Source organism: Anomalospiza imberbis, chromosome 1, assembly GCF_031753505.1.
Source record: "Anomalospiza imberbis isolate Cuckoo-Finch-1a 21T00152 chromosome 1, ASM3175350v1, whole genome shotgun sequence".
Taxonomy (NCBI): domain Eukaryota; kingdom Metazoa; phylum Chordata; class Aves; order Passeriformes; family Viduidae; genus Anomalospiza; species Anomalospiza imberbis.
Genome location: NC_089681.1, coordinates 64,454,014 through 64,591,013, shown reverse-complemented (window position 1 = coordinate 64,591,013; position 137,000 = coordinate 64,454,014). Strand labels below are relative to the sequence as shown.

Here is a 137,000-nt window from a genome sequence, read left to right as displayed (position 1 = left end):
TGGCAAGAGGATTCACGTTTCCAAGACAGCAGTTCTGAGGGTGATGGTGAGCCTGAGACGTGAGAAATTGAAAAGGACCAAGAAATGCAAGTTCCCTTTCTATTTGTTGTCTACTTGGCTGTAGTAGTTGGATGCTGTGGGAATGTTAAGAGCAGCACTCGGGAAATGGGAAGCTGACATTGCACACCTCTGAGCAATGAAAGTCATCTTGGAAAACCATTTGGGCTGCCCAGAGTCAAAATTGCCAGCAGCCCATTTGATGTGAAGTTGAATATGAGAAGAGAGACGTTGAGCACAAGAAATTAACTTGGTCCTTTTGGCTTGACCAACTCCAAACTGAGTTTGGCCAAAAGCCAAAGACACAGCCAGTTTTTTTTCAAGAAGTGGTTTGGGGTTTTTTTTATAGAAGGCTCTCTTTGGTTACTAGGGAATAAAGCTTTTCAATGGACACCATTTCTCTGAAGCGCTACAGTTTTAACTTGTGTTCATGGAATTTGATAGTACAATTTAGGATGCTAAAATCCCTTTGTACTTGTCTAGGTTTCTTTCTTTACCACGCACAGAAAGGGCTAGAGTTTTCTTCTTCTCCAAAGATGATGAACGCCTGAGAGGTACGACGGAAGTTCTTCACCCCCTTCTGTATTTTTTTTTAACTGTTCCTGGAATTCCGTGAGGAGGAAAAAATGCTGCCTGCTTATGAATGTTTTCTAGTCAAAATTTGGCATCCTTACTTGCGGCCAAAGTTGTGGTAGAATCCCGTGAGAAAGTCCTGGTAAAATAAAGGCCAAGCAGATTTCTGGCTTTCTTTTCTTTCAGATAATTGCCTAATAGGAATCTGGACTTTTAGAGCTTACCAAAACATTAGCCACTTGACAGTTTACCTAGATAGTTTGGATCCTTTCAGGTATTTATATCATCTTTCACTTTTTCCTGCCTTTCTGGTGTTACCATTAGGAATGTTGAGTGTTCTTGTCAGCCACATATGACCCTGTGCTTCTTGGTCCTGATGAATCTGGGGTTTTCTCTCCCGAATCCAGTGAATTTTGAATTTAGAAACAAAGAAAACAACAACCAAAGGAAACCTACAGAGTCCCCCAAAGTTGCAAAGGCCAGCAAAACAATTGCTTGTTACATGTTTTGTAGAACAGAGTCGTAAGACAGGCTGAAATGATGTGCCTTTCTCGAGACTGATTCGATAACGCTGCTGAAATGTATTGCTGTGTTCATTCAGTTAGTGCCCAGCAATCTTCCAGCCCGTCTGATTTACAGGGTGTGTTACGATGGAGAGCTCAGTCCTTCGCAGGCCTCAGTTCTGGGGGAAGAGGTGCGATCTTGGTGCTGAGCTTCTAATGAAACAGCTGCTATTTCACTGCAATTTCGATTGCAGCATGCTGAGGAAAACTGCTGCTGCCTTTCATGGTTCTTCGTACACCAGGCTGCAGTAGGGAACATTTCTGTTGGAGCCAACGTCTGGTGGGGGGCAAGAGAACAGGGAGGATGTGAAGAATTGACTTCTGGAGAACACGATTACTGTGTTGTCCATGACTGTTAGAAGCAGCAGCACAATCAGAAGTGTTTAAGCCTATTAATTGGTTCTTTCTTTTGTGCAGAGGGCCCAAAGTTATTTTGCAGATCTGCAGAGCTCAGTGAAGAAAAAGAGGTCTGGGAAGACAGACGTAGATTATCGCTTGAGGTGAGTATGTAAGATCCGTTCCCCAGGAACACTAGGTGAAAGCTGAGCATGGGGAGGGAATGCAGGTATGAAGGGGCATGCAGAATTAATTCAGGTCCTCGAGAAGAGCCTGCAACTTTGTAACTCCCCGGGAACAAAAGTGTTTTAGTGTGCCGGTGTGTATAACATCCTGTGGTGCTCTCCAGTCGGGTAAACCACGGCATTTTTGTCTGTTACAGGAACAGCTACTTAACTATATGTAAAGAATGTATTTAAGAGAAAGAGTGAATTTAGAGACTTCTCCTACTAGTGGATTCAGAACCTTCTCCCAAGAATTTGTTAGATTTTCATTATTTTCCGGAACGCCGAAGAAAGCATAAGGATACCAGATAGAAAGTCCAAGGAAACCAATAAACCTTTTACTGATTAGAAGCGCACCACTTCTGTTCCTTGAAGAAGTCGCCAAACAACGTCACTTTCAAAATCCCTTCAACGATCTAACAGGAAAAAATATTGGCAAACCCTGTTAGGCAGTGTTTCCCAGCTGGAGCTGATGGTCTTGGGTGCTGGGGAGCCACGGGAAGGCTCCAGTCCTGACTGTCCGGCCAGGCTGGGGCCATTGAGCTCTGGCTGATCCCTGGCGGCTGTAAGGGCAAGCAGGAATGTCAAAGGCCCCCCAGACCCAGGCCAGGCCGGACCAGAGCAGTGCCGCCAGCCCTCCAGGAGCGGACAGGCTCTGCCAAGCCCGACCTGGGCTCTGCCCCCAGCCCAGGGACACGCGGCTGCTTTGCCCGAGAGCCGTGCCCAGAGCAGCAGAGCTGTCACACCCCAGCTGGTTCGGGTTGGTGTGAGGCCCTGGCAGTGCCCGTGGGTGCCCTGGGCAGCACAGGAGCTGTTGCCAGGGCCTGGGGAAGCACAAGGGTCAGCCTCTGCACGGTGACACAGCATGCAGGCTGCAGGGGACAGAGAGAATGGCAGCGGGCACGAGCACCTCTGCGGGGCGCTTTGGCTGCAGCAGCATCGGCTCCAAGGGCTGCTCTCTCCCTGCCTGCCTGCCTCCCTGCCTGGCTGATGGGCAGGGCTGGAGGCCTTGGAGAGCAGGGGCCATTGCGGGCACGGGTGTCCCAAGAGCTGCCCCCTGGCCCAGCTGGGCCCCACTTGGGGAGGAAGGAGGCTCCCAGCCACGGCATGGCTGAGCGGCTCCTGCCTCCCCCTGCCTCTGCTCTGGGCCCTGCGCCGCCTGCCGCAAGCGTTCCTGGGCCAGGCTGTGGGAGGTTGGCATTGCCCTCACCTGGCTCCCTGGCTCCAGGGCCCTCCTGCTTGCTGTAAGACATGGCAGCTCTCAGCGCTGAGTCCCTGTCCAGAAAGGCCACAGTCTCCTCCAGGTGCTGGTCCTCTCTCTCTGTGGGAGAAAGAGGAGTGTGGGGAGTTTGCCGAACAGGCCCAGAGCCACGAGGGCACTGCTCCCTGCTCAGCCCTGCGTGAGCCCTGCTCCTGTCCGCCTTCTGCTCCCGTCGTCGCCTGGAGGAAGACCGCAGTCTGCTCTGGTTGTTCCTCTGCTGATTCTGGGAAGGGAGAGGCAGGTGAGCCTGCAGCACAGGCCCAGATCCCGAGGTGTGGGGTGCCTCTGGTCCCTGGGCAGCAGCGACCCTGCCCTGCCTTCTCCTCCCGTTGTCAGGTCGCACTGACACACGGCCTGAGCCCAGCCTTGCCTTTTGGGGCCAAGGGAAGTCTCTGCTCCTGCCTCTGGCACAGGGCGCTCTGCTAGCGGGTCAGGGAAGGTGATAGCCCCAGAGAGAGGCGTGAGCAGTGGAGGAAAGCCAGCATCTCTCCAGTCTTCCAAAAGGGCACTAAGAAGGAGCCAGGAAACTGCAGGCCCATCAGCCTCAGCTCCGTCCCCAGAAAGGTGGCAGAATATCTCCTCTTGGATGTCATCTCTAAGCGTGTGGAATAACAGGAAGGGAAAACTGGATGGGCTTAGCAGCTGTTTTGCAGGGCAAACAACTGAGTTTGCAGAAGAAGAAATTAATAACATACGGGTTTATCCATGGCAAGGAAGCAAGCAAGGCCGTTAGCATGGAAACTGAAGAACACATCAGGGCTCCTTGTAGTTAGAGGATACGTGCCTTAGTCAGCAGTGTACGTGCCTTAAGAATTTGTGGTAAACTCTTGCCAATGAATTATTGACGTTAAATGCTTTGTACCAATAAAATACAATAAGCTATTGCTTTGTCCATTGAATAGAAGGAGCTGTTTTGATGTAACTAGGGCCTTAGGATCACACTTTTTTAGGGGTATAAAACTTGAGAACAACTTGTAATAAAGAAGAAGCCATTGTTGTCACTGCACAGGTGTATGTGTATGTCTTGTGTCCATCTCTACAGCGACAGAAAACCATGCTTGGCCAATCCCATAGCCACCTCTGCTGCACTGACTGGCTGGGTTTGTGAGGGGAGAGCAGTGGCTGTTGTCAGCCGGGACTTCAGCAAGGCTTTGTCCCGGCCTCCCGTATCACGCTCATGGGGCAGCTCAGGGACAGTGGCGTAGAGAAGCGGGCAGTGGAGCTCCAAACTCAGATAGCTGCGAGCTCAGGGGGCTGTGCTGGGGCCAGTCTTGTTTGCCTTATTCCCCAGTGACCTGGCAGAAGGGGCGGAGCGCTCCCTCAGCACGTTTGCTGATGGGACAGAAGCGAGAGCAGGGGCTGGTGAACCACACGGCTGTGCTGCTGCTTTTCAGTGAGACCTGGACAGGCTTGAGAGTTGAGCAGAGAGGGACCTAGTGAAGTTGCACTGGGGAAAGCCTCTAGAAGATCTTGAAGCTTTCTAATTACCAGGCAACAGAAGGTTTTTTAGTATAGAGAAGTGTATCATGTCATCTTATGACGTCCAGTCAGGGAAACCACTGCATCTCTTTATGTTACAGGAGCAGTTTCTTGTACGTATGTAAAGAAAGTCTTTGAGAAAAACACTGAATTCAGAAACTCCCTCTATATTACGTTGGATTTTCTTGATTTTCTGGAATGCCAGGCAAAGCGTAAGGATTCCAAAAGGAAAGCGAAAGCAAATGAAGAAATCTACTTCTAGAGGTCAGAAGCATTTCCTGTTTGTTCCTTGAAGAAGTTGCCAATGTTACTTTTGAAATCCTTTCAAAGAGCTAATAGGAAAAAGCATTGACCCAAAGTGTTAGCCTGTGTTTCTGAAGAGGAATATGCTTTTTCTGTCAATTCAATATTGGTCGCAGGGTTTTTTTTTTTTTTTTTTTTGTTTTTGTTATTTTATTTTTGTGTGTGCTTTGAATGTGATTCTTTGCAGGACTTTGAATAATTTGATCATATACCCAATGTTGGGAACAGGCTTAGAAAGAAACTTGAAAGTAACCAAAAGGAGTCAATTTAATTAAAAAAAGTAAGCCTGTTTATTACCAAAGGAACAACGGGAAGCAAAAGCCTCCGGCTAGTCCTGAGACTGTTTCAACAACTTAGTACTTGTAACCTAGGGGTGTGTGTTTCCAGGGAAACCTGCTCCACTCTGAGGAAAGACCCGGGAGTTCGGCACCCCAGGCCTTTTAAAGTCTCTCTCTCGCCTCCTGCTTGGGGCGCTCAGGATCCGTGCTGTGATAGGTCTATTTCTCCCTTGCCCATTGCCTTATCAGTTGCTGCAGTCTTGGCCAATCATTGTGGAATTCTCTCCTCCCATTGCTTGGTCTCTCCACCAATCTTGATTTAAGTTGTGGTTGTGTTCTATGATGCAATACTCCTGAAAGTTTCTCTGCCCCTCCACAAAGATTGGCACCCCATCTCCTCCCCGGTTCTACTCCCCCTCTATACATCAGCAACAGTACTGGGTTTTAATACAAGTAATCACAATTTGTTACTTGAATTAACAACATTTAACGTGTATTAACAAGATTTAATTTTGTAACAATATTTAACCATTGTGCACTAGGTTAATCTTTTTTTTTTTTTTTTTTTTTTTTTTTTTTTTTTTTTGTTCATAACAAGGGGAAATTAATTTTCCATGTGCTGGTTTTAACTAGGGTAAAGTTAAATGTCTTCATACTAGTTATTTCCGGTGTATGTTTTGAACTTGTGCTAGAGTCTTGATAACACAGAGATGTTTTTGTTACTGCTGGGCAATGTTTACAGAGAGTCAGAGTATTTTCTGCTCCCTTCAACACTCCTCCAGTGAGGAGGCTGGAGGTGCACAGGAATCTGGAAGATGACATAGCTGGGAAAGCTGACCCCAACTGACCCAAAAGGGGTATTCCATACCATATGGTGTCATGCTCAGCATAAAAAGCTGAGGGGAGACTGGGAGGTGGGGGGAGAAGGTGCTCAGGGAGAGGCTGGGCATCAGTTGGTTGGTGGTGTAATTGTGTAAAATTGCATAATTTTTCTTTTTTGGGTTTTATTTTACTAATTTTGTTTTTTAAATTTTTTTTTAATTTAAAAAAAATTGATTTTCTGCAACCAGTTCTAACCTCCTCTTCTCTAATATCTCATAAGTGGGGGGGAAACTGGCATTTTTCATTCCCAGTTGCTCCCTGGTCACATTAGGCTTGTGATTAACAGGACCAAAGCACACAGATGAACCACACCAATGAAACGCCTACCTGGCTTTAGGCTGCTTGACACTGACTAACCTCAGGCTAGAGACTGCTACAGGCAAATAAAGCCTGGTAAAAATGTTCAAAGTCAACTTTTCAAAGTCCAAAATAAGAGAAAGATAGTTCACAAGTCTTTGCAGGTGTGCAAGAAATAGAAGGAGGACAAATCATCATAAAAGCAACCTTCAGAGTTCTCTCTTAATACGGATTGTGGAGCAGGAGATGAAAAAAGAGAACCTCAGGGGACAGAAACTGAGAGGCAACTATACCCAAATACATACATAGACTCAAAACAGCTTACAAGATGTTTTATGGGTACCATACGGCAAGGACTAAAAGGACAGAGTATCTATCACTAAACAGAAAGCTGGAGGCACCAGGGGAGAAGCTATCCCACTCTTTTAACCAAACTCAGGCAGGCATGAGCCAAAATGCCCCAGTGTTAAAAGTGCCTTTTGAATCTATTTTGTAGGGACAAAATAGATGAAGGAGGGGGTGGTTCTAAAAAGAATAATTAAAAAAAACCAAATCAAACCAGGATTTTTAGGGACCCATTAAAAGGAGCAGTGAGAAATAGAATAGCTTAAAGAAATAGCTGAAGCAAACTGATTAGCTCTAGATATCCTTAAAAAAAGAGACATCACAATTCTCCCTTTATACTAAGAGAAAATTCTTAAATGGAATATGTTGAGTTGGAAGGGACCCATCTGGATGATCAAATCCAACATGTACTGGTGCTGAGGCTGCAGCTTAGCAGCATCCATAGTCCCTGCTCCAGAGGGACAGAAGCACAGCAGAGCACACTTCTTGAGCTCTGCTGGTGAGAAAAGCCTGCCTGTGCTGCTGCTGTTTTGTAAATCCATTTGTCCTGTGGCTCCTGGGGAAAAAGTCCAAAGGGTGGAAGGTCGCCTCCGGGAGAACAGCAGGAAATGATGAGCAGGAAGTAGCAGGGCATGGAAGTGAAGAGCTGTGCAGGAACGGAGCACAGTCTCTGTCACAGCTCGGAGGCACTGCGCCATGGGCTATCTACAGCCACAGAGTCCAGCCAGCTGCTATTTGTCACTTATGTCCTTAAGAGAATCAGGACTGCAGTGCTAAATCCTGGGCAAGAGCAGCTTCCAGAAGTACAGGATGTTTTTCTCAATTAATTCTAAACCAGCCCCGACCCCAAATCACAGCAATCTTATAATTTCCAAAGACTTTACAAGCCTAATGAAGATGAGAATGTGAGATGGTCACCTAGTTGCTTACAACAGTAGATCCCATTAGAAGTGAGGAAGTTTTGAAGTTACTCTTGGACACTTGAACAGATTGTAAGATATTGATTATCCAGCATGAGCTGGTTCACTACAGAACCACATTTTTAGCTGATGTCATTACCACAACTAGAAAGTTAAAACATATAATTCAGTATCTCCAAAGTTACTACGTACAGTTTTTTTACCACCTTTCTTTCCAGGAACAAAATGTAACTCTTTATCCTGTATGCCAAGTCTTTTATTTGGAAATGGAATGCATAAAACAATGACTTGAACAGGAAAGTCTTGCTCATTTTAAAGACTTAAAATGCTCTAATTTTAAGCTTTATGACTATTGTATAGGACTTTATGACTATTTATGACTATTGTATAGGATATCATGAGGTCAGTGCCAAGAAATGCAAGACGGAAGACCAGGAAACTCACAGTAAAGGTGTAAGAGAAATTTTTCAACAGCTTGTGCAAAAAGGAGCAATGAAACATCAGAAATACCCAGATACGGTATTCTGGACTTTGAGAAGCTACTGTAGAAGAACCAATGACTTGGTTGTTCTGAAATGGCACAAAAAGGGAACGTGCTATATGCATTCTTTATATCAGGAAAACTTTTCACACACAATTTACTTAATGTGAAATATTAGTTTGCTTAACAGTAAAGAGCTCATTCCAAACAAATTCAAAACAGGTACAAGATACAGCAAATGCAGCCCCAGTTTTGCATAGACTTAGGTGTGTTTAATGCTGAAGTCAATAATCTGTAGTTACAATTAACAGCATAAAGAGACTTTAACATGAGATAAATATTCACGTCAAGACTCCTTTCCATTGCCAGCAGTGTGTAAGGAGGACTTCAGTACAGGAAAGACTGTAGTCTGTAGCAAAACACAATAGGCAGACAAACTTCTTTATCTTTTTAGGACCCAAATATTTATACGTTCAGACTTTGCAGTACCAGAACTGGATAAAATCCACTTCACAAAGTAGTTACAGACCACAGGAGCTGACCTGTATGAATATTTTCAGTTCATGACAAATCGAGGTTTAGCAGCCTTGCACAAACAGCATGCAATTTAATAAACTTAAGAATCATTATGGTTTATTTGTAAACTTACTGGCCAAAGCAAAACTAGAATTGGAAACTAGAATTCTGCCTTTTGGATTTTTTAAATTGTATTTCATTTGCTGCTGAATGGAATGCACTCTGTATTTCCCTTAGTGTTACTAAGAAACTTTCTTTTAAAAATCTTTGAAGATTTAAAATTAAAATTTTTTCTAACCATTTTTATAAGTGGTTTCTAGATATAGCTGTGGAGTTTAGATTTTGGTATAATAATTCAACCTGATTATTTTTTACAAATTTGGAAGAAACAGATCAAAATATCTCCCTTAATGAATTTAATTCCCATGGAATACAGATTTTAAATTGAAAGGTATGAATTGTTCTTTACCAGGCTTTTTTTTTTTTTCTCTGTATCAGTGTACTTTGTTGAACCTGTACTTGAGCAAAATAATTCCATTTGAATGATGTGTGTTTCATCTAAAAAACAGGATGGGGCGGGGAGGGAGAGGGGAAAAGACTGAGGAATTATTCCCTTTGAAACATGACAGAATTGGCCTAGTAGGTCACTGTGGTACCAAATGATGAAGAATTTAAGAAGTGTTAAGAGACTTTCCCAGCATGTAACAATGATTTGCATTACATGAATACCTGCTATGCCAAGAAATCAGGTTTGTCAACAAGGCAGAAGGATTTCTATAACCTCGCATACATATTGAAAGAAATCATGTTAGTTTTTTCACACCTTCACTCACTTTAAGAAAACTGAAACCCACTGCCATATTGTAGGCCAAGAATGTGGCAGAATTTGAAGTTTAACAATGCCATGTACCTTATCCTGTATTTCCAACAATATATTTTTTCAGCTAGGAATTCACAATTTCTACAATTTCCATTATCTCCATTATCAAATGAGAATGATTTGTAAGTAGAATATAATGAAATATTATAGCTTTTATTTTTGACAGCCCCCAGTTTGGCAATAATCCTTGATTCTGCTGTAACACAGTATCTTTTTTTTTTCAGTTTTCATAGCCTAGTGGCACAAGCACCACAGTTTCAGTTCGTGAGTTGTCTTAAAAACACAGATTTTGATGTTAACTACAATGTTCAGGATGCTTAGGTTTTCACTGAAGAGAAGCTGAAATGCAGGAAGTTTATATAATGTCATCTGGCAGACTGCAGACCTTGTGAGGACAGAAGAGGATCTTGAAAGAGGAGGGTATCAAAACTAGATTTTGGCAATATAGAAGATGTACTGTCCATGTAGTTCTGTCATAAGCTTTAAAAATACTCTTATTAAATAAGTTTTTCCTTCCTTAAGACCAGGTAATACACAAAGCAAGGAAGAGTCCAGGGGTCAGAATCTTCTTCAGTTCTTAGTTATTCTCTATGAGCTTTTTTTTTTTTTAACTTTTCTTCATAAGATTCTCCGTACTCATTTACTCTGCTCTTATCCACAGGATAAAGCCTGGCAGAAAAAAAAACCAAATCTTTAGTTCCATTACAGCCTCCTATCTGAAGGAATTAAGTAGTTCTGTGATGCTTAATTTTAAAAGTTAATTTCTTTGTCATCGTATTCTCTATTCCCATTTGTGGCAAAACCCAACATCTTTAAAGATTTGGACAGATGTATCAGCTTTTTCACAGTATGACTCAACCAGATGTCTTATAACAGAACCTCTTAAGAGATGCATTAGCTCCCTTAAAGCTTGGCTGGAGTCTTTTCTCAAGCAGTGCAGGACACCTCTCAAACTTGAAACCACTGTCCAGCCCCTATCAGAAGCTGCTGACCACTTAATTTCTACAAAAATAACAATAAACAAAAACGTTTATTCTTGGGAACAAAAATACACTTTCTGTAACTTCACTATGAACAGTATTTCATAAGTAGTGCATATAGCTTTCTTGCCTATCTGATTTTAGTTACTCAAAGACACTGAAACTCAACAGGTACTCAACTTACAAAAGAACCTGATAACTTGTTTTTGCAAACCAGATACATAGAAAGGCAAAGCAGGGCGATCCCCTATCAGACAGCATCCTTCACTACTGCCCTGCAGAGCACCTTGCTTGGAGAACATGCCTCAGACACTGAGCATATGGAGATGTGGCCCTCAGCAAGGGTTAGAAGCCCAGAACTGCTAAGGTGAATACAAGCTTAGGAATTTCTCTCCTTTCCCTAACTTCAGGAATTTATGTCTCACATTTGATTTGTGGGGTTTTTGTTTTGTTTTTTATTTTTGTAGTTTTTGCTTGGTTTTTTTTTTTGGTTTTTTTTTTTTTTTTTTTGGGGGTGGGGTAGGAGGACTTGTGACTTCCAAATCTGGTGAAAAGAAGGATGTTGTAGGGAGGGAAAAGGGGTAACAGACAAAAATTCAGAGTACTGTGAGAAAAGAAATTTTCTGACTACTCTGTATCATGTCCAGGATTACTGTCAGTTATGGGAAAATGTTTTTGTTCCTCTTATTTGTATTGAGATCTCATTTATAGGGTACCCTGCTCACCATTCCCTTCACTAGGCATATACATAACTAGCATTATCCAGACCAAACTATACTATACATTATTATAGCATAAAACTTCTACTCCAGTCTATCCCACTATAGCTCTTTATAGCAACAAGACTGCAACCATCTTTAGCATTGTAAAAACTGTAACAAATATTAAAGGAAGTCATACCATCTTTGGTAGAGATAGACCAGGAACACAACATCATCTCTAAAGCATGCCAGCCTATGAGATGTTGGCATAGTGATGATAAAAGCAAATATATCGTCAATAAAGGTGTTGAATGCCTACAAATAAAAGAAAAGACTACTTCAGCTGGCTGTGAAGAAAGGAAGTCATCAGTCATACAAAGTTAGAAGCTTCCTATATTTTTTCTGTGGGAACACAGACTTCCTCCACATTTATAACAACACTTAAAGGTTATGCTGCAGAACTAATTAATGCAAACTTTAAAATGCCTTCTTTTAATGAAGACCATACTGTCTACTACAGACCAGAAGTTACAAGTAAAAAGGAAGTAGGACTGTGAGAGTATTGTCGTGGGAGGGGAAAACACAGACTCATTTTCAGAGAAAACTTCAAAAGGACCTGGAAACCCCCCCAGACTTTTCTTCATTCATTACTGAAATCACAAGATGTACAAAATGTCACTTCACTTTCGTTTTCTGTAGAAATTTGTGTAAAAACTTGTTAATTTATTGCTTTTAAGAAGATTAACTTAATAGCCTTGGAAAGACTTTAAAGTATTTTCAGTGCTTTCCTGGAAGTAACCATGTCTTGAATAAGGGATGGCTAATTTTCTACACCATTTCCAATCAACTAGGTGTACTGTAGGCTCTGCTTCTGCAGCAATAATAAAAAGTAATTTAACCAAAAGGCAACTCCTCTGGATCTGGCTCTTGCCTACAGTGCACCAGCTCTAGTTCTCATGTTGCAATAAACTGTTTCAACTCACTAAACACATCGGGAAACAAACACAGCAAAGAATATTCACTGTTAGGTTAACACACTGAGTCAGTAGCATGGCTCCTTTCCGTTTAGCAAGCTGTATGCAAATCCATACCCTGAGAAGGGGGCAAGTGATGTAAGCAGAAAACTCACTCTACACAATGAACCAATGTTTATATGATGGAAGAAAATATCAGCAGAAAATGGGGGTGTTGGACAGGAGAGAGTTCTGATTAGTTACAACAGAAGAGCTCTTTCTGTCAGGTCAAAACAAATCCATCAATCTGAAGTGAGAGAGGAATATGGCTGGCACTTCTCAAGCCTGTGCAAAGGTTTGTCATGGAGCAAACATAAAAACCTTGGCAAACTGGAAAAGACAGCCTTTCCAAGTCAACACCCAAGTGAGTGATCCTGCAATGACAATGGGAAGAAAAAGCTAAATGCTCCATCCTTCAGGCACACAGGCAGTCTTCATAAGGCACTGCAAGTGAATGCACCAAGGCAGCCCATTCAATACTGTTCAGACTGGACAATTTTCTTTTGAGATTACCGCACTTGAAGGTACTCTTTATTAACACTGAAACATAAAACCCACAGAAACTGGAAAGTCAGAGTTCAAATTAAGGAAAAAAACCAACAAAGCTCTCTAAAACAATGGTCACAAGTGAGCCCTCAGACTTTTCTTTCCACTTCAAGTGAAGATGAGACAAAGCAACTCTAAATATTCATTTCAAAAAGTAAAATACTCCATCCAAAGCTCTCTAAATTAAACATAATTGAAAACGGAAATAGACTTCTTTCTCCACACACACAAGCCTTTGTTATGAGTAGCCTATGGCATCTAAACAGGAACCATAAATACTTTGTAAGAAAAGGCTATTCAGCAAGGTTGTACTGATTTATAGGTTATTTGCTTCAATAACCTCCCTCTGTTGTTTATTTAACTGTTGATGTCTCTGCTCAGTTATTTTCTTTGGTGAAGTAAGATTGTGAAATTACTTCATTAATATACCTTTTGCTCCCTCCTCTTAAGAAACATGCTGATTTGCCTAGTATATGCCTGAAATACTGTGTTTATTGTTACTTTTATCTCTATTTCCACATCAAACACTGCTTAGTTGCTATTCTGCTAGAAGCTACATTTCAATCTGTTTTCCTAGATGCACCCTGTTTCCTTAAAAACAGTAAGGCAGCAGAAAGTTGGACAATTGCTATAGGCTCATAGAAATGGAAAAGCCTTTGTAGTCTCTTTAGATGTAGATGTTTTAGTCCTTTTGTCCCATATCTTCCGTTCAGAATTGGACACCATTTCTTGAGCAGTTTTTAACACTGTTCCTTTTAAAGTACAGATGTTCTGGAGAATTGTAATATATCGGCACAAAGAAAAAATGAAAGCATTTATGAGTGGAAGCACAAGTAAAAAGGGTACATGGTGATGGCATCAGGGCCTTGATGATCCCACTACATCCGCCCAAGGTTTCTCAGGACACAACGATCAGGAAAACAAAGCACAGTACAAAATCCCTAATGACTAGGATTGGTGGGAAATGATAGTCAAAACACTATCAGCTCTTTAGGCGTACAAGAACAAAACTAGTATAGAGCTGCTAATTGAGGGAGAACATAGGAGACGTGGTAACTCAACAGTGGGTGTCCCTTGTTATCCATATCAGCACGTATGATAACTGACTGGGATACTTGGGTCTATCATCTTGGTGTTTGAATACTATACAAACCACTTGGACACATGAGCGGGTGCTTGTGGATATACAGCTCTCAAAGGGTTAGTGAGCTGATTTTGGTTTTAAATAAACTCACCTTCCCCTCCAAGGTCTGCTATTGAGCTTGGCTGCAGCACTGCACTGCCTTACCAGGGCAGTCTAGGCATTGGGGACACCACAGTGCAGCCCCTGTTCCTCCATGGAACAATCCCCCTCGCATTTGCCCAGAAGCTCACAATTACCACCCTGGCACAGAACAGTGTGTACATGACTTCAGCCTCTGGTAGCTCCTGGAACCTGCCAAAATAAGGTCTTTTAGCATTCCTAACTGTTTCTTGAGAACTATCCCTTGTCAGTGATGCATTGACACCTTCTTAAAATAACACATTTAACTGAGACTGATAAATTTATCTGCAGGCCAACATCTGCACTCATGCAAGACAGCTGACAGTACAAAAAGCAGTATTATCATAAAAACTAGGATGTAAGTGTTCTCATCATATGGAAGTCATTATGAAAAATGAAAATCAGTGTGGTTTTTTATTTTAAGGACAGTTGCAAACAAGTGTAGTTGTTAAAACAAAAAAGTATTGCCATCCTTAAGCTATTTATTATTAGGCTGTTTCTTACAGAAAATAATTTTCAAAATGACTGCACCCAACTTTAAATTAGAGCTTCACTTACTTTGTATGTGAAAGCCTTCCATGGTAAGTGTGCAACAGATTTCATCTAGAAATAAAAAAGATCAAATTGTTATAAAGTCTGGAAGAAGAGACTAGAAAAGTAGACTTCCATCACTTTTCAATCTTACCTTGTAGTTTACAAATAGTTGGGGCAGCATAAACAGGAATCCAAAAGCATACACTCCTGAAGATGAAATATGGAAGACAAACAAATGCACAGATGTTAATCACACGACTGTACTTCCATAATTAGTAACTTTCACTCAATTTTTCTGAGGAGTGAAGATGTATCTAATTCTTTTGTTCACTTTGGGTTGATTCTTCTCCCTTTTTCAATCACTGGGATAATTTAGTAATAAGTTATTGATCTGTATTACACTGATCCAAATGACAGCAGTTAATATTCTACTTTGAAGTCCTGGCCTTCATCTGAAAAAACATGTCTAGAAAAGAGAACAGAAGGAACTCACCATTGACAAAACTGTTAATCAACCAGGAGTACCAGCTACAAACAAAGAGAGTACAGTTATATTTCTCTTCAGCCAAAATTATAGTACATCCTATACACCACTGTACACCACATGACTACTCCAAGAAATAGCTGTGTTACAAATTACTCCACGCAAGAACTAAATACCTCACATCTTTCTTGGATTAGGAGGGGCTCCAGAGAAGGTAGTTTAAGCAAATGATACTTATCAGTCCGTACAAGAAGTTTTGAGAGGTTTATCGCCTGTTTTTATACTTTTACAGACCATTTTAAGACATCTGTGTTGATAATGAGATAACTGACATGAGATATGTGCACTGTGCGTGTAATACTGTGCACTGAACCCTGACTGTATTAAAGCCTGCAAAGGAAACACTGTATTCTAAATATTAAAGGGTCACTTCATATGGCACGTATTAAATTTCAAACAAGTACCATTCAGTGCAAACCACAACAGTAGGTACTTAAAACAAAAAAAAGACAAGGAATCTAGGTTTTTCCCTCCTTACATCTAATAACCTTCCCAGGTGTTCAATGGAGCACAGTCCTGACAAAATAATGGTAGGGCTACAGACAATGATAGAATCCCATACTTGTGCTCGCAATCCTGAGAACAGCTAATAACTGTCATGCTCTGGTTACATCATTTAAAATTAAACTTGCACTGCTGTGTTACTGACACATTAAGAGCAACATTACAGTTGTAGCAGCATTTCAGTAATCCACAAGCATATAAAGAATGAATCAGAAAATGCCTCCAAGATTAAAGGATAATCCGCTGCTAAGATTATTTGTTCTGACACATTTCCTTACTGATTTAACAATGGGAAGAATTCTATTATATTAATTGCTTTCACTTCCTTAAGCTACAGCTCATAAAATATATAAAATATCTAAAATATCGTATTTTGAAATACTAAACTAATTCAATAATTTTATCAGAGAAGCAGAATTTTAAAACGCTGCACATCTGTTAGCTGTTTACTAAGACAAGAACATTTTGAAAAAAATGCTTTTCTAATAGCGCAGAAATTGCCCAAGTTTCTGGTATGAGTGTTACAGCTCACGTATGCAGCAACAGCTTAAAATAACACAAGGAAAAACTACTACTGCTTGTTTTGTCCCATCCCATCTGGGCCTAAGGACTATTAAAAAATGCCTACGTGGCCTCACCATGCTTGTGTTTGCAGGATTTTCCTACAACAAAGTCTCATGGTTGCTCACTTGCTTGCATCTCTCCAACACAAAATGAGCCAGCTATTTTGACTGAAAGGTGACAAGGGTTTCATTTGTTCATGAAATATTGAATGTCCAGCTCTTGCTGAAGTATTACTATGTTGCAGGAAGTTCATGGCTCTAAAGGAATAAAGAGCCCTTTCTAAAAAATGCTTTTGCTTGCTTGCCATTGTAGCTATCATATCTAGGAACAGAGAAGCCTGTTGTTCAAACCAAATAATTTTGTGAAGGTTTTTGCTTCTTTTTGCTATTGGACAAGTCCAACCACTGAATTCCTTTCATCTCTCCTATCACCAACTGGCCCTCTGAACATCAATGGCAGCTTTCTTCCTCCTCTTCTGATTGACATGTATGCAAGCTATTGAATTCTATGCTAAAGTAATTATCAGGTAACTTGTGAAATACAGCAGCCTGTTGCTTGCAGCATGTTAAAAAAACATCTATATTCTTCAGCTTTAGATAGACAGGACACGGAAGTTTCCAGTGCCTGGCCTGGGCATCAAGCTAACAACAAATTTCCACAACCATGTAGAAAAAATGGGGAATGTTTCAATTCCATATAAGGTCATTTATAGAGTTACAGTACCTTTTGTATTTGACATTCAGCAAGGAGTAACCTGCACCTCCAATACACAGTGGATAGAGCAAATATGACAAGTATTTCATAGCCTAATGGACAAGGAAAATAGTTTGTTAGTTCACATTCTATATGAAGAGATTTTTCATGGCATTAAATAGCCATGAAAAGAAGAAGACAGCCACATAATTTTTTCCTGAAAATCTTTTCCTATTTCCAAATGTCTGCTATTTCTACTATGCTTCCACTTCTAATGGCGATGGTGAAAATTCCAAAGTCCAGTTCAGACAAGCAATCACCTCTGAGCATTGGTGCCAAGAGACACCACGAAGATCAGTCTCTAAAAATAGCTCCCTACTTAACACCAATGTTGTCACCTATGCTCAACTCCTTTCAGAAATCAGGAACCATGTGAACTTTCCTTCAGTAAAAATAATAAGTACAAATATCAGCTTTCAAATTTGTGAGTGGCAATGCTTCTAAGAGCAATGCCTCAACCAGATTCAACAACCAAAAGAACTATTTCCTTGTTTCCTTTCATAAATTATCAGAATGAATCTTCACTATCTGATCCTCTACACAATGATGATTCACTTGACAACTCTGAGGATGTGGAAAATACACTTGTAGACAAAAAGAGCAAAACAAGTCAACCAACACGTGGCCTATACAGACTTTGTAGATTGGAAGTCATAGGATTCCCTCTTACCTGGGCATCATATTCCTCGGTTTTCTTTTCAGAGTCATTGTATGCACCAAACTGCAACACACATGAAAACCATAATCACGTCAGAACACAGGGGGAAAGCATTTCCTGTCCAACTCCCTACTTTAGGCAGGTAACAAAGCTTTTAAAAGCTACTATATAGGAGAGTCATATATTTGTCCTGTGCAGCCTACTAAATATAGGGTAGGCAAAAAGATTAACCTTTAACCTCATATTTTATACCAAACTTCCAAGACTACTTTGCTTAGAGAAATGCTGTTGAGACAGCAGAATTCACAACGCAAAAGCCAGGTCAAGTAGCTAGAAATTTGTCAGATACAGGAAGCATTTATGAAAAGCCATAACCATGAAGAGGTCATGGATTATCATGGTTATGGATTATCTCTGCATGTCCACAAATTCTGCCTGCTTCAACACAGTTCCTTGACACAGGAACAAGTAGAGCCACCAGTCACTCTAGACACATAGACTTTAAGCAGCACAAACCCCCAGCACTTCTTGTGAAGAAACACTGAATATTAGACAACTGTTTCTTTTACCGGCAAGACAAACTTTCAGTGTAGACTGCACTTTGCCACTGCATGTTCTGCAATCTCAGCACTTCATTTCACCCAGAAGAATCATCTAAGAGTGTACTGTCCCCAGAACATGTCAAATCTTCTGTTAGTTCCACAACTGAGAAGTTACACCTACAGGTTCATGAAAAAGCCAGTTTCTTATTTGAAAACAAGATGTCACTTAAGAATGCCTTTCCAACACAGTGGCAGCAGCACAGTCCCACCTATAAAGATTTAGCAGGACTGACAGAGAAGTTCTGAAGTTTCTTGCACCATAAATACATACAAATAAATAGCTGCTTCTTAAGAACTCAGAGAAAGAAACAGGTTTGAAAATGCTCATCCTGCTATTGGATTAAGCCATTCATAGAGAGATGAAGACAGGAAAGTTTTATAATTTAAAAAAAATTCTCCATTTCACTAGAACTCAAGCTGCACAGTAACCTGGAAACAGATGGGTGGCTCAAGAGTGTAATCATTAACAGGGCAATGTCTACTATACCTGAAATTTGGGTCTCAAACCTTGCCACCTGATTGTCATTTTCAAGGCCTTCTTCACTTTCCAGAGCTGTGATTAGCAAAACAGAAAAAATGCACGTAAAAGATTATTACACAAAGGAACATCTTACAAAGGATTCAGACAATTAAAATCAAGATTTTAAAATACCTCTTTTAACCACCCATTGCATAATGCAGTAGCAGCCTGATTGCAGCACACACTGCCTGTGTCTGCACAAACCAAATGCTATGTCATCAAACAAATACAATGTTGTGAGCCTGCACTATTAAGTCTCTTTATCAGATGATGTAATTTAAGTGAAGTAATGTAGTCATTCCAGGATATCTGAATGGCAGTGCCTAAGTGGGGTTAGCACCAACATGCACTCCAGGTCATGCATTTAGAAAATTCCAGTAGTCACCTGCCAAGCAAGTTTTTATGTGCCTTTGACGAAGGGGGCTCAGAAGTCCTAACAGTGATTAAGTTGGCACTTGCTTACATGGTCATTACATTTCAGTAGTGGACTACAAGCAAAAATCAGTGAATCTGCTGAATTATTTGGTTACTTGCTGTACAGCTGTAACAGTCTGACCCTAATGTAAACCAGAAGTTGCAGTTCAGCTGAAAATTTACTCATGTACCCACACTGCTATACAGATTTGACAACTTAGGCAATGCAGCTGCCCAGGAGAGCTGCACTCCCTGAAGCTTTTTCTGGACAAGGTTAATTTGTTTAACTTCAGATACACCAATATTCTTTTCTCACCCACCATATATTCCAGACAAAAAAAAGAGGAATAGCGAAAAGGCAATCCTTTACTGTTATCTTCGATACAAGTGAGAAAATTATTTCTTACAGAATCAATGTCACTATTAGTACTGCATGAGAAACATGAGTTAAATCCAAGCTGTGAAAAAGTTCTTCCTAGCAGAAAAATTCCTCTGAGATGTACTGTCCTTATGATTGCTGTCACTTTGAGACAGTTGTGCTTCCTGCAACCCACTGACTAGATGCAGACTTTCAGAATCATGCACACAGGTGGCAGTCTCCTCCTTTTCCTCCCTCCCCAGTCACCTCAGTCCTGGCACTGTCTGTGGGCACACAGCCTGCTCTTTGACAATGCTTCCATGCAGGCTTGTTGACATGGTTATATACTTGCTTGGCCAGGAGTGAGGCCTATTGGGTGATGTGATAGCTGGAACCTCAGCATCACCCTGTGTTTGGTTTCTACAATATCAACTGGACCATCCCAGAAAAAACTGATACTTCCAGTTTAGTTATTTGATAGAGGGACACCATCTCCTCTGTCACTGAAAGCCAAGGACACGCAAGCTACGGTAGTTTCCCAGTAACTAGTTTAACATTATTTTTCTACTATGAACTATGGATGTTGCTGCAAATACTCGTATCTGGTGCTGCATCTTTAAGAACTCACCTCAATCACCGCACCAACACCTGCTGGGATCAGCACCAGTAAACTTGTTTGTTCATCCAAAAGGAAAAGAAATATTACCACAGTACTAAAGCACCGCCAAAGCACTAGACAGAAAAGATGCAAATGGAAGGCTTATTAATATTTAAATGAACAGCTGAGATGACAGAAGACTGATGGTCTATTTGGTGCAATTCTGTCTTACACAATTTAACTATGAATTTCTTCTGTGTACATCTTGATATATCTAGTAGTCCTAGAAACAGCCAGTGATCTCTGGGCAAATAGGGAACAAGAGCATTTTATGCAATCCTTATCACAGGAGATGAAAGAAAATTGGAACATTTAATGAAGACTTCTGTACCGAAGCAATTCAGCAATATGTGAATACAATTAGGAACTACATTCATGATTCTTGTCTCCAGGAAGCCGAAAGGCTGTGAGATAATATAATGTCAGTATTTGAAACTCATTTATTGTATGTGTATGTTAAGTCTTTTGAATTTGACTTTACTAAGCTTTGAAACTGGCAATTGACTCTTATTTCTGAAATTCCATGGACCGTTCTGAATTCTTACTAACTTTTTGGCATTCACATGCCAACAGCAATACAACTGCTTTAATAAAACAAATCCGCTCATAAAAATGATACATGGATTCTACACGTGATAAAAATATGCTGTTCATCATAAACTAGAATGCCTTTTTGCCCCCCGTGGTATTGATATTCCTTACATGTTTTAATCCATCTGTAAATATGATAGAATTAGGGATAGTCTCAGAGGTCAAGTGACTCCAGGTTTACAATTTTGCTTCATAATCAAAATTGGAAAAAAAGCGATTGGAAAAACCTTCATCTGTTTCTAGGAAGGCTTGGCAGGATGTCAGATCACTATGTTTCTCTCATCTTTCCTATACACAAATCAAGTCAATCCTCCCATGCTCCCCCACTCCCACCACCCCAGGAACCTCTATTGCTCCTGTTTACATCAAATCCCAAATCAAGCAAGAGCATTACAATACAGCACTTTCCACCCACAAATATTTTGGAACCTGTAGCTATCTACAATGAATACAAGGGACTTGCAGAACAGCATTACTCATGAAAGTACATTCTCTCCACCCACAGAAGATTTTCTGGTCCTCATTCTTTTCTCAGAGTACTTCTCTGTTCCTTCAGCAAGGAAAACATGGTAACTCACTCAATATTAATCAAATTCCCAATTCCAAGACAGTCAAACCTCAGTAGTGACACAAATGCTTAAACTCAAGTGATACCTGGGCACAGAACTAACAAAGTTAGAACCATCTTTGTAGACTGTTAGCCATCTCTTCTTTGTACACAAACCATTTTGCTATCTCTGTAAACCTACCAAGTGTCAACTTAGAGCAAGACTGAAAGCACACACCATAAAATATACAGCACCTAGGCAACACTTCTCATTCTAGTCCATACCTGCTTTTGTAGACATCCCAATCATGCTCCTCTTTTTCTTCCAAAAACTGATGTCATTTTTAAATGCAAGGAAATCAAAAAGAAGCTGCAAATAGGAAGAAACATACTCAATTGCTTGAAACATACACTAATTAGAGACTGAAAATGTTAACAATGCATTCAACATGGTATTAAAAAAAACATTTTAGAAGATTCAGAAATGAAAATTAAGACTCACAAATAAAAGCTAAAAAGAAAAGTTTTTGTAGAAGCCCAGGCTCTAAAAGCAGTGCAAAACGATAGGATGAATTTCAAACACTACCAAATAAGTGTCCTGTGAAGAAAGTCAGAGACCCAATACAGGGTAACTCATCATAGAGGGTGAACAATGAGGACCCTGAGGAATCACACACCTCGACAGACCAGAGAAAAGCATAGTAAATTAAACTAAAAATGCTCTGTATTGGATTGACTGTCAATTTACATTTGGATAATATCAAAACTTTAGAAAAAAATCCTGCAATACAGAAAGCCAGTTTTCCTCTGTATTTTGTCACTAAGCTGACCTAAACTTCCAAGACATCTTAGAATTCAATTTACTCGTAGGAAGCTTTTTTATTTTCTTCAGTATTTTCATTCAATATAGTTTTGGTATTTCCTTTAAGCCTTCAGCGTCTAAAAATAAAATCAAACACAGATTGCAGAAATTCTTGGGTCAGTGGATTTTAATGAGGAAATTTTCAGTTGTTTTTGTGGGATTTGTTTCTTTATGGGAGGGATTTTTTTTTAATTATTTGGGAAAAGGATACACAAAAGAAAAATGTATCAGAAAAGCTTCTCCCAGTCTACAGATACTTTGCAACCTGATAAACAGAGTGGAAAAATTAAATTAATATGTCATGGAAGTCTAAGGCTTTCCAAACAAGTTAACTGTGTGCAAGTATAAAGAAACATAACATTCCAGACAAGTTCTTATCTCTCTTAGAGTATGGGAACTGTGTTGAGTATAACTGTAGATTACAAAAATGTTCCCAGTGTCTAAAAGAAGTTGTTCATTAAAATCAAGATTCAGATTTAAGCCACTGCTAAGAAAGGGACAACCAATAACAAAAAAAATAACCATGATCGTGCCACAGTTTATAGAACATGTCTAGAAGCAATTTATATCAGCTGATCGAAATTTCTCCAGGGATTAGAAGTCAGAGACTCAAACCCCAGTACAGGTGGCCCAGCTATGCCACTGTAGTGATAAATCTTGTGAAAAGTTAACAAAATTTGAACCAATGTTGACAGGTGCATGAATTCTAGGGGCTTTGGTTCAACTACAATGTAAAAAAAAGTGATAATGAAGGTAATGTTTTGTATTTCAGTGAAGACTGGAAATTTCTGTATCATTATCTCAAATTTCTGTCTTATTTGAGTTTTTTATATTAACTCTGTATTGGAAATATAGCTGACTTTTGTACCAGATAATGCTTCTGCTGCTCTATTGAAATTACTATTTTCAAGAATAATTCTTAATAAATGAAACACCTGAAAATCAGACACACCTCCCCACCTTTTTTTTTTTTTTTCATATTATGTATTTCCTAAAAACTAAAACCACTTACATGGAATGCTGCTACAAAGAATGTCAAAGCCAGAAAGTACAAGTTCGTATCAACAAAAATTCCTTTTACTTCATCTGCATCCTTTTCTGAAAACCCTATGAAAAAGAACAAGTCACTGTGCAAGAAGTACCATTGCTGTTATGCTCAAGTCCAGTATGAACAGAATCTTACGTCACCTGCACAAGTTTTGTTAAGGAATCATAAATCCAAAACATGATGGAAGCTGTACTGGTAAAATCCTAATCCACCTATATTTTGGCAAGTTATTTAGCTTGCCCAAAACCAAAACTCATCAGTTACAAGCCTTTAACTTACGTAATTACAATGTGCTTTGTAAAGTGCCTTTAACATGTTGTGTGATTACAACCTAAGCTGAACACCTGACAGACAAATGGGAAGACACATTAAATCATTTTGGCCTGGGCAGGAAGTCAAAAAAAAAGGTTTTACAAACTGGCCTCTGAACTTTAGCTTGATACACAGAAAGAGTGAGCTTTACATCAAAAGCTGAAAAATAAGGAAAGGACTGCACAGTAAAGAACAACAAAAGTCAGTGAGATACATGGCCATAGATGCAACACTATGATTGAAGTCCACATTTCTCAGAAAATACACAATGCTGTGTTTATGGCAATAGTGCTTGAGTTCACCACCAACTTACTTTGCAGTCACAGCAAGAACGTGGCCATTCTCAAGTGATTTTGGAGTTTTGCTACTAATCTGACTGCTCCAGGAATTACTCCAATAGGAGAATTTCAAACCTTATGTTTCACTATCTACATACTTCGAGGGAACAACCAGCATCTTACACAGGCTTTTTTACCAGGCAGAGGAGGTACTCTTGGGATGAGAGGTCTTGATATCTGTGTCTATCACACGACAACCGAGGCATGGAATATGAAAATTTCAATTCTAAGGAGGCTCACAAAAAATTATGGAGAAGTGATGGTGGACAAATGCCCCACACCAACTCTGAGCAAGCAATTATTTGACTCTTTCACGACAGTTATGTTTAGCAGACATACTTCTAGCTTTAATACAGATTAGCCTGATCTAAGGAGAACCAGCTGGATTTTACTCAGTATGGCCTGCTTGTATTTCACGGCAGATATATGGCTACAGTGAGCAGCTGTGTATAACTTATATCAAAGTCTATGTACCACTAATCCAACTTTTCTGTTCCATGGATGATAGGGGAAACCCATGGTGAAAACGCTCTTCTTGATTATGTCCTCCAATGCTTTTACAGAGCACTATCCAAATAAAATTAATTTTTAAAATGGTTAATTCACCTCTGTATTCTTGCTCCCTACCACATGTCAACATATATTTTTATCTTTAACTTAAGGTGAATCAACACAAGATTTGTAGCATTAAATCTCTTTACCAGCTATCCAGAAAAAAAAGTGTCATCCATGTGCATAAAAGAAAGAAATTAAGGGGTTGGTTGTGGTTTCTTGGCCTAAAGTCATTAAAGGTAAGCATACCAAATTGCTGGAGGGAGTACACAGCATCCTGCATGTGGATCCAAAATCGGAGTTTTCCAAGAGATATTTTGTCATACGACACTGTAAGAGGTAGCTCTGTTGTTGAACGATTTATAACCTGCATTTCAAAAAGATGTTTCATTTTTAATAGCGGAAAAATGGCAATAATTACTTCCATTAATATTTTTTAAAAATAAAGAAAGTGATTGCATCACACTGTAATTTAATCACACAATTTTATGAACTCAGTTTGTTTTTTAAAAGGAGTAAGATCTTAGACTTCCATACCATGCTTGAAGTCTTTGCGTTTTTCCCAGGAAATGTTAAATCAGCAGTCTGTTCTGTTCAAGTTCCTACAGCAACCTCACTGTTCCTGTATACAAATGCCTCTGAGATGGCAGCATAAAGTGGGAAACGTGTGCTTAAGAAAACTCTTTTGACAGTTCTTCTCTGAACGTATATGCTAAGATGACCTAAACTAGAATATTATACAAAAACCCCCAAAAACCCAACCAACAAACAAATTGTATCCCAAAGGTCACAGTCAGAAATTTGCTTCATTGAAGCTGATTTTCAGAGAAATTGAAAGAGTGGGGGAGCAAGATGATGCCACTAGTTAAGACTAATGAAAACACCACAGCTAAAGCTAAGTAAGATAACTTCAGGATCTGGAGTGTCACAAAAACTTTCTTCCTGCACCCCACAAAATACATCTCTGCTAATCCTACTGTATCATCTATGTGTTACTTAAGCTGGAAAAAAAAGTCTTAAATTGCCTCAGCTCCTTCTGCATGACAGCTGTCCATGTCCATCTCTCAAATAGGTTTAAAAAAAACCAAAAATCCCCCCTTGTCCTCTAAGACGTTAGATACCTCAGAACAAGTTCAGGCAGTCTGTTTTACATTTCCAAGGATAGCTCAGGACAACAGATTGGCAGGCACTCATTGCAAGAGTTCAAGATCTGCTGCTCCAGGCTCCTAATTACTCCCAATCATAATTCCCAACCCAGACCTGCTACTCTACACTGCATTTGTTTCTACAATAATTAGTTAGCTGACACCTAACTGAGGTGAATGGGCTTCAGATTCTCATGACACAGAACATGGTTTTAGGCTCCCCACCTACCGCTCAGATGTGAACTGAGGGCTATGTTCATTCTCCCATTCACTCTTTCCTCCAGTGAGTACAAACAAATCTCAATTTCACCATGTTCCCAAGACTCTGTAAGCTTTTCAGACAGGGGCAGAACATGCAGGCACATGAGGGAGAAGAAGGGAAGCTGAGAAAGTTTTATGAATACAGCAAAGAGAAAAGCTTGAGAAACGAGAACAGTGTCAGGGATCTCTGAACTGAACGGAACAAAAATCAAGTGTGGTTACAGCTGACTGTAGAGAACACTGGCAAGAGTCTACAGCTGTTTACCCAAAACTATATAAACATCTTCCAGACTGCTTCTCCTTTTCAAAGGATTCCCGTAATTCAATCAGTCTCACCTCAGTTTCTTAGTCTATCAAAGACAGCGCTAACATTTACGGCAGAAAGGGAAAAGAAATGTTATCTGTGGAGGATGGACAAGAAACAAAACTGTTGCAAATGCCTGGGTAAGCAGCATGTGGCAAATGCACTCCACAGACAAAGAATTACTATGGAGGAATTAGGGGTACTGTAGGGAGGAAACTGGACTGCAATAGAAGACAGAGATGGGAATTCTCCAACACCAAAAGCAAACTAAAATAAAGGTAAGATTAGAAGAATTAATTCTTTCTTAACAAACAGCTTAAAACCCACAAGTGGTGCCTCACAATTCCAATGAGTGTGATGGTTGCTAGGCCTTTGAAAGCTAGGAATGACCAAATCCCTGCAATACAACCTACTCTTGCAGTATGGCAGCAGAGTATCATTACTTCTAGCACTCTACTTAATCAATACTACAAAACAGTGTGCAAACACTGCAAATAAGTTCAGTGGTATGAATTTTAAAATTATCTCTTCATTAAATTCCGTGCAATCCCAAAACCTCAGCATTTAAGCACATGTAAGAACATGAGAAACACATAATCTCTAGACTGCAGTACTCACCACAGAAGACCTACATCTAGATGAAAATGAGAGTCAGCTGACAATCTATACAGCCCAGCACAAGCAGGAAAATGCATCTTCAGCTCCATGACTTTAGGTCAGGCACAGAAAACAGATACTGTCTGTGCCCCTATTTACAGTCAAATATTAACCTGGCTCCACAAAAGCTGTATCACCTTCCCTCCTTATTCTTTCCTGCTCTTCTCTTACCACTCAGTCTCTCACAGAATGTTTACTACAAGACCACTCTTTCTGCAGGGCTTGGGAGCAGTTTGGCCAATCACTACTGAGACATCACATAAGCCAGTGCTGAAGGGGAAGGTCACAGGTTTTAGTGGAATAGTCTTTGCAGCACTTCCCAACATCTTTAATGACCTTCTAAGGCAGTGAGTTACAACATTAACTGTGGCATGCATGACAACTGCAGGAATGTCATTAGTAACATGGGAATGCTGAATTTATTTGCAAACAGGGTACATGACTTGACCAGTTTAAAGTTCACATGAATGAACTGAACTGGATGAGCTGTGATAAAATTTAAAACAAAGGACAACAACCACTAATACAGACATTACAAATACATATCTAAAAAATACTGGAAAAAGCAATCTGCTGTCAAGACTTGTAATAAATGCTCAGGAGTTTATTTTGCTGTACAAATCTAGGGTGGAAGGGACACAAATTTGTAAAGATTCTCCTGAACACTAAGTAACAAAACCCTTTGTCTGAGCTAAAGTAATGAATTGGAGAGACAATTTTGAAGGCTTATGGGAAGTCTGCATCTACACAGGCTTCCAACTAGAAAATGCATACTTCAGACATGCTCATTTAACAGTTTTGAGACATTCCCCAAGACTGCTGTTCTCAGTAACCCCAATTACCAAATTCCAGTCAGTGTAACTGAAAGGAACTGCAAGGCTTAACTAAGAGCTGCTAAAAGCAGCATGATTTAGATACACGGGACTGCCATGTGCAACCTGTAGCAAAGGAACTGAATGCTTTCCTACAAGAGAAGACTTGGGCAAAAACTGAATACAGAAAATTCTATTTTTTAATGCTTTTTTTTACTGCTGGAGTGACTGAATACTAAAGCAGGCTGCCCACAGAGGCTGTGGCCTCTCCATCCTTGGATATAACCAAATCTCAACTGGAAAAGGTCTTGAAAAACTCACTCACTCTGAGAAGAGACATTGGACTAGCAATCTCCAGAAATCTCATCCAACTTCATCTTTCTGTAATTCCATTACTGAAGTTTCAAAGTACTGATTTGAGTGCACAAAATCATTGGATGTATTGTGACACCAAACTTTCAGGTGCTCAAGTTAGTCTAACATGACAGACAGCAGCATCAAGAAATTTAACCACATTTGAATTTTGAGGACATAAGAGAATAGCTACAGACTTATCTCAAGTGTAGCTCCACCATCAGCTGTGGATATTGTCAATATGCCTAGAAGGTGTGAGAATCTACTCTGGGATGGTAACACAACTTCATATTAGGGAGTCAAACTACTGAAGAGACTGGTCCTGCCACTACTGCTGCTGCAGTGATGTCCTCCACATCCACCCAAAAGGCAGAAGCAATGGAATCCAAACATCTTTGGCGAAATAGAAGACAGTGACTGACAGATACTTCTGCCAGAGAGAAGTCTCAAAACCCAGATCCAGCTTCTGCAATTACCACATTAGGTCACATTAAGTTAAATGGTCATTGAGTCCTTTTGTGCATTTATACTTCTTCATTACAACAAACAACCTATGAGAAAATCTTAATTAAAACAACATTTAAGATCACTGTTAAAACTGTTAAATATAATTAAAGGTGTTCTATTACTCACCATCAAATCTTTCACTCTGTTGCTTAGCTGATCAATAAATAATATTGGAAGGTAATGCACTGTCTTCCCCAACTGAACCCTAGGATGTTTAAACATGGATTTTATAACTGCAGTGATCTAAAAAGAAAACTACTTTTATTCAAATTAGCACTCATTCATCACTTTCAAATCTACCCATGTAGAAATTTCCCACCATCTTTTCAGGCACATTTTCTTTTAACACATAGCAAAAAATTAGCCACTAGTCTAGAATCGATCTTTCATCGAAAGACACAGGTATTGAAAAATTTTGTTTGTTTTCATTCTTCTGTAAAAAGACAGAATAAGCAAATAAAAAAACAAATGAAATTTGTTGTAATGATGCTGAAGCTCTTGCACGACCAAGGGAAATGTAAAAGTCTGTGGAAGAGAAACATGCTGAAGTTTACTGCTGTATATTGTATCCTCTGTTTCAAATATCCCCCTCCTACTGAGACCATGATACCCCTCCACCTTCTTCCCCACTCATCTCTCCTAGCAGGACATCAGACTCATGCTCTTGCCCACATGGAACCATGAATGTGATGGCTGATGCACACATGAGAAGGCCAGATACTACTACAGGAACTGGACATGGAGCAGAAATCTTCTCTGCCATCTACAGAAGCTCTCATTTGGATTGCTATACTACTTCACCAACCTGCATGAATCCAATAGAAACTTCCTAGCCTTCAAGCCCTCTATCAAATTGGTTACTGTAAAGTTGTTTAGCAAATTATGATCTACATGCAGTCGCTTTGTCAGCACCTTGGAAAAGTATTTAGCCCAATACCCTAACAGAGACAAATTCCTCAAGTCTTCACTAGAAAGGCAGTTATCTACACTGTGATGCTCTTGGCAAGAATCTATGGAGTAGCATCATGAAGATTTTTAAAGCCTGAAAGTTGAACTTTAGCTGTTGACAAAAGCTGTTGCATGCTAAGAAAGACTGCATACTAAACACACTATGTGCAACAGTAACACACAAAAGGTCACAGAAAATGAAGTTCAGAAATAGCTTGGTTATTTAACTGAAGTGATTAAGATTTCTATGTAATAACTATGATTAAAACTATTGATAGTGAAATTGCAGCATGTTATTTCATATCCAAACTCTTTTCCTGTATAATGCCATAAGAAAACAGCACTGATGCCAATCAACCAGATAAAACTTCCTCATCCACCAACCCAAGTCCAACAACCCCTTCTTGTTATGGGTCTATCTATTCTGGCTGGAAATCTATCCCAGAACCCTGGGGTCTGCTGGTTAACCAACTACTTCAGGATTTAAGAGGGCACTTGTAGAGAAAGGCATCAACATACAGCAGCACAAGCCTATACAGCATTACTTATATGCTTGATACTGGAAGCGATTGAAGCAAGCTGCGAGCAGAAGCTACTGCCTGCACCTAGAGGCCTAAAAATGCATCCCTGTTTGTTAGTATTTTCTTGAGGAAAATGACATAACATAGAAACACACACTGTCAAAGTAAAATAAAGCAAATCATAAAGGGAGAAAAAAAGATATCCTAGGAGATCACCTGTACCTCTTCAGCACTTCCAGTTTGTACAGGTAACTTGCAGATAAAGGAAAACTGAAAAGGGTCAAAGGATGGCAATTGCTCTGAAGGCCAGAAGGACAATTGGAGAACAAATAGGTTTGAGATCTGCTATAGCACTTTATCTGTGTCTTTGTAGTCCTGCTTTGCCTTACTATGTTAACTCCACACAGAAAAAGTATTGTAAACTCGGAGCTGCCCAGGAACCAGGTATCGCCAATGAGGTTTTCTAGTACATAGTATCTTAGCAGCAATTTGTCACTACCAAAATGCAAGCATTAAAAGCATCTGCTCTTGTCTCTAGGTGCCCATTTAAACATAAAATACTAAAGAAGGTCAAGAAAGATTTTTGAAGAAATGTGACATAAATTTATAAATAACATATCTGACAAAATTAAGTCATCAACTTACATTTTCATGTAACGGTGAACATCAGCAGGGAGCGATGACCCATCAAACACAAAATCTTCCACCATGACATTTAAGGTTAGTCTTGACCTCCAGTGAGAGACCGGCTCATCCAGGGCATTGGTCTGTTTTTCTGCTTCAATTTGCTTAAAAAAAAAGAATAAAAATACATACTGTTAACCAACACAAAATTATGAACAAGGTAATAATCTAACTCACAGAATCCAGGGAGTCATTAACTATATCATAAACCAGAAGCCCACTAAAAAACTATTTACCCTAATTTTGACCAGATCAAGTATTTTGCTCAAATACAACAGAATGGTATTTAAAGGCCCACCACAATCTGACACTGAAAAACTTCAGTGTCCATTCACAGCCTTGTTCATCAAGAAGGAATATTCAACTAATTAACCTTTACACCTTGAGATTGTGGATACTAGTAAGAAGAAATCGCTTTGAAATCAAGACTATACAGTAATCAGATATTACTTCAAAACAGTCAAAAGGATGATCAACCAAACATTATCTGTTTGTCTTCCCATCTTATTCTGCTATCTTACAACAGCAAAGCATATTATTTCATATGAATTCAATTCACTATAGAAAGCAGCACCATGCTGTTACAGAGTAATACAGTATTTCTACCAAAAGCAATGAATCCTTGAAGCAATTATTGTTAGCTAGGGAAGTGTTTAAATAACTAGCCAGCATTTTAAAGAGCTCTACCTCTGCTCTGCTGAGCGGTCTGCTATTAGCAAGATAATTAAGAAGAGGATTTTGACTTTTCTTTTCTGTTGTATCATCCTTAGTTTAAAGATGCAAGCACAGCAGATACTAACACCAGAAATGTCTATAAAATAAATTACTTATTTTGCAGATGTTCTTCCATAGATGGAACACACACCTACCTGTGTGGCCGATTCACCAGTGAGCAAATTAATCTCTTCTGGTTTGGGGACCATGTATGTGGTCAGAGGGCTTACTATATGCACCTGCTTACCATCATGCCAAGGCAAAATGCCAGCATGGTGAAGAAATACAAATGCATATAATGTGCCATTATTTCGGGTTTTCTTTGGTACAGAGACATTCACTGTCCTAAAATACAAAATAAATATATTATGAGATGACATAGCACATGCTGAAATATTTAGCTATTACTAGACAAAATTACTTTTGGCTAACATGTTCCATGGCTGGATGGGGTAATTTTTTATACATATCACAATATATGCATTTCCAAAGATTTACTGTTATATTAAGATAGTTTAACCCTTGTCCACTCCCTACTTTATTGCCCTAGGACTGCATCATCAATTCTTTTGTTGCTTTCCTCTACTGATAGGTCACAGGGCCAAAATTATGATAGCACTTGTGAAAAACCAGTCTTCATGTGCTGAAGATGCATCACAGATCATATACATGGTAAAAAGTTTAAAAAGAAAATCACAAAGTTTTGCCATGCACTTTACATTAATAAAATATCTTCTCAGTTATGGCATGCCAAGTACAGAACTCTAAACTGGAGCCCCAAACCATGAAGTCACTCCCCTTGTACTAGCCAAGAAATCATCCTACTTGCACCCTTGCATAATGCCTCCTCTATTCTTGTAGTCTTGCTCAGCTTATTCTGCTCTGACTACTTTCAATAGCTTAGCAGACCCTGTCAGTAAAACAATTCTTATAAGGTCTGTCAGAGATGAAGCTCAGTATGACCTAAACTGCAACCAACAAGTTCTTTAGTCACAGAAAATGAAGGGAGTGAAATAACCTTGGAGACTGTGATAAGAGAGTTAAGAATGGGGCAATTATTTTAAACAAACAAACAAAAAGTGAGACAGCAAATCTGAAGAACAAAACAAGTAGTTCCAGTTATTTTTATTGTTCAGAGGCATATGCAGAGTGCAGTGGTCTACTAAAAGACTTCTCTAAGGGCACAGTCTTGGCACCAATATCCCTTCAGAAGATCCCCAAACCCCAGACTCTTAGAAAAGAAGGTTTTCTTATGTGATTTTTAGCAGAGAAATAGTTATGGAAGAGCATGTTGCTAAAACATTCCAGGTCTGAAGCCACAGCAATTAAGAACAAAACATGTAGCCAGTGTCCTACCTATGTGATTAGAAACAAGTCTCAAGCACTTCCAGGCACATTTGTCTTTAGATTTTCTCAATAGAAAGTAATTTTTACTGTTATAAGCAAGGCACAGTTCCGCAAAATGTTTGCCTGTATGGCTGAGAACAGCACACTGATCCAACCAATAGTGAAATCTACCTTGGCTTCATACATACTTCCATCCACGTAACTCCTAGTAAGGATGTGCACTTCAGAATTCAACAAAGAACACCAATACCTTGAATACTACTGATCCAGATCCTTACCTTTCAAATTTGGACTCAATATCAAAATCCTCCACATTCAAAACGAGATCTATATTACTCTCAGCACCGATGCTTGACCGTGTGGTAGTGTACACGCTTAACTGAAACCAAAACACATCACAGAGAAATTCAGAGTATGGAAATAAATTAACGCATCTCTACATTTGGAGTACAGGTCTGTCTTTCAGCTTCACTAATTCTGCCAGTTACAGGAAGGTTGTATACACAGGGAAAGAAAATAGTGTACTCAGAGAGAGTCTTACAGCTCCTTTTGTGGGCAGAAACACAGCCACTAAATACATTTTAATGGGATGACCTGTTCTAGAAGTTGAAGGAAGTGGAGCCATTTCACAGAACCAGAGACACTGTCAGTAAAAGAAAGGTTCTCTGTCAGGGCTGGAAAGGACCTCTGGAGATCACCTTGTCCAACGCCCCTGCCAAGGCAGGGTGACCTAGAGCAGGTAACACAGGAACACATTTAGATGGGTTTAGAATGTCTCCAGACAGGGAGATTCCACCATCCCCCTGGGCAGTCTGTTCCAGTGCTCTGCAACCCTCAACATAATCAAGTTCTTCCTCACACTGAAGTGGGAGTTCTTGTGTTTTAGTTCATGGCCATTACTCCTCATCCTGTCGCCAGGCATCACTTAGAAGTCTGGCACCATCTCCTTGGCACCCATCCTCTGAGATATTTATATGAAATTAATGAAGACTTCTCAGTCTAAACAGAGACTAAAGAGGCCCAGCATTTCTTCCGCAACACTGCTCTAACCAGTACGTGTGTGACAGCAGATATAGGAAATCAATAAAAAACACAAACCCAAGTCCTACCCGGGCACCAGCCAGGGGAGCTCTCCACAAGGCCCAGCACTACCGAGAGGGCGTGGGAGCGGCTCGCCCGGGACGGAGCAGGGACAGGGCGCAGAAGCGGGGTCAGAGGGCACGGCCAGGGCCAGAGGGCAGGGGCGGTGCCCAGGTGACTTGGGCGGTGCGCCGAGGGGCCGAGGGCCGTGCCCGCCCCGCTCACCTGAAGCTTGGGCCTCCGAGCCAAGTAGGGCCAGACGCATCCCCCGGCCGCGCCGTCCGCCGCCGCCGCCGGGCAGGGCCGCGTGTAGACGATGCCGTACATGACCCAGCAGGTGTGCGCCACGTACACGGCGAACACGCCCACCACCAGGCTGGTGAAGGAGCTGCGGCTCAGCATGGTGACAGCGCCGATGGCGGCGGCCGCCTCCGCCCCCCGCCGCAGCCCCGCTCGGGATCCGCCGCCGCCGCTCGCGCATCCCCCACGCGCCGCCCGCCCCGCCCCGCCCCGCCCCGCCGGCCCGTCCGTCACTTCCGGCGGCCGCGGGAGGCACCGCCCCCTCCCCCCCCTCCTCTCCGCCGCGGCTGCCGGCGCCGGGAGCCGCGCGCGCCCCGCGGGGACGGAGCGGTCCCGCCCCCGGCGCGCGCGCTGCGGAGCAGCGGCGGCGGCCGCTGGGGGGCGCTGTGTGCGGGGCCCGCCCCGTGCGGGGCCCGCCCCCGGGAGCGCTCCGGGCTCGGCGCAGAGGGAGCCGCGCTCGGGGCCGGAGCGACGGGGCCCGGGCTGCTGGAGCCAGTCCGGAGAAGGGCAGTGAAGCTGGTGAAGGGTCAGGAGCACAAGTCCCACGTGGAGCAGCTGAGGGAGCTGGGGGTGTCCAGCCTGGAGAAAAGGGGCCTTGGGGGGACCTTATCGCTCTCTACAGCCCCCTGAAAGGAGGCTGTAGCCAGGTGGGGGCCGGCCTCTTCTCCCAGGTAACAGGATGGGAGGAGAAAGTCTTAAGCTGCGCGTGGGAATTTAGGTTGTACTTCAGGAGGAATTTCCTCACAGAAAGGGTGATTCGGTGTTGGAATGGGCTGCCCAGCGAGATGGAGCTGGATGACGGATTCCTGTGAGGTGTTTAAGGAAAGACTGGACCTGGCGCATTGTGCCACGGTCTAGCTGATGTCATAGGTTGGACTCGATGATCTCAGAGGCCTGTTCCAACTGAATGGATTCTGAATGACTCTGTGATAACCATCCTTACCATTTTCACCATTATTACCGTCAGTCACACTCTGCTCTCGTAGGCCTGAGCTACCAAACATTGTCTCTCAAGGGAGCTGGAAAGGCTCTTCCTGGCCCTGTGCTTGTATTGAAAGAGGAACGTTTCTCGTCGTCCTTGCTTGTCTGCTTGTGTGGGTCAGTCAGAAGAAAGCGATGATGTGATTGCATACCTCAAGTACACCTCAGCTGAGAGGCTTGGGCAGAAGTTAGTCAGGGGCAGAAGAGGCAGAAGCACGAGTTAGAGCTAACTGCAGCACAGTGGCCCAACCAAGAGTTTCCTTGCAACTCAGATGAGAGAAAACAGACACTTGGATAGGTGAAGGGCATTCAGGCCTGTCCTGGTTTCCTGGGATAGAGTTAATTTTCTTACTAGCAGCTGGTACAGAGCTGTGTTTTGGGTTTAGCATGAGGATAATGTTGGTAGCACATTGATGATTTGGTTGTTGCTCAGCAGCGTTTACCCCAAGTCAAGGACTTTCAGCATCCTGTGGTCTGCCAGTGAGGAGGTGCACAATTAGCTGGAAGGGAGCATGTCCAGGGCAGCTGACCAGAACTGTCCAAAAGGATATTTGTTACCGTAGAACATTATGCCCGGTATATAAACTGGGGGCAGTTGCTGGGAGAGGCTGATCACTGCTCAGTGAGGGGCTGGGCATTGGTCAGAGAGTGGTAAGTTATTATGTTCTGCATAACTTGTTTCTCTTGGGTTTTATCCCTCTCTTTGTTGTAACATTTTTCATTATTGTCTTATTTCAACTATTAATCTGTTCTTAATCTCCAGGTTTTTCCTTTTTTTCCCCCCAGTTCTCCTCTTCCCTCTTCCCCAGGGAGGGGGGGACAGTGAGCAAGCAGATACATGGTACTTAGCTGCCATCTGAGGTTAACCACAACCATTCCATCACTTGAAATATAAGAATAACAAGTAAAACACTAACAAGTCTTCCCCTGAAGTCTTCGTATCATCCTGAATGTCTGTTATTTCTCTGGTGAGCTTCCCCAGTGTTTCACTTTTATTCTTGATACTGTTCATATTAATGGTTCAGCTTACACCCACTGGACCTGAGAGGATGCCTTTTTTCCACCCTCCATTATCAATTTTTCAGGTATAAAGGTGTCTGGAGTGTTGGATCCCTTCTTGTCTGTTTCCTGGATAAAAAAATGTAGCCAGAGCTAATTCAGTCTAATTTAGACAGACTTACTCTCCTGGAATTCTGGAGTGCCTTTTCTGAATACTTTTTGATATTTCAATGTTGTTCTTTAAGCACACAAAATAGAACTGGAGACAATATTGCTGTCACAGAGGGATATTGTTTTTTCTCTTTTTTTCACCCCTCCCTCCCCCATTGAACTCCTGCATTTCATCCTCCCACTTGTCAGGTAAACAAACACTGTTTTCCTACACACACTGATACAGAGAACACACATCAACAAAGCATGCCTAAACATATATGGACTCAGTCTTACTCAAAACTATGGTTTTATTCTTTCCCTTACTGTAAACCCTGTTGTTAAAAAAAAAAAAAAAAACGAAAAAAAAATCCAGAGGAAACCAAGTATTTTTTATTTTTTAATCTGGCTTCACGCTGAAAATTTAATTTACAAGCCATTCATGAGGAAAATATCCAGTTGGGCAGAATGAGCCATGACTGTGTAACTGCACTCAACACTTGTAGTGTATCATTTAGGTCCCTTTCAGTAAATCATCATACACCTTCTATAGCACAGTTTAAGCACCTATATCATATGCTCGCTTCATCACACCCTACAGTCCATTTTAACCTATCAGACAAGTAACAAGAGAAGAATGCTCAAATTGAGGTATTTCCTTTAAAAATTTACTGATCACTGGCATTCAGAGGTAATGTTAAATCATATAGTTCTAAACATTGAAAAAATGTACAAAAAACAAGTTCATTTTTAAAAAATATTATCCTTAGTCTTCCATGCATGTTAATAAAAATATAAAAATCAAATTTATAACACTGAAGCTATACCTTTTGTTCTGCAAAAGTATTTCCACAATAGGAGCCACAAGGTATGGTCATCTTTAGTACAATACTTGTTTTTGCTCTTCATTTTATGAAATATAGTCAGTTCAGTGCAAAGGTAATAGTCTATGTACACGTATCACTGGAGCCACATGAGGGAAATTTACAGCAGAAAATATGCATTTAGATCATTATTATCCAGTAGCACTATATATTGTTACAGATTTACACTGCACATCCAAGGGCTCTTACAATAAAAAACTTTTTTCTTTAAACACACCAGCTCTGTTCGAGCAACCTTGAAGTCAGCAACAGAAGTTGTACCACTGATGGAACAACCATGTGATACCTCACAAGTGAGTCCCTATAAAAAAGCTTACTGCTCTGTCAACACAGGTTTCCAGCTAAAAGCATCCTTTTCATGGCAGTGCCTAACTTGGATTCAGTAGAAGTACAAGAAAATGCCAAAATGTGATCATTTCAGTGTTAACTTTTTCAGTTTTGCATTTAAAGTTTCAAGTGTGTTCAAAACCATAGCAATCTTTTCTTTTTTTCCCCCAAAATATAAGAATGATTGAATGATAGCCTCAATGCAAGTTCAAGATCAGCTGCTGATTACTCAGTTTTATTTTTCCAAAAAAGATGTACTGGTATCTGTCATCAAATTAGAAATGTCTCACACACCTGGACAGATGCTGGGGATTACAAAAAGGTTTAGAAAGTGGTCCCATTGAACAGATGTCAAATACTTCCAGCACAAGGCTGCAACATTTAAGTAGTATAGTACATAGTACAAGGTTAGCTGATGTTTACTCTGGGTCCTCTTCCAGGAAACAAATTCTATCACTTCTAAAGAAATTTACTTCTGACTTCTATTTCTAACATTGCTGATTTACATGGACTCTTAATACCCTTAGAGCAATATGAAAAAGCAAATATAAACAAATCACCAAACACAAACAGCTGTAGAGACAAGCAGCTGCAATGGGTTTGCTTTTTGTCTAAGTATATACAGTTGCTAAGGAGACATGTTTAACTTAAAGGAATTCTAATTCATATATTTAAAAATACAATTTCATTTTTAGATGTTGACTTTAAAACTGCTTTTGTTGTCTGGAAAACACAGCACTGGCTAATCTAAATGTCCTTTTTGATATATAAGAAATATTTTGCTTGAAGTTCATTATAAAAGAAAACATAGGACAAAAAAATATATACTTAGGCCATAAAAGATCTTTCAAAGTTTATTTCCTTAGCATTTAAAATACAAAATTGTCTTCATGCTGGATAGTGAATAAAAGACATGTATTTGGGTTTTCCCCATATACATTCACAGACTTGGAAACACCCTACTGTCAGATGAATTTCATTTCCATTACCATGGTAGGATGAAAAGTGTCTGAGCGTCAGCTTTCTTCGGTATCCAGGAGGAGACTTGTTTGCAATCGCATTCACAGATCCTGCATTTGGAACATGGAAGTGAACAGGCTCACACTGAAAGCGATATATACATAGCAGGTCAGGAGTCAATCCAATTTAAGGTTTCACTGTAAACTTCTAATACTTCTAAATTTAATTTCTTGTTGCTTACAGGAACAAGGACAATCTCATAAGTTCTTTCAGACCTACTGTCACCCGGACACACCTGCAATGGTTGAAGTGTATGAAAAGAAAAAGTAGTTCTGTACCTAATGGCAGGCACGAGCTAAAATACTACATAGGCTTTTAGTTTTGGGTAGCATTACCAGAACAGGACTCAAATATTCACCTGCTGCTTCTGGCTCAGGGAGAAAAGTCCATGAATGTAATTCAGCTTAAGAGGCAGCAGGGTCTCCCTCTGGCTGCAACAAACCTACAAAGATCAGACAGCACAAGCAAGAACTAGGGACCCAGTTAACTGAATTCACCAGCCCGAGATGCAGAAAAGATCCTTCTTTACTGTGGGAAAAGGCCAGCTGCAGAGTGAAGGCTTTGCTGCCATGCTGGGCATGGATGGGGTTCTACTTGCTCAGAATCAGAAGTTCAGCCTGATTTTTCTTCAGCTGACTTTGGCTGAGAACTGGCACTCTTAAATAACACCCCACTGACAGTATAAAAACAGAGCATTACAGAAGTCATGACTTTTTTATCTTGCTTCTGACATTTTTGCTCAAAGTGAAAAAACTGAAATGTAACACTCAACCAACAGATTATCATACAGCACCTTTTTTGAGATCCCCAAGCTATCTCAAGTGAGCTCTGATTTCATATGGCTCTGTTCAACTTAGCTCAGAATAAAGCATGATAACTGTGTTCATAAAAAAATACCCCAAAGAGCTAAGTCACATAACAGGAATAACTTACTGAGGTACAATCAGTGCTAAGGTGATTCTACTGTTTCTGTTCCCAGACACTGATCATTTTAAAACTGCAAATACATCTATACCCCAAAGTTGGCCTGCACAGGAGTACTCTGCTCTGGCACCCTGCTAAGGAAAGTGGAATAAACAGCCACTGCCACCACACAACTAGTAAAATGATTTTGCATCATGAACTTGCAAGACAATCTAGGTAGTGTCAACTACTGTGCAGATATGTGTCAGTATAACTCACAGAAACATAAACCCTCTATTTTACAAGCCTCTTATATCCTCTGCTCTCTTGGTATCCCCCACTTCAGTTTAATCACAGTACACATGGTAAAGCACATCACACCATCTGGGGAAAAAGAAGCTGCTTTCTACAAAACAAATCACTTTTCCACTTGAAGAAGTCAAAGTAGTTAGTATCTTGAAAGAAACCTGAAATGTGTTCCAGAGAAAGAAACTGTCTCAACTTGAGCACTGTGAGATGCAGGGAATACTCACAGACACAAGTCCAAACACATCTAAAGGATGCCCTGTTTGCTGCTGCGTTCTCTCAGTAGTTTTAACTCAGTATTATCATTTATACATGGTTTGACCACAAGGTGTTGGTGACCAGCACTGTATACCCAGTTCACCACCATAACTATTCCACAGAACTATCATCTTTGTATCTCTGAGGTGATGCTAGAGGGTTTTTACCTGTAAGAAAACCATGACAGGAACCCTGTAGGATCTAAATACTTTTTGCCATAATTCAAAGAAAAAAGGCAGGGTGAGAAGGTGAAATCCCACTGTCTGCACTGCCACTGACCAAGACATTACTGGGATGTTACAGTACCTTCAAGAAATCACCCTCTGAGTAAAGACCACCTGGCTTAAATTCTACCTAGTCAGGATAGCAAAATTACCTGAATAACCACATTAGCCTTCCGGCTCATATGTGAAACAGATATTGCAGTTTTGCAGGACTGATCAATTAATAATTTAATTAATTTGTAACTAATTATCAATGGCACTGATGACAACTCTTACTTCCATTTTGTATTTTTTGTATTCTCCCCCCCCCCCTTTTTTTTTTTTTTTGGTAGTGATTTATTCAGAATAATTTGTTAATTTAAGTCTTCCTAATCAGCTGAAGTTCAGATACCTGAAAAGTACCAAACTATTTGAAGTGCCTGGTTCACGGGGAACTTCTGTGCCTCCATATGGCTTTGAATTTGAATTTTGCTAATGTAGAACTCTTGGCCAGTGTATTTGTAATTTCCTATTTCTATAACACTCATGAAATCTCTGCTAGAGAAAAAAACAGATCACATTAAGTAAAATGCAACATTTGCAACATTTCAGAAAGTCTTATCACCCACACTCTGACTAAAGAAAAATTTAACTTAGTTGGTCAGAACTTTTAATCAGAATTTTGTTTTCTCTCCAGCCTAGTTTAGTCCCGTAACATATGCAAAGCTTTGCTTACAGGTTCTTGTCTGAGATCACAGGATCTACAGCACGTGCTACCGGAGTTCTGCAACTAGTATTTTTTTTAAGTCAGGGCAGGTTTTTTGGTGGGGTTTTTTTTTTGGGGTTGTGGTTTTTTTTTTTCTTTTTTAATTTGTCCTTTAATGAGGAAGCTATTTTTGAAGGAGCACAGCACAGAAGGTGACTAAAACAGTTCATATCAGAAGCTATAGTTACCACATGGTAATATAAAAGTAGGAAGAACAATTTAATTAATGGTAATACCAAAGATGAACTTATTAGGGAACTCATAAATACATAAAACCTACTTTATAAATTTATCAGATGTTGGAGTGCAACAATGACTTCTACAGGAAAATGTTTACTGCATTTTGAGAATACAAAAATACTAAAAATGCCTAAACTAGCTAACAAAGTTATTCAGCTTGCATGAAGAGATTAATAAAGAGCTCTGTGTGGCACTTAGCTATTTACTTCTGGCAGCTGTGTCACTAAAGAGGTTGCACCACTTCCCTACTGCACACGTGTCCTTTTCAACCCCTGTGACCTAAGGATTTATACCTTGAAAATGGGATTAGCAAACACATACATGTCTGGTTGCTATTTATCACACCTAGATCATTCTAGCTACAATAAATGCATCAAAAACATATAGTGTCATTAATATAAAACTAAGTGTACAGCCTAGTTTTTTCCATCAGGCTTATATATTTCCTATGGAGCATCTTAAATTTACCTGTTACAGCAACAGACTCCCCAAAAAAATCTGTAACAACACTTGACATACCATGCTAGAGACAGTGGTTTAAACATTATTTGCACCTAGCAAGCATTTTTTTGGTTTTAGTGGTGCTTCATTATGTTTGAAAAAATATAAATTAAACAACAAAAAACCAAACAAATTCCCCAAAACTTCAGATATTTTGGATTTCGTGGTTTTCTAGGTAACTTTAAATACTTGTTCAGGCATATGAGAAGAAATACCCAGCCAAGGTGCTGAGTATCTCATACAATATGTAAAAATTCAGGTTGATGCAAGGTCTTTAATAGCAAGGGATGGCAGTGTTACCTAAGAGTACAAAAATACTCATCAGAAATGCCAAATGCCTTCACATCTCTGCATTTTTTGTGTAAGCATCATTTAAGTTAAATAGTTGCTAAGTCTGCTTATGTCACCTTGTAAATTTAGGGTATGTTGATACTACCTGTTAAAATATACCAATCTGCCTACAAAATCAGTAATATTTTAATGGAAAGCATTTACATGTCAATGTTTGGTGATAGGGAAAGGAAGTTTTCACTTCTACTCGGACTTTGCATCAGGTTACTGAAACTTGATTGTCACAATCCAGCTGCTCCACAGTCAGATGCCTCTAAAAAGGCTTCTCATCAGGAACTACTGAAACACTTCTGCAGCTGGGGTTTGATGAATGAGTTGTAATGAGAGTATGGCTGCAGTCATATGATGTGTTACAGGCCTCTGCCCTCAAGAGTCTGAGTTCACCACCCTGTGGTAATGTGGCTTCTCTCTCACTACAAGGCAGTCTAATATTATATATTACAAATGCTAAAATGAATGGAATTGTATTAATTAATCTCAACTTTTGTGAGATGATGTGTGATCTAAAAATGTTTCCATGCAGGCTGATCCTTCATCCTATCATTCTTCTTATTATGTCTTTATCTCATTCAGTAACTTCTCAGAAGAGGGAGAATCACATTTGCTTCCAGAATCTGTTGTTTTGTCTTATGGCTTTTTTAAATTATTTAATCCACCGAGAGTGCTTGCTTGTGGCTTGTGTTGGTCACCAGCCTTCTCCAGCAGCAGCTCTGGACTGAGCTCACTGGTGCACAGAACTTTCATTGCCTCTTCACCACACAATGTGGCACCTGCTTAAGGGCCCATGTACTACAGGCTGCAGCACCCTTCAATGCACTCCGTACAGCTTAGATGCACACAAGTACAGCTATTACACTCACCACAATTACAAAACACCTCACAAATAAAAATGAAAAAGTCAATGAATCTATGGGCTTTCATAAAACAGACCCTCAAGTTACTCACACAATACATGCAAATTAGATACACTTGTATTTAGCCAACTTCAATCAGCTTTCTTTGCTCTTTCACAGATATGGTCAATGTATCTCTTCCTTGGAGCTTCTCTCACTTCAGAGGTGTCCATGGGATTCTAAGTTTACCTCTTTCTTCTTTCCAGACACATGTTGGGGCACTCTTTCTCATTCCCTGCATTCTGAAATTCTCAAATTCCCGAGCTCATATATAAAGCAAAAGGTAACTATCTTAGCCAACTTGAGCCACATGCCATAGTCTTGTAGAGATACAGTACGTCCAGACTACACCCGCCTTCCCTTACATACTGGGTAATTACAGAAAACAGACCTCAGGGACATCGCCCTGTAACCCTGGGGCATGATCAGCAAAATCAAGTGTCTCTATTGGAGCTGTCTTCTCTGTTTCCAAAAACTCCAGTGAAAGAAGGCAGGCCGTTCACCCTATCTGAAATAACCCTTCTCCTTAGCTTAATAAGGCATATTGTAAGAGACTTTTCCTAATGCTTAACTTGCCTTTTCAATTAATAGCTAGCATCTACCATTCTCGTGGAGAAGAGTGTTCCTATTTCCTCTATAGCAACTTTTTCCATATTTAAAGACTGTTCACATCTTCCTTCAGTCTCCTCTATTTTGGATTAAAGGATACTTTTGATCTCTTTTTGAGTACTTTCTGTCCTCCAGATTTTGTTCAGTTACACCCCATCTCTCTCAGGTGCCCCAATATGAACAGGTACCTCAGGTAAGACCTTATCACATCTTGGTAACAAAGAAATACCACCCTGCTTCTCACAGGCCACATGCTGATGCACCCCTCCATCGTGAGCATGTTTTCTGCAGCAAAGAGTTAACAGTGCTCAGTTTGACATATTCTGTGCCATCCCTGCCTCAAGATGTGGTGCAGTAATACTCACTCCCTCCTCTGTGCAGCCAAATATTCCTACTTGAATGCAGTTTCTCATATGTCTTATTTTTTCAATTTCTCCTATTTCTCATGATCAGTTTTAATTCAAATATTGCCAGCCAGTCTGCTGCTGCCCTGTGAGCTTGGCTTTTGTTACCTAGATAAATCAAAAATTAAACTATTACCGCCACATACCCCCATAAAGCATATTTTCTTACATTTTTTCCTCCTACCCTCTTTAATAAAGTCAGTTCCAGTTTGGAGACCTGCTACATAGAGTATGGGATTTCTAAGGACACGTTCCAATACCCTAATGAGCTTTAAAACACCTCCTGCTATTTAAAAAATAGTTGTAAAAGCATTTGATACAAACAGACATCCTTTGCTAAAATTCTTCCCTTTCACATCTAGTTTTAAATTCCTTTGTGGAAAACTCTAATCTCAATAGTTTTCCATGCACAAAACTAGTCAGAAATTACTTAAAAGATTTTTTTTTGTTTGGAAGCAGAGTTGCCATCACAGTTATTTTGTGACAGAGTCCTCCCTCCCACCCCTTGAGGCTTTTGTCACATTTCCTAATCAATGAAGATCTGTAGTTTTATAATAATCTAGAATTTTCTCTGAGACCTCCAGCAGCAGTTAAGGCATCAGGCTTTACAAAAGGAAACACATGTATTACTAACAAAAGTGTGGTTGTTTTTTAAACAGTTCTAAACTATTCTAAGCTTCATATATGTTCTATGAAGTATATGTAATGTTGCTATAGAGATTTAACTAGCACTTTTTCAGGATGTTCTGCAACTTGTTTCTTGCTTGGCCTCTGAAGTGACTGTAACCTTTTCCAACTTGTGCTGATACACCAAAGTTTTCATGATGTATTCCATGCTATGTTATCTGTACAGGCTTGCTACAAAAGAAACCTGTGATTCCTGATGAATCTAAATCAAATATAGCTCTTTATACATCTCCCATAAAATGTTGTGTGGACATGATTGGAATTGGTTATGAGAGAAAACCACAAACAGTTCAGTTATGTATTTTCAAACAGTATGTGGCATGTCAGTTTGGAAAGAATTCATATGTAATTGCATCCGGAAGATTACAGTAGAAAAGTGTTGGGGTGAGGGATAAGGAGCCTTTCCTTTTCATTCTACCATGGAAAGAGAAACAATTTTGTCATTCAGCAATAAAAATAAAAGAAGTAATCCTTAGCAAATTTTTGTATTACTGTTTCCAAACTGTTCACTGAAACCAAAACAAAGGGCCAAAGTATGCTTGCCTTGCTCAAGAGAATAATTCCCACCAAAATCAACAAGACTGACTATTCAGATATGGACAGCAAAGTTTGGCCCCAAATAAACATCCCCATAACTAGGGAAAACACTAATCACCAAAGTGCACTTTACACCATAGTAGCTACAGTTTCTTTATACATGCACAGTTTGTGCGACACTTGGTACATGGAACTAGCCAATGGAATATAAATAAGTTGTGCCGCTTCCTCTTAAATATGAACATTAATAATGAAGCACATTCACATTTTTGCCTTTCAAAGACCTTTTCAAAAAAAATAAAAAAACCTTTCCCAAAGTAACCTGGAACATGTTGTTAAACATAGCACATATGATTCAAAGGATGGTATTCAGGTAGAACCTTCACACACAAAACTGGTATTCGCTGTATAACTGGAGTGACTTATGAAAATCCCAAGAAAATACAACCCTCTCACCAGGAGAGGAAGGTAACAGTTGTAGTGTTAATTCAGTTTCTTCTGCAAGGGCTTCCTTCTATCTGCACTGTTGTCAGGGCTGAAGTCAGTACAGATACCATTAGGAGCAGAAAGAGATGAAGTCTCCAAGCCACTCTCAGCTCCCACCTGATCAGCATAGAGATATTCTTCTGCGAAGTGTGGGTGCAACACAGCAAATGTGTAGAAGTCATCTAAAAAAAATAGTTGTTGCAGAGAATCAGCTCTTTGAAACAGAAGGATGCTAAATTTGAATACTTACACATATCTAATCACATGATTTCTTTGGAGAAAAATAGCAGCAGTTAACATAATGCTATTCCCAGTGCTTGTTTTAGCTTTCAGCCTAAGTTTACCACATCTGCAGAGCTGAGATGCTGCAAAGAGTTATCTAAGCCCTCTGAAAACACTTCCAGCCAGAGCTTAGCTGTATGTAGGGGTAAACAGGCTCAGATTTGCATTAAAATGTATGATGAGCAACACATGCCCTGACATAGCATTTCACCATTCACTGGGGAAGTACAGAAGCCCTCCAGCTGAAGATCACTGAACACATCAAGAGAAGTAATTTCTTAAATTCTTAAAACTCTTTTGCAAACATGCCCCTTAACGCTTTGCACTCATAGTTTGCTTCAACCTAACAGCAGCTGTCATTGCTGCCTTCTACTTTCAAGATTTCAGCATTTTAAAAGTCCCAAATAAAGGAGGTAAATTATAACACAGAAAAGAACTCCTGATTTTAATGTTGGATAATAACATGGTAATAAGAAAAGCCAGATTAGTTCTGGGGGGAGTGGGGAATCCTTAACATCAAGAACTTAACATGCTTAACAATCTGTGCTGAAAATCAGACACTGAAATTTTGTCTTAATTTGCCCATATGACTTTATTCGGACATGATTTGAACACAAGATACTGTACAGGAACCAAGCAACAACAAGCTATTCTTATAATGTAAACTGACACTAGAAAAATCTGGATGTGAATGTTTTCACTAGTTCAGTCACCTACAGTGTATCACACACCTCCCACTCAAATTCACTGTGCTATCCCAGAAGAGCTCATGATCAGATGATGATGTGAATTCCCTGGAGTGCAGAGCAGATGACACCTGAAGAAGCCTTTCAAAGGAGTGAAGCCCAGTTCCTCCTACAGCTGGGCTGGTATGGAAGAAGGGAAACACTGCAGCTTTCCCACCCTGGCACTCTTTGAGATGACATGATTTTTCAATACTGCAAAGGGCCAGGGAGCAAGGGAAAGCCATATGGCTCACAGGGGAACTGAAGTTGTAGGGCAACCCTGCCTCTGAACTGTTGCAAAGGGATAGGCGACGAGAAGGCAATAAAGATAACTTTATCCTTCCACTCACCAAAAAATGGGTATCCTTTATCCACAGTCTATATGGATCTAGAGCATTCTGGACCTATAACTTCAGCAAAAGTTTATGAAGTTTAGGTCATGAAAACCAACATTACCATCTATGTTGAAAAACTCTATGTACAACAGGCTGATGGATCATATAAATTAAAGTCTTCATGAGGAAAGGGCAATCCAAATTGAAGAGAGTAAAATTTTGGATAGATCTCAGTAAGCTGACATTTTGGGTCCTGCTGAAATAAGTACTGAAAGTATTAGAGGAATACTTATTGAAGCTGTACTCAGCAGAGTGCAATGAAAAGTGCTTGGAATCCCATTTGACTTATTTATCAGAAATGTGAAACAAGGTCATGTAGAAAGAACCAACTATTCCTGCATCTAATCACAGGTCTCATCTTGGAGTTCAACTGAAAGCAACTGTGAAGCATTAGACTGAAGGAAAAGATCACCTCAGTCATTAACTTGGGGAAAAAAGTTGATTTTGCTTCCCACCTCCATTAAAAACAAAGAGACAAAGAAAGAACCCAAAGTGGAGTCATGTCTGTAACTGTGCATTAAGTATGCATATGTACTACAAGAACTTCAAGAAGTTTTTCTCCTACCCTCGAAACACCCTCCTACTACTTGATACTTCTCCTGGAAGCTCTGTGTTCATTAATCTTCTCTAGTTTTTGTTTCCACTAAGCTAAATAATTTTATAATTATTTTAAGCAAATTTTAAGCAAATAATTCTTCCTTCCCTGATTCTTCATCCATACAGATACTCCAAATATGGCAGATTCCTCCTTTTTTTCTGGCTACAGCAAGCCAGGCAGTCTTCAGAACGTTTTCACAGTCTGAATTGTCTATCAAGAGCTGGTGGAGAGTTTCCTAGAATTTGACATGCCCTCCTAGAGAATCTATTCAAACTCTCCAGAATCATGTCTTAAGACTGATAAATCTTGCCTCTGTCTACATTAGACTAAAAGGAAAAGCTTTGCAATCAAAGTGCATCTGAACAAAGCCAACTGCACACTGTGTAAGAGAACTGATACATACATCTTTGGCAACCAGAGTGCTTTCAACCATGCAACTAAAATTCAGATTTCCAACATCTCATATTCACAATCTGATTTTGCTCTTGATTATCCTGTTTACTTGCAACCTAAGCTTTTCCTTTGAGATGAGATCTGTGGCTTCAAGGACTCTGCTGTGCATGCAGCAATTTAGGTTTGATACTTTAAGTATTTTATCTTTTGTTCTCACAAGTAAGGCTCAACTTAATATTCCTGCTTTAAATTCCAACACCCTAGAAAGGAGATTGTCAGTAGACGTCTGCTGTGTGCATCCAAAGTAACATTAGTTCCATCAGATACAATGCTTTGAACTTGTCTGGACAGTATCTTCTGAACTGTGTGGTCTACAAGATTTTTCACCTCTCCTTTCTAGTAAGTAAGTGCAACAAATTGAGCATGTGTGAAGTTCCACATAATCTCAAGAAAGGCAAGAGGATGAATATTTATGGCAGGAACTTTCAAGACAGAAATGCAATACCAAAAGTTTATTTACAACTTCTAATTCTGTAATCTAGTAACTTGTATATTTACTCCCACTATTAAACTTTCAGATATGTTAAAATTACATGTTTCTATTATAAAACAAGCACTTCTCTCAGGAAAACTGCTAAGGAAAGTTCCAAAGAAATTATGTAAACACCATCCTCCTACCTACTTTGTGTTCCATCAAAAAAGACTATTCTTGACTACAGGATATAAAATTGTGAAAATGAGGGCCAATCACACCAGTGGCCACTGCTGTGGCTTGGTGGTCCAGATTTCCTTGTGATGGGAACATATGATGACTACTTAGGGAAAAAGTGCAGATTAAATGCAACAATTACAGATGAATATTAAAATATGAATTCTTTGGTAACTCACATTACCTGGTCTGAGTTCACTTGTACATGACTACAAATTTAGCTATCCTCAAAAAATGAAATGTGCCAAAATTAAAATTCTGTTATGCTTACCAGCTTAAGATTTGTGCTGGTATTTTTGAAGCTGGTGATTGGGAGGTGGGGGCAAGAGCTGAGACACTGCACATTATGAGTTGGAAGACAGGGAGCAGCAGTAACAGGCAGGAAAAAGGCAATGGGCAGGGTGGATGCAGAAATGCTGAGGATGCGACAGACAGAGGCACAGAAAGGAAAGAGGTAGTACAGCAGGAATTGAGGAGAGAAGACAGTAGTCAGGCAAAAAGGAAAGGACAGTGGCAATGATACTGATTTTAGTAACTCTAAAATATTTGTGTATTTGAAGCTTTACATACATATTGTATGCTTGAAACAGAGGTATTACTAATGTAGAAACTATGATTTACTAACACTAATGTATTATTTTGTAAGATTTTTACCAATTAAATACATACTGATTATCCTGAGGGAAAACAATTACAACAGGGTATGTCATAAGCACCTCTACTGGAGATACTTAATGTTGGCTATCAACCACTCAGTTCATACTCAAATGATACAACTAAATTTAGAACCTTACTGCATAAAACATAAATAATCGGAATTAACATATAAGTACTCTGACTCCCAGCACAATCTATTCACCCAGGTCTCAATTTTTCAAACGCAACTTTCTCGCCTCCATTCCACCTACATTGCAATCTATAGAATAGGCAGCCTGGTTAACCCCCTCACTTCCTGCTCTCAAACACAAGATACAAAACAATACAGAGCTAAGGCAGGTTTCTTTAAAAATACATATTCACGTACATGGAAGTCATAGAACAGAATACATTGAAGGAACTAATCCTCATATTATGTGACTTGATGAGGAAGGGAAAACTGAAAACATGCAAACATGGCATTTGATAACAAAGGTGAAGCTCATTTTTTTAAATGTAAATTTACTTTGTTTGCAGAGCTGTTATCAGTATTGAAGTCACCAAGCCAACTAAAAAAAGATAGAGTTTAATAAAAATGTAACTGCTTTGTTTGTCAACATGAGTGCCGGCAACTTTGACATTTTGTGACGGTTCAGATGCAGTTAAGAATACTTACCGTATGTAATCTTTCCTTTTTCCTCTTCATCTACAGCTCTAAAAAGATGTGTAACATCAATTTGTGACACACCCATGGCAGTCTTCAGAATATTACCTAAATCCTCTTCTGTTACAGTTCCACCTTCTGACTGGTACAGCTATGAATCAAGACAGCAAGATAAATCATTGCAAAGCCGAATGCCAACTCCTATAAACAGCACTACACTGAAGTAAAGCAAACCAAAAAGTTGGTATTAGAAATTCTAGTCACTCTCAGACTGATGTGATATATTAAGGATTTCAGATTAGTCTGGGTAAAAAATATCATCATCAGTTCACCTGTGTATGCTTAGAAAGTAAAGCTTGCTATAATCAGAAAAAAGTCCTAACCACTGGAATCACTGTGATACTCAGCAACAAGACTGTCAAATACGAATGTTTTGCAAACATATAACTGAGAACAATATCCAGTCCATTGAGCTATAGTGTCTAAACTCCAACACAGTCTGTAATATCCAGAGATATATTTAGGTCAGCCTAAATCAGATACCATTTCCACTTGGTCAGGTGTAAAACTCAAGATTCCTTTGACCAAAATCCAAAAACAAGCTTGCATTAAATGTCTGTATCTAAATGGTATTAATCAGGAGAATCCTACCCCATACACATGGGCATATACATATGGGCATATAATTTTCTACAAGTATTTATTCTAGAAAACAATCAATTGCATACTCTTACATCCTAAAGAATTACCTCAGAAAAAGTTAGCTTTACTACTGACAGATTGATAACTATGAATAATTGCTCATAGTCTCATTTTTGCATATGGACAGTGTTTTACTTTGAGAAATGGACCTGAATATTTCAAAACATCTGTACCAAATAAAACTTCATTAAGCTTCCTTAAAATAGCTTAATTTGCCTATACAATGTGAAGTGAGAGAAAAGGGGTTTTGAAATATTTCTGTTTCCTTTTCAAGCATGACAACACTGAAAACATCAAACCATGTAAAAAGTGCCATTTTGGAAACTTCCTCTTAATTTCTCTACATCATTGAGAAGGTGGGAACTGATGAGATTGAACAAAACAGGCATAAGTATGTATTTTTCACACAAGCAGAAGCAGTTGCCATGAGACAGCACACCTTAGTGGAATAAAAATATTGAAGTTCCATGGAAGAAAACATACTCAATTCAGGAATCTTGCCTTTTGAGCCCTGGCACCTAACCTGCACACTTATTCACAGGAATAGGGCAAAGACCAAGACATTTCTTTAATAAAGCCTGCTACATTTTCACAGAACAAGTAGTCAGGTAATATTGGGTGGTCAATATAAACACAATATTGACAAGATTTACAACAGCCTTTAGTTTCTTTAGCAGTTTGGAAGGGAAGGTGTAGCACTTACACCAGAGTGCTGCTCTTTGTCCAAACCCCCTGCCAAGGCAGGGTCACCTAGAGCAGGGTACACTGGAGTGCATCCAGGTTTGTTTGGAATGTCTCCAGAAAGGGAGATTCCACAACCTCCCTGGGAAGCCTGTTTCAGTACTCTGCCACCCTCAAAATAAATAACTTCTTCTTCAACTTGAGGTGGAACTTCTTGTGATTTAGTTTATGGCCACTGCTCCTCATTCTGTCATTGGGCACCACTGAAAAGAGTTTGGCACCATTGTCCTGACACTCACCCCTGAGCTATGTACATGCATTAATGAGATCCCCTCTCAGTCTTGTCCAAACTAAACATCCCCAGCTCCCTCAGTCTCTCCTCATAAGAAAAGATACTCCAGACCCCAAATCATCTTTGTGGCCTTCACTGGACCCTCTCCATTGCCTCTTAATCTTGTGCTGAGGAGCCCAGAGTTGGACACAGCACTCCAGATGTGCCTCACTAGGGCCAGGTAGAGGGACAGGATCACCTCTCTTGACCTGCTGGCCACACACTTCCCAAAGCACCCCAGGATCCCACTGGCCCTCCTGGCCACAAGGGCTCTGCTGGCTCATGGTCAGCTTGTCACCCACCAGGTCCTTTTCAGCAGAGCTGCTCTCCAGTGGGTCAAACCAACAACCTGTGCTGGGACTTGGGGTTTTTCCTCCCCAGATGCAGGACCCTGCACTGGCCCTTGCTAAACCTCATCAGGTTTCTCCCCATCAAACTCTCCAGCCTATGGAGGTCCCACTGAATGGCAGCACAGCCTTCTCATGTATCTTCCACTCCCCTCCCCATTTTATAATAACTCCATATAATGATACTATTTTTCAAGTTCTTCAGCCATACACTAAACACTTTAACTTTGAAAACTTGTTGCTATGTGAAATGTTGTACTTTTCCTGAAAGAAGTAGCACATGGCAGAGTACAGCCCGTTCAAAGTCATACACTCATTAAGTAGTGAGGTCCTTCAATGGCTCCAGGTAAGCTGTGTGAATATCTAATTGTAGGTGAAGTCACGACAGGAGGTAGGAAAGGATTAAAAAAGGTTCTCTTTCCTTATTTTTTAATCCCAGAATAAGCAAAATTTCCTAAGCTTGAGACTTTTCTTAACCCTTCCAATCATCACTAGCAGGATAAAATGAGCCATACCTGCTTCCCCTCGCTGAGTACTTCCCCTTCTTAATACACACAAAGCTTCTTTGCAGTTTTACAGCTAACTTTATATTTTGTAGTTAACAAAGTGACTCAAAATTATGTATTATAAGTTGGGGAGGGAAGCAGATAATGAAGAACAGAAATTTTCCTAAGAAACAGTTTAATTAACTTCAAGTGCTTCCAGAAAGAAAATAACCATCCAGTCTGAGCTTTTCTTCCTCTCAAATGATAAAATTATCTTGCACATTATCAAGCATGACAGCTAAACTTAAAAAATTAAAATATTAAAATAATTAAAATTAAAAAACATATTTCCCCAAAGTCCCCTTTACATTTATTTCAAATTTGTTCATTTCAGTATGAAGACAGAGCTGACCAAACAGCACCTATTTTTCTATGCTGTTTTATAGCTGAAATGGACTGAGTCAGGACAGAGACCTTTCTTTCTGCTTTTCCCTCAGAAGCAGCAATAAATAACAGCTACTAATGGCAGATTTCCCACATATTTTAGGAAATAAATATTTTTGCTCCTTCCTCCTTTGCCAAATTTATTGGATTCTGGCTGAAGGGTAAGAATGATACATGTGAACACAAAGCGTTCACAGGAGCCTCATTTCTTCAGCAACACGTATTTAAAGTCGTCATGCTGAAGAACCTGAATACAACTACACAGAAAACAAAGCTGCAATGTAGCACCATGCAATTGAATGCTCTGAGCTCCATGCATCCACTAGTGAAGACAGCATCAAGTCTTAGCACGTCTCAGTTTCAGTAACACTGAAGACCATGTGGAATTGAAGGCAAAAGAAAAGATGATGCAGGATGTAACAGAGTTAGCATGTCAAAATAGTAATACGAAAGAAATTAATAGAAAAGTAGTAAATCAAGGTGTCAGAAACCCACTGGTTAAGCATTGCTGCTGTCACTTTCCCAAAAAGCTTGCATTAACAATCTATGGTGATGCTACAACAAACCACTGAGGCTAGAGCAAGATCAGGAGCACTTCTGGGAAGCATCAAGTCTGGACAAGACTGCAGGACCATCACACATACATGGTAAGAAGGAAGAAAGTTTTAACAAGAAGAAAAAAGGAGATAACAAAATCTCTATTAACATGTAGGAAATTAAAAAAAAATATTTTATTAACTTAAAAAATTAAATTTGCTTGAAACATTCTAGGAGTAGTAAGTACAACTCAGACTGTTTGTTTAGAGGAATCAGTACAAAGGACGTGAGGTTTGAAACTTAATTTGCTAAAAAGGATTCTACCAGAATTCTACAAACAACAATTTCAAACAGCAAGCTTCCATAATTTTACACAACTTACACTTGCAATGAATTCCCTGTTAACATGAACTCTTAATGTAACTTTTCATTAATATTGTTTTAAAATGTAATCAAATATTAAAAGGAAATGTGGAAACTTCTATTGAGTCTAATGCCAGTATCAGTAATTTCTAAAAATACCTAAACTACATAGAGCAAGAAAATGCACCTTACCTGAAATGCCAACTGAATGGTTTCCAGAGTTTTGGATGGCTTACAGACAACTGACAGAGCAATGACAAATTCCCGAATGTCAATTACACCATCTTCATTCTGTGAAGGAAAACCTCCCATCAAAATAGTGCAATTTGTCTGAGAATTTTCATAAATAACTAAAAGTTGCTAAAAATGCAGAATATTCAGAAATACTGTTACGTGCACCACGACAAAATAAAACTAGTCTCACTGAGATGAAATCACATGAGGACACGAACCTGAGTGAAAGCTCTGCAGTTTCTTTTCACAGTCTCAGTCAAAAGTCACAGTTTAAATATTATTGGAAGACAATGCTGCTACTGTCACCCTTTACTCGCATATTTAAGATTTTTCCATAAAACCATCTGAATCACTGTGCTGAAATTAAAGCCAGAGAACCAGAGGACAATGCACCCTAATTTAAGCCCTGAATACATGACATCTGCTCCAAGAGAGAACACTGTGGACATATCCACCTCCTGGTCCAGACAGCACCTCATCCAGACAAAGATAATAGTCATTTCCCCATTCTGAGTGATTGCCAGAAGAATGAAAAACTGGCTCATTTGCCAAGATCCTTCAGGTTTCAGGCTCATAGAAGTAGAAGTCATTTATTTACAAGGTAAACAAAATATCAGCTAACAGACACTGCATTCATCTGCAAAGAGCAGCAGCAGAGGTCTAGCTTGAGCCTACCTTTCTTCCTCTTCATATTTTGCATCTAGAAAAGAGATAGCTTTTGTCCAGCTGATATTCCTTTTAAGTTCTAGCTGAAGGAATGCTTTATTTGGCTGATGATAAGTACCCTTACCTTGCTGAAAGAGAAGTGCAGTAAGCAAATTTTATGGTGAAGTGCTTAGAAATCAGACCTCAGTGAATTCAGTTGAAACAGAAGTAGGCTAAAGTGGAGTTTACCAAAAGTAGTAAAATTTTTAAACTTAGTGTTGTTTCTTACCTCATCAAAAAGTGCAAACATACTTTCTAATGTCTGAGAAACAGGAAATTCCAAGTAGGCTGAAAATTCTTTGAGATCAGCCTTTTCTTTCTTCATTTTCATGGCACTGGCAGCATATTTATTAAGATCATCTTCAAGTGTTTCTGGCTTCAGCCTATAAAGCATATTGTTTTTGCACATTTTAAAAATCAACCTAATTTTAACAATATGTATTTCAAAACATCAAATGAAAAAATGGATGATTATGGTGTAAAGCATTAAAAAGTCTAGTTTCAGAATTATTACACAACTTTATTATCAAATAATGTATGTCTATAATTTTAAAGCTCCCATTAGATCTCAAGCTGTCTCAGGAATTACTGCAAGGGCTTAAGAATTCTGGACAAACTCATGCCCTTCAGTCTACCTTGATTACAAGCCATATGTGTAAGCAGTTCAACAGGAAGAAACACAGTCTAGAACTAGCTAATAAATTCCAAACATGGAGAACTAGGTGGAATTTAGGTCACCTGAATATGGCTGTATTGTAGGACAGTAACATAAACCAATTACGTTTCCAAATTTACTAAAGTCACTGAACAGGAAGGACATGATGCATCTTACCTAAACAAAAAAAAAAAAAACCCAGGGATTACATAATAGTGATTATACTGTTAATCCTGTTTATCAGTCCTCATTTTTCACATTCAGTCTTGAGTTGGACACCATTATGAGGTAAGCTAAACAAAATTCAGTTCCTACAGCAACAGAATTTCCTTAGTCCTTCCCCGTTGCTAAACCAGACTTTGACTGATAAATGAATAACTTTATACTTATATAGATATCTACTAGTAGTTGTTGGTTAGTTTTTTGCCTAAGCCAAGATTCCTGTTTTGGCTTTCCCCCCCCCAAAAAAAAAGCCAACAACAAAACAATCCCAAAAAAACCCTAACAAAAAAGCCCTACCGAAAATTCTTACTCTGAATAAAATAAATAGTGCTGCTGGTAAGATGCAAAGAAAAGCAGCTTTCCACCCTAATACAACATCAAGCAGATCTGGATCAGGTCTCCTCTGAACTCATTTAGGGCATCTTTCCACTCTGAAGACAAAAGATGCTACTAAAGTCTCCTACAATGTCCTTCTGCAGTTGCCTGTTTTGCTGCTTGCTGCTGCAGGCAAGGAAAAACAGTTATTCACACAACTCAGAAGCTTACACCAGAACTGTTCCCAGACTGCAGCTGGGACTCCTCAGCAGCTTCCTCTCAGTAACAAGAATGAATAAAATGCTTAATATCAGCATTCTGAGGAGCTTCTGAAAAAAGATAAGAGCATATCTGCTAGGAAGATGATTGATACATCAGCTCCAGAACTCAATCGCTTGCTGTAGTGTCCGTTCCTAAATATCACAACTATCAAGTAAAAATACAACTCCCATGTTTTTTGTCATGACCTATACTGACTTACCAATATGTCCTAACTAAACCATGCAAAGACCTGTATTTCTGAATTATAAGACTTGAACATGAAAGAATTCTTCCAGAAACCCAAGGCTCCTACAGAACATTCACAAATCCTCCACTCTAGCATTAAAGCACCTATCTTAAGATTTAGTCCTAGATAGTGAAAAAAGTGAGACACCCTTCTGCAAACATTAATTTTCCATGATCAAGTAAAAAAGCAGAAGGAACAATAACAACAACAAAAAAAATCCATAGAGGATTTGAGATGCACACAGAACTCATCTTCTCACATGCAGGATTACATGCAAGAAGTGTCCACTGATAATACATCCCAGAGTAGTGGCTGAAATGGATTTTAACTGTAGCACAAGGACAGCTGGCCTTTAAATCCTCCCTTGAGATAAGCCCCCACTGACGCAGGATATGTAGTGTAACATTTATCTCTAAATGAGAGAGATTTTGTTTGCAATGAATTGTCTCAAAATTGACCTTCTAGAACTGAGTGAGCACTCATTTGGTGAGTAGCACTCAAGACTTGTAAGATCTCCTCTTCACCAGTAAGTAAGCCTGAACAGCTATAGAAGCTTGAAGGCAAAATCTTGTATGGAAAGTAATACAGCTCACCAAGAATCTTACAGGCATCTTGTGGTTTATGTTTTGGAAATATAGAAAGAGGTGTAAGACAATCTCAAAAGCAGTATGTGGATCAGTGGGGCAAACTGCTTCGAGTATGACAGTATTGTACTTCTGGTAATCCAACGTGGGCTCACTTCCCTCTAGCCCTTCAAAACCAGGAAGTCATTAATATGTTGATGACCATAAGCTGCTAAACTGAAGTCTTCAGATGCCAAGTGCAAATCTCTTTATAGGTTCTGAACCAACATGAAAAGGTTTGAAAGTCCCAATTCCTTTACAATTGTTACTTTTATCCCAACGGAGGCCATAAATTATAGAAAGCCCAAAGCAAATGTCTTTCCTCATGAAATCATCTTTGTTGGCTTAATAGTTTCCATGCACGATCTAGGCTTTATGATATATAAAATTATTTGCTGTTGTGGTGTTTTGCTTCATTTTTTTAGGTCAGTGTACACTAAAGAGAACAAGAAGTATTCCTGAGTCCATGATGATGGAAAGGACATTTTTCAAGATTAACAGCTCTGAACATTAAATTCTTCACAGCAGACTTCACAAGGAAAACCAGATCCCTGAAGGTAGAATATTTTACAGCCTAATTATCACTATTTTTAGCAAGTAAGCTAGTTTTAGCTATATTTGACTATTTGAAAACAAGCTTATTTCTTGCATGTCGGGAACCTGCCAAAAACCTTCAGAGAGCTGGAAGAACAGCTGGATCATGTAGCTAGCTACTGGAAACTGCAAGCACAGAAAAACATGCCCTAAGCCAGAAAAGCACAATACATTCAGTTTTAAGTCTGCTGATACACTTCTGTGCAACTTCTTGCCATCATAGAGCAAGTATACTGAAAAACTGCAAAACTGACCTTCTTGAATACTCTTAGCACACACTGCTGTGATCCACAAAACCAGGGGCTACCATGCTTGGTATCTGCTATCATGTCTGATCCATGACCACCTCCTGTGCAGACAGCATTGCTTTTATCACAAATGCAGACAGTAAACATCCTCCAGAGGTTTTTTTCCTTGTTATAGATGACCTCTGAGCACTTTGAAGTCACAGCACAGGTAGTTAGCTGTGAGGATTGTTACTCTGGGGACACAGAGTTCTACCTACAGTCTGGACCATTTCAGACAAATGGAGAGCAGAAGTCTGCATTGTAGTCTGGACGGCAGAGGCTGTTGAGCAAGAATAGACAGGCACCAGGCCTGAGGTCCTTGCAGATCTTGGTAGCTTACAGCTGCATTGACTAAAAGGATCCTCATGGTCAACTTGATGAGGTATTATTGGGAATTAGAACAAACAGAAGCTTGAAACAATAGGAGCAAATCAAATGAAACCAGAACTCAAGGATGTCCTAGCAGGCAACTACCCTAAAGCAGCTCATAAGAAGTATCTCAAAAAGACAGAGACGAGACTTAATTAACTATATTAACACTTCCTGAAGAAGATATTCAAGGAGGTCTTTAGTAAGGCATAAAATCCAGACAAGATTCAATGACCAGAACATGGCAATAGATCCAGTTCAAGTAAAAATAGAGATTCACTTTAAACACTGTGGCAATTAATTACAGAATAAATCATCAAATGAAGCAGAGGATTTACAATGTATGAGAAAAAAAAATGAAAGCTATAACATAGACTGCATATAGTTTAGCAATTAGCTTGTTGGTCAGACATAAATTACCAGACTGAAGAGACACATGACTCCTTGAGGAGTAATGAATGCACAATTTGAGAAGGTAAGTCTATGATCAATTGATCTCATTGATAAAGCAGTCATTTTATCACAGAGTTTGGTACAAGCCAGCTGTACAGCTCTGTCAACAGAGCCCAAGCTCTTCCTTAGATGAAGCATGAGAACTCACTGCTGTGCCTACATGGATTCTAGACTGGATCCCATGCAGCTGAGCACATGCTAAGAAAATTTCACAGACAACAATAATGAATCCTGTAGACAAATAATGTGCACAGAAGTAACTCTTCAGTAGAGCAAACTGAGGTGTAAGTTGATTTCAAAAAAATCGAAACCAAAAAGAACTCTGAATTTGCCTTACTATAGGGATCTTAAAACTGGACGTTACATTGGAAGTATGTCACCGCTCAAAAACAAGTATTAAGACTGGATGAAAAATCCATTGGATAAAATTTACTCTTCCAGTTATTTAGGGATGCTAGTGGATGATCTTAATGCCTCCCTGACCTCAAAACCTTTGAATAAACAGCAAAATGACTACATTATTATCAAACGCACATTAGAGATAAAGTCATATTACAATCTTCATCCAATTGTGCCAGAAAAATACCATCACAATATCCTTCTTATTGGCACATATCCAAATTCAGAGAGGATTATATTTCACCAAGGATTAATTGCTCATACCAGAGAGAGAACTTCTGGGCTGTAGTGAATCTCACTCACAAACGCATCTAACTGTTTCAGAGGCCAAAACAAAACCCTAGAAAAGCATAATTTGAAAGAACAGCTTTAAATTGAGCAGACAGAAGCCAGACAACTTAACAAGAGGATTAAACTGAATCCCGGGATTATCAACTACATAATAAGAGACGTGGGTGGTTGGTTTGTTTTGTTTCACTTGTTTTTCTTCCTTAGTACTGTAAATTCAGAGCCTTTTAAACAAAGTGAGAATCTTTATTTTCCCTTATAAGTCTCTCCTACCCTAATGGAAGTTTTTCAGATGGAAGCCCTGACAATAGATTAATATATGCTTGTCATCTGAATTCATGATGTGTGCTGTCCGACATTCCTTACTCTACAACAGAGCTTTTTCTTCTTTATTTTCATTTATGTACACAAGCTGAAGATGAAGGAAAAATTAGTGAAAGGAAACAAAACACACAATGGAAACATTAAATTATGCACTTTCAGGTGATGAGACAAGAAAATTAAAAAGGGTGCTTGCATATTGAGAGTTAATAGGATGAGGCTGTACATTTGGTTTATGTAAATTTTTCAGGTTTGCTGAGGCTTCTTTGAAAGGTAAAGCCAGCAGGAAATGGCACTATGGGAAGAAAGAAGAGAGGACCTGTTGTAATGCACTAAATAGTTATTTAGTTGTTGTTTTGCACTGGGTTGTTGGGAATTTGCACTGGGTAGTTTTTACCTTGCACTATGGAGTTTGTGTCACATTGGTCTATTCCACAGACCTTTCCCCTCCTCCGCCTAAGCCTCAGGTGTGGTGGTCTCTCCCTGACCTGCTCCCCCCTCCCCCTCTCCTCACCTGTGTCCCATTGGATGTGGCCCCCACCCCCTTTTTCCTGGGCTCAAAGCCCCCCTGGACGACACCTTCGATCTCTTTTCTGGACACCACCAGATGCCTCGGCCCCTGTTACCCCCTGAGGTGTCACCTGGATCTGAGGTGGCTCCTTTATAATAAACAGGATTTAGTCCCGAGGAGAAGAGTGCTGTTCATCTTTTACCTGGTTCCATGTAGGATTCCCCCTCGCCGTGCTCAGAGAGGACCAAAGGGGTTTCCTACAAGGACCTATACTGCATGCACTGACCTACAGCTGCATTAGAAAGCACGTCAGGCAGTGACCTGCTCAAAAGATCAACCACCACCTTGCCCTTCTTGGTAAAGGGTGACCCCTCTGTCCTTACTATTGCAAGGTTAATCCAGTCACAAGATTGCTGCTGGCAGCATTTATTTTCCCTCCACAGATGTCACAGGAAAAGGCAATTGACGCTCAACTGTATCAAATATTAGGAATCTTATGGTATTCTTCATCCTCTTCAGAAGCTGTCTTTTAGTTCAGGAATTAATGCTTTAGACTCACTCTGCTCACTTGTCAGATGGAAAATAAGAATTTGACAACCTACTCTACTCATTAGGATTCAGAGGTGCTGCTTGCAAGTGAAGTACAGTACTGTTTTAATTTTACACCTGTGTTTTCCTGATTGTATGATGACAACTTTCCATTTATACTCATAAATGCAATATTGTTACATGACGGGAAAACTGTAGATATGTAATAAAGATGCACCTTACATATAAATATTGTATATGCTCACCCAAGGCTTCTCACAAGCTTTGCAAATTCTAAAAGACACGTATCTGAAGGCAGACGAAGCTGTCCCTCAGCCAAAGCCAGCTGACAGTCTTCAAATGTGTAGTCCGTCACTGGAACTCCCAATGCCCTTGAATAAACCAAAGAAACACTGTAAACAAGACACTAAGAAAACTGAACAGAATAATTACTTTTTTCACAGCAAGAAATCCTGTAACAATTATGCTCTCTATTCTGAAAAACTGTAAGGAAGGGCCAATAAAAGTAAATTTACATAGAATGAGATATGGTACTTGATGTGTTGCAGAGCATCTGCTTTGACTGAGTCCATGAAAATATGCAGGAACACAAGGCAAAAATTAGGCAGTACATAGACTTTCATAGACATAAATTTCATATAAGTGAATAACAAGGGTTTCAAAACTTTACTCTAGAACACAAATATATATTTATTAACAACTGTGACCAATATTTTTATTATTGATTTATTAATGTGTTAGTGCAATCACCTGAGCAGAACAGCTATTACCTTCAGCTAATATTAATATTATACAAAAGGCAACTTTTCTCTATAAAGAACAGCTAGAACAAATCATATAAAAACAAGTAAAATTAAACTCTAAGCAAATAAGTTATTTTTAAATGTATGACATAAGAAAGGTAGAAAAAAAATACTCCCAAGTCTTTATACACCAAACAATTCAGTACTGGTTTTAGCTTCACTTCTAACTTGATGCTCTGTAGTAACTGTAGCACCAAAAGATAATCGATGGAAATCCTGATATTGTAGCTGCCCTGCATTTGCTGTGGCAAAGTTGAGAGAAAGACAGTGTGGTGTGAAAGAGGTCTTTAAGAATTCAGTGTACAAACATAAGATGCAATTTAGAAAGCCAACACAGCTCGATATCTCATCTGCCACATTTCTCATTAAACTTGATTTTACTTATCGTAGTAAGGAGCATTATCTCCTTCATGCAGCGTTTTCTAGTTTGATGAAATCTGCACAATTTTTTTTTGTTTACTTATCTTCATTCTTTTCATCTACAGTTGGTCTACCTAACTGCTAACCACCTTTTTCATGTGTGAAGTTAATATACACTAATGGCAAGATTGATGCAAAACCCTGAGGCCTGCCACACTAATTTTGGCTTTGATGAAAACTCTGCATTCAAGTCTACGCTTTACTACAAGTAGTTTGATCTGTAATGGCAGTTACCTCTTATGCAAACAATTTCTGTCAAACAGTCACTTCCTCAGAATCTCATTCCAAGGCCAATAACATAAGCCAGTTCTCTTCTGTCCACTGATTAATTATCAAACTTCAGGAATTCTGATATATAGGACATGCACTAAACCTTAAAGGTACTGATCAGGGCTTCTCTCTTCTCTTTAAGGCTGAGAAAGTCAAACATTTAGGAAGAACATCTCACTAATAAATATTCAAGCTCCAAAGTACCAAATATGGTAAAAAAATAGTATTTATAAGCTATTTATGCACAAAACAAGGAAATAGAAGGTAGAGATCCTGGCTGAATAGCTTCCCCCTTCCTAAGAAGAAGCAACAAAGAGAAAGGAACAAAAGGACAAAGCCAACTAAACCAAATTATTTAGGTACCTAGAAAAGTCATCTTACAAGCAGAGTGTTGAAGATTAGATTGCTTCATAATGGTGATCTAAGCAATTAAATCCAGTTCCTCTAAAATTTTCTCTGCTTGATCTGTTCTTGTTTCATCAATCCACTCCTCCTATGAAGTGTCCAAGCAGTATTTGTAAATCAGTAAACCACCTTAATGGAATGGACAAGATTCTTGTGATACCTTACCTCACCCCACAGACTTATGGCAAAATACAGATGAAGAACTCCCTCATGCTGTGGGGATTTAAATCCATTTCCAAGTTCAACCTGACTTAGAGATCAGGTATTATGAACTTGTCAAGATTCCTGTTTTATAGTATTCCATATAGTGTTGTATTATACAAAATGAAATCACTGCTATTTTACAATACAAAATTAATTTTCCTCAAAGAAGAGAAAGGAGTGGATGAAAGAAGCAGAGTCTATCCAGCCAGTTGAAATTACTTCCTATTGCCATATTTTGTACCGTCTGTGCACTCAATCATCCCTTAGACATCCATGTCAACTGTCTCCAGCAAGAACATGCTACAGACAGTACTACCCAGAGCAGTTCTATAAAATAATGAAACATAGATCTAGCCCAGCCAAGCACATTACACCAAAATTCATCAGTTCTCCAGGCCACGCTAGGTAGAGCATGTAACAGAAATACAGGAACTTACAGGCGATGAGCTGAAGCACAGGGGAACTACATGCCAAAGGGGAAACATGTTAAAAATAAGTTAGGAAACTGAAAGAGTAAATGTTCCTCTGTTAGACGTATTAGGGAATTAGAGAAGTGGTAAGACACTTAAATTCTGAAAGGACAAAAAAAATATTAGTGTCATTGAAAATTATTAAAAGTGGCAATTAAAATAAAGAGACTTTAAAGACAGAAGAAACTCAAGCATTCTCTCAAAGGAAACAGAGAAGACAGACAAGCTAAAACATAACCATCGGGTGGCAAGCCAAAGCAAGAAACAATAGCTTGTTAAAACCAAAAGCAAGATGCTTTTCCAGCAAATCAAAAGAAAGATGACTAAGAAAGATCAGGGCACTTAGACTGGGGGAAGGGTTGAAGCCTGACTGACTGCCAGCCCAGCACCAATGCCAGATCTAAATAACTGCTAAATAATGGCCCCCGAATATGTTGAAGGAGCCTAGCCAAAGAGGAATTTTTAAAAAAGCCCAAAACAAACAATCAACAAAGAAATCAAACCCAAACTTAAGCTAGAAAATAAATTCCAAACAGAAGCCAGGGAAATTTCAGACTCAGCCAAACCACAAGGGGAAACACAACCTGCATCTTTTTATAGCTTTGTATTCCCCTTCTAAAAGAGGTGGTAGTTGGGCTGGAATTATATTGCTGCTATGAGTGTAGAAAAATCCCCACTACAATTAATACCTACATGCATGTTCAAGGTCAACACAAACACAAAATGGGATTCAGAAAGACAAAAGAAGCTTATCTTGTTCACCTGATGTAATTTTCAAGCTGCTGGACTTAAAAAAACCCAAAAAAATGAACTTAAACAGGGTGTATATATATATCCAGACTTTCAAAATAACAAAGATCAGAAGTGAGGAAGGAAAGAAACACTTTTGCTCAAAGCAAAGTTCAATCACAGAATCAGCCAAGGCCAGATAGAGTTCAAGGGGCTCTTGAGTTCAGAAGACAAATCACAATTTGTATAGAGCTAGCAGCTTAAAGGACCTTGATTTCAGCTCAGAATGTTAAAGAAACTGAAGCTAGGGAACATATAATGTTCATTATTAATGCTAAGACTTGTTAAATTTTAAATTTCTTAGAATAAAGCCTGGCATATTAGAGTTCACTGTAAGGCCTCGACATTACTGCAACTCACAGGATTTTCTACAGAACCAGTTATCAGAGTACTGTAACTTATCCTCCAGGGCAATCTTTTTTCTATTTCAACTGGGAAAAAACACCATAATTTCATTTTGAGATGCAAATCACAAGTACAATCCCATCTTTTTAATAAACCAAAAATAAAACATTTTTTCCCATATCTTCATTTAAAAGTATTTCCCTTCTCTTTTCTTTGAACTACCTCTGCTTTCACACTCAGTTAATGTGAGCCTAGCCTTTTAAAAAGTCCAGCAGATTTAAATGGCCTGACATGAATGTCTCGCTTGACATACCATGAGACTTTTTCCTTCCTGCCCTCCCCAAGATGCTGGCTGTTTACCCATAATGACAACACATTACATGAAGTTTCAAAGTCAGCCAGTCACTTGAAAATAATAAACTCAAATGAAATAAAGCCCCAAAATCTTTCCTGCAAACCAAATGTGATAAATACAACAGTTATACTTGTTATATCCTGATGTCTTACACCACACAGCTCCCTATGTCTAAAATTTGTGGAGATATAAGATGAATTATTAACTTCCTCATTTTCTGCATACCAATCCACTATGCATGCAAAATGCCAAACACAAAATGGAATGTGACTGCTGGAATATTATGTAAAGTGAAAGAAAATAGTACAAGCAATATTGTGACATTTGGAATCTACATTTCAACAAAAAGATTCTCAAAATGTTTTACATTGTTCATAAGCAGAACTGTGAACTAATCAAGAGAACATTCCGCAGGCTGCTCAGAAAAACTCCTTTAAATCAACTATAATCTGTATCTGCTGAAAACATTAGGATTCTATCTAATTTGGTATTTTTCTTCATTACCGGATGTTCAGCAAAAAGACATACAAAACACAGTGGACAAATAACTCCAATTATTAGTGGTCATCTAATCTAGTCATCAGTAGTTCACAAACTTCCTGAACCAGAGACCTTTTGTACCACTGTGTTTTAGAATTACTAATTAACCACATGTTTTTTATAGTATATCTCAGCTCTGATGAAGTAATTTAATCTGTCTGGCAATGAATGCCACAATTTTGCACATTTTAAAGACTTACTCCATTTACTTTTAGCTAATCTACTGTTGAGTGCTTTCCATCTCGCCTGCTATGAAAAGTAAGACTTCCTTTAGCATACATTTTCAGAACACTGGTGATTTTCCAGACTTTCAGAACAACCCTCCACTCTCTTTTTCCCCATCTTTTCCCAAGCTGAAGTGCAACCAACTATTTTGTTTTGGAAGGCCAGAGTAGATAGTCCCTTTTCTCTCCTCAGACTTCTACTTTGTAATATTCTCCAAGCAAAAGAAGGTCCAGTCATGAGTCTGAAGTTCACATAAGGAATCTATTATCTCATAATGGTTTAATTTTTAGACAGAAAAAGAAGCTGCCAACAACTGTATTTCTGCCTGGTGTTGTTTGAAATGAGGTCCTGTAATTGTTGATCTTGTAGACTTACACATCACAAATCTTCAAGGGGTAAAAAACAGAGGAGGTTCTCCTTGTGTTGTCAGCATTCAAAAACCAGTTCAAACCAGAGTGTTGCAAAGTATTACTTAACATTTAAAAAATTTATTTCTTCCTTGAGAAAATAAATGTAGCAAGAAGCTGCACAGTTAACCCTGTTCTGTGACGATGTTCTCCACCTGCCACACTCACAGTATTCACAGAAATGAACAGAGTGCACAATGTATCTTTCATCTCCATTTTCGTTTATGGCATGAAACCCAAACAATGCACAAAATCTTTTAGGTGGGGAAAGACCTATGAGGTCAAATCCAACCTTTGACTGATCACTGTCTTTTCAACTAAACCTTGGTGTCACCTCCAGTTGTTTCCTGAACATCCCCCTGGGCAGCCCATTCTGATATTTAACACTTTCATGAAGAAATTCTTCCTGATGTTCAACCTGAACCTTTCCTGGAGCAGCTTGAGGCCATTTCCTCTCATCACTGGCTGTGTCGGACACGAGGCCAACCCACAGCTTGGAATAATATCCTTTCAGGCAGTTATAGAGAGCAATAAGATCCCCCTGAGCCACCTTCTCTCCAGGCTAAACAGCCCCAACTCCTTCAGCCACTTCTCACATGATTTACTCTCTAGACCCTTCACCATCGATGCTTTAAATGGATGCTTGTTAACACCAGCACTACAGTATTTCCACCAATACTGATGCTTATGCCTTTGATGGTATAAAAATGCCAAAAAACCAGTTTGGATTTCAAAGCTGAATGCTGAGCATCCAAACAGTACCTGTGCAGAATCACACAAGGAATTTCAGACAGCACAGGCACAGAACACAGCAGTTTTTCCAAAGTTAGATTCAACAGGCCACTGAATACAACAAATAGCCAAGAGTCAGACCAGTAAGCTACTGTAAACTCACATCCTCAAGACTACTCTTCAGCAACTAGCATTACTCTATCTCATATACTGGCAAAGATCACATTCTGATGCTGTCAGAGCCTGCAAGAAAAAAACAAACCCTGATTTTGACTGTAGAAGGTGATAAAAGGGAAAATGGACACAGAAGACTACCTGTAATGTTTTTTGCCTTCACCGGCATGCTGGATAAAAGTACTAATTTTTCAAAAGCAAAATGTAATGCTCATATGTCAAGCTGGTAAGTCAGAGCTTTAACTGTACGACATGCTGCAACACAGGGATGGTGATCCTGGCAAGCACTTGACAGAAAACATCAGCAAGGCAGATGTTTCAAGTTCCGTGTCTAACATGCTGCACTTTAATCAAATTCAGCATCTACTGCAAATATAAAAACATGTCTTTAAATGTTTCCGTGAGGAATTAGAACAAAATTACTGGAAAAATGCAAACTGGACTATGACATTTTGCTATTTCTACAGGAAGGCTGCCTTTCTGGGCTTACCAAAAATGAAACTTCACAACTCCAGGACAGTGTCACACATGTTATTACAGTGCTGAGTTTAACACTCAAAAGATCTAGGAAAACAAAATGCTTAAATCAAGAGTACTGAAAGAAATTAAGTTCTGAGGTGCTTACAGTTTTGAAAAACAAAGGGGGAAAGGTGCCTGATTTCCATCAAGTGATTTGAAAGTGACTCCAAACACAGCTCCTGATAGCACTTGGTGGGTGACACAGGCATTGACTGAACTGAGGAGCCAGAACAAGGCCAGAAAGACTAAACAAGACAAACTCACTCAAAAATAGGTTGTATGAGAAAATTAAATGTGAAGCATATTAAGGTGTAAGTAGGGACCATATTTTAAACAGCAGATTAATCTATTCTGCACATACTTTTTGTGCAAGTTAAGAAAATGACCCAAAAGATGGCAAGTATGCTCAGCAGCAGTGGCTATCCTGTATGAGTAATTCCAGTTCTGATAACACAGGCACACTTGGGATTTCACCTTTTGGGCAAATAAATTCATCTGAAGTGCAAGAAACTAATATCTTATAGAAACAAACATCTGTGAATGACAGCATCTCCTTAACAAAATAGTTTGTGCTCACTTAGATATATACATATATATAAATTGAGTATCTAGAGACCACAATCACTCACATCTGTGGCCACCCATAGAAAAACTAGTCAAATATGGGTAAACCAAAAATTCTTCAGTCAACAAGCAGAAGCAGCGTGAGATATAGATGTCTTGTCAAATTCTTTCTTCAATGCTAAATAGCTGTTCAAAAATCAAGATTTTTGTGAAGGCAAATTATTTCAAGAGCAAAAACTGTATCTATTGCTGCACTCAGCAACTTCTATCAACACCCTCTGTCAAGAGCAAGACACAAGGTTTTCACAACACTGGTTCTAGACTCACAAATACACTACCTGGGAGTACCACCTTTGATGCTGTAAAATATCCAGCAGAATTAGACTCGTCTGCCAGAGAAATATGATGGGGAGGAGGGTTAAGAAGATACTTAAAGAGATCCCAAAATGACCTCTTGACAATAAGATGCTACATTGCCACTGACTCAATCCTCAAGAAAATCTAGATGAAGCAGTAATATTGTAATATTGTCCTTTATCCAGCAATGCAGGGTGCAATGCTAGCACCAAACAGCACATGAGGTAGGAGTTGCAACTGCTACAGCTCCAGAACAGCCTTGAAAGCATTTGAGCTGGAATCTCCTGTACCAAAAGCTGCATAAATAAACAGGGAAAGTCTAGAGAACTGACACAAGAATGCATCTGGAAGTGGTCAGAAGTAAATAATTTTTAACAATGTTTATGTTAATTGGTCTACAGTTATCCATGGCATCCAGGCATCAACATTCTGTTTCATTCCAATCTGCATTTTGACTTCAAAACTTTGATATCCAAACATATTTGTTTTCCCATTCACATTAACACAGCATCTACACCCCCTGCTTCATCCCAAAGTCTCTTTTGACATCTCTCATTCTGACAGTCTTCCCGTTCTGCATTCGAAGATCTGCATTCCTCTTCTTTGACCACAAATGCTTAATTAATTCTTCAGGGGTGGGAGGAAGAAATAATCACCTTCTTCCTCCTAAGCACACTTAGAGGGGAAGGCTTGCAACATGCCAGTTGTTGTAAACTTTTGTAGGCTTGCACAAGTTTTCCTTATAGCACACAATTCCTGTTATCTGATTGGTGCAGAATTCAGAATGAAGATTTAGTAACCTGGCCTTCTACACAAAGTCTGAGGACAACACTTGCCAGGTGATGGTCTTTAATTAACTACAAGTCTTTGAGGCCAGTGCCTCAAAGATTTTTGACTCCATGACAGGATGATTTAAACAGGTCCTTTTGTTCTTTTCTCTTGTGAGGAATGTCCTTTTGTACAATGATCTATTGTTATATTATTGTCTCAACATCCTTAAGGAAACTCACAGACCTGGGTTCAAGCAGACGAGACCTCTCAGTTACTACCTACAAAGTGGCCTTTGGTTTAAATTGGAAACGGAAGAGAAGTTACACAAAGGAAATTATGATTTCACAAGTTCTTTCAAAATCAGGATTAGGAAGATACATAAATCTCTCAAGAGTTATTAGTGATCACAAGCCTGAGGGTTCACTGTAAATATGGAAAAGAGTTATCTACTGACTAATGGAAGATTTACTGAAAGAACAAAAAATAAATGAAAAAGACATTAATAAAAATGCAGCAAAAGAGTGAAAGTTTTAAATGTTGCCTTTATTATACCCTATAGACAAGTGTTTTAACTGTCTTCACATTAATATTAACTTAAATTAATTTGCACTGTATCAGTCCTCTGTTTCCAATGGAAGACACTTCACTGTGCTTTACTGTTTGAAGTATTACAGGATAACAATGAATACATGAAACTATTTTTAACCTTATTAAAACAGTCACAGCTTAAAATGCAACCCCAATAGCACAAAATTCAGTTACATAACTTTGCTAAAATTCCACCATACCCTTTCCCCAAAAGACTAAATACCCACTGGAGAACTGGCTTGTTATGTGAAGGCATGTTAAAAACCCCCAAAACAACCAACCAAAAAAAAAAAAAAAAAAAATTCCGAACCCATCAACTCCAACAGTTCTTGCTGTATTTGTGGCTCCCTGGCCTCCTCAGAGGGGAAAGTAAGTGCTATGTAAAAGGTCTTGCAGACTACAAGGTTCTTTGTAGGCAGACAGCCACACCGACTTGATTTCGTGATATTTTCTTCAGCCTAAATTTAAAATCACACATCTATTTTTACACAGAATTATAACATACTTACTCTGCCATTACACGCCTGACGTTATTGGCATATAACACTGGATTTTTTCTTTCTTCTTCTGAAGGAATATACACAGGTAGAAACTGCATACAGAGAACTGAATTATACCAAAAATATTTAACATTTTAAACAATCTCTTACAGCACTACGATGAAAATTGTATACAGGTTGTTGTTACTCAAAAAATTATATTAAGACTACAAAAAATATTAAAAACTAAACTTTTAAATGCTTAAGTATATATCATACTTCTAGAAATTCATGCAACACTGACTCTGCTCATTTCTCACCGCATGGAACCCAAACAGAGTTTTATCTTCATTTCCTAAGTGGAATCCAGAATTTTAAAATAATTTAGAAGTGTTAGCACTTTTTTGCATAAACCTCACTTACCTTCTGTATTGTTCAGCTCTTTTCAGATAACCAAAAAAAGCACATGCTACAGGAATATTGTTTTATAACTTAAAAAATAAGAATCCAAATTTTAAGGACATCAGGTATTTACTGTTACCCCTGCACATTTTGAAATCATTTACGACTGCCTAATATACACACGAGAAGTGTTTTTATTTTCTGCTGTTGGATATTTTGAAATTTTGTTTTCCTTCTAATGGGACATCAGCCATTAACACTCCCTTGAAAGAAAAAATCTAAATGAATGCAGATGACCAGAGAATCACAGAACAGTTGATGCTGGAGTTGATGCTGGAAAGTGGAAAATTAAACTAGAACTGCTGGAGACCCACAACAGAACAGGCACCTTTCAGAATGGCACAGCCTACATTAAAATATCTTCCAGTATTTAAAGCTGTTTTTAAGTGCCTATTGAAAAATTATGAAAGCCCCAAGATCATGGCCAGTCTCACCAATAAAAACCTCCAAAACATTTCCTTCTGCCAAGTGAGTAACTTCTCAGATGGGAGGAAAAAGAGAGGATCACTCTGATCACCACTCCTACTCAGTACCAGGCAGACAACTCTCTAAGTAGTGCAGCACAGTGAGATAATTTATGCCCTAAGTGAGCAAACTTCTCACAATCCTGTGTAAAGCTTCTGTATTAGAAAAAAAGCTGCAAAAATCTCAGTTGTAATACATATAATTACCTACGGGTAGTGAAAATGGGAATTATGATCCAGAAATGTCATACTGGTCTTTAAAACAGAAACTAACAACTGGGTAAAGTTGTTAGTCTCTATTTTAAAGTTTATAATTTCAGCAAACACGTCTCAATAATCATGAAGCTAGCTGTGTTTTTAAAATTACATAACTGTATGATCAACAGTATCCAAACACTGCCATTGGACATTCATCTGTTTCCTGTAAAGGACAAATATTGAATTTATTTTGAGTTTTGCTGGAGTTTTCCCTATGTGCACCACTGCAGCTGAGAACACACGACTCCTGTCTTCTAGGTTTACATTACAAGCAGGTACACCAGCCTCATGTAATATACAAAACCACAAAGACTGTGAAGTTAACAAAGTTGGAAAGAATGTTCCTTCAACTTCCAAACCTCATTCCATTTATTTGAGCTGCAAACAGCTATCAAGTAATTTGTCCAAACACAGAAGTTTGAATATGAGGTGATTTCAGAAGTGTTCTACATTTCTGTGCCTAACTCAACATAAACAGCATAATCATTTCAACATCACTAAAAAAACCAAGAGAAGAACTCTCAGCTGCTGCAGACTGTTGTGGATGTACAAACATTAAAGTTGACAGGTCAGTTAAATAAACATATATGAGCCAAAACAAACTACATGTGCAGATGATCATACATCTTTTCTTCTTCACAACATTGCCAGCATGCCAGTTCTAAGTACAGGATGGGTGGATGGGTGAATATTTACAGAAACCTATTATAAAAACCTACATAGATGCTTGCTTCTCAATACACACACCGGATGACACACACAACATGCCAGAACATATATTATATGCAGAGAAATCCAGACTAGCTAAGTTTGGATCCTAATTGCTGGCTGTTAAATCTTACTGGCTATCATTTAATCAAAAAAACTCCGAGGTTGTGTTGTTTCATTATATGTCTTCCTGAGTTACTGAATCATCAGCAATACCAGCGGTATCCAGGCTGGTAGGTATTTGCCAGTGTCTGTGTGTTGATTGAACAGAGCAGGAACATCAACCAACAAACTTCAGAGACCAGAGGAAAAATATGACTTTGGACACAAAACAACTGATTTTTCCTATATGTTACTAGTCCTCACTGCACTTCCTTCCAAAAACAGATTCAACTGCTACAGCTCCAGAACAGCCTTGACAGCATTTGAGCTGCAATCTCCTGTACCAAAAGCTGCATGAATAAACTGGGGAAAGTCTAAAGAACTGACACAAGAAGTAGGCATCTGGAAGTGGTTAGAAGTAAATAATTTTTAACTATATTTGTTAATTGGTCTACAGTTATCCAGGTAGTATCCATGGCATCCAGGCATCAACATTCTGTTTCATTCCCATCTGCATTTTGACTTCAAAACTTTGATATCCAAACACATTTGTTTTCCCATTCACATTAACACAGCCTCATACTTAACTTGAGGCATTACTCTGCCTCATACTTGAGCGCAACCTTGCAAACAGGTCTGCTCCTCTTTCCTCTTCCAATTCCTGCTTTAGTATGGAGTATTTCAGAAGGTCACTAGTTAGTTTGCTTTTTCCCCCCCAAGAACTACCAAAGATCATAGCTTGTTATGTAAGAGCTACAGAAACTCAACATCTGCTAGCAGCTGCTGCCTCAAAAATCAAGAAAGCTCAGCAGTGTTCACTCCTGAGTGAAAGAACCCATTTTACTTGCCTAGGGCAGAAAACCATGTTTCTGAGAAAGGGTAAAGATCCTGCCAACCAGCTGGTTTGCCTTAGCCCTGAGTGAGGCAGTCATTCCCTGGCCCTGCTGCAAAACACAGGCCACTATTCTGGGAATTGCATTGGTTTTTTATCCAACTGAATTGATAACACAAACCACAAATTTCTACAACACATGCAACTACTGAGAGGCTAGTATTTTGCACATTCATTAATTTTGAGAATAAGTGATTGCAAAAATAAGCAAACACAGAGCAATGGCAAGTACAGCGATTAGCATGCAATGTATGTTACTATTGTAACACAGTGTATGTAAACACGCAATAGTTCTTCCTACTGATTTACCCTGCCATCAGTTCCATCTGTTAGACCTAAATAGCTGCTTCATTATTCAAAAAGCAAAAGAATTGCAGAACATCTGTCAAATATATGACACACTTCAAATACTGTAATTGTCCACAAAAATGTAATTATTTTGTGTAAAATGCATAAGGACAACAAGCTGAAAGGACAGGCTGTAATTGTTTCCATGTTTTCACTACAATAGTCTTCAGCCTTAAAATTACAGTATTTTCCTCAAAACAATGTTAAGAATATAGATAGATTTTCTTTGTGTCTTCCAATTTCACATTCTGAACAGTGCAGCCTAATAAAAAAATTAGCCAGACATTAAATAACTTATATGGCCTATAAGAAACCCCCTACAGCTTTTTTCTATAAGACAGCTTTTAGTTCATACATCAGCATTCACATACTTGAATGTCTAACATACAAAGTTGGTACACTACTTGAAAGAGCAATCAGGCTATTAGAAGACAAGAAACTTGTTCACAAAAGACTCTTTAAAGTGAGCCAGAAATTTATCTACCTAATTCAAATAACTAAAAAAAGTCTTATGCCAACTGGAAAACTGTATTTTGCTATTCCATTTTTAGACTGTATTTCAGACACAGAAGCCATTTGTCTAAAATATAAAGTGGTATCTTAACCTGTTTTTACACGCATACATACAAGATATGAATACAAACTTTTACTGCATAATTATGTACAATATTATGTATTCTACAGCTGCTCAGAATACACTGAAGTTTTTTTACTGACCTCGATTTCCACAGAATTGTGAAATTGACATAAAGTAAGCCACAGAATTTCAAACCTAAAAGGGGAAAAAGATAGGGAAGGATGGAGGAAAAAAAACATATGTAGTGAAACTGTAAAACATTATGCTCCAAAGTCTTCACGTAGCATCCTACTTGTAGTATAATCATATTCAGATAAAAATTAACAGAAAAGGCCTTTGAAAGTACTTCTATATATTCCATTCTGTAAGGTGGAACAAAAGTAGTTTACACTGAATGGGCATCTTAAAAAATTGTCAAAAACAGGAAGACAAACAGTGAAAGGTAATATATGCATGACATGCTAAAGGAAGAATAAGTCTGTTTCAGAAAAATGCTGTATTCAGCACAGAGTTGGCAAGATTAATTATGTAACCACTGAGATTTTATCATTACCCCAGTTTGGAATCAAAGTCCATTATACTCCCAAAGTCTGTTAATGAAATGCAGTATGTGTGTTTTAATAGCCTAAGATACAAGATAACTGGAATCAACTTGACCTTAGACAGCATTAAGATTCAAATCCAGGAAAGGGTTTAGTAAACCTAAGTTAAGGAGCAGTGTCAAGTAGTCACATTTTCATACAGTATCTAGGTAGTTAACAGTAGTCAATTGTGAGGGGCTGGCAGGCCAAAATCCTCTTACACAGATAAAATGCAGTCCCTAATTTCTACTCATTTTGTTTTACACCTATGTAGGGCTGCAAAACATTTCCCCCCTCTTCCTTCTTATTGAGCTTCCAACACATCAAAGCAAAGAAATGAATCAAGAACAACAATGGAACCTGTAATTTGAAGTTTACGTTCCTGATAGAAGAAACACTCAAGTCTGGTTTCTAGGTCCTTGTTCAAGAGCATTAAAAACCCCCAATAAGTTACAAGTAAATTTTTCTCTCTGCCATCGCTGTAATCCTCAAAGATTGAAGCCTGAACTTAAATAAAAATTTAAAACTGATAGATTCTGTATCTAACTCAGCTATGGTCATTCTTTGTTTTCAAGGTAGACTCAGTTGATCTGCTCCGAATACTGCCAAAGCAGTAAAAACATTACTTTCATTGAGTGTTTAAGTTTGCATGTGACAAGTTTTCAATCCATCTGACAGGCTACAGCACCTTTAAACAAAAAATACTCCTAGATACAGAAACATTTCCAGATTTCTGTTTTAGTGCTAGCCAAAACAAAGATATGTTTGCTAAGAAAAGGAAGCCTGTTATCAGTCTTAATAGTATTTTCTGCTAAGACATCACAAATACATTTTAGTTCACCCAGGAGAATTAATCCTAATTAAGCCAAACTGTAATTTAAACTGACCTAGTCAATTTGTATAACATCACATGCTGCTGCAGATTCTGATTCAGCTTTAATTTAATTTAACTTTATTAGCAGAGGTCAACACTTCAGAATAAGGGTTTTCTAGACATTTTAGTGATCTGAGAAGAAACCTACAGGTTTCTTCCATCTTCCTCTGTGTTCTTGAGTCCTCAGGATACTATGGTGGAAGTAAGCTGCTCACCTTTCTCCTCTGTGGCTGAGTTACTTTTATACATGAATTGCAGTGCAAATGCAAGGGAAAAGGTAGGAGCTCGTAAGAACAGAAATCCCTTTATGCAGCAAATGCTGCAGTGTCTGTTTACATTATACACAACCATGGACTCATCTACTTCCAAAGTGTCCAATTATTTGTAAGCTGAACTTTTGCAAGTGATCCATGATTTCCTCAAGTCTCAAAATCATGTCCTTAATTAGGACCGGTTCCTAAGTGCAAAACTTAATTGACAAAACTCTAAATTACTTGAATCTTGGCTAATCCCCATGGTTTCCTCATTATTACTGAAATATAGGATGTCACATGGGACATTCAAAACAATACAAAGCACTAACCACAGAAGCCAGCTCTCCTTTACGTAGGGTTCAAAATTTGTTGTTTTCCTCTTGATCTAAACATTTTGGAATTTCTATTCAAATCCCAGAGAGAAAATAATGCTTAACATTTTTTTAAACAAGCAAGAACTGCTTTGTTTAATATTTTATATTACATTAATTTGCTAAAGAACTTCTAGAATAACATTTTGTTTAAAAAAAAGTTGAAATTATATTCAAACAAGATAATGGAAACAGTATCTCCAAATTCTTTGAGTGGGTCAACTGTTTTCGTGAGAGCAGACCAATTTCAAACAACAGCCCTAGATTTTATACAGTAATATACCAAATCAACTTGCAGGCCACAGAATACGTAGAGCAGAAGCAAGTTGTTTCACTTCAGGCATTTGGCTAAAAAAATAAATTTGAAACAAAAACCTAAAATTCATTCTGCAAACCAACAGAATCATAGCAGCTGAAGTACATTGTTTTCACCTGGATTCCTCTTAATAACTATTAATATAATTAGGTAATAACAGATAAAAATTAAATTAATCCCAAAAAATAATCAAATAACCAGCATCTGTTTGATTATATATGCATGTAAGTCATATAAATAAAAACTAATCAAGGAAAGAAATGATAAAAGCAATAAAACATTAACCACTTACGCTCCTGGCCCTTGCCATGTCCATGTGATTGTGTCCTAAGGAAAGAAGTGTGACATTTGCAATTAATTATTATGCATTCAACTTTTTATATTGTAAACACTGACATAACTGACAATATATTACTAAGAAGCTTTCATGGAAACTTCTATGCTCTCTTTGCAGAAATTCTTAACCCTGTCAGGAATCAGCCCATCTTTTATACAGCTATATAGCCAAAATGAACACTGTGTGAAACAGTAAAGACAAATCGCAGTAAAAGAAGTGGACAAGATGCAAACAGCAAAAAGGGAACAGAGACCTGTAAAGCAATAAATAACAGGTAGGAATATGACAGTAAAAATCATCCCATTTTTAACTATTACTAAAAAACTGCACTACTTGGAAGTGTGATTTAAGTGTACAAAAGGAAATCAAAACACCTGGAAATTAGTGCTGTTCTAAATGAGAAAGAGAGTTCAAGTCATTAGTGTAAAGACAAAAGGACTCTTTAAATTCTGGTTTCTGAAAGACCTGATCAGAAAGATACTTTTTTTCAACCTACTGAACATGTTCCAGTTCAGTTCTATGCTACCATCCAAACCCATACTAGAGATTTCAGGTGATCACATGTGCCATGAAAAAACAAGTTAAACTGCAGTTTTAATTACCATTTAGAGCAAAAGGCCACCTAAAGTAAAAATAAAAGAAAGCAAACCCAGCCATAAAAGGTAAAAATGCAATTAATGATAGAACAACAGCTTGGAGAGTAAGGTCTATATGTCATAAAGATCCACTAAAAATTTAAAACTTGACATTTAACAATTATTTTCAATCAAACAAAATATAGTAAAGGATGAGTCTATCTGTAGCAATCAATTTATCTGCATTAAAAAACTCTACCTCCATGTAGTGATCTTTTAGCACTGTAATGCGGACAGTTTTACTGTGACAGTTTCTGGCTTTTTTGATGTCTCTCATAACACTGCAAGTAAACATATTATGGGTTTTGTCTTCTTCCCACAAGGAACTTTCATTACAAACCACGAGAAACCAGTGTAGATAGCTGATAACTTATCTATAGACTAGATCTGCCTTACGGAACACCAAGCACTACACATCTCCAACTCAGCTCTCTAAATTGCAACGGTGTAGAGGGAGATAAAGAAAAATGTGATCTCCACAAACATGTCTGAGTCATTGAACAGTGCACAGGTATTTTCAGAATCCAGCCTCATGCTGGCTAGCTGGCAAGTCAAACTCAAGTAAGCCATCAACAATCCTTCAAGAAATTCCCAATGCGAACGCCATAGTAGAGAGGCATGCTTTTTCTCATCAAAACATCAGGATGCATCAGGGATAATGACCAGAAATGCTATCTAGGGGAAAACAGGATTCAGATCTGCAAGAGGTAGATCCATGTTATAGGAGACTCCTACCAACATAACCAGTATCTTTATGATAAAAACAACAAGCAGACAAAGGGAAGTAGGCTTTTCCTTACATAACTAAGTTACCTTTTATATTTATCACAGCTACCCGCTTACACTTCCGGACAACATTCTCTTTGACAGCATTCTTTGAAACTATTGTATCTAAGTAATGAATACTTTAAATTGTGTGGAAGTACATAAAATGATACAATAGTTCGGTTGGAATGGACCTTTAAAGGCTATCCATTCCAACTCCCCTGCAATGAGCAGGGACATCTTCAACTACATCCTGTTGGCCAGAGCTCCATCCCACCTGACCTTGAATGTTATCCCCTCTGTTATATCCCCTCAGCACAGGAGGAAACAGGGAGAAGAGCCATCTTCGACAGAGTTTGTATTTGACACAAGAAGATACTGAGACTCATATGGCGACCTTCAAACAGGAGATTGGCTGTGTTTTTACAGGTTCAGTTAACCCTGATATACCAAAACTCTTATCAAATAGCACAGGTACTTGTGGAAGATATTTGGACATAGAATACATTTTAAATCGCTCTGTGATATTTAAACAGGTATATAGTTTATATATTTTCATAATTTCCTAAGTAGCAGCACTCTGACAGAAAATTCAAATGAAGAAACAAGGGAAATAAGTAAAAAATCATAAAAAGGATTGCAGTAGAAAACCGATGGGTGAAGACATTAGAGCATTTATTCTAATTAGAATATAGGTAATTGCTCTCAGGCAACCAATACCTAAAATATTATCAATCTAGACAACCAGTAGCAAAATTTTGACTATCAGGTCTAAACAACACTTTAAGCCTTAAAATTTCTTCCTGCTCATGCATCAAGAAGAGAAACATACTAAAATATTACTACTAAAATGTGCTGATACAGGACCAGAGTTGCCATATAATACAAATAGTCACAAGCAAGATGACTGTTATTCAGGGAGCAACACTAACTATAAAAAATATAAAACACAGAGCTCTTCACAGCAACCAGAACTAGATTTATTTGCTAGGAAAAAAAACCCTGAATTTACTTCTTCACTTTTGCCATGTTTCAGCCCACTACAGAACAGTAGTGCTTTCCCTAGCTCGTCAACAGACTACAATGAAATAAACATGCCAGAGTGAAGACACCTACTACATTCACCCCAGGCTCTGATCTCAAAAAGCCTCTCTAAACAGCCACGGGTGCACTCAAATCCAAGACTATTCTAATCTATACTGTGGAACTCAAAGCTCTTAACACAGATCAGAGCAGGCACTTCAAGCAAAACACAGCGGGGTAACTACACACAATGTATATTTGGAGTTCACTGGTTAAGCAAAGATCTTAAGAAGTTCCTTTCTAAACCTAAAATTATAATATGCATCAGTCAAACAAGACAAGAAATAGAAAGCCAGAGACACTTAAAGTTTGCTAAAAATGTTATCTTAGTGTATGAAAACCAATTCTCATTCCCTACTCTGTTCTCACATGTGTTGTGGTTTAATCCCAGCTGGCAACTAAGCACCACATAGCTGCTTGCTTGCTTACTCCTCCTCCCCCAGGGTGGGCAGGAGAATTGGGAAGAAAACGTAAGCCTTGCCTTGTAGGTTGAGATAAGAATAGCTCAATGATTGAAACAAAATAATATAACTCCCTATCCTAACCAAAAGAAACCTCACCTTCTTGTACCACATCATATTCCTTCTACCTCTCCTCCTTCTAACTCTGATGCAACTCTTCTGCAACCCCCAAGTTAATATAAAAATAGAACAGTAATAGCAATTATTGCCTCTGTCATTAATGCTTAGGCCTTTGGAAGGTCTCTAGGAATTAGATCATAGGAGGTTAAATGACTCAGTAAGGCATTGAAAACCAAGTGTTTTACAGCAAGTAAAAGTAGTAGGAAAAAGTTAAGTCCCATACACAAACCCATGCCAGCTCACAATGGATATCTATATAACTAGTTAGAATTTCTTTTATGACATTTTTGCAGTAACATAAAAATTATGAAAATTTTCATTTACAGGTATATTGTTTTACTTCAACGTTAAAAGCTCACAAATTTATGTTAATAAAGTGTTATAAACATTTACTGTTGGTATACAGATATTGCATATTATGTACTACAAGCAACAATGACATTTCAGTATGCACCTGGATTTTGAAGATATTTACAAAATAACACTTAATAGCTTTATATTGCTATGGGCTTAACATTAACAAAAAGTTACAAGGCATATTAATATGACATAAGCCACGAGTACGTTTGCCATTTTAAATGGCAGTGCCATCGAAACTTCAAACTATTTTTAGAAAAGAATCTTTCTTCCTGAAAATATAACAATTATGTAATGAAAAGTCCCAGGCAGCCTGCTACAATGCACTTAATACTATGTAAGCATATCAGGCTGCTATTCTTGTCACAGCATCTGCCAAAATAATTTCTGGGTTTATTACTGCAAACTATTTGATTGCCATTACACCTTGACGCAGCCAAGAGCAAATGGCCATCTGTGTATATTAACTTTGCTTGGATCCTTTTCTTTTTTAATCAAGCATATGTTTTATATCAACCTGTAAATGACAGAACAGTGGATGGAAATATTTGTAACCTACTCAGGTACCAAGAGAAACCAAATCCTTCCTTAGAATAAGGGGTTGTTAATGGGCTAGTCAGAGTTCTTCTGATGTGACATGCATCAGTAAAAGAGAACACATGGTCCTTATTTTACTTCTGACACTCTTCACACTCTCCCTAAGTAACTTCCACTTCAGAAGGGGACAGAAATTTCAGATATTGTAAATAAACACTATAATCTGCATTTTACCTGAATATAATTTACATTGGAGGACTAGTCCAAATTAGCCAATTCCTTAGCCAAGGGCATGGTGAATGTAAAACAGACAAGATGACACTTTATAAAGGTGCAGAGGTCCTCAACACATTATCCCATACCATTTAGCCAGTCACAGTAATCCATTACTAACACCCCTAAAAGGCAGGAGATGCAGAAACATCTTCCAGCAATAAATGACATTAAGAAAACTCTCCAGCAAACACTGCAGGAACAGGCAGCACTTAGGAACACAGATCCTGGACAGAAATTGCCATTTGTCTCATCATTTGTAGAGTACTTCTTGTAACAACCTGAACAGCCACAGAGCAGAAACATTTAAACTGTCACAGTTAAGACTCCCTATATTGCTTGAGGCTTAAGGAATACTTAATTAACAATAACTTAGTAATGATTTTTTGATTTTTGAACCTACAAGGTTACACAAGGGCCAATGCACTTAAAGGAAAATGCCCCGAATTTCCAACGACACTGCAAGCTGAACTTACCAGTTTGTTTGGATAACGTAAAACCACTGGCTGTACAGGAACCCCGGGAATAAACGCTCCTAGAAGGCACACACAATACATAATTAACTCATAGTGCAGTCTGGTAGAGAAGAAACTTACTGCAGCAAGAAAAAATTATACAACTAACAGACTGATAGGAAGTAGTTGATGGTGAAAAAACAGGATCTGAAAGTAGCCTCAAAAGTAATCAAAAAAGCAAGCACTGGAGAATGACAATGTATAGCCTCCATTTCAGCAGACAGCTAATTAAAAATGTTTGCTTACATTATCTAAATTATCCTCTACCACTTATACATATTGTCATTTACAAGTCAAAGCTTAGTACCAAATTCAGCTCAATAAATGAATATTAAAAAAATGAGCATGCTCAAGGTATTTAAATTAATTTATTCCCTGTGGTCAACAATATTTTTGGTAAAGACCTTGGGCTTTCTTATATAAAATAAGCTTTCTATTTTTATCTGAAAAACACTAATTTATAGGCAATTTGTCATCTCTGAAATAACAGAATTAATGCCACTTATATTCTGTAGCTATGGGAAAACGAATAGTTACAAATTAAACTAGAGCTATTATTCAGAAGCATTGCTTCACTTCATGGGAAAATTACAGTTCTGATAAATAAGCAGCACAAGTTCTATGTCATTTGCTAAGCATTTTCTTGGTTTCTAATACAAAGACAGGGTAAGCATGATAAGTATCTTGTTCAAGACTTCTCTTAACACCTCTTTCTCTCATGAAGAAATTAAGAGTTTCACTCAAATTATGTTATTCTTGACAATTTACTAAGGTCTCCCTAATTGCCCAATTAAAATGAAGAACTGAATAATAGAAGTACACTGTATTCCTAGCATAACATTTGCTTTACAAAATAACTGTTGAGACTTAAAAGGAATAATTGTTTATGGAGTATAAACATCTTTACATGAAGGTGGTCTGTACAGAATCCTTAAGAGATTTGGAGGCCAGTGGTACCTTCTGCTCAGTCTCAAAGAACAGTCTAATCAACTTTTGAAATAATCTGAAGCTGACAAAAGCTGACTGGTAGATGACAACACTACCATTTAAACACAAACACAAAACCAAGAAAACGTGTAGTAAGAGCAAGGAGCATAGGCCATGTTAGCAGAATGGGGAAAGGCAACCTGATAGAAATAACTTGAATAGAGACCTAAAGTAATGTGATATAAGTGAGGAATTTTGAAGCAAAGGATTTCTGGAAGGCTAGATGGATACAGATGCAGGTTTCAGTAGGAAAAGTGAGACAGTCAAGAGGCAGACAGCAGCATGTACTAGACCAGAGCAGAGGAAGATAGAGTGAGAATGTAAGGATGAAATACATGGTGCCTGGAATGTCTATGGCACAGAGGAAGGGAAATCAGGGCTTCAAATGAAGGATTCAGGCTAGCTTTCAAAGCATGGTCAGGATTCAGGTGGAGAGAGAAGGAGAGCAAAGAGCTACAGAAGTAGATGTTTCTCTAATCACCATTCCATCATCTAAAAAGGTAATAGCTGAGAGAAAAGCCTGAGATTCCTTCAGCCAAATGAATCAGTGCAAGGAACCACCGTGCTGACTCACTGCATGATATTCTAAGAGTGATATTTAAATTGCAAGCCAACCAAAACTCAAGACACACAGTAAGACGAGAAACTAGGAAGTCAAAAAACACATTCACAACTGCCTTGCTCACTCAAGTTTCTTCATTGACTATCTCCCTACCTACATGATAAAGGCAAGTTTACATTAAAGATTAGTGGTTTACTGCAGTACTTGCATTTCTCCCTACTGGAAATGCAGTTTACAGCTGCAGCAATGTTCAGCATTACACCCTCTACTAATCTGATAAACTAAAAGGGTGATACTACTGAAGAGTTTAGAACATGGATGCTACATAAAAATGGTAAAAAATGGCAGCCTCTGTAACAGTGTTACATGGGAAATATTTTTGTGCCATCTTCACCAGAATGCAACTCCAGAGAAGAGTTAGAGAGGGATCAGCCAGATACAACACAGCAACAAACACTGAGCAGCCTGAAATAGATACACTACAAAGCTTAAGGTAGCAAATATCTAAATGCTGCATGACAGACTCAAAATAGGAAATGGAGGGGGCAAGGAAAAAAAAAAGCAAAAAGACACAACCACAAACAAAAACCCAAGAAGAAACATTACTCCTCCAGCTCATACGCATCTCAGAAGCCAAAAAAACCCCTGAATTATTGAAACTGTTTTGTTCAATGGCAGAATGACAGTCTTCCTGCAGCATCAAAATTTATATTCCAATTTCACCCTATTGCAAGGTTTTTAACTCAACTTCTGCAACAGCAAGCAAATTAAAATGCAACTGGTATTTCAGAAGATGAAGATACAAGGACATTCTGTAGAGAACAGAGAAATGAGCATAATACCTACCAGGTTTGAATGTAATTAGACAGGATCGGTTTGTGCAAGTGCCCTCTGGGAATATCATTATCTTGAAGTAAAAAAAAAGTTGACTTTTTAGAACTATTTCAATGTGAATTTATTTATAAACACATCTTTTCAAAGCTGTTATTAACTGATTACAGTAAAAATGTTCTCAGGGAAAAACAGTTCAGTTCAAGTAAAAAGAAATGTTGCTGAAGAAGTCAAGTAAACTCTACCTTAATAGGAAAAATATTTTTCTTTATCTGTGATTTTGCCTCTTTCTTGCCCTCCAATAATAATTCTATTTATTGGAACAATGACAATAACCAGAAAGTATGAGTATTTTCACCAAAGATTTTGGTGCTAGAAAAAGTATCATAGTCTGTTGTGTACCAGAACAAAATTCCTGCTCCCAGGATACCTGCTTACAGGCTAAGAAAAGACAGGAATTTTCTCTTTGCTATTACTTGGCATGTACACAGATGCCCAAACGACAGACTGAAAATACCTGAACAGAATTCTAAAAAATGGAGCAAAAACGCTTAAGTTGAACCAATTCAGCAGAAAAGGGAAGACTGTACAAAAACAAACAACCCCCCATCCATATTATAAGGGAACAAAGCAATGGACTAGAACTAACATTACTAGTTTTATTGCCCACTCTGTCCTAGCTTGCTTTGAAATCTAATGATGAAAATCATGATGCAAAAGCTATAAATCACCTGTCACATTATTTATAGCTGTTTATAATAATTCTGCAGTCTAGTATGCAGAGGTATACCCACTGTTAGCAGCAATAATCCCATAAAACTATACAGTACCTTAATCTCCAAAACACCACAGGAATGCTTCAAATTTGCAAAATAATCACATGCTTCTAGGAATCTGAGATCTTATGTAGTCATCCTCTCCTCCCCATTGCTCTCTTTCAAGGCACAGTATAAATAGGCACATTTTAGGTGCAGAAAAAAGGCCTGAGCCACTTATTTTATCCATGTTTTCATCATGTGTTTTAATAGAGGTGCTTATTGGAACATCCAAATTTTTTGGGCTGCCTTGCCCAGTATCACATCTCCAACAATGGCAATGCCAAAATCGTGCAAAGGGTGAGAACACACAGTACTTTCCCAGGTATTTTGTTGAGCACTTAATTTTTTTTCTTAGAGGACTTCTTCACCTGCTGTGGTCTGTCCATTTAGTACCACTTAAGAGATGTCTAGCCATGTACTTACCCAGTTTTCCTCAAAACACAATGCAATGAGAGACAGATGAGAATCTCACATTTTATCTTCTAGAAAGAGGGGGTGGGGGAAATTTCACACACACACACACACACACACACACACACACACACACACACCACCCCAAACCATCTAAAGCCACCCACAGTGAAAACAGCAAACTGCATATCCAAAGCCTGGAAATGCCAAATACCATCTCTTACAGAGTAGCAGAATACAGTACCTGTGGCCATTTACCATCAGACTGGGCACGCCTCTTTATCTCTTCAACAGTTTTCCTGCGAGAATCCTGGTCTGACCGAGATACAAATACTGGTCGGATATATTTGATCAGAGCTGAAGAGGAGGGAAAACAAAAACAAGGACCAGCCTTTATTTTCGCTCTGTTTGAAAAAGATCCCCCTCTCCCCTCCATACACCCCCAGCCCCCAATTATTCCTCTGGACAAAAATTTTTGTTAAAAGACCATAACTACTTCACTATATTACACTGCAAAATTGAATACTCAGCTGAATTACTGCCACTTTATTGAAATATTTTCATACGTTTCTGTGAGGAAAACAGTTTTCAAAATTTTGGCATTTTGCAGTTTTTCAGTTTTTAATAGATCAATACATATGACACAGATAATGTAAAACATGATGGTACATATTATGCAATTTTCTGCAACAATGCAGCTGTGGCTGTCTATAGGCCATTTCCTCCTTCCACAAAAATCACAAAGTCTATAGCCACTCCCAAACCAGCAAAGCAGCAGGAATCTCCCTGCTATGTGACTGCTTGCAAAACACATCCTGTCAGTCAAATTGTCTCTGTCTTTAGAGCTTTTGTCTTCTACGACAGCTCAGCTCCCCATAAGATACAGCACCAAAGATATTATATACACTGATGTTATTTTTTGTGAAAAATCAGTGTCAACAGAAAAGGCATGCTCATTTTCTCAGTTGTTACTTGTTTGCCTGTTCCTCATACCAGATGAACTAGATCTCAGACATTCTCTTTCTGGCTCAGTGGGAAACTTCTTGTATGTAGCCAGACACAAAATGAACATGAGCAAAAAATCAGAAATCAGTCCACAAGATACTCTCCTCCATGCATGTCTGTCACAAGACACCAAAGACTTTCAAAATAATAAGCCCATACAGTTCTTTAGCACTGTCCAAAAGCACTACAAGAGAAGCACCTTCAAATATAGTGCTTCATGCCTTTATTTAAGCAGGCTGTCATCCAAAACCTTTTAATAATTTTTCTATCATATAATCTTACTTGAAGGTTCAAGGGTCACTAAAACATTAGCTATTCTGCTTGCCTCAAATACAGTTTTCATTTTTCCAGCCACTGTGAGAAGAGTTCACTGACACCGTATAATCTGCTTTTGTCAAGGATAGACTTGCTACATTAACGGATCAGCCAGTGCTTAAAGTGTGAAGAAAAAACAGTCTAAGGAATTACAGCCCTGTACTCAGCAAAAGCTGCTGGTTATGGTGTTATCCCACTGGAAGTTTAGCCATCAACTCACCAAAATCCTCCAATTATGAAGGTTCTGAGAAATAATCTGACAAACCTTACAGCAAGTTCCCAAACATTCAGCCAGCCTCTGAAATACTACTTTTATCCTACAAGCTGCCACAGCTCAGGAGATAGTGTATCAGAAAAGTTACCTTACTCTTGTACTTTTTCCTACATGCCTGCTCTAAGACAATATCTATAGAACAATGCTTGTCAGGGTAGCAAAGATCATCTTTGGCCAGCTGGGGTTACTGTCAAGGAGAGGTAAAAACAAACAAAAAAGCCCCAAAACAAACCAGAAAAAGACTAACACAAATAATAGGGGAAAAAAAAAAGCCCACAAACACAGAACAAGCAACAAAAATAACAAGGGAAACCATACTTGGTATCAGAATTGTTTTCTTCTTAGTGATCCTACTCCTGAGTTTGCCCCACTGTTGCAATTTACTACTCCATAGCAAAAACATTATAAAGTAAAGGAAAGCAAAAGATCCAACATTCCCAGCCTTCACTTGGAAGTTTCTTTCACATTTGGGCCAAATGACAGGATTTAGGTTACTTCAGGCCAAGGAATGAATAAGATAACTCCAGAACTCCCAGGCTCTTTTCTGAGGACATGCTGCAAGCAGGGACTTATTTATCACACATGAAATTAAGCAAGCAGACAGATTTTTCTTCGGGCAGTGTGACAGAAAACATCGGACTACACTGATGTCATCTGTATCTGAGAACTGTACAGGCAAGATGTACCAACTTGGGAGCTTTACTGTTACAACCTTCCCAAAAGCAAGTTACTGTAATGTTACTAAGCTCCAGAGGAACACCAGGTGAGTTGTCTTGCAAATGATCAGCACCACAAACAGCAACACACCCCTGTGCAAAGAAAAATTACTCTGGTATGCTGAAAGACAGAGGCAACTGAAAGCTTCCTATGGATTTGTCCTGCCTGTTGAATTAGCCTATTAGGGTAGTTACATTAAGACTTACCTCCTTAGACATTGAACTAAAAAAGCTGACAGAATTCTTGTTTTAATGTTAAACAGCAAGTGAAGATCCTGTGAGACGCCAGCTGCCAGGCCCTTAGTGGTTAGGTCCAACACTTTAAGTGAACCTGAAACTCTCAGTCATCAGTAAAAAGCTGAAAATACACACCAAGGGAAGGCTAAATTTTAGTTTTCTTAACGACTTCTGAAAACAGAGCACAAGGCTACACAGACCTTTACTTTCACCACATATTTTCATGTTTAGTAAACACACAAATCTGAAAATTCAAAGGCTGTACCAAGTCGATCTGTGCAAGAAAGTCAGGAGCAGGGCCAAAGGTCTGTAAAGAGAAGCTGAGAACCATACCAATAGGCAGCCAAGATGAGGCTGTGGTCAGAAGTCAAGTTGAAACACAAGGAGACAGTACCTAGGGTAGTGTGTGATGCAAGGAATAGGCAGGACTAGGGCAAAGTCAGGCCAGCTGGCATACTGAGCAACTAAAGGAAACAAGCAGAACTCTGCAACATGTTCAACAAACAGAACATAATCATATCCTTCTCTGCTCAGCAATTTAACTGTCCAAGACTGGCTGAAACCAGATAGTGAAGACCACAGCTCAAGTGTTCAGAGATTCTGAAAAATGTGCTTGCCCAGCTCCTCTCACTCCATTAAAACCACCCTTGAATTATCAAATGTACTGGGCAGTGACAGAGAATCCATCAATTCACAAAATTAATCTTGTGTCATTATTCCAGCTTTTTCTCTAGCAGTGTCAATCCCATTTCATCTAGTCCCTCTCATTCCCAATTTCAGATCATGCAAGGAATCCTGAGGACAGCTGACATGCTGTATTCTACCTTCTTAGGCAGGCATTTAATATGCAATTTAAATAGTGCTGCCAGTAAATCATTAAAACCTCTGCCTCTCAGGGCAGCCAGATATTCTAACTAATTGAAAGTTGCTTGAAACAGCCATTTAAAGAGAGCCTGCAAAAATTAAGTATTGCTTTAATTATTAGCAGGGTGGCAGCTCCAACTGATTTCAGAACCGTAACTCCCATGCAATCAATTTCAGCACCAGCACAATGCATAAGCAAACCCCTTTTTTTTTTTCCTGATAAGCCGAACATATACAGCTGGTGTCTTTAAACTTCTTAGGAAAACAGCAAGGAAAAAATCATTTCCCCTCTCTCTTTGCAGGCAAGTATGTGTGAGGAAACCTTGTTTCAATTCAAGACACAAAGTGCTGTATAACACACAACAGCAGAAAGTATTGTAGCAAATCATTTATACTGGCAACATCACCGCTGGTTCCACAAGGCACCTGAGAACACAAAAAGCCATGGAACAGACACGGGGCACCACATACAATTCTTCTAAAATGTATCCATACACACATTTTTGAGTGGGCAGTTACATTTTCACCACTGTAGAATCAGCAACAAACAAAGTGACAGCTGCAAAAGCAGAGAATCCTGAAGTTGAGGATTTCACTTTGCCTCTCTCCCAAACAACACAAAACCCCATCACTACATTCTCCTGACACTCTAGGGGAATCCTACAGAGGCAGCACAACTGGATCTGATTGCCTTTAACATTGGAGGTAAGCTGTACAAGTAGCCTGTAGTGGGATATCCATTTTCAATATTTACTCCACAGTATAGAAAAAATACAGTTATTTTTCTAATGGTGCGCATTCTGTATTTAGGGTACAAAACCCATGAAGGATAAAAGTTGAAAAGCTCTATCTTGGGCTTAGTTTTCAAGAGTTGCCTTACTCAAATGTACATGCTCACAAAGTTCTGAACTCATAACTTTGCTAATGAAATAACATCTAATATGAAAATGGCTCTTTTCTGTAGAGAAAAGAAGAAAATAAATCTACAAGAGGCTCAAAAGTACACTAAAAGTTATAGGGAAGAAAACCATTAAGGTTTTCTTACAATTACTTCCTAAGTATATGGACACAGAGACCTTAAAAATGGAAAAACTCAAGACACATACACACACCAACTACACAAAGTTGTATCAATGCACAAAACTCAATTCAAGCAAAATTTGGATCTTTTGCACTTGGAATTACATTGTTCTTACAAAAGAAGTGTTATTACAGTCAATGATACACTATAAGAGATTTTTAAAGCTGGTGAATAGTATCTTATTTTATATATATGACTTATATATTATATATATACTTATTTGACTCAAGTCTGAATCAATTACTGAAGATAAAGGTATGTCAAGAAAACTTCTCCAAGTCTGAATAATGCTTAGCAGATGGACCACCTGACTGCAGGCATGCCAAGTATTCATGGGATAGAGGCAGCATTAATGGGAAAGTTCTCCTCCCTGCTTCCAAAGGGAAAGGCAGGAAACAATGCAGCCTATAGGACAAGGAAAAGTCAGTAGTGGGAAGTAAATAATCAGTGTCCTCTTTAACAGAAGCAAATTGTGGTATTTGGGTTGGTCTTTCAAAATATGACCTATTTCCTTTAAGGACTCCTTGAGGGACAAAGACTTCTTTTTTATCTCAGAGACACCTGCAATACCTGTATGAGGACATGGTTTTATGTTTTAGCTTTCTGCTGCCAATCTAAAAAGTATTTAAGGAAGGCAGCGGTATTGGTTTGAAGGTTTCCTATATACTGCAGTTTGCAATTTCAATAAATGATATTAACTAGTGATGGTGCTTTAAAAGCATTCCAGTAGCAGTTTAAATGAGAAGTAATTTTTATAGAATTTTCCAGGACTCTAAGCCAAATGATAAACACATACCTATAACACACAGGTGACAATGCAAGTATTTTAAATCTCTCTGAGAGAGCTTCTGTGAGACTGAAATCTTGCAGGACCATCTGGATGCCCACAGTCTGAAGGAAACATTGAATTTTGAAACAGAGGGTTTTAAAGGAGAAGATCAAATGGATAAGCTTGGCAACAACTTCAAGATGCTGCTCAGAAATGGGGAGCTCAAGTGCGTACTCAACGCAGGCTACAATGCCAACATAGCATAGGAGGTTGGCATTCATCCTGGCGACCTCAGTGTTCAAGCCCCTGATTTACAGTGTATAAAAGATAAGAAATCTGTAATGCCTTCACCTTAGAACAGATTCTTCCATAAGGAGTTTAATGACTGTTTTAGTGAATCTCATAAGTGTTTAAATGTGAGATTCTCACAGAAGAGCTATGGGCTTACCACAGTTGTCTTCCTTGTGTTTGGAAGGTGTGGGGGAGGCACTTGGGATGCAGGACTAAAGGATTAGGTTGCACAACAGACTGGTGGGTAATTTGGCACCTTTTAAGTTTTGAGATGAAAACATACCCAGCTACCCAAGCATAAATACTTTCATGTGAATTACTTTTATTCTCATCTTTTAGTCATGATGCTTGAGAAAAGCTTATAATGCACTTTCAAAAAATGAACAAAAATTCATGAGTTTACTACATGTGGAAAAAACCATCTACAACAGAACTGATCGTTTTACAGCACTGTATGATTCTCCACTTCTCTGCAGGTCTGCTGTGTTCTGCCAAACACAAATTACCTCCTTCCCCTTTATAAACTTAAGGTAACATATCATCCCATACATTTCACAGGTACCAACTCTCTCTCCTTTTCAGAGAGTGGTGTTAGAGATATTGAGAAGATACCTGAAGTTTAAATTAACTTTTCACTTATATTCAGTTTCTAAAAGTTCAGACCACTGAAAATGTTCAAATCATAAAAGTGGTCCAGAGTCCCCATCAATTCATATTTACTGATAAATTCCATGTTCTTCCTACTGAAGCATTTCTGCTGCAGGACCAATCATTGCAGCAATGAAAAACTACTTTTATCCAGGTTGCTCCAACAGCCAGAAATAAGACACTGTAACTACCCAGAATTTATGCACAAACCTTGTCCTGACTTGAAGTGGGATTCAGTAGACAAAACAAGGAAGTTTAAGGACCTGTATTGATAAATTGATCTGACTTCTTCAGACCATGTAAGGTATAACAGAATCCTACATGACATTTTCCCACTGTAAGACAGAAGTGGTCCAGCAAAGTTCACATCTCCAATCTACCAAAACTCTGGAAAGTCATTGTATAAAAACATACATCTTCCTTCAGCATAATGACATATTCCATCTGTTTGGCATTCTCTACTTTCCAGATACTGATTTTTTTTAATGATCACTGAAAAATACTGTTTATCTTTGGACAAGCAGTTCCTCCCCAGAGTTTATTAACCTTGTGTTAATGGATAATTTTCTTCACTACTGACCACTGACTGAAGAGTTCATAACTCTTCTCCCAGAACCAAAGAGCATTTTTAAATCTGGTTTTCTTTGTTTTCCTAAAAAGGATGAAGATATCTGTTAGAGTCACAAGACAGAAGTCTGCTTCTGAAATTGGACTTTGCAAGCCAGGAGAGCTGCCTTCAAGTTACACAGCAATAAAAACCCTCATACACAAATACAGTTGTGAAGTACTTCCAATCCCATAAAGAACAGGCTTTTAATCATCTGGACTTTCAAGTGGATCAGAAGCTTAATATTCCATGACTGACTAACTAAGGGTACAATAATATAGGCAGCTGTTCCAGAAACCTATTAAAATGCTTGCAGAACCAATCTTAGTAATTTAGCAATCAGATCATTTTGTGCCTGCTAGAGCACCTGATCTCTCTGGTATACAAAGTACAATGTCTTAATAAACACTGTTATTAGATCAAAAAGCCAATTTATTTATATCATACTTGAATATACAGGTTAAGGATGTACTCTTCACCCAAAGTCCTCATCCTGGGAAATTATCTTTGAATTTCCTCTGCCACTTCATTTTTTACATATTTAAGTCTGCTCAGATAGTTAAATTAATGTGCTTTATTCAAAGCTTCCCAAAAGATTCAGAATAATCATTCACAAGACTCAAGAGATAACAAGTTTAAGAATATCAGTGACTGGCTCCACTGACTGAAGATGGTATACCAAGCTTGCAGGACTTACAAAACTGAAGAACACATAATGTGACTCTGACATCTCTGGGATAAATACTGGATGAATATCTAGAGTGTTGACAATTTACCAGGCAATCCAACAAAAACATAAGCACATTATCACATAAGCACAAGAGAAATATCAGTGGTCCAATAACATGACATGTATTTTTTTATGTATGTGCATGTAGAGAGGTGTAAATAACATTGGGATTAAAATACTACATCAAAGGAGAAGATAGTCAACACTATCTGCTTCACAGAAAACTTCTCTCAAAGCAGTAAAAGAGATAAAACATTAGTTCTATTGGAAAGTTCTCACTAATTTTCAAGCCAAACTAATCAATACAGTGATTACTACCTCTCTGTTAAGGTCCATTTATTTAAAGAACACAAACTGCTATAATTAATGTTGCTCATATAAAAGTCCATCCCTAAAAACAAAAATGGTTTTTGAACTCTCAATCCCACTTGCAACCTTTGGTATGCCTCACTTCTGTGGCATTTTTGTGAACGCTTCACAAGTGACTACATAACTTTTGTGGCTATACAGCATAAAGCAAATGCAGCCTTATGCAAGACAAAACATTCATTTGTTTGACTGCACTGTACATTCCAATAATATTCCATCAAATCACTACATGCTCTCTTTTTCTGTAACTGGTTTTACTCACATGTGAATTAAATGAATAATTTTTAAACTATATTGTAGGAAGTCTAGACTTTCAACGTAATCCTGCAAGAGTCACATCAAAATTAAATTAGATATTTAGAAAATAATTTGATCTTCGTGATACACATTATTTGTGTTACATTCAGGGGAACTACAATCTCCACATCACTACAGATTCTCCTGGTTCCCACTGAATCTACTATGTGGGATACTTAAGAAGCCATTATAGCACTGTCAAATGCCATTCTGCCATTTCATCACATTGCAGTAGCACAACAGGGACCTCATTTGATTTGGGTCCTCCAGACAGACCACCTTCAAATCAAAGGGAGTTCCACACAGACTACTTTTATTTTGCTGAGCCAGCAATTATTAAACAGTCAACTGCGTCACCTGAGAAGATAAATCAGCCTCTGCTTCTATGTCTGGACTGCTCCTAAAGCCCAAGTGGGCCTGGATACACCTCTGCTGTACAGGACTGCCAACATACTGTCTCACAACAATATCTTCTTTCAGTACTGAACAAGGGAGTTCAATTTCTTTTTGTTTTCACACTGTGCAAGTTTGCATACACTTGTTTTCAAAAACATATGCCTGCCTGTGCCCTTTTTCTTTTGGTTCAAAGCATCTATTCATTTTTACATAGATTTTTCACTGCCACAAATTTCTAAATGCCATTAGTAAGATATTCAATGAAACTAAGATGCAACCACAGATCTGGCCTGCATTTTACTTCATACAGGCAGACCCTTATATGACAAGATACCTTAAATTAAACTTCCATAGATAACCACTCACCCTTTGTGGCCATGTCTCAGCTTCTGGTTCTGAACATGACCTTAAAAACATATTGTCTAACTAAATTTTAGAAGGATGTGAGCACCAACAGCCTAATTCTACTTAGTTGCAAAGGAACTCAAAGCTTTTGCTTAGACTTTCACATTTAAGAGTCCTGCCCCTGGCCAAAGTAAAATCTTTTGTCACTAATTATATTACCCATAAAAATCTACGCAATGAGACACAGGGATATTTTTTGAACTTTGCTGGTCGCTAGACACAAGATGGTGGGTTTCTCCAAAATGCTTCCCACAGACTTCAGTTAGAAGTCTACAAGCCCAAAAGCTTACACAATTTTTTGCCTGTCACAACTGCACCAAAAATCGCAGGTGTTCCTCAAATATTTGTGAGAACTTACATGAATAATTCCAAAGATAGTATTCAAGCACTACTGACTCAGGAATCTCCTTTCTCATGACTAAACCCAAGTGCACACCAATCTGCTCTTGTGCTCATCTCTCACACTCTGCCTGAAACAAACTTATTGATGTGTGAGGATTAGCAGTACTCCCTCAAGGCAGGGTAGTGTTCAGTGCAGATCACATTCCTAAAACACATTTCTGGGAGGGCACACCAACTCACACCAAGTCTTTGTAGACTTTCTCTCTAGCATCAGTCTTTGCTTCCATAGCCCCATTCTAACTTGCTTTTCCATCTGGCAGGTCTTAAAATGTTACAAGTTCACTGCAAATTGAACCATGAGTTCTGTAGGATTGCTTTGACTTCACACAGGGATTAGCCTTCATAGAAAGGGGAAAAAGAACATTCCTGTCCCTCTCCTGCCCCAGTTTTTTCTATTGACATTCAGAGTTGACCAGTTAAAAAAAAAATTCTCACCATATATTATAGCAAAATTTCCTTTCTGTTTCAGTCCTTCTCATACACAGTGAACTTTCTAAGCAATCTTTTGAAATATGAAGTATCTAACAACTTACTTCCCCAGACAGGAATATCTTTGCTTTCTGCCTTCATCACAATGGAGGCGAAGGTCATAGTTACTGGAATGGCATCAAAGTAGGAAGAATGGGGAGCCACTGTTAATATTGCTGCTTCTGCTGGCAATGCCCGTCTGCCTTTTACATTTATCCAGTGGAATCCACCAGCAAGCCACATCATTCTCATTATTGCTTTCAGCAAAATATCCACTATCCTGTAAAGAGGTGGGAAAACAGTTATGTTGCCACAGGAACACCTTAAAATAATAAAATGAAAAATTACATGTATGACGAAAGTTCAGATAGGATATGATGCTTAAAACAGAGCTGGAACACTGCACACACTTTGTTCTTCGCTTTCTCAGCTGATTTAAAACCACTTTTTAGGTAAGATGCTGATCAACTTCATTTGATACCTGAACACTAATTCATTCCAGCCTCCAAGACTGTCATTTAGTTCATCATTAATTTTAATTCAGACTATGACTGTTAAGTTTCTTCTACACAATGCCTAATAAGGTTTTCTAGTAACATCTAAAAAGCCATAAAGAAATTCAGCCCTGAAATATACTATTAGGATATTGCCAGAATGCACTTACCCTGATTCTTGATTTCAAGTTTACCCAAACAAAACGGGACAAATGTAGGGCAGAAATTCTCAAATACAGAGAGGCCTACATGATACATATGAGATTTCTGGAAATATTTTACTTTCTTCCCTTTCCCCATCTTCTCCTAAAGTGATTTGGATTTTTGTTTCTTGTGGATGTGGTTTTTTTTTTTTTTGGTTTTTTTTTTTGGTGGGGTGGATGAGGTTTTTTTTTGAGGAGTTTTATTTGTCTTTTTAAACTGACAGTCATGAAAAGAGAAACTTTGAATCAACAGAGTACAAAAATTGAACATCACAAATTGTAACACAGAGATTGGAGGCTGGAGAGCAGCCTGAAAATTGGAATAAATGAGGAAGGGACAATCAAAAAAGATTCAAAATAACTGTCTGCAAGGCTGAAGGCAGCCAATTATTCAATTAGTTATTGTATTGATATCACTCCAAATGAAATGTAAAGTGACATGCCTCTGGGATTCTCAACCTCCTTCCCTCCTGTGATGCAAAATACAATCACCTTCCTTCATGCTAGTGCCAGCTCCTAATTTTAAAGGTGTCTATAGAAGAGGTGATACACCCCTCCTTTCCTGCTCCTCAAATGGCAGTTTTCATGGATGGAAGGACACTGTCTTACATTCTACTTTAATTAGCATTGCAATATCAAAGCAACCACAGACTTTCAATAAACACCAAAGTATGGGGCAAGCCCTCGGGGAATCAACACAAGTTTTGTCAGTTCATCACAGGGTAGAAGACAATGGGGTGAAGCAGTTTAAAACAACAATTTGGAATATGAAATCTAAGCACATTCCATAGAGTCAATCTTCATAACCAGAAGTTGACATTACAGGAATAAATGCAATGGAAGATGCCACAACAAAGCTTCGCACTACCTCCTCAATAAAGATAAGAAGCCAGAGATTACCACTGTAATTCTTGGATCACCTGGCAAATCAGAGTTGAGGCATTTCTAGTTTCCCACCAGAGGAAAGTGTTTAATAATTTTTATATTTTTCTTTTGAAGAGAAAAGCAGATCTCTGAGACAGGTAAAAGGTATTTCCCATTTCCTCTATTTCAAACTGTTGAACTTTATAATGATTGTCTCAGTATTTCACCACATCAGTGACTCACTTTCGCCACCAGGAGAGGGGCTTTTCAAGCTCTTGCTCATCAGATCCCATTGAAGCAATGAACGCAAAAGGCCAGGCCAGCAACATCATAAAAGCAGCAAAAAAGAGTCGGATAGGAAACAGAGTCAAGGTCATGAAGGCAATCTGCAAAATAAAAATAATAATAAAAACCATTATTCCAACACCATTTCAGACTGAAAAGGTCAGTGATTCCTAGAAACTGATACCATTTCTTAACTTAAAAATATCTAATGGTAGAAACAGCAGAATACTATTCAATTCCAGATATGCCAGATAAAGTTAAGAAAAAGCATACTTATCAATATCACAATAGCTGGGCAAGGATGAGTAACAAAGCATAAGGTGCTGTCTCATGTTGTGCCTAATCTGATGCATCTCTAGGCTGCTGTGGAAAGATTAATTCATATTCTTCTCTTCCCCAATGCAGATCTAGTCATCATGGAGCTCACTTACCACTTCCTCTCACTTCCCAAAATAGCTCAACAACCAGCTTACTCTGTAGGTGCACAAATCTGTAAATCAAGAGTAGGTGCAGGGAACACACAGCAGGAAAAAAGCCCAACATACCACGTTCAAGACCTAAGCTACCAGCCCACTGCAGTTGGATTTTACAGTGCTGGTTCAGACTGGCACCATCATCTTGTAACAACCGCAATCTCACTCTCCAGAGCAGAATTCCAGTCCCTATGGCGACTCTGCTTTAGTTTGCAGAACTGACAGAAAAAGGAATTTTTTTTTCTTAGACAGGCTACTTTCCTAGATGAACCAGTAAAACTTCACACACTACAATGGTCAGATGAGCATCAAAGTTACACCAACTCACACAGCTCTGCATCCACAAACAAGACCACCACATCAAGCAGTAAACAGAGGAGCATTCTGGAGATGAGAACACCTGCCTTCTAAGTTTCTAAAATGAGAAGGACCAGCCACTAAAAAATGAGTGAAACAAATGCAGGTGAGGACACAGACCTTTAGGATTCACACCTCCTCCAACTCTTCTCCTACTTGAGGGCAAAACTGAATGGTGGGTGACTGGTAGGGAGGTATTCCATCCCTTGACTCTCTGTTCGAAAGACCATTTTAGTGCCATGTCACAGAATGAAAACAGATGTTGCATTCATAATGCTGTAAAAGATGGCATAAATGTGCAGAAAAGACCTCTTGGTCTTCCAGAGAAAGTGGGGATAGTAATAGTCAGCAAGAAGCAAATGCATCAAATGTACAGGGTCTGGCTGTGACACCAGCCACTTTTTAGCAGTTCAGCACCTGTTCTGAATTCTGTTTAGCAATAAGTGAACAATAAGTTAGCAATATGTAAACACCTGTGTTCTGAGATACATGCAAAAACCTCTAAAGGTCCATGTTGAGTTGTACTTTGAGGGGCTCAGCTCATGACCAAAGAAATCTCAAGAGGGGGTTGACTACACCTTATTTACTATTTGCTGGTCTACAGTATCCAACTTAGTTTTTCAGAAGCTGCAGTGTCTACTGTGAAAGACCTATGGACAGTTTGTAATGGAAGGCTGCCCTGGGAAACTGATCTCCATTCTTCCATCAGAAGGGCTTAAATCTGATGTAAGGCAAGTCACATACTAAATAGGTATCACATGTTCCCCTTGTTTAGAGAGACTGCATTCAGATTTAAGTATGACCTCACAATGAAGGGATAAAATATGAATTCAAGTTTCAAGTTCTCCAAAATATCTGGTCCTACATATCTAAGTGCTGAGCAAGAGAATCCCAGAGTACCCTTGTTTCTACTTCTTTAGGTCTGTTTCCTATCTTGAAAACCAGTATCATAGCTCTCATGCATGGGGAAGCTAAAAAGAATGCAACTTGCAAGTTACCAATACCACAAAAAACATCACTAAAAAAAAATTTATTCCCAACAAAATTTCCATGACTTGTTACAAAGTGGCAGTCACGATACTGAGAAAGGAAATTCTATTTGACATGGTAGAGGTTTTGATTTTTCTTTTACACATATCAGATAGAAATTACATCTTACCCCACACTTATACTTCCTCACTATTATCACCCCTATAGCTCAACTCACCAAAGATGGCAGTGCAGGAGCTAGGAATTAATCCCTCAACAATTCTCTCACTACCCACTTCCCCACTCTGCAAGTTCCCCAGCAGAAACATTCATGGAGATAAATACAGCAGGATAAATTTTTCTGCGCAGCTAAGCCAATCTAACAGATCACTGCTGTGAAAGAGTGGTCCTGTTCACTCTCTCCTCAATCCTCCCCCTGAGTCAGCTCTAGCACTTATGTGAGCTACCAATGAGCCAATATAGCTCATTAGTGAGAAAAAACACAGCCATCCCAGCAAAAGAAAATAATCAGAACACAAAAACACAATGATATGCTCGTTTAATGAGCCAAATGAGCTCACCAAGGAACCAAATGAACACCAGCACTGGTGAAATAAAAGGGCCAGGAACATTGGAAGAAAGGAAAATGGCATTGTATTGTGTTTTGAAGCAGCAGGGAAAAAAGCTACAGATGCTTACTGACAGCTCCAGTAATGCTTCTGCCTGCTCCGCAGTGGTAACAAGAATCAAGAGCTTGGACTTACATGACAGGTGCCCAGAAGATGTTAGCGTGAACAAAATCCATCGTTAATAAAATCACATATGTCTTTCTCACAGAAAGAATTTTTTTATTATAGTACTGGAATAAAACAGGTAGCTTCAAAAATGACCCCTACTGTCACCCTCAGATCAGAGTAAAATAGCGATAATTTCTACTGATGAGACTGTTCTGAAACAGTCTTACTGCTTTTACACTCTTGTAACCTCCCAGTTTTTATAAAGTCAATGAAAGATGACTTGAACAGTGCCTTGACAATCAAAAGTATTTATTTGTAATGTTGTTCTTTCTCCTTGTGGTTGTTTTACCCTCTCACTTTCTACCTTTCTTTCACTTCCACTGTCTCGGGCTGGAACATGCTAAAAAGCATCTTCTGAGCTGCATTAATGAATACAAAAGCTAATCTAACCTCTCGCGGAATGCAGGACGAGGTTGTAGCGAAGATAACGGGGCTATCTGGTACACCATCAGCAACAGACACCAGACCATCCGACAAAGCAGTCTTGTCTCCCAGTCCCCTGGGCTCCCTACTTCTTGTAGCTACATTCCTAACCTTCCTCGATAGCCTGTGCAATGCCAGAAACCCCCATTAGATTCACAGGACAGACAGAAAAGCCTGTGACCCAATACATGCCTACAGCTGGACAGGAAGTGAGTTCAGCTGCAATAGCTCACACCGAGCGCTCCGTAGCCTCCGAGGCTGTTTGGAGGAGAACGCACACTTCTGTAATTCACCTGGGGAGCATTTCTTCTCAAGTGGAGCAATTCCACAGCTCTGCTTTAACCGCTTCTGTCTCAAGCACAACTTTTAATCAGTGAAGAGGCTGGAAAAGCATGACTAAGGCAAAGCAAAAAATCTACCACAGTTCTGTATGCCAGCTTATGGGCTTTTTCCTGCATAAAACTGCAACAGTAAGACTGAAGGGAGGTTGGGTTAAAGAACTCTGTGCTGCCGTATATCAGTGAAAGACTGCTCACTTAAAAAGCAAGTCTGAGACAATCTGGTGAGGAGGCTGCTCCTTTGGCCTGCACACTGTCACAAACTACAGCGGTTTAAACACATTTCATCTTCACTGAAAATAACAAATCCTTGAAATCCATTGGCAAAGCTCACATCTCATACCTACGAACAGGGGAGCCCACGCAGAAAGCAGGTGTGCTCCACAACCAGTCACCTCCCTGACAAAGCACCTCAAGGTCTGTCAGGACTAACATCAGATCAGCAATGCTGGTAGCTCCTATGAGACTCAATTCTGCAAAAACTGCAAAACAGAGTCTGCTCTCCTCTCCCAGCAGCATTTTAAAAAAATTTATAAATAACCAAGCAGAAAGCAACATTAGCTGTTATAACTGGAGACAACCCTAGTCCCTATGAAAATGTGCTATCTTTGCTTCTCTCTGCTCCCTCAAAGACTTCTACCTCATTAATTCCATTAACCATGACTTCAGAAACAAAGTATGGTACATAGAAAGAAAATCTTTACAACAATGCAATTTATTGAGGAAGCTCTAGATAGAAACTAAATTAAGAAAATGACAAAAACCTTTTCTTCATTTTCCAGCTCAAGCAACAATTTATGAGCAACCACTAAATACATACTGGGCAACTTAATAAAAAGTGAAAACCTTTTCTGAGTGTACAATGAATTCCTGGGCTGCCCCGTACATAACAGGAGCCACATTCTGATGTTTTTTTAAGTCAGGCCATACATATCTTGCGTTAAGCATCTGAGCAGCAACAGGGCATTGCAACAACGAACTTCATTCAAATGCAAATCAAAGCTGGATCTAAAGCGCCTTGATCCAAGAGGTTTAATATTAGTGAATCATAATTTCCAATGTTAACAGGCACCGAAGGCTGTCAGGCACCCAAAACAACAGCTTTATGAAGTATTACAGTGATGGAAGTGGCATAAATGGCCAGCCCCTCAATAGGTGAGCCTCTGATGGTATTTCTTCCTCCAGCTAGTGACCCAGATCTTACCGAAAGCCTAAGACAAAGGCCATGCCCTCTGAATAGTCAGCCACTTACTGCTCACCGTGCGAGGCAATGCAGAGGCAAGGAGGGGGGAAAAATCCCCTAAAACCAAACAATGAAATAAAAAGCCAAGCAACCGCAAATTTGCATTTTAATACCGCCTCCTGTAGTCTCACCGCTACCTGCACAATATCATACCTAAATTACACCGTAGGGACTATTTACCCAGGGGCAAAACTTCAGCCGCACCGGGATGTCTCGGCCCAGGGTAACACCTACCTTGACGCTGAAAAAGAGCGGCTCCGCAGGGCTGCTCCCCCGTCCCCCATAAAAACAAACAAACAAACAAACAAAAAACCTAAAAAAAACCCAAAAAAAACCCCAACAACCCACAACACGAAAAAAAACCCGAAAACCAGAAAATCCGAAAAAACTCCCAAACCTCAAAGTGCCGAGAAAACCCATAAAGGAAACCCCAAAACGAAAAAAAAATTACCAAAAAAAACCGGGCTGTTGTTTTTCCTTTGAAGAAGGCATCAGAGCACGAGTTGAGGTGCACTCCCTGCACTACAGCATCACGGCCGCCCCCAGACTCCCGCCCGCCCGCCCGGCCCGGGCACGGCCGCCCCCGGCAGCCGCCTCGCACACGCCCAGCACCGCTGCCCGGCTCCGCCGGCTCACAAAGCACCGGCGGCGCGGAGCCCCCGCCCGCCGCAGGACGCGGCCCGGCAGCCGGTGCGCCGCGGGGGACGCGCGCAAGAAGGCGGCGGCGGCGGCGAGGAAGGGCGGCCCGGCGGCCGCACGCCCCTACCTTGGCTTTCTCCAGGGGGCTGAAGCGCAGCTGGTGCACGAAGGGGCTCCGCGGCGGCGGCCCGCGCTCCCGGCTGCCGCCCGCACAGCATCCCCGGCCGCGGCTGCTCAACTTCATGGCGGGGCAGGACAACGGGAGGACGCGGCGCGGGAGAGGGCGCGGGCTCTGCGCGGCGGCCGCCGGCCCCGGGTAGCGGCGGCGCCGGGCGGGAGCGCGGAGTGCGGGCGGCACCGGCGGCCGGAGCGCTCCCCGCTGAACGCCGGCCCCCGCCCTCCCGGCCGCCCGCGCATGCGCCCTGCGCGCCGGCTACAGCGGCTCGGCTGCGCGCCGGTTTCCGCGTCGGGTGGGAATGGGAAGCGCCTGGGAATGGGAAGCGGCGGCGGCGGGGCGGGTGGGCGCGCACCCTCCCGCCCTCCTTCCCTCCGCCCACCTACCCACCCTCGGAGCGTCCCCCTCGGGCATGCCGGGAGCGCGGCCCCGCCCGGCGGCATCAGGGGCGCCGGCCGCCCGCTCCTGGGGGAGGTGTGGCGCCGCGTCCCCGTTGCAGGAGGGGGGAATTGTGGCGGTGGTGGCCGTGGGGACCTGCAGCCGCCGCCGCGCAGGTGCTGGCACCTCGATCGAGCCCCCGAACGGGGATTCCACTGGGCGTAGGGCGGCGGAGGGGAATTTAGAGGAAAAGGGGAACGAGGTGGTGCTGGATGAGCATCGCCGCGGTACCCGGGAGAAGCCAGGTGTTGAGCTGGTATCACGTGGCTGGAATCGGTGAGGTCCGTGGGGAAAGCTCTGTTCCAAGCAAACCTAGACAGTTTTTAATGAAGTCTGGCTAATTTGCACCATGGGATCTTGACAGAGTTGGCTGAGGAAGTAGCTAAGTTTGGGGTTTAATAAATCTTTAAATGAAAAGTAAGTTATTAAGAGGTAAAGAAAATAATTTGTGTTCTGTCCATTTTCAAATGGCCAAGCTGGATGTCCTGTACTATTCTTTACTGTTTTAACATAAACCACAAGCAAAACAGTAGAAAAATAAATAAAAGAGGTTTGATAAAGAAATAAGACATCCTTAATGTCCATCACCTCAACTTATAAAACAATTCTGATAGCCTTATTCAGAAACACAGGTAAATTGATACCAGTAACTGCAGAAACATCATTGGTTCTGTTTTTAATCTAGTAGGCTTAGAACTGCAAAATGGTCTCTGAGGCCTTTGGTTAATACCATATGTACTTCTAATGGCTAATGCTGTTGAATGGTCAATGTGTTAAATAGAGAAATAGTTTTGAACTTCTGAAAGATCAGAAGAGTTTTCAGAGGCTAGTCTTCATGGTTTTGGGGTGTGCGAGTTTCTGCAGGCTCAGTATTTTCAAGATTTTTAACAGAGATCCAAAATAAACTCACTGTTAATAAAATCTATGGATGGATGTGCTAAATCGTAACTTAGTAAACTACTGTGAGAGCAGCTGCAATGTCATCTGGACAGCTTAATAAAGTTAACACTTTCAAACAGCCAAATGTGCAGGCCAAATTTACTGCCAAATTTTCCACGAATACAAGCCATGCCTCTGGAATGACAGCTTATGTCTTAGAAGAAGTTGTCTAAAATTCAGGTCAAGGAAACTGTTATGGATAAGGTACAATGTGTCCAGTCTGACTGTTGGATGTACTACCAGCATTACAGTGTGTATTAATGGGAACTGATTGTAGAACAAGGTGTGTGGCTCTTGACATTAAAGATCAAGTGGTGCAGGAAAGACCTGCCAGAACATTATAGTACTGAAGAAAGTCTCTTATAATGATATGTTCTGAAGCCATTATCAATTTGTCAAAAAGATCTGCAATATTTTCTGTGCTAAAGCTTTTTAAAATGGTAGGAAAAAAAAAAGAATCAGTGGTCAGGAGCTATTGTAATGCAAATGTAGTGGTTTTAATCAAAAACAAGCTCCTTTAGCTCAGTTTGGGACTGGTAGTAAGACTTACTGGCCTGTGGTCAGAGTATGTGATCCAATGATCCCTTTTAACCTTAAACTCTCTGAAGTATTTTAGCTGCATTCCAAACAATTTGGCTGCCCTCACCTTTTTTCCCTCTCCAGTGACTTCAAGCCAGTTGCTGGCTCAGCCATACGGGGCTGATTTCAGTAATGAACGACAGATTTTTTGCAGAATGAAGGAGAGACTCTCTCTAACAGGGCCCACATGCCACATAGCCAGGGAGTTCATTGCAGCTTCCCTCAGGGTTCTTTCAGCCTCTTCAGCCAGTAAAAGCTGTCCTGCAGGTCAGCAAGGAGGAGGTGGTGGTGGTGGTGGTGGCCACTGGCTACCCAGCACATGGCCCATCAGAGTGCTCCAGTGCACGCCCTCCTTCCCCATCTGGTAGGTATAGGACACAAGGTACAATGAGGATATTGGAATGGATTCAACTGTGAGATGTAATCAGGCTTCTTTATTTCTGCTGGTTGTGTTTTATTTGTTTTCTAAAGCCAGCTTCCAAAAATAATTTATTATTCACACCAGAGCTTTTGGTATTTGTAACATCTTCCTCAGTTATAAAACCTAATGAAGTAATAGGCACCTGCCCAGTCCTTTGGCTCTTAAACCTTTGCTATTAGAGTACTTGTTCTGTATTACTGAGTGAATGAGCAGTATTCTAACTTTTTATTACTGCTTTCATGGGTTTAGTCAATTATTTTCTAATTAGCACATTAACGCCTGACAGTTTCCAGGAGACTGTAGTTTTATGGAACTCATTTGTTCAGTAGGGATAATCTAGCCTCTAAAGCAAGCTAGGAGATGGTTATCAAATTGCAATTCATGGCATATGTACATACATGAACTACTAGGATGTTGAGGGGTGCTTTCCTAGTTTCTGGTTCTCATTTGTTTTCTTCAAAATTCTGATGTGATCAGTATAACTGAAGACTGATAACTTAAAAAATGTACAACCTAGCAGTCTTAACCTTGCAGGAATGTGTTTGCCTATCTCTGTAGTCCCTTTAATCTGAAATTGTAAAAATATGAATGTAAGCCCTGTTTCTTGTATAATAAAATTTGCGCAGTGAAGGAACTGAGCATGAGCCCCAGAACAGGGGCAATCCCATGGCAGGACTTGAATGGGAAAGGCAGGCTAGGAATCTGGAAGCAAACCAGTTTGGCATGTGAGAAAGAGAGGGGTGAAGGGATCAGCCTCTGTGGCAAGGTAGAGTCAGCCACACATGACAGTACTGCTTCTTTTGTAGTGAACTGGAAAATTTATTTTAATCTTTCCAGAGACACATGATAAAAACTTGCTCCTGGAATTTTATTATATCACCCTAGGAAGACGGGGTTAAGGCTCTGCAAGCATGCACAATAAAAGGGCAGTATTTTATACTTGTAATACACAGAACCATAGAACTTAAAAAGACACGGATCATTTTTGTGAATTAATTTGATACTTGAATAAAGTATGTCTGTATTATTGGGGTTTGGTTGCTGCTGTTTTGTGCAAATCACTAGAGGCATAACTGTGATGCTTTCAAGGCTGGCATGTGCTACATACCTCAGCCAATATAGACTTATAAGAACATAAGGAGTGGTGATGAATTTATTGCAGGATTTATGGAATCTACCTTGCAGCACAAGAGGTGTGATACATTATGTTGGATGTAAGTGTATTGTGGTGCAATTGGAAAAGGAAATGTTGAAGCTGACTATTGTGAGAACAAATTGCAGTAAGCTCTCAAATAATCTCCTCAGGGAAACTGTGGAACCTGAAACCATTAAAATGAGACTGCACAACCATCTAAGAGCCATTCTACCCTGAAAAAGCTCTAATTGGTCCTTTCTGTCATTCATTTATATGATTTATAAGGAGCTGTATAAATAAGAGGACTCATACATAAAAAGCATACAAATATTATGAAATCTGCTTCTGTCAACCTTAAAGTAGGAAAAGGAGTATTCAATATTTAATGTCTAAACTGAAGTGGTTTTCTCAAAAATAAATCAAAGAAATATTCATAAAAAGCAAACATATTGACCACAGCCCTGAACTTTATTTCAAATTTTTTTAAAAAAATATTGCCTAGGAAAAGCCCTTGCTTTGATTTTTATGATGGTCCTTGACCTTGATGGCCATTTGGTAGAATCAGCTGATACCTATTCAAGCATGATTCTGGTACACTTCTACCCTTAAAACAATTTTTCTACTGTTGATTTCACATGTTATCTAGGGGTGTTTTTCTTTCTTATATTTTCCCTTGTGGCTTTTGACGTAAATCTATTTTATGTTTAAACTAGGAAAGGTTTTAAAAATATTTGATTAAAAAAGTGTTTTCTGAGGAGACTAATGTTGAATTACTAGTAGTAGTACAAATTTTTCCAATGAAAATGCACTAACATTTTTCTTCTGATTTGTGAAGAAACACAGAATCCATCTGACTTTTTTGAATCAGAAAAGGAATGGCTGGAGTTAGTGACAGGTCTCTGGGAAGAAGAGTAGTTTCTTGCTTTGATAGTTACAAAAGAGAAAGAGACCTCCCTTATTCAGAAATTATTAGGAAACATAGCATAACATAATTCAGAGTTTTCAAGAAATAGTTGTTCTCTTAACACCAATGTTTTACCTCAGGATTCACAGTATTATAGTTCACATGTGATCTTGGCTTCAGCATCGCAAAGAAACTCTATAGATCCCCCCGATGGTGGCCTCTCAGTAGTGGGGCAGGAGGAGGTTGATGTTTTAGGTGTCACAGACTTTGCCAGGTACTGAGTTCTCCACACTTGGTGCACAAACGCTGCCCTTGCACACTACTGGAAATACCCAGCCTTATGAGAGTGAGTGAATTTAAGGTGCAGTGTGTGCTGATTCCATCCTTTCCCCATTGAGGGAAAGAAATCTTGGTCAGCAGGAGCCTTGCTCACTTCATTCAAAGGCTGATTTAAGACAGTGGAACAAATTGCTGTGCAATTTGAGATCTGCCTCATACTTGATCAATTGATCGATAGTATCCCAGTTTGTCCCATGTATTTGATTTATCTCTTATTTTTCTTAAACTGAAACACATAAAAAGGAGTCTATACTAGTTCTCATACTATCTCAGAGACATTTAAAAATAGTTGGTTCTTAGGAATGGTTTAGATCTAGACTGAACTTCTCTCAGTTCCTACTTGGAAAACCACATCCTTATAAATAGCTACACACACAAGGTGTAGGAAGTTGGAAAGAGAGCCCAGATAAAGGGAACTAGGTACAAAATAAAGTAGCAAATATTTTTAGTGCTTCACTATGATTGTAGCCCTCTATATATATGTTAATTTCTTTCTCATGTTCATATACCTTCTCCCTCTTCTCTCTCTGAACATCTTGGCTAAAAATATTTTATGTTTCTAGTTCTGTCAAGAAAGTGCAATACTCAGGAAATGAAACAGTTTGCCCCTGACACAAGATAATCTTGGAAAGCAGGGAATCAAATCCTTGCCTTATCTGTGCCTTTCCAGGTACATCTGTCATTTGCAAGTAGACTATACATGCTCACCAAATTCTACAGATGCACTTATGCTCAAAATAAGGAGTATTTCTCTGCCGTCATGTAAATCCCATACACAGTTATATAGCAGCTAAAGCTCCATGACTGTCATGATAATTTCTGCAAGTTAGGACACAGAGTAAATACTTCCTGTCTTCCAGGTCACATTATATAAAGTAGATAAGAACATTTAGAATTTTCTGAATACTCCACTTGTGTCTTTGTGCAAATATTGCAATATCTTATGAAAATACCTTTTGAATTCCAGCACATTTGAACTGTAGTTTGCACTTGTTCTTTCCAGCCACTTCCTGTGATTTCTCATTTCTAAGTTATTGTACTTATTTACAGAGGTTTTGTATTAGGCAACCTTTATTTAAGGAGTGCTACTTTATTCAGAAGAGGAGGAAAATGGTATCCAAAGATTTATTTTCAGAAGCTTTGTTCATTATTCACATAACAAATAGTAATAGAGATTGCTGATAAGATGAATCAAATTCATATAAATGACATCACCAGAAGCAGCCTTCATGAAATAATACCACAATCCAATTGCATCCAATACTGTTTTCCAATCATATGAAGTCTTAATTTAATTTTTCTGAAACAGTATGATACTTAATATGTTTGAAATATTTATTTACTATAAGCTAATAACACTGGCTAAATATGCTAAGCATAATATACAAACATTTTATGCTTTTGGAAGTGCAGATAGGATGAGCTGCCAAAACATCCCTGGGCAAAAATGTCCAGATTCAATTTGTTGCCTTGGATTTTAGGGAGGCAAAATCACAGCCTGAAGCCAAAAGAAGCCCATATGGTAGTCAGAGTGGTGCCAGCAGCCGTATGCCCAGCTCATGCCCCTGCCCCTGCCAGCTCCCTGGCAGCTGCAGCCCTCAGATGGAGCAGGGCAAGGCAGAAACAAGCATCCATATCTTTCATACCAGTATACTCCCTTCACTCTGCTGGGGAAAGGAGTGTGTGTGTGTGGATGTTTCTGGGGAGAGCAGGGCTACACTAACTGCTCCCCAAATGCTGATGGATGCACAGATCTTCCATGGGGTCAGTAAAATCCAAGGATTGTGTGAAAATACAAAATATGGCTGTGCCAACGTGAGTATTTTTGGCTTCCACAAGTAAGAACCACAAAGGGCTGCCCCTGTATGTCTGCAAGTCAGGATAGCCCAGAGGCAGGACAGGACACAGGGACAGCAGACGGTGTAGCCAGGAGAACCAAGTAAGATGATGATGAACTGCCCAATACAGGTACATTGCCTCAGGATGCGTCATGGACTGCGTCATCCAGTGGAATAACCTATCTAAATCTAAGCGTATTAAGTTCTCCAGTGAGTTTATTAATGTGGGCTAGCACCATCTGTTTGTGGATGCAGGGCATTTTATCTCTCATTAACATGATACAGCAGTTAAATTTAGATAGGCTCTTCTATGAGCTCAGAATTACTTAGTTGTTCTTCATTCTATGAACAATTTCTTGGTGCTGGAGAACAGAGTGGTTAGTTAATATGACTGATTGTACCTAACTTTTCTACAGCTTTTCTTAAATTCAGGATTATCTTGCCAATAAAAAGATGATTATCTGAATAGAACATTTTGTGTTAATAGCATTTCAAAAGAAATATTTTACAACAGTGAGCCATGATGACAAACACTAAGGTTTGCTATACAGACTGCATTAATTTGATGTGAAAGTTTTGAACCCTGTCAAGTAGTAATAGTCACTTGAAATTATTCAGTTGTAAATTGCATCCTGTTCTATACTAATCTTGTATAGATTACGTTTTAACACTTTTCATTGGCTTTTGCCAAAAGGTAATTGGTTTTTTTTATGTCTGTCTTGTAAAGTGGAAGAAGATGGCACTAAGTATCCAGATTTCAGTTTGCAGGAGCTCCCTGCTAGTGACTTTTGATTCATTCGTCATGTGCTATTGCTGGGCAGATCAGATAGTTTTCCCAGAGCAGATTTGGGAAAAGGCTAGTGAAAAAAATAATTAAACATTCAAAGGTTTCCTTTCAGATGCTTACATTTCTCACATTAGCTGTTGTAGTAAGTATTTTCAGTCTTTCTTAATGGAATTAGAAATTCACGCAAAAGTCGCTGTCTGGGATTTGTGGGCAGAAGTTATAGAGATCACTTTGGGTGGTCATGTGGTGTTCTGCTTTTGGCCATTGCCAAAATTGCAATGGCCATTGCTCCAGAAGTGGTGGACTTAATCTCTTTGACTTGTGAGTTAAAGTAATGAACTGCACAGAAAACCTACAAGCAGCCAGGGACTTGGGCAATGATTGCAGTCAGCATCAGAGACAAAAAGCAGTGTGACAGGTAGCCAAGCTGAAATATATTTCAAGGCTCATCTGCCCTAAAAATCTCAAGTTCACTATCTGTGGCATGCGTGAGACTGTTTTTGTCACATGAAGTGTTTGTGAAAGTCAGGGAATGGCAGTGACTTAAAAGGAGGTTTCTCAGAAAACATCTTTCTCTTCTGATACACTGCTGCTATAGTGTAAAGCATTTTCCCCCCTCCTTTTTAACTACTCTTTGGGATTTTTCAGAAAGCTTGAGTAAAGTTTATGCCCCTAGTTGTGTCTCTTTGAACCATTAACTCACTGCCTTCTGATTTCTGACATGATGAAGAGAATCTTTTATACCGCTTTTCAAAACTGAGCCATGCCAGAGTCCACAGTCCATGAGCACCCTCTTAGCTTGGCTCTCTCACTTGTGATGAATGTCAAATTTTTAGTTATTGGCTTATTCTATGACTTGCAAGAAATATAGCTCAGTATACTCTTGCTCAGTTCAGCAGAAGCTTGAAGTTTTGTAACTGCATCATATTTATGAAAAGACACTAAATAGTAATAGTAATAATGATAATAATAATTTATATATATTCATGCCCACAGATGCATACACCATACTTTCAGTTCTCGGTCTCACATGATTTGCCATATAGGAACTGTTGCATGCCAGTAATTTGTTGCCACAGACCACATACAAAAACTATAGTTTCATATCTCCTTTCAAAAGATATAGGTCTATTAACCCACAATGTCTTGTGTTCTTCTGTGAAACCCCCAAACCTCTGTTACACTGGCATGTTACTCTTCGTCACTCAAGACTGCTGCTTAAGGCTCTTTCCTCATAGAAAAGGATCCAAAGAGGGTAAACTTCACTGTATTTTGCAGTAAAGATGCATTGACAAATTATACATTTATTTTATTGGTAATTTTTTTAGCCAGTCTTTCTATTAGGCCATGTTTAATCTTAAGTCATAGAGTGTGCAGCTTTTGATAACTAAATCAAAACTGTTTTTCATCCTTTACCATTTAAGTTGGGGCAGCGTTATTCTGTAGCAATGAATGAAGGAGCTAAACTCTACATCTGCACGTGGAAACTCCTGAAAGGAGGAGATTACAGAAAGGGTGGCACAGTGCGTATCTGTCCTTCTTTGATGGGTTTCAAGTAACCGCCAATTCCAGTTAGCTGGCAGCAGTCATCCAAAAGAGCAAAGAGGCTGCAAACCCATCTACATTGACCTGGTAGTCATGGGGGGAGACTGCCTTGAGAGGCCCTGGAGAGCACTTTCAACTTCAGGAAAGCATGGTAGGCTTACATCATATTTTCGTCACAGGCTTTTCAAACCAGTGTCAATCAATCCAACAAGTGTATGTCTGGTGGAAGAGGACACATCAGAGAGCCTGATGCCTTTGTAAGTAATGGAATGAGTCCAAGGAGTTCTGCTCTGGAAGAGGCCAAAGTTGTATCAAAACCCCTTTGAAAAGAGGTGAACATAAGACACCCCTGTTTGCCACAATGAAAGGTGTTTTATTGCCATCTCTGCAACCAGAAATGCACCACTGTAACGGTGGTTTCAATACCTCTTCTGTTCTGTTGGACAGGAGAATGCAGCCTAACTGTTTCTGTGAGGGACACGTGCTGGGAAGGATATCAGGAGCACTCTGACCACTGCTATCACTTCTCCTTGCTCTACCAGGTGCTCTACAAGGTAGCACTATGGCATGGGGCAGGGGAAAAGACAGGCGAAGGAGGAGATACTCCGTAGTGAGGGCCATAAATCTGGGAGAGGATGTGTAGCTATTTTTATTTTGGGTAATGTTCTGAGCACTCAATGTCAATGATGATTCCCTTTAAGAAATCATTACCAGGTGCAGAGGTGCAGTCTGTAGCATGGAGTCAAGGCTCTACATGGTAAGGCAAAGTGGGCTTCCCCCATCAGTCACAGAGTTTCATAAAAGGGATATCTGCAGTTCAAACTTCCAGCAGCTCTGTCTCTCTCTTTCTTCTCTATGTCTTTCTCACACAGGATAGGTTAAATGGATTTGTCAGACTCAGCCTCATATTTCTCATTTGCCTGTCAATACAGATTTCCCTGTTGATCAGCCTAGGGCCATGGTCAGTCATTCCTCTCTTCTAGCAAAGTAATTATTAAAGGGGTTTAAAGCCTAGAGAGGAAAACAATCTGTCTTTCTCTATTAAGAGTGATAAACCAGTCTTACTATAACTAGATTTGTCTGTAACTCTATCAAACAACAGAGAAATATTCTTTCCATGAGTGTACTCAGTATATTGGACACATGAATCTCACCAGCAGCCCACATGACTATGTGGTCTTTCCAAATGCATTGCAGCACTGTGGACTGCTCCTTCATGATGGCAGTGTGGACTACTGTCACAACAACTGGTTTATCAGCAGTGTTCCAGTGACAGCAATTGTAAATGGTGATTTTCTAGATGTCACAGGAAAATCTTACATCCTGAAGAGAAATCTCACTTTAGTGTACTGTGGCAGTACATTTCTGACACAAAAATTGTGAGGATGCTGCCAGCTGCTGGGCTGTTCCACCCACCAGAGAAAGCTGTTTTGAGCCAAAGACAGGCAGTTCTTGCAAGGAGAAAAGAAAAAAAAAAAAAAAAAAAAAAAAAAAAAAAAAAAAAAAAAGGCAAAAAAATAAAAAGCAAAAACAACCACAACTTTCTTTGGGAAGATTTCATAGTCTGCTCAGTTTTAGCTTCTTCCATCTTATAACTCATATGAACTCGACTCTGCTGCACACCAGTGCTAACTTGGACTGAACTATGCCTGTATTTTCGGTTCTGTACTAATTCTTAACTTTCTTTTCCTATCTTGGGAAGTGAGTGTACTTAAACACTTTTAAAGTGGACAGATTTGAACTTTTTGAATCTCTCACTGGGAGATAATTTTTTCCTATCTGTGATCGTTTCTGCAACTCATCTCTGAAATGTCTCCAGTATTTCAACATCCTTCTACATATGTTGCTATTCTGAGGGGGCTGATGAAAAAGCTGCTCTGCTACCAGATGGAAGAGCGTACGGGAGAAGGTAACAGTAAGTGTTGCCCAAGTCAAAAGAATTAATGCCTCTTGGTGGGTGAGGAGAGGTGATGTGGATCTGTACTGTGATATTTGCCAATGGAATAGCAAAAGTGGGTGTCTGTCAAGAGCATTATTTAGGATTTTATTTTCTTTTTTTGCCTGTTAAAAATGAAGAAGATGGTAACCCTTATGGAAATAGTGGAGGAGATAAAAAGACTAGCAGTAAGAATTAAGATGATCAGATAAAGAACTTGCATAATATATGCATACAGATTTTTTTTTCCCTAAAGCAGCTTTCTGAGAGATGTGGTTTCTGCACAAAGCTGCTTTGCAGAAAATGTTTTTGAGTCATCTTTACAGGCTTTTTGAATTTTTATGGGTGAAGACTGGGGCAGTCTCTGTGATGAGAAGACTGGAACATGAGAATGAAATGGAAAATATGCTTGTGAGTATTTACCAGGTATGGGGAAATAACAAAATTACTGCAGCCTAGGCATCTAGAAATGTGGATTGAGATCTGCAAGATGCCACTTCGCATTTGTTAGCTCACAGCTCATGAAACAAGTTGTTCCTCCCCTCGCAATGCAGCAGGTATTTTTAATCTCTTTATGGCTTTCTCAAGGCTCGGAGCACCATCTAGCGGAAAGCCATGTTGGTCCAGCAAATAAACCTGTTCTTACAGGACAACAGGTTTTGTCTTTACATTTGAAGTATATACACTTGCTTTTGTCTCTCTCTACAAGCACAGGCGAGAAGTTTAAGTCTAATATCACAAATCAGATGAATTACAAAAGTGTTTCTATTCTATCCTTATTCCTGTTGAGCCACTGTTACTACCAATTTTTGTGGCCATCATAAAAATATAGTATCACTTTAGACAGTCCTTTCTTTTTAAGTGCTGTGCATTTGCCATTGCTATACGTAGTATTTGGTGTTTTCATGTTCATATTACAGCATTCAATGTCCTCACAGTTTCTTTAGAGTCAGCTTATGTGCTTGTAACTATCTGAACTATGACAGAAGGGTGCAGAAGACGCTGGCACAAGAGTAGAGTGTGTATTCCATGAAAAAACAGCACAATAGAAGACCATAATAGGAATTGAAAAATATCTATATAAATAAACAGTTATCCTTTAAATTCCTATGATTTATCTGTAGTAAATTTTGACATTAAACTCTCAAAGTTACCTCCTAAAATATGTACTTTCTAACACTTTATAAGAATAATTTTGCACTGAGGGATAAAATATAAACAAGTAGATGAACTGCTTCAGGCTAGAAAAGATCTGCATGAATGTATGGTAAGGAATATGATAAAGATCTCCCGATTTTTTACTATTTTCTCATAATGTGGTGAGTAAAGCACTTTCAATGAAGGTGCCATGTGACCTATTAAAAGTAACAAAGATGAAGTGCCTTTATACACAGTTTCTAAACACAGTTTAGAATTATTGTTGCAAGATAATATGGAGATCAGAAACAGGTTAAAAATGGGATTATGCATACTTTTGGAGGATAAACCTGATGTGGTTGTCAAACTCAGCAGTTTAGCTGCAGCCCTGGAAATATCCCAGCTGCTGCTAACTGGAAGCTGGTAGGACATATATGCCTTAAGAGCAGAGGAGTGGCTGGACTGGTACAGATAATGGGCTAACTAATCCATTATCCTGTCTCCAACAGTGTCCACAAGCCTATGGCTTGGGAATAATAAAAACAAATCTATAAAATGCTTCCCTTCTGAAACTTTCCCAGCTGAGGGTATTTCTTGAATCTGCTGTGGTCTCTTTTGCAACACTTAGGACCATTTAAGTGCTTCTGCAGACTCTCTTAGAGGCCCATCACACTTCTTGAAGCTGCAGCCACTGAGTTGAGGAGTTTCTTGTTTCTCTTTCTGCTGTGTGGTGAGCCACTTCCTTTTGTTTGTTTTAAGTGTGGCTGCTACTAAATGAATTTTTTGCCTTTTACTTCTGTACTGGACAAGACAGGGAACAATCAGTCTCTTTTCCATTCAGGATATTGCAAAACCACTCACTGTGAGCCCTTGCTGTCCCTACTTTTTAGTGGAGAACTGCTCCCAAGCTCTAACTCTCCTTGGTGTACAAGGGCATGATTAAATTCCAGCTGATTCAGGGAGTGTTTTCTTACCTGCAACATAAGGCAGACTGCTTGGGGCTACTGTGGTCCTTTTCTCTCATCTTCTTCTTCCCTGATCCTGCTTCTGGCTGCAGGCTCCTGCCTCCTTGTATCAACATCAATGCAATTCAAGAGTTGTGCTTGTGATGGTATTGGGATGCTTAGAGTTGCATTACTTACATTTTCAGCTTTGGAAGTGTGGGGCAGGGATCCCTGGGCTGGATTTTCTCAGAATGGGCTGAGACGAAACCAAATGGGCTTTAAACAAAAAAGCACAGGTTGCCCAGGGCTGTGTCTCAGGCCAGAAACTCTTTAAGACCTGAGAGAACTCTGCAGGTGCTTTGCCTTCTCCCATAGAGCCTGCTGAGTGTGGGGTCCTGGGGAGAGGGCTGGGGGTGCACAGGCTGCCAGAAAGGCAGAAGGGCAAAAAGTGTGTACCAATGGCTCAGAGCATGTTTCTTGGGCCAAGTAAATAAATCTGCCTTTACAGTAGACTCAGACATCCCACACTTAAACAAGAAGGATGATACAACATTTTTCTATTTTGCCATCTCTTTATAAATTGCTACTATCTGCTACTGCTACTATCAAATAAGTTAGGTTTTCACTAACCAAGAAAAGCTTCTAGACCAAGAAGTTTGCTTGACATATGCTGGAAACCTCATCACCAATATTTATAAAATCCTTTTCTTCTTTTTTTTTTTTTCCCTTTTGCTTTGCTTCTCTGTTGCTCTTCCAGACTCTTTTTTTCCATAAACTTGCCTTATCTGCAATTTGTTTCCTTCCAGCCTTATGGGTTTGCTTTGCTGTTATGCATGCAGCATAAAAGAGTGTGTTAAGGATGGGAAAGTCTGTCTTTTAGTGAATTTGGTGTATCCACGTCATTGATGTTATTGCAGCTGAGTTGGCTGTCTTGGGAATGGAGTAGTGCTATTTGAAACAGCAGCTGCTTTTGTCTGAGCCTCCAACCTTGTAAGTATGAATTGTGCCTGTGGCAGCAAAATTAATGGCTAACATAAAAGGAGAAATAGAAAGCAGGTGGCCTCTTGAAAAAACAGCCAGAGCTGCAGGACCACATTTGTACTACAGAGCACACCATCAGCCATGCATTTTCTTTACCTGAAGTATTTTTTGTAACCCTTTTCTGTAACCTTACTCCCTACTTGACCTACAGTCCTCCCAGAGGCCCATCCATCAGCCTGGGGAACTTGATATTAAAGTATAATTAAGATGAATGTGTTCAGACCCCAGTAAAAGGACTGCAAAACCCTGCAATGTTGCACTTGTCTATTCATTTATATTTACTGCTCAGATGCTTTTATTTGTAAAAGCAATTGAGTCATGAACAGCCCTATTCTTGAAAGAACGTGGTTCCACCATGCAGGGCAACATATAGTTGAAGTCTGCATCTTCCTTTCTAATTACAGTGAGTGATGTCTCTTTGTTAAGTCATCTCTATGTTTCACTAATCTTGATCAAATACACTAAAAATCTCTTTTTCAGAGAGGAGTTAGGGGCACAGAGATCAAGGGGAACTATGAATCTGCTTCCTAACATCTCCATTTTTTTAAAATGGATCTGCAGTCTGATCCACTATATCAGAGGATTATTCCCTAACAGTGGCACAAAATATGAACCTTATATTTCAAAGAACTTTTAAAAAACTCTGCATTTTAAAATAGGCAAAGGAAGCTACCTAGGGGCTCTTATGTGAGTAAAAGCTGATAGACTGGGCAATCCATCTGAATGGGTGATTTATTTGCCTAAGTCTACATTTTGTGATACACACTGATACTACAGAACAAATTATTTGTAACACTTTGTAAGTAGTAAAATTAATGTTGTATGAATTTGTCATTTCAACAGAAAAGTTATAGATTTTGTGTATTATAATTTCATCTTGTTAATGTAAAAGAAGGAATTTTGCTTTCGCTGCCCTCTTGGGAAGCAAAAAAATAGTGTATCTAATTATCTGAACACTCAGGAACATAAAAGAATAGCAAGTGGTGAAATTACAAATCTGTTGGAACAACTCCATGTTTTCTGATTAAACTCTATTTCTGGTGGCTCTCAGCAATCATGTTCCTCCTATGTTCATAGTAATTGCATGTGTCAAAGCTGAGGCCTTGTGTAAACTGTACCAAATGAGTTACAATTTTAATTTAGAAGGAGATAACTGTATTTGCCCCTGCAGGCAGATTGCATCGGGTCAGAAGTTTAAAAACGAATAAGAAAGAGAGTAGGGAGGAGGCTGGAGGGTCTCCAGGTTAATAATAAGTAGAAAATCTAATAAGGCTTTCATTACAACAGTTGAATTTTGGGGGAGGGAAGGGAAGAAAAAATGCAATTTGCAAGCATGAAGCCAAACTCTGTTACTTGCATGTTATCCATGTGAATGAGTGCACATTTCTAACTGCATGTGGGTATGTTTGGCATGGTTTAGAACTATTTCTGTATTTTATAGGTAAAGGCTACTGTGCACTTTACCTCTATACCAAACTGATAAAAAAATTTTGAAAAAAAAGTTTTCAAAAACTTGCAAGCTCTCAAAATCAAATGTATTTTTACTATTTAAAAATATCTTCTCAATCTCTGTAATTGCATTATCTTTCAGATTGCTTTTGGCCTAAGAAATACAGCAGATAGTTTTCTTACTGCTATGTGGCATTTTTAAAAGGTTAGTGTCCTCATGAAGAACAAAATGTTTTTTTTTAATCTAAAATATTTTTTTTTAATTTTAATCAAGGCTATTAGAAATATGTTTGAATATGACTATGAAGCTACACTAATTCTGTGTATATTTGAAAGCAATCACTTTAGCAATGATTAGATACTGTTAATAATTTTGCTTAGTACTGAGATATGAAGGTTGTTTTTGCCTAACCTTCCATAGAAGACCAGACAGACCCAAAGGTTGTTTGAAAAGAATGAGGTGTTACCACCGCTTATAATTAAGGCTTAATTTAATTTGTCTACAGCCTTGCAAAACTTTCCCTTTAAGGAGCCTGCTTTGAGCTGATTCTGTGTTTGTGCATGTTTGATTTTCACCTGAAATAGCCCTGTCATTTCCCAGAGTGATATTAAGAGAAGAAGCCTGTTTTGTACCTGTTAACATTTTCCTTGTAATTACTTCATTAGGAAGCTGCACTTCCTTTGTGATTCAGTGCAGGATAAAACTGTGGAAGGGTTTGGATTAGAAGGGACTTTAAAGGTCATTCAGTTCCAACCTCCCTGCCTTGGGCAGGGACACCTTCCACTACAACAGATTGCTCAAAGATCCATCCAGCCTGACACCAAACACTTCCGGGGATGGGGCATCCACAGCTTTTCTGGGCAACCTGTCCCAGTGCCTCACAACCCTCAGAGCAAAGAATATTTTCCTAATATCTAATCTTTAACCTTTCAATATAAAGCCATTCCATCTTGTTCTATCCATCCATGCCCTTCTAAAAACCCTGTCTCCAGCTTTCTTGCAGGCCACCTTTAGGTACTGAAAGGTTCTCTAACATCTCCCCAAAGCCTTCCCTTCTCCAGGCTGAATAGCCCCACCTCTCAGCCTGACTCCATAACAGTGGTTTTCCAGCCCTCTGGTCATCTTCATGACCCTCCTCTGGACTCACTCCAAGAGGTTCATGTCTTTGCTCTGCTAAGCAAAGCATGTCTTTGCTCCCCAGAGCTGGACTCAGTACTTCAGGTGGGATCCCAGGAGAGTGGAACAGGGGGGAAATCACCTCCCTTCACCTGCTGGCCATGTGACTTTTGATGCAGCCCAAGATATGGTTAATTTGAATAATTAATTTGAAGACCATGAGAGATGGATAATCAGCTACTTCCTCTATCACCATTTTTCAGAGGTAAACTACCCTTCCTTTTAAAATATTCTGCCTGTTTAATAATAGGGATGACATGTTTTAGCTTTCAATCTTGTTGTTGAAATGTGCACTTTACGCTGCTGGTTTCAAAAACTTCTTAATTCTTGTATTAGTATTTTTGCCTCATAGAAAATATTATACCGTGTAATCGCCTCTCAGTCTTCTGTTTGTTATGTTAAAGTGATTGAGGTCTTAAAGTCTTCCTAGTCTTAGAGGCATTTTTTGCAGTTCGTGAATATTTTTGAACCTTTTTGAAGCATCTGCACATGCCCTATAAATGACAGTGCAATACTTTCACTGCATTTCTTTGTTCTGAAGGAAGTGTGGTCCTTGTGATTCTTCATTATCCATTTTAAGAATACCTTATAAAATGTTTTCTGCTCTCAATTCAGTTTGAGGTCTCTTGCTTACAGGTAACAAATCTCCCTGATCTTTGTCAGCACCAGCACAAACAAGTCACCTTTTCTGCAAGCTCCAGTACTTCCATGCATGCTGCAGATGCATCTCATGGCTGTATTGGAACCACTGCTCTGTGACGGTGTTTGTGCATTCAGAGCTCTGAGCAGGACCACTCAGTCAAGACAGTTAATGTTTTATTGAGAACCTTAGTACTGAACTCATGTGTTTGGGGTTTGGTGGGTTTATTTGTGTGGGTTTATTTGTTTTTTTTTTCTTCTCCCTCCCTGTCCCCATTCTATTTACTTGTATTAATTCCTCATTTCTTTGTTAGAGTAGCCCAAATCATCTTTTGCATGTAGGAGCACAGTACATAAGAAACAGAATCTGAAAGCAGTACAGGACACAGTAACATAATTCTTCTCTCCACAAATTAACTTCATGCATCTTCTTTTTTGGATAAGGCTGGGAACTCAAGAGGATTGCACACAGTTACTAGGACATTTCCTTTTTGTAAAAAAACCCCAGTTCTTCATTATAGTGAGGTCAGGTCTTTCATGTGCCAAATATGAACCTTCAAAAACATGTTGGATCAGTAAGTATTCCAAAATGCTAAAAAAAAAAAATCCAGAAACTAGTACATATAATTTGGATTATAGTCTTCATTAGAGTTTTACATGACCTGTATATGTCAGCCATGATTAAAAATTTGAAAAAGCCGATGGAAAATGGATAACTGAGCACATCTCCCACCAGCATATTTGCATGAATATATTGTGACATATTTACTTATCATGTCTATGTATTTTTTGGTTTTGTGTGTCACTTTTGAGCAGGATGACCTAACAATCCATCAAGAATAAAAAAGTCTATAACTTAATAGTTTGAAATTTATTGTGGTACTGATTTAAAAATTGAAGAAGGAGAATAAGACAGTAAACAATGTGGGCAGACTCCAGCTCATTTTCAGAGAGAAGCTGTAATGTAGTTTTGTGCCAAAATGAGCCAGAGATGTAAATGTGCTCATGCATTTTAGATAAAGGAAAGTATTATTCAAACTGAGGGGAGTAAAATCAATTATAGGTTATATGTTCCTTAGCAAACAGTTCTATCATTTCCAATTCAGTCTCCTATAAAATAATTCCTAGGATAACTTCTCACTGGCTGAAGGCAGATGGAAATATTTTAGTCTTTTGACAAACAAAACGAGTTCACAGTAGACTCTCCTTCAGTGTTTTGTAAAGTGCTGGGTTTTGCTAAAGCAATATTCGTTCCACAGAAAAAATTCCACCCTCCAATGTTTAGAGAGAAAATCTGTCCTTTTTTTGCTCAAAAGAAAAAATGCCTTTAACATGAGAGTCAACATGCATTTATATAATCAGTTTAGTGTGAAGTATACAAAACCAGAATAATGTGACAAATTATAGCTGTGCTGATTCTCTTGGAGTTTCAAAATTACATAATTAAATGTTTATCCTGTTCCATGTGGTCTGTTAGCAAACATATTTCCATTGGATATTCGACCTTGTGTTTTCTCATAAATAGATTTTTTTAGCATTGGGAGACATTTATTAACAAATGTAAATAAGTGGCTGCAAAAGACCCCCTTTCTGTAGATTTTAGCTTTCATTTATACATGGGAAAAACAATACATGGAACAGTCACCTGCACAAAACCTTCTTGTATGCGGTCAGTTACTGCTTATTTTGATATTAGTAATTCTGAAAATGAGCATTAGGTTAATATACATGAGATGTGAATTCTGATAATAGACGTTGGCCTTTAGTGGCCGTGGTGACTTTACAAAAATGGCAGATGTAATTGCAGATTTATATCAGCCTTGAAAGAAAGTTGAATCTTTCTCAAAGTAATGCAGTGAGTTCCTTCATCTTGCTTAAGCCTATTTCACTGCAGCAGCTACTACAGCTTGCATGCTGTTAATTGCTGTTAGTGAAGCATACTTGATTTCAATTGTTCCTCAGAGCCCTATTCCCTGATACCAAATGGTTTTGTGCAAAGTGGAGATCTTTGATGATTATCAACAACAAACAAAAAATTATACTGTGTCTAATTTAATTGTTGCCTTAAAATATTTGTTGTTTATTTTAACTTTGAACTTTTATATGTTTATAGGTTTCTTTTTCTGGAAAACCATTGTAGAATTTCATTATTTGCATGAGTAAAAATAATTTTAATTTTTTTCCCAAAACACCATATAAAATTTCATTAAAACACCCCCTATTTAAAATATTGCAATATTTTTGTGGTTTTTTTTTTTTTTTTTTTTTTTTTTTTTTTAGTGTGTAGGGTTTTTAAGTTTTGCTTGTTTGTTTCGTTTACTTTTTTTTTTAAGGAACATATAGTTAACTTTGTATAGTATAATTACATATATTTCTAATGTTTTAAATCACTGTGATATAGCCACAATATGCTATCATATTGCCAGCTAAGGATTTAAAAGGCTCATTATTCTTTCAAGGTGCACTTCAGTGTTGCTGTTTTGACATAATTTCATTACTGATACCTCTGCCCTAAAATCTTACTAAAATCACAGAATATGCTGGGTTGGAAGAGTCCAACTCCTGGCCCTGTGCAGGACACCCCAAGAGTCACACCATATGCCTGAGAGCAGTGTCCAAGCACTTCTTGAACTCCGTCAGCTTGGTGCTGTGACTACTCCCCTGGGGAGCCTGTTCTAATGCCCAAACACCCTCTGGGTGAAGAACCTTTTCCTGATATTCAAACAACACTTCCCCTGACTCGGTTTCATGCTGTTCCTTTGAGTCCTGTCACTGGTCACAAGAGTGAACAGATCAGCACCTGCCCCTCCACTTCCCCTTGTGAGGGTGCTGGAACAGTCTCTGTCCTCTTCATGCATCCTCCTTTGAGATTTGAGTACGCCAGCAAGGAAAAGTGTTGCTAATTTTAGACCTCTTAGTAATATGGGGCCTTGAGGTTGAGATGGGAGTGACAATAAAGAAGGAAAAAGGCATCAGTGTTTCACATCCTCAGCAGCAGCTTTTTTCCTTCAGCCCATCCCTTTGGTGCATTCCCAGGGCCACTCTCAAAGCTACCACCCCTCCCCTTGTTGCCTGCACCATTCCTCCAGTCTCACCATGATGGTAACAGCTGAAGGAGGAAGCCAAGAACTCTCTCCTGGCCTTCTACTTGGGAGAGCTCCAAGCAGCCACATATGTGATCAGGGCTAGAAGATACATACAAATCCAGATCTGGAAAACACATTGCCCGCTCAAACGTAGTCCTTTTCTCCTTGTCCCACCCTCTGACCCAGCAATTTTCCCCTCTGTTTAAACGACCGCTCCTTTTCACTGGTGATTGATCTTTGAGCTCCCTGCCCAGTTATAATCTGCCTGTATTTTCCTTCAGAACTGACATAGGAGTATTGAGGAACATTATCCTGACAGCTGATCCCCAAGAGAGTTTATTAGGAAAATGCTTATTATCAACAAGTCCTCATCAGGAATTATGTTTGGACAACCATCATTTAATGACTTTACAACCAGTTTAATGTGAATAATGATTTCTGTAGTGATTTTTTACTTAAAATTATGAGAATTACTAAATAAAAATCTTCTAGGAGAAAGCTTTTTTTTATAGTTATACCTAATGCTAGTACTAATAAAAATATAATGAAATTCAATGCAGATTGAAATTCAGCAAAATCAATGTGTTGAATAGCAGTCTAAGGTTAATTTCTCTGTCCTTTTTGTCACAAAAAGTCATCAGTCCTGGAAATCGGATTTATTCATTCTGGAGGGAATCACCAAGATATAAAATTTGTGAGTGTGGGACTCTTTTTGTAGGGAAGTCCCCACTCAAAATCATACTGCTATATGCACAACACAAATATGATTTCATCATGCATATCAAAGTGAAGACTAATCCGTTGTCATGATAAATTTTCATATGATGTCAAATCCTGTTCCAAAGTGGATTCAGGCCACTCACTTGGATTTACCCCCAAGATCAAAATGAACTGACAACCTGGAGTCAATCACAATGTTTGTAACAGTGTTAAGGATGGCAAAAAAAAAAAAAGGCCTCCTGTTGTGTATTGTGTTTTTACATTTTACATTTTATTTACATATTCTGTAATAGTTTGCCCCTTTACCCCTCACTTGCCCAAAATGGTCTCCCCCAAGTTTTCCCGCTTCTTCCCTCAATGTCAATCACCCCAAAAGTGTCTAGTCATCCCCCTGTCCCCTCCCTGGTATCTTGTCCATCACTCGGCTCCCCATCCCACTCTTCCAGAATCTTCTACCCAGGGCGTCGAGTGACTGGGCAAGGGCCAGGGGCCCCTCTCTTAAACTTCCCCTATTGGTTTATGTATCTGTCTATTCCCCCACCTTCCACTCCCCCAAATCCCCTCATTGGTCAGTGGGTGATCCTTTCCCCCTGTTACCACCCCTGTATTTAAGTTTTTGTGAGAATCCAGAGCTCACTCTCGGCCGCTGGATTCCCTGGAGTGCAGAGCTCCTAGGAGCCCTGGATTAAACTTCAGACTGTTTTCCCAGCCTTGAGTCAGCCCCCTCTTTACCTCCTCGGATGCCACCTCTCCTCCATACAAGGCAGACAGCGCAGCACTCTGTCTTAGCCGCTCCCCGAATCTCCCTGAGACACAGGGGAGTGCCCCCTGCAGCTGACCGTACCTTTGCTGGGCGGGTGAAGTCAGGGGGCTTCAGGTGGGCACGGCAGCAGCCTCATTTTTTTTTTTTTTTTTTGCCTGAGACTTTTGATTTCAAAGCTTTTAAAGAGTCTAAAGTTGAAGAGACTGCATTGTTGTGTTTTTCATAATGTGTATATCCTCATCATATCAAGCGATGGAAAATAAAGACAAGGTTTTATGTACACCATAGTCTCTGTGCCCAAAAAACTAACTTTGTTTTTCAAATATGAGTTGGTCTAGTAAAGAATTATGATTACATATCTTGCCATTCTAATGTCCTTTGACCATAACAGCAATATAATGACTGTGTTGAGATAAAACATTATGTCTATAAAGAAAAGCTGTTTATCTAGCCTTTGTCTTTCAGTAATTGGCATCATTGACAAATGTACTCTTTTTCAAAATACATTAGCACCAATTTTCTCATTTTTCAATAATTTTTAATGATGTTTCTTTCTGAGAATCACTGAGTCCTACAACGGAGCCTGCTTGCTCATTACTCTTTATTTTCATTAAATAAATTATGAAAGTCCTCAGGATGTAATGCAACAAATGACAATGCAATTAGCACAGATTTAATAAATAATAATAAAATACTGTATTTGGAATCAACAGTCTCCTGATATAGAATACAAAGACACTTTCTCTAGAAGCTTTCACCAAAAAACTAAAATCTTTGTGCATGCCATTTGGCACATACCTCCTCTGTGCAGAGATTATTTCATCTGCATCAATGTAATCTAATATTTTCACTAACTGTCAAATATTCAGGGTATTTCTTTCAGTCCAATGATGGGATTTCCTTCACTGACACAAATATTGCTGAGTGGTCATCTGGAGAGGGAGTTGACTCAACTTACAGCAACCTTATAAAAGTCTTTATCTGGTGTAGGCATTGCTCTCTTCTTAGTGGTGTTAGTGTAGATAGCCCTTGCACATCCCTCTTGTGTGCTTGGGAATACTGCTGCTATTTCAGAATTAGTCCCACAGAATTATGGATTCTGTGCATTACCCAGATACAGCTATATTTTTCTTACAGTTTTTATTTTATGCTTTATTCTCCCTGGGAAAGTTTTGGCACTTTTTTAGCCTTCTAGAACTGACACCTGACAGTGTCTTTTGGGCTCATAGTCCCTCAGACAGCTGGAGGAGGATGACAAAATATTTATTTTGCTCATAAATCAGTCAGCCATCTCTGTGGCTTTCTTCACTGATGTAGGTTAGACAGCTAGTCTGCAAGATGATATCAAGGGGAGAGTTTTCAACCTTTTTAGATTCTTATGACAGCAAAAAGTAAGAAAAATACTCTTGTTTAAGTCTCAGCCACATTCAAGTTTAGTAATATTTTATTATTATCTCTGTCATAATGTTGAATCAGAAAAAGTATCCTGAGAAGCTGATTGTTAACAGTCACAGCAAACAAACTCTACAGTCAGATAGCTAACTTCAATAGCATAATATTTCCCTCTGGGAACGGGTCTTTTTTACAAGAGACATGAGGAGACAGGAGTAGTCTTCTCTCAAATCAATCAAAATTTTAAGTTCAGGTGCAAACTCTTGATTTCTAAATCCTGAGCTGGCATAGACTGCCTGAAGGTAGCAATACAATAAAGATAAACATAGATGGTAGGCTTTTTTAGCAAAGTTTGATATTCATGAATTCCTGGTTGTAATTGTTAATTTGAATGTTTGAGTATAGCAGCACAATTAAGATGTATGGGTGTAGCCAAGCACTGATGTTTCGATATAAAATCATCAAGGATTATGTTTAGCAGTATCTCTGCTTCTATTGCCCTTTGTTTGCCTCAGGAAATGGAATCCTATAAACAATTTTAATGAACAAACAAACAAAAAAGCCAATTTAGTTCAAATGACATTTGTTTTGGGTTCAGTATTTCTGAGGTTAAGTTTTTTAGCCAGGCAGTGGTGTTTATTGCAACAAAGAATTGATTGGGTCATGTAGGGCATAGAGTACAAATAGCAGTGTCATTCACCAATAGGTACCACAATTTCCTCCAACATGTACTGAACTCCTACTGGTCCTTCCAGCACCAGTGGAAGAGAAACAGGAGAGAGTATCAGAAAAGCACACTTCGTTTTCATTTCTATATCTTAAATAAGCCTTGAGGCTAAGGCTCAAATGAGTGACAGGCTGGCTTTTGTTGTTTTAGTCTACAAAAGTGTTTTATCAAATCGGCAGTGCTGTGTGTCAGTTATATGTGACCTCTGCATGGAAAATGTTTACATGACATTATTAACTGTTTTGCTCCAGGGTTTCCTTATGAATCTGCTATATTCCCTGCATTAAGAGCATGGCAACCAAGTTTCCCAGATCTCCAAACAATTGTTTGAAAATAAACTCTTACATATACTCAGAGTCTGATCAAGCACTTCCGTTCAGATTTTTGGGGAAAAAAGTTATTATTAAATTTTAATTTGGGATTAACTCTGTTGCTTGATCAAGTTTCAGGCACAGAATACATTATTAGTTGCCAGTCCATTCTCCCCTACTAAACAGTAATAAACAAAGACAGATTATTATCCAGTGCAGTGATAGAAACACATCCTTTTCCCAGATAAATTCTGTATGGTGTCTACTTTTTCTAGGAAAAGAATTTTTTTTGAGTCACTCTCTAAGATCCCTTCAGATCCACACATTCCCCCTCTTCTTTTACAGCACCACATACACCACCTTTTAAAGTTATGCTTTTCTCTCCTTCTTTACGTTCTGTCTTGTGAGACTTGTTTTGCTTGGGTAAGGTTATTTTTCCAGACCCAGAAATAACAATTCAAGAGTGATCTGTAACCTACACTTCCCTACCCCAGAAAGGACCTATATTTGAAAGATACACCTGATCCTTCATATCTATAAATATACATGTGATCCTTCATACCCTGAAAGAGAAAACAAGGTGTTTCAGGTAGAGTCTTACTGCCTGAGGTGTCTTATATTTTCTTATGAAACAGACTCTGCAGCCTTGTGGCTGGGTGATAGAACCAAATCTCTTAATCTAGACTGTGGTGGTTTTACCTGTGTCACTTCTTTTAGTCATTAGAGTTTTTTCATGGTCCTGACCCACAGCTCAATGAAGCTGTATTCCTGCTGTGTGTTGCTCCCCAAGCAACCAAATGCTCCTTATACTGGCATGTTTTGCTACTTGGTTTGCTCCAGGGCACTGGTTCTTTTTGTGGCTTATGCAGAATATACGTGCTAGAGTCGGAGCACCCCCATCTCTACCCAGCCATGTAGGCCCATCTGCTGCCAAATATGGAGTGAGGCAATGCCTCTTTGTCAACACTTTGTCCACTCTTACAGAAGACCAATTCTCCCCATTCATCCCCACTCATGCCCACACAGGAATGAAGAAGGTTTTGATGTAGCTTCCTGTACCCTGAAAACCCTGAATCATTGCAAGGACACTTGCACACAGCAACATCATCCCTCAGGTTTTTGCTAATCAGAAAGTTTATTTAAAAGTCCCTCCCTTCCCAGACAGACCTAAACGGTCAGCCACATGGCCACTACACATAAACACACACACACCTACTCACTCAGTCTCCCAACACAGAACAAATGCCCAAGCACTGCCTAAATTCTTGCAGTTGTGAGACCACAAACTCATGCAGACGGAGCACAGATGCATGCTGACAACTTCTACACTGCTGATGAGCTTTGGTGCTTTCTTTTTGTCTTACCAAACTGAACTCAGACTTGGCAGAGATATGAAGTGGTACATAACCAATTATTCCTAGCTTGCATTCCCCTGGGAAATGCAGGTTGTCATGGTAAATCAATAATTCACATGCCAAAATGATTAGAAGTATAGTTCTGGCTTGCTGTGCACAGGTTGGAAAATACCCAATTTACAGTTACTGTTTAGTTTTCTTTTCAGCTGTCTTGCACTTCTGACCTGTAAAGTACATGACATAGAAGTCATTCAGGAGAAGTTGCACATGCTCACATACAGCAAATCTGGTTTATTTGTCTCTGGGATGACTCATCACTATTGTCTTTTTCTTTGGTACAGAGTCGCTGTCACAACCCTTCTGATTTGTACATTAAAAAAATTGGGTTATTTGTTACTTGTTAAAGCAGAACTTGTCATTACAGATATGCACACATACTAAATAACAGTGGAATTTCCTCCCAATGGATTCTTGGTTGTTGGAAGACCAATATGTCAGCTTAATCACTGGTTTACAGGCTGCAGACACATTGTGGATTTAAAGCCCCCATGTCAGTGACCACGTTAAGTCAGATGGCAAGCAGTCAGCAGTCTGATATGAGCTAAAGACTTAACCTTTTAACAGCAATAATGATGAGTGGAAAGGCTTATCTAAGTCTGGCGCTGAGCAAGAAATTGGAAGCTGAACAGGAGATACTTGCAGATAAGCCATCTGATATATGAAAGAATTTAGTGCGCTGAACATGTCCTTTAGTGGTCTACTAAGAAGTTAGAAAAGCAGCCTGATGCTATGCTTGGTGCAAAACCAAGCAACATTCTGATCTAATTGGAAAAAATCTGTGTATGGCACCGAGCAGTCCCACGGAGATGTGCTTCTTCAGGAGCTTGTGCAGGCTGGCCAGGTCTGCCTTCGAGGTTCTTGTCCTGCTGCTGGCACCTTGGACTTTCACTGAGGCAGATTAATTTTGCTGAAGCAAGACCCTGGTGAACTCATAGGACTGCTGGAGGAAGAGGTTCAAGATTGGAAATGTTGCTTGCAGTCCTCCTTGAATCCAGCCTTGGGAATATTTATCTTCCAGAGATGACAGAAGAAGTCTTATTTATAAAAATGTCAGCTAACAGTAAGATGTCACTGAGAGATGAGGACCACGTTGTTCCTCAGAGCATTTGTTTGGTTAGTGCGGCTGCTGTATGGGGCAGTTTGGGGCAGCCTGTTCTTCCCATGGTGGTTCTGTTAAACAAGGAGGGAGATGGCTTCTGCCCTGAGGGCAGAGAGCCAGAGCAGGTGGACAGAGGGGCAGGGTGAGGCAGGAAGTAGGGCAGAGAGACGTATCTTCCCTACAATGCTTCAGGGAACAAGACACCTGTTTAAATATTTGTGAATTTACGTCATTCACTTAATAAGATTTCTCTACCTGACAAGTTACTCTGCACTAATATGCTGAGTTCTAACAAATACCACTTTAAAAGCTGCAGGCAGATGGTATCTTCTGGTTTGCTCACTTCAGAGTTATGTGGAGCAGTTCTACCTCAAGGCTTTGGTTGATTCAGTCCCACCATCAGTACTGAGCGTGGCAAACAACCTCAGACTGCACTGGGTGAAACTGCAAAGCAACACTGCCCATCTGGGTAGGACAGGTGAATGAAAACAGCTTGGGACCTACAGAGAAAAGGATTTTCACATGGAAAAAGGAATAGCTAAGTGCTTGCCCATTTCTTACACTGAAAATAGAAAGTCCCAGTCTGGCAGTGCTGTCTGCAGGGTGTTTTCTAACTTTCAGAGGTTCACGTGCCTTCTCAGGAAGTACAAGTGTCATTGTGGCTAACGATGCAACTTCTATGGCAAATATTAGTGCTTCAGTTTCTTTAATTATCACCTCACTCTACAGCCAGTAGATAGGAAGGGCTGCTGTGATCTTGTCAGCCAGCACTGAAGAAAAATATTTTAACTGAGATGTTCCAGCTTTGGCAGGCAAACAAACTCAAAAGCAAGTCTGGAGATTGGTGTGAGTATAACTGCCAACAGTTTGCATCCTGCTGGATTCACACAAGAGGATGAAGTATCTCCAGACAAGGACACTAACCTTGGTTTGCCAAGGAAATGAACTGAGTGTTACAGAGTGTGTGTCCATTTCTGTGCTCTAGCGACCAACACCTAAAATTCCATGCAGTGACATTCAGTAATGCAAGCAGTCATTGTCTCTGGATACTGAAAGTTAAATACCTTCAGCAGAACATCTTGAGCAGTTTTATTTCTGAGACATGTCTATATAGCAGAAAAAAATTGTGTCAAAGCATAGAGATGATCCATTTTCCCTCTGCTAGTTGTTGCAAATCTGAGAGAAGAGCTAACCAGCCTGTAGATCATAGCAGCTGCAAGTAGCCCTGAATAGATGCAAAGAGTAATTTTAAGTTATTGCTTTTGAAAATATTAATGGTGGCAATTTATTGGTTTTTAAACATCTGTTTCCTATTTTTCCTCTGATGAATTTTTAGAGATGGAGAAAATTACCTTAAAACTCTATTTCTTTCCCTCTGTGTCAGGGTGACACCCAAAAAAGTCCTTGCAGGTAGCTGCCCAAAGAAGAAAAAGGTTGTTTTGCAACCTGTTTGCAGCTGGATTTATTCAACCACAAGCACCTTCTCAGCACTACTGGTAACTAAACTAAGCATGTTGGATAGTGGTTTCTTTAAAAAATCTTATATCCATGCAAATGTATGGTCCCCAGGGAACAGCAACTCCTTAAGTTCTAGTTGGAACTTCTCAAACTGTGATTGTATAAATGGAGAGTAGATAATAACATTTATTAATGTGATTATTAAAGAATACATTTATTCTGACAGAATAATTACTCTTAAAAGATTATAAACATCTGTTTCAGTAAGTTACAAGCCTCTCACAGCCCTTACTCTGATGTCAGTACCATTCCTCACCTACAAGTACTGCCATCTGCACCTAAATAAAATAAATCTGAAATGGTAGCTGAGAAATGAATGAGAGGAAGATTTCTTTAAAATCCTTTTCTCATTCAAACCACTCAGCCTTTTGTCAATACCTACCAGAAAAATCCCCAAAACAAGACCCATCCCCAAAGCAAGACCCATCCCCAAACACTGTTGCAGAAACAGAACTATAAAACATTGTGTTTGCTGCAATCGAGGGAATTGACCAAGTCTGTGCTGCTTCTGCTTTATATCTTCTTCCTCTAGTCTGGAAATCCCCTCCTTGGCAATTACAGAATCACAGAATCATCAGGGTTGGAAGAGATCTTCAAGACCATCTAGTCCAGCTCCCAGCTTAGCAGCACCATAAATTATATTCCCAAATGCCACATCCAGATGCCTTTTGGATACTTCCCAAGACAGTGATGCTACCACTTTCCTGGCAACCTACTCCAATGCCTAACCACTCTGTCCACAAAATGTTTTTTTTTAAATATCTAATCTGAACCACCGCTGGTGCAACTTAATGCCATTTTGTCTCCTTCTTCCTCTTGGAACATGTCAGAAGAATCAGGCCCCCACCTCACTACAACCTCCTTTCAGGCAGTTAGAGAGGGCAGTGAGGTTCCCCCTGATCCTCCTTTTCTCCAGACTACACAATCCTGGCTCCCTCAGCTCAGTTCCCTCATAAGACATGTTTTCCAGACCCTTCACCCTCTCAATTGCCCTTCTGTGAACACAGGTCAGTACCTCACAGTCCTTTTTGAAGTGAGGGGCCAAAAGTGGACACTGTACTCAAGGTGTGGCCTCATCAATGCCGAGTACAGGGGCAAAAGCTCTCCCCTAGTCTTGCTGGCCACACTGTTCTTGATACAGGCCAGGATGCCACTGGCCTTCTTGGCTGCCCATCTGGCTCATATCCAGCTGGCTGTTAACCAGCACCCCCAAGTCCCTTTCTGCTGAGCAGTTCTCAAGCCACTCTTCCTGCAGCCTGTAGCACTGCAAGGGGCTGTTGTGACCAAAGTGCAGGGCCTGGCATTTTGCCATATTGAACTTCATGCCATTTTCCTCAGCCCATCCATAGTTTGTTAAGATCTGTCTGTGGAGACCTTCTACCTACAAGCAGATCAATATTCCCATCCAACTTTGTTTTGTCTGTGAACTTACTCAATTGCCCTGTCCAAATAATCCATAAAGAAGTTAAACAGATGTTTGCCTTGGGTGAGGACTCCCTCATGCAAACATGCCATACACACAGGTTTTATGTGTATTGAAGTCCCTTGCATCCTCTGTCCACCTTCGAATGCACTGGTTGGTTTCTGCTGAAAAGCTTCAGTATGGCCTTGGAGTAACTTCTACAGCTTTTCATTTGGTCCTGCAGTGCTCTTAAAACAACTTTCTTATTTTTTTATGTGCATCACAGAGACATACAGACTGCTATCGTGTGTCATGCAACCTGTCTTTATTTCTGAACTTGTGATACTCAACACATGAATTAAGCATTCACAGAAATGCCCAGCAGGAATGGAAATGTCGGTGACAATGTAAGTGGTGACAATAATGTTCTTTCAGCAATCATTTTGCTTTTTGAAACAGAAGCCTTTGACCCTTCTTATTTTTTGGTTGTTACCCCTGCATCTGGTTTAGTCACAGGATCCAAGGAAAGAGTTGAATATCTTTTTTGTGACTTGGCTTATTGTGCTGGGTCAATCCCCAGGGCTGGGTCAGAACACCTGCTGTAAGAGGATAGCTGAGGGCCATGTGATGTGCCAAGTACCGAGGGAGCAAAGTGAACAGGGCGTAGGTAGGCAGCAGGACTTTGGCAGTTCTCATCCGTGTTTACATTTTTGTTGCTTTGTATGAAGAAACACCCAGTTGTTACTGGAACCAGTGAGAGAGGTTTCCTTTTTTATGAACATGAGTTGTTGTTGCTGAACCGGACTTTGTAATCTGCAGGTGTTAAAATCTACCATATTTTTCTGAATTACAGTTGACAAAGCCACAAATTAGTGACACAAACTATTTTTCCTGAAAGAACATACCTGACCAGTACAGAGACTCATGGTAAAACAACAGAAGAAATCTCTGTTAATATATATAGCAATAATATACAAATAATCATATACAAATACATGTCTGGGTTTCCTATCCTAATTCCCAAGAGATACTCTACTATCAAAAATGAAGAGAGGTTGTCACCTCCAGTAACATGCTGAACTTTACATCTGTTTTAAATAGAAAATTTAGGGAAGATAACTGCACCTGAGTTGGTTGCAAGTAGTCCTTTTTCTATTTTCTCTTTAACTTTACTACCTATTCCATCTCTGTTAAGAGCATGGCATACTCATAAACAGAAGGACCAGCCAAAATATGCAGATGTTAATTCACACTTTTAATGTTTGAAGTGTGCTGTATAGGCAGTATTATTTGTCTGACCTCCTTCTTGTGGAAAACTCCTGCATTTAGCACCTTGCCATCTTTTTGGGACTATGTTAATACTCTTTCCCTGTGCCCAGCTGTGCTTGGTAGCCTTCCCCTATGAGACCTTCTTTGCTGGACTTTCTGTCAGCACTCAGCCCAATCTGCCCTGCCAGCCCATGCTCTCCTGGGCAGGAGAGGTTTCACAGCCTTTTTGTTGTATAATCCCAAATCTGAGAGTAGGTGTATTGAGCCCTTATGAATGGATGCTGGCTGTTTGCATTGTCAGACACAAGCAGAGACCTATGGAAACTGTGGTTCACACCACACCAGCCTCAAAGGTGTTGGTTTGAGTTAGGCTGCGGAACGGTTCATGGGATTGTGTGTGTTGTGGTTATACAGGGACTAGAATAGTTTGCCCTGGCCTGATGAGCCTGGTGGTGCTAAAGGTACCTGACCACCTTTATTCCCTAGAAAGTATTCCCTAAGTATTCCCTAGGGCTCCAGCTTGTTAAACAGGGCATCTTTTCGCTATTTGTACGGGCAAGTTAGCAGAGCAAAGATTATAATGGAAGTGAAGAGTGCTGGATTAAAAACCAGTTACAGGAAATGCAGAATGCAGTTGTGATTTATCATTCAAAATCTAAAGCCATAAATCAGCTCAGTGACCCTTAAATGAATGCAATAGCAAAGAGGCATGACTTATAAATCAGGTTTGGACTTCATGCATCAACTAGGCAGGACGTAAATCCATTGTTTGACAAGATATGTCAACAATTCAAGACATAAATAGTATGATAAGTATTTTCTGACAAAGGTCATCTTGGTTGTAGCCAGTGCTCAGTAAGAACAAGGGGAGGAAAGAGCAGATGGTATTCCTGCACTTGCTGTACTGAACAGGCTGAGGGAAGAGCTGGTTTTGCCACCAGGAGGAGAAGGCAGCACAGCCACCTCTGTGGGGAATGCTAGCCTTGCACAGCAGAGATCACCACACAGATCTCTTTGCTGGCCCTGGTCCTGCCTGGCTGGGAGATGTAAACTGTGCATGTGCAGTGCTGAACTGAGCTAATTTGCTTCTGTGCTTGAATGTGGCCGGGGATTTCAGGTTTGCATTTTTGCAGAGAGCTCTGCTGTTCCACATAGGTGTGCTGGCTCCCTCCCAGCCAGATGGGTATCTCTGACAATGCTCTGTGCTGTGTACACATGCCTTCTGCCAGCTGCATATCCATTACAAGTTCTTGTGGAAATGCCAGGACAACTTAACACTCTGGGTAAATAAATCATGACCAAATGACAGAGCCCAGCATGACTGAGCTGGAAGCAGGGCTGGATCTGGGCGACTGGGCAGGGTGTGGTGCCTCTGGAGTGCAGGGCTAATCTCTTGCTGTAACTGAGGACTGTGACTTTTTCTGTTATCTTAGATTTATTCGGCATAAGGCTGTTTACTTCAGTCACCAAAGAAACAATTATTCACTACCATACTTAGCTGCTCTGGAGTGACTTGCTGCATTATGAATTCGCTTAAGATGTGCCTCATCCAAATGCTTTTTGAGCACTTCCAGTCGTGGTGATTGAACCCTGGGCAGCCTGCTTCAGTGCTTGACAAGTCTTTCAGTGAGGAAATTTTTCTAATATGCAATCTAAATCTCCTCTGATGTAATTGGAGTTCATTTTGTCTTGTCCTGTTCCTTACCTAGGAGAAGAGACCGATGTGGCCAAATTATAGGACTTTCCCTGATCTCAAACGAAGTAAGGAAACTTCAGGGACATGAGGGTACAGCCAGCCCTGACTGTACCTGCTCAGCCCCCTGCAGCTCTCCCATCCTGCTCAGGGCCCAGGCCAGACTCCAGCTCCCCACAGCCCTGCCCTGGCCCAGGGCAATGAATTACAGAAAAAAAAGGTATCAATACCTATGAACCCCCCTATTAAAGCAATAAAATGAGTTACAAACAGTGTAGATTTGTCAGAAAGAATTTGTGGCAATTTACTAAATTTCTTTAGCAAGATGACAAATCTCTTGCACAGATGAGCAGCAGTTGGTGGCGTTGGTTGCTGCCTCATGTCATACACTGACAGCTGAGATAGGGAAGTGCATTCTGGACTAACTGCAGTTTGGAAATTCTTTGGATAAGTATGCTCAAAGATTTTTTACAACTGATAGCACTGTCAAAACAAACAGGGTCCACTTCGTGTCTACAACTGCTCAGTATTTTTACAAGTGACCTATAGTATGGGATAAAGAATATGTCTGTGGGCATGGAAGAAGGCATGAGGAAAAGAGGACTATGAAGGCAGGTGCAGTTTAAAATCATAAGGGCAATGAAAAACTAAAGAAAGAAACTGGAAATGATCATAGAGAATGAAGTAGAGAATGTTGCATTAAAAATGGCCAGCAGCTTTTAAATAAGATAAAGGTGGCTACAGGGAAGATAGCAGATGCATGGAGCACTGCAGAAGAATCAGCATTCCAATTGTCCATCAGTAGACACAGCTGAGACACCAGAAGAAGCTTCTGTGCTGTAAGGATGGTGAAACTGTGGTAGAGATTCTCCTAGTGTGCCAGTAAATCTCCCTCTTGGGAGGTATTTCAATTTAGGCTATGCAACTTCTATGAGGGTGACATAGAAGGCATCCCTAATTTTGGTTCAGGAGTGGGGAACATGCTAGAAGGCAATTTGAAAATCTTGCCAGTGCTGAGCTTTATGATCTTTCCAAGCAATCTGGATTACTTTGCAACTGGCTGGTCCTCAGTATCACCTATCATACTGCCAAGCTGTCACCACAGTTTTGTCATTGTTGATTTTCTTTTTTAAGCATTTGACTATGTTAATTAGTATCAGACTAATAGTGATTCACTAATCAGTGATTCTTCTTTCACTTTACTGGGAAAACATTCTATGTTTTTCTATTTTCCCATTAATGACTGATGAGGTCTAATGATAATTAGTCATTGTACAAAGTAGTCACTGCAGCTGTGCACTTCAGCTCCATGAGACAGACATGTGAAGAAGGTGCTAGTGTGGTTGAAGTATGGATCAATGCCAGCATAGGTAGCATAAAAGGAGTGTGTGTGTTCCATGAGGAAGTAAAACCTTTTGTTGTTGAACAACTAAAAATCTGGACTACTGTCTCATGAAAAAGGAACTGCTGTATCCATATTATACATATAAAGTACATTAGCCTAGAGCAATTATTACTTCTATATGTATATTTTTATATTTCTCAAAATATTAGGGAATGCAATGGATTAAGCCTCAAAATGCTCTTCTGAAATGTATGAGCAAATATTCTTGTTCATGTTCTAGCTTTTCAAACATGAAAGCTTAAGGCAATATGAGACTAGCACAGACCTTGAAATCACAGGCTCTTGATAGAGCTTTGCTCATATTATCTGTGTCCTGCTCCTTTCCTTATAGTAACTATGTACTTAGAAGAGTAAAATAAAACCAAGTAAAGGGATCACAGATACACCAGACACACACAGACACACAGACATACACACACACACGCGCACACACACACACAGAGTGACACTAGTCTGACTCTGAGGGACAATGAATTATCTCACAGACCCCCAAACTGGAATTTTTTTCTGTTAAAATAAATATTCTTTTATGTTCTAATACTTGTGCAGTTTCTTTGTGGATGATCAGTATTAAAAAGCCAACTGCAATCTAAGGTGTGTCTAGGAGACTCTTGTACATTGGTGATATCTTCAGAAGATGGTCACAGAGCTCTAAATCCCCAGGTACAACAAGATGCAGATGGGTCACTGCAGCTATTTTCTTCCCACAGGCAGGAAGCTGTCTTTAGTCCCTTCAGTGGGGAATCGCTCTCCCAGGGGAGGTGGCAGCTCTGAGATCAT

At 39.4% G+C, this 137,000-nt stretch overlaps 2 protein-coding genes and 2 long non-coding RNA genes across 5 annotated transcripts; 2 read left to right on the top strand and 2 right to left on the bottom strand.

Annotated features, from left to right (window-relative positions):
* Window positions 1-9,535: 9,535 nt before the first annotated feature.
* Window positions 9,536-34,089, bottom strand: CLPTM1L (CLPTM1 like). 2 transcript variants are annotated; one of them, XM_068194992.1, is made up of 17 exons: window positions 33,818-34,089; window positions 32,791-32,891; window positions 31,321-31,510; window positions 30,413-30,555; window positions 28,425-28,503; window positions 24,508-24,625; window positions 23,021-23,115; window positions 21,432-21,516; window positions 19,979-20,082; window positions 18,546-18,611; window positions 17,469-17,519; window positions 16,769-16,851; window positions 14,927-14,961; window positions 14,585-14,640; window positions 14,458-14,502; window positions 11,276-11,391; window positions 9,536-10,064 (listed from the first exon to the last, which is right to left on the bottom strand). In XM_068194992.1, the coding sequence occupies exons 1-17, from the start codon at window positions 33,992-33,994 to the stop codon at window positions 9,977-9,979; spliced, it is 1,632 nt and encodes a 543-aa protein (XP_068051093.1). In that variant the 5' UTR covers window positions 33,995-34,089; the 3' UTR covers window positions 9,536-9,976. The 2 variants fall into 2 exon arrangements, with proteins under 2 accessions (XP_068051093.1, XP_068051098.1); XM_068194997.1 differs by lacking the exon at window positions 33,818-34,089 and adding an exon at window positions 33,107-33,283.
* LOC137476728 (uncharacterized) lies at window positions 10,059-14,376 on the top strand. Its single transcript, XR_011000558.1, has 2 exons — window positions 10,059-10,742; window positions 12,317-14,376. It is a non-coding gene; the product is annotated as an uncharacterized lncRNA (long non-coding RNA).
* Window positions 15,538-18,626, top strand: LOC137476717 (uncharacterized). Its single transcript, XR_011000556.1, has 2 exons — window positions 15,538-16,571; window positions 17,311-18,626. It is a non-coding gene; the product is annotated as an uncharacterized lncRNA (long non-coding RNA).
* A 9,344-nt stretch (window positions 34,090-43,433) lies between the features above and the next one.
* On the bottom strand, window positions 43,434-102,477 carry LPCAT1 (lysophosphatidylcholine acyltransferase 1). The gene is made up of 14 exons (XM_068194987.1): window positions 102,125-102,477; window positions 96,717-96,859; window positions 94,978-95,192; window positions 85,283-85,395; window positions 83,825-83,885; window positions 81,391-81,449; window positions 76,639-76,673; window positions 74,091-74,145; window positions 70,170-70,252; window positions 60,968-61,093; window positions 54,858-55,011; window positions 53,882-53,980; window positions 49,812-49,950; window positions 43,434-45,579 (listed from the first exon to the last, which is right to left on the bottom strand). The coding sequence occupies exons 1-14, from the start codon at window positions 102,239-102,241 to the stop codon at window positions 45,395-45,397; spliced, it is 1,584 nt and encodes a 527-aa protein (XP_068051088.1). The 5' UTR covers window positions 102,242-102,477; the 3' UTR covers window positions 43,434-45,394.
* Between the last annotated feature and the right edge of the window lie 34,523 nt (window positions 102,478-137,000).

Coding starts and splice junctions, on each gene's coding strand:
- CLPTM1L (XM_068194992.1), bottom strand. CDS start 33,994: ATGCTGAGCCGCAGCTCCTTCACCAGCCTGGTGGTGGGCGTGTTCGCC. Junction 16,852..17,468: donor CCGAGGAATATGATGCCCAG/GTAAGAGGGAAT, acceptor CTTGTCCATTAG/GCTATGAAATACTTGTCATA. Junction 14,962..16,768: donor CTGAATGTCAAATACAAAAG/GTACTGTAACTC, acceptor CTTTGTTTGTAG/CTGGTACTCCTGGTTGATTA.
- LPCAT1 (XM_068194987.1), bottom strand. CDS start 102,241: ATGAAGTTGAGCAGCCGCGGCCGGGGATGCTGTGCGGGCGGCAGCCGG. Junction 96,860..102,124: donor GCCCCCTGGAGAAAGCCAAG/GTAGGGGCGTGC, acceptor TTTATTTTGCAG/ATTGCCTTCATGACCTTGAC. Junction 74,146..76,638: donor ACATGGCAAGGGCCAGGAGC/GTAAGTGGTTAA, acceptor TTCCCCTTTTAG/GTTTGAAATTCTGTGGCTTA.